This window comes from Abramis brama (genome assembly GCF_963993115.1).
Source record: "Abramis brama genome assembly, chromosome: 23".
In the NCBI taxonomy this organism is placed as follows: domain Eukaryota; kingdom Metazoa; phylum Chordata; class Actinopteri; order Cypriniformes; family Leuciscidae; genus Abramis; species Abramis brama.
In genome coordinates this window covers 22,546,421-22,690,599 of record NC_139985.1, presented here as the reverse complement: position 1 = coordinate 22,690,599, position 144,179 = coordinate 22,546,421, and the positions used below count along the sequence as shown (strand labels likewise).

At 39.2% G+C, this 144,179-nt stretch overlaps 1 protein-coding gene and 1 long non-coding RNA gene across 8 annotated transcripts; both read right to left on the bottom strand.

The window, feature by feature from the left end:
• Positions 1-254: 254 nt before the first annotated feature.
• Positions 255-769, bottom strand: LOC311074812. Of its 2 annotated transcripts, XR_014604368.1 has the most exons (4): positions 715-769; positions 560-618; positions 433-479; positions 255-303 (listed from the first exon to the last, which is right to left on the bottom strand). It is a non-coding gene; the product is annotated as an uncharacterized lncRNA (long non-coding RNA). The 2 variants fall into 2 exon arrangements; XR_014604369.1 differs by having other exon boundaries at positions 267-479.
• A 66,632-nt stretch (positions 770-67,401) lies between these two features.
• Positions 67,402-137,645, bottom strand: draxina (dorsal inhibitory axon guidance protein a). Of its 6 annotated transcripts, none has more exons than XR_014604409.1 (8): positions 137,485-137,637; positions 118,809-119,328; positions 113,332-113,528; positions 75,700-75,820; positions 75,338-75,430; positions 74,223-74,312; positions 68,738-69,954; positions 67,402-68,626 (listed from the first exon to the last, which is right to left on the bottom strand). XR_014604409.1 is itself a non-coding variant. In XM_084101951.1 (8 exons), exons 3-8 carry the CDS (start codon positions 119,281-119,283, stop codon positions 69,842-69,844), a joined length of 1,125 nt encoding a protein of 374 aa, XP_083958077.1. In that variant the 5' UTR covers positions 119,284-119,328; positions 120,686-120,816; positions 133,488-134,529; the 3' UTR covers positions 67,402-69,841. The 6 variants fall into 6 exon arrangements, 5 of the variants coding, with proteins under 5 accessions (XP_083958077.1, XP_083958074.1, XP_083958078.1 ...); XM_084101951.1 differs by lacking the exon at positions 137,485-137,637 and adding exons at positions 120,686-120,816; positions 133,488-134,529 and having other exon boundaries at positions 67,402-69,954; positions 113,296-113,528; XM_084101948.1 differs by having other exon boundaries at positions 67,402-69,954; positions 113,296-113,528; positions 137,485-137,645.
• Between the last annotated feature and the right edge of the window lie 6,534 nt (positions 137,646-144,179).

The window sequence follows — 144,179 nt, the reverse complement described above, 5'->3', positions numbered from 1 at the left end:
GAGCAGGTTTTCTTCGGTAAACCCAGAGTTTCTATCGGTCTCCTCCCCTTTTTTAAAGGGGAAGCGGTGTTTAAACACCTCATTCATTCTTTCAGTACATTTTTATTAATACAATTAATAATTTATAAGATGAAGTCTATATAACTCCTTAACACTGAAAATACAGTAGTAGATTAGAGTTACATAATGTAGTTCTAAACAAATTCTACAGAATTAAACTGTGGCATTTACTGGAAATCACTGAAATGTGTTGATCTGTGCAACAGAAGTTGATGGACCGTCCTCCTGCTGTTCTTCCACACTCTGAGGGCGGAGGGAGAGATAAGAATACCCGTTTATACTTAGATTTAAACTTAGATTATCCACATAAAAATTTGAAAAAATCTGAATGGGTAGATTGTTTGATGTGTAGACACATAATATTAACATTACCTCTGTAGGCCTCTCTGTGGCAGCAGAAACTATTTATCCTCATCGTCCTATGAAGATGAGCATTTGGTTGAGGACACTTTATAACACTATTTGTCATAATTTCTGGTGTATTGAGTAGGCGACTTACAACTGCCTGGGGTTCTGTTGGGACAGGAGGCTCCAAAAGACAGATATTACCATCAGAATCTGTTAGGACCAACAAAAAACCAAACCTCAAAGTAAAATAAATGGAAATATCAAAAATAGCCTTTCTAAAAAATTACACATATGTAAACCTCTTACATTTTATGAAGGCCCTTGGATCTTTGGGAGTGACTGGCTCTGAAGTCCCTCCTGGAATTCCCTCAGCCAAAAATGCTGCTACACTGCTAGACACTGGATGCTATTTAGTTATTTAATATGTCAAATTAATCTCAAGCCTTACCTGATTGAATTATGTTTTTATATTTAATTTTCAGCTGCTGCCATGTTCTTTTAATGCCTTTAGGATTGCTCCTCATGAAAATTAAAATTAGGTTGAATAAAATACTGTTCTTCCAGTTTCACCTCTGATATTATAACAGTTGGGTAAGTTACTCTAAAATAGTTATCAATGTTATCTTCAACAGTGTAATTAGATTAATGTAATAATTACTATCTTTAGAAAGTATTGGTCTACTTATTACTAATTACTAAATCCTCAACCACTTGAACAATACAAGGAGATACAAGAAACTGCACTTTTATTGCTTTCAAATAAACAATATACAATTGCATGAACTATTCTTGAATTGACCAAAGTGTGTAGAGGGAGAAGGTTACATAAAAAATATACCTTTTTAAAAATGTATGTTAAATCCACTATTGTTTTATACAGAATTGTTCTCTATAGTCTATGCAGTAGCCTATTTAATGTAATTACATCAGATTTTATTTTAAATTACAGAAGAATTAAGAGTTATCCCTTTAATTAAATCACAATATTTAGATTACTTGGTAATTAATTACACCCAACACTGTATAACAGTAATTCCTCTTTTTGTTTGGCGCTGTTGCCATGGTGACTCGTAATATCTGCGCTCCATTGATAATGGCTTTTTATAGTTGTGGTGCACGCGCTTAACTCAGAGTAGGTCAACTCAAAGTTGATTGAACTAACTCATTTCAGCTGTTCTGTAACCGAAAACTCAGAGTTTCCCATCTCAGGGTAAGTCAACTCAGAGTTCAAGTTTTAACTCAGAGTTGGTTGAACCTCCTTATTGAAACAGGCCCCAGGTGTCACCAGCGTGTGGTGTTTCGAACGCCATCCTAGAACAAGAGTATGATCCACAGAGAGCAGGCAGGAAAGCAACAGCAGGAACAAACATACAGGAGCAATGACCAACAAACAACAACTGAAGCATAGAGGTTTAAATAGACAGGTTAACAAGGGGCTGATGAGGAACAGGTGTTTGTGATTAGATGTCATGGGAAGTAATGAGGGTAACTATGGCGACAAACAAGGTACAAGGCAAACAGTAACCAAACACAGGAAGTTAACACAGAAACAATGGGAACTAAAGGCGGACATACACTGTGCGATGTCTGTGCGATTTCAGCAAGGAACCTACTCACACTGAACGAGTAGATCGCATGCGATGTAAAGCCAAAGCTCAGGATTTATGTGCTCACACTGTACGGTCCGAACGTCGAGCTGCGACTTGACTGCTCACACTATACGTGTGAAATATGCGCGAATCAGCACGATAAATCCTCGTGCCGGGTTGCGCCTATGGAAGATATCATGTAGCCTATCCAGAGATATTGTCAAAACAAGCATCAGCTATCAATATCAAGAAGATTTAGCATTTCCAATTTATATATTAAATTATTAGTAGGCTAGTATTATTATTATTATTATTATTATTATTATTATTAGGGAAGGCCTAGGCTATTAAAGTATAGGCTACTATAATTAAATTGCCACTCAACAATTTCATTGCGCATCACCGCATAACCAACGCGCTGTGAGGATAATAAAATATTACATAGAAGCTTACTTCTCCGCATTAAAAATTGTCTAAAACATTTAGGTCGATTACAATGAATTATATACATATAATTAATTATTAACAGTCTATAATATGTCCGAACACTGCAATAATTCATCTATGAAAATTAAAAACAGCTTTATTTCAAAAACATTTTTAACAATAAAAGAGGCAAAGTGTAGCCTACATCGCAGGTGGCTTGGAAGAAGTGGGTAATGGTTAATCCATTTTGCAACACGAACTGGAGGTAAGCAACAGTAATTTGTAGCTTTGAACTACAGAACTTAAAGATCTCCCTTTTTTCATTTTTTTTTTTTTTTTTTTTTTGCTGCAGATTAAACTGTTTTTGCGCAGGCGCAATGAGGGAAAAAAACACTGAGTTTAGGGCAATCGGTTCGTAGCTCTGCTTCAACTGTGCGATATAGTCACGAGGAGCGACCAAAATTTCTAACATGCCAGAAATTCATCCGACCATCCGATTGCCGGTCGTGAGAGGTTAATCGCCTCTCTTTTCCCCCTGTACACTGCACGAACACTGTACGACAAACGACGCACGACAAAGCTGAAAATCGGCCCGACCCAAAAAAGAGTCGCACGAGTCAGAATTCGGCTCAAAATCGGACGAAAATCGCACAGTGTATGCCCGCCTTAAGAATACACTAAACAAAAAGTCCTTACAAAACACAAGACAGCACAGGGATCATGACAGGTGCCAATAATTCTGACCACAACTGCACTTCTAATGTTTGTTAAACAAGTTTAAATGAAGGCAATATGTATAGAGTATAAACAGTACAAATTATTATAAAGGAGAGTATTTTACAAAAGTTTAGAGGATTTATGTGGTAACTATAGCGGTTATGGTGACAATTTGGGAACTGCCAAATCGGTGAGAGGGGGCAGAAAGACAAATTCTCATACACAAATCTCATACATCAAATGAATGTTGGCCTCAAAAAGGGACACATTGAAACTAAAATTATAGAGACAGTGGTGAAAGCAATTAGTCCTGGCTTAGGTTTGAGAGACATGCTGGAAATCAAGAGTGGGTTGACTCTCTCACAACTAAAGACAATTTTGAGAGGCCACTTTAACCCTCTGAGGTCAGCAAATGCGCGGGCGCGTTTTGCTGGATTTTCTTCACATTGTAGCACAATACACTTAAATTACTCCATCATTTATGGTCATACAGAAAAAAGAAATCTGAAAAAGGAATGTGAGATGTCTACTTTTATATGTGTCCACTTAAAATCAAATCAAAACATTGTGCTTTTGTAAAATAAAGAAAATAAACAGGGTGTGCGTTCTGCCTCTCCGTCGCGGTGAACTTTTTTTTCTTGAGCACGTCTATAAACTGAAACAAAACTCAGCGAATACTTGTCACACATTTATGAGCCATATACCTTTATAAACATTTAAGTGTGTACTTTTAAATCATCGGATTCAAACTGAAAACAAATATTCTCTGTTAAAGTAATTTGTATAAAACCAACAAGATGTCCAGCTTCTCAAACGCTTGCTCATTATTTTTTATTCGACCACGCCCACGCGCGCAAAAGAGATTCACATGCAAATCTCCACATGGAACGCGAATGCTCTCCTTACCTCAAAAACAAAGCACCAAAAAACTTCACAAGTCTCTGCTTTTCGTCGAGTTTGGAAGACACTCCGTGAGCTTACATTGGATTTACCTCAGAAGAAGAAGAACGCGATTTGAAGACAAGAAAGATGTAAGGTAATAAATTCTTAATTATATTAGTTGAATATTATTGTTGCATAAACTTCACATTGCAGTTGAACTGTTGCTAGATATATGGTGAATATTATAATATTTAGACCCGTGTTTACTGTTAAATACTGTTTGTGGATATCTGCTCAAACGTATAATATAGTAACCATAATGTATCATATTTAGGAGCGCGCTCTGCGTTTGAATGTATCATATTTTGGAGCGTGCTCAGCGTTTGAATGTATCATATTTTGGAGCGTGCTCAGCGTTTGAATGTATCATATTTTGGAGCGCACTTTGCGTTTGAATGTAACATATTTTGGAGCGTGCTCAGCGTTTGAATGTATCATATTTTGGAGCGCGCTCTGCGTTTGAATGTAACATATTTTGGAGCGCACTGCATTTGAATGTGTCATATTTTGGAGCGTGCTCAGCATTTGAATGTAACATATTTTGGAGCGCACTGCAACTGAATGTAACATTTTGGAGCGCGCTGTGCATTTGAATTTTTCACATTATATCATCATAACAAATGGAAACATTTGAAGTAACATATGATAATCAATATATTTTTTTTCTAGTAGTTGTTACTGAAGTGATCCGTTTGAAAGATTTATAGGCTGCTATAGGTTATTGTTATTATTATTATTATTATTATTATTTTATGTAGCACTGCGTGTAGCCTGCCTACAAGGCACAACAAACCTGGTGTTCATTATATTTGTTGGAAACATTTGTGTGTATTCTGTGTTTAGGAATGTCATAAAGGTCTCTGTCTTTGGATCATTGTTTTCAATAGTGTGCTTTTTTGTCATTTGTTGTGTATCTTTGGATTATGTTGTGTTGTAAATATATCCAAACAATCAAAAAGCCATTCTTTTTTAAATCTCCTCATTCTTTGTGCAAGGTTGCTCAGAATGATAGGGCCTGATAGCTCCTAATAGGGCCATTAGGGGAGGTTCTTTGTCTTTCTCAGGTGTGAAAATTATACATATTAATGATGTGTTTACGCCTCTTTGCATAAAGCTTTCTTACACAAAACACGTCTTACACATTTTAAATCAATGTATTGTTTTATCTGAATGAGCAGTCAGGATGATTTTCACATAGTTTTGGAGCAAATATTCTAGGCTACGTGATACAATTTTTGATACAAAGTCTTGTGAAGAAATAATCAGTATGGGTTTCATGGCCTTATTTCAGTGACAATTTTATTTTTGTATTTTCACAAACCACGCATAAATGTCATTATCTCAAAACTACAAACTTTTACATACATGCTGCTTATATATTATTGTAGCAGAGTTTGTGCTAAATACGGTGTAATCAGACTTTAGCCATGAAAATGTCACAAGTAACAGAAATAAGCACAAATGTCAGAGCATGTCAGAACACCTCCAGGGCCAGAAAACAGCTCAGACCCCAGAGGGTTAAGGAAGACAGCTCAACTGATCTGTACCACAGATTAGTTAGTATCACTCAAGATGTTCAGGAATTCCCTGTGCAATGTACAATGTGCATCAACCTTTTCGCAGAAAATTAGGGGGGAAAGTCAACATTGCCAGTCACACAATAATTCACCTCTCCACAGAAAACCTTGAGCTCACTGAATCCAATGAAGTATCCAAGGGAGACCAGTTATATGCATTGACTGGGTTAGGCTCTACTTACATCAGTCACATCTCACCCAAACACCACTCAGAGCTGTTGGGCCTCATTGGAAAAAGATGTATGGTGAGTTGTTACCCTGAACGCATGGCAACCCAAGTCTTATGGGATACTGGGTCTCAAGTCTACCTTCTGAATGAGAATTGGAGGACCGAACATATTCCCCACATAAAAGTCCAATGCCTAGAGGAAATACTGGGGCCTGACACACTTGTGGGTAAAGCAGTCAACCAGACAACCATCCCATTCGGCTGGGTTGAAGTGAGATTCCAGTTTGGAGCAGATAGCACAGCCCCGTTAGAGCTCAAGGTTCCCATACTAGTCAATGCAGAAGCTAATGTAGCAGAAGAACCTATCATCGGCTATAATGTCATCGAGGTACTGTTGAAAAACGGGCCTGACAACCACCCCAAACCACAATACAGGCTGTGAGTGCTGCTTTCTCTATCAACAGTATAAATGCTGAGAAGCTGACCAAATTAATCCAAATCAGTGACCCTCAGAGCAGCGATGGGATAGTGAGGTTGGGACGCCAGAAAGTTACCATTTCACCCAGCTTGACCAAAATGATTAAATGTGGAGTGAGGACCTCTGCTTACCCTTGCCAACAGGATGCTCTCTTCATTCCCAATGAAAGCCCCTCTTGGCTGGATGTCCTGGAAATAGGGGAAATTGTTGTCAACCTTCAGAAAGGAACATGGTCATGAGTAGCCATTCCTGTTACAAATAGAACAGAAAAAGACATCATCTTGTCACCACAAACTGTTCTTGGTCAGGTTCAGTGGGTGAAAGGCTTTTATCCTATGCAAACCAAGCCTGTGGAAAAAACGATGAGAGCAGAGGCTGAGTCTGAGGTTAGTCCCAGCCCCCACCACATACACATGAATCAAGTGAAGTCAAGTCAAGGTTTATTTATAGCACAAGTTTAACACAACCGTAGTTGATCCAAAGTGCTTAACAGTATAATACAAAAAATAGAATAAAAACAAAATGAGAGAAAAAGTAGTAGTAGAAAAAAAGAAAAAAAAAAGAGAGATAAAATCAAGTATCAAAACCATTCAGTGTATATACATACAGTACATACATAACGTAGAACACCGAGTTATTTTAAAATACATACACAATATTACTCAAATGCAAGAGAATAAAAATGGGTCTTTAAGCTGGATTTAAAAGCAACCAGAGATGGAGAGGTCCTAATATTTAAAGGTAAATTGTTCCAGAGCTTTGGAGCAACTACAGAGAAAGCTCAATCACCTTTTGATTTACACCGAGAGCGTGGGACAGATAAAAGTGACTGATCACAAGATCTTAGTGACCTAGAGGATGTGTATGGCCTAATGAGATCACAAATATAATCTGGGGCCGAACTATGTAGGGCCTTGTATGCAAAAATAAGGATTTTAAAGTCAACTCTAAATTGTATTGGTAGCCAATGCAATGAGGCAAGAACAGGGGAGATGTGATCCCTTTTCTTAGTTGTTGTTAGCAATCTGGCTGCTGAATTTTTGAACCATTTGTAACCGAGACAGTGTAGTTTGAGGTAGGCCAACGTACAGAGAATTGCAGTAGTCCAATCGAGAGGAAATTAGCGCATGAATCACAGTTTCAAGGTCTTTACTAGATAAAAAGTTTTTCACTTTTGCTATAGATCGTAGTTGAAAAAAGCTACTCTTTACCAGGCGCGCTGGAAGCTGTTTCATGCGAGGGGGGCTGGGGGCTGAGGGCTGGGTTGGAAAATATGTGACGTCATTATGTTGTGGCTGACGACATGACATTTCTCTGTACTGTATATGTGTTGTAGCCATTAAAGAAAACATTTAGTTTCATATTTATGTTTAAATATTATAGGCTAATGTTATTTTTTAATTTAATCAATGTTGATTATAAAAGTGAGCATAAGAAAGATAAAGATACATCATGAGATGGCAATATGACTGGAGACATGGAGTGGGTAAGACATGATTTTGACCACTTCATTGAGTTTTGTTTTGTAGAAAGACCTTTTTTTTTAAAAGATTTTCGTTTTGTATAAATTGTATCTTAATTTTGATCAATGTTTTATCAACCAATTGCCTGTATTTAATAAATAAGAAGCAATATATAGCAGACAATGTAATAAGGTGCCGGCACAATCATTGCACGTGAACTGGAGGGCGCCGAAACTCAGCTTGTGCCTCACAGATTTTAAAAATATAGGCTATCTATTATAGAAAGCTTGAAATGTATACTTTTAAACGAAACTATTCAAAACGAAAAGAAATAGGCTACTCTCTGATTATGTAATCCAATGTGCATTTCACATGCATTTCTCTCTGGCGTCGAGTCCGCATCGCTAACTTCATCTTTGCAGCAACACAGAAAACACCAATTTATTAATAAACAATTAAATGTCTCCTTGCTATTTTTGACACATTCATACTTTTGCCGGTTCTTTGTGGCAAGCTTAATGCGTGCGGTCGTGCGCTTGAGTGTGGCTACACACGCCCATTATCCTGTATATAGCCTATTTTAAGTAATAAAATTAATATAAAGGGGCAATTTGTCCACTAATGTCTTAAATGAACAACTACTAGTTGACTAGAAAAAAACTTTAGTCGGAGGCAGCCCTTATTACACATATTTCCGAACCAGCAGGCCATTCTGGGTTGAGCGAGTGACCCTGAGCGGAATGAGCGAGGGAGCGGAATATTCAGAAATGCGCTCTCCACTCACGTGCTCTGATCGGAACAAAGCATGACAAATTCAAACTTTATTTCATTTTCTCAGTAGCTTGAACACTCACTACATTAGGCATAAGAGAGTTAGTTAACGCTGTCCATTTATTTATTTTTATTTCACGTTTTTAAAGTACAATATTATGTTGGTCCACAGCCCCCCACTTGCTCATAGCTGATGCTATGAGGAGGGGGCTGCAGCCCCCACAGCACCCCCCTTCCTGCGCTACTGCTCTTTACAACTGCATTTACATGCTTGTCAAATTGGAGAAGAGGGTCAAAATAGACTCCAAGATTTTTTGCATGATTGTGTAAGTTGTTACTTAAGGGACCTAACTGTGTTTTAATGGAGTTGTTGGTAGCAGCAGGACCCAGTAGAAGCACTTCAGTTTTATTTTCATTCAGTTGCAGTGAGTTATTTGTCATCCAGGTCTTGACTTCGTTAAGGCATGTAAAGAGGTTGTCTAATGAAAAGTCATTTCCTGGTTTGATTGGGAGATATAATTGAAGGTTGTCAGCGTAACAGTGATAATTTATGTTATATTTCTTGAATATTGAGCCTAAAGGTAACATGTAGAGGGAAAACAAAAGGGGGCCAAGAATGGATCCCTGTGGAACGCCACAGTGGATCAACGCAGAGGTTGAAGTGAATGACCCGATATTTACAGAGAAGGTCCTCCCCAGCAAATATGTGGCGAACCACTGTAAAGCAAGGCCCTCTACTCCAACAGTATACTCCAGTCGTCTCAGTAGAATATTATGATCAATGGTGTCAAATGCAGCACTCAGATCTAAAAGTATCAGGATAACGGAAGACCCAGAATCGAGAGACAGCAGAATGTCATTTGTAACCTTCAGCAGTGCTGACTCAGTGCTATGCAGCACTCTAAAACCAGATTGAAATGGGTCTAAAATATTAAAAGTATTCAGATAAGAGGTAAACTGTAATAGTGCAGCTTTTTCCAAAATCTTTGAAATAAAAGGTAGTTTAGAGATAGGCCGGTAGTTGTTATGCACGGTGTGGTCAAGGTGATGTCCTTTCAATAGGGGCTGTACGATAGCATGTTTAAAACTTTCTGGGAAAACCCCATTTATTAAAGAGCTATTTATTATAGCTAAGAGGATAGGGCAGATTGTGTCTAAAACTTCTCTAAACAGACGTCCAGGCAAAAAATCTGATTGACAGAATGTGAATTTCATCTGAGAGATAATGTTAAGTAACTGAGATGAAGACACTGGTTGAAAGTTTGTAAAACGACTGGATGTAAGGACCAGTTCAGAGTGATCTATGTAAATAGGAGAGAGGCGTAATCTAATATCCTGTATTTTCTGAACAAAAAATTAAGAAAATTGTGTGCACATCTCAAGATTCACATCAGGAACTGAACAAACCACAGGATTAAGAACCAAATGTATGGTTTTGAACAGAACTTTTGGCCTATTGGCATTTTTTGCAATTAGGTTTGAGAAATATTTGGATTTTTCCTCACTAACAGAGTGTTGATAGACTGTTGATAGACCACCTGCGCTCGGCCCTCCTGCACTCTTGTCTGAGAGTACGAGTAGATGCAGTGGTGTAGTCTAGTTTTTTGTAGTGAGTATACTGTAATATACCTATATATATTTTGAAAAAAAAATGGTGTTATTGTTTTGGCAAGTTTACTGTTTAAATTAAAACATGTATGAAAACTTGTGTGATATTCCCTTAAAATAACGTTTTAATAGATTTTATTATTATTATTATTATTATTAGTTGTAGTAGTAGTAAGAGAGAATATAGGGCGGCTTCTGTCACTTTGAGTGATTTATTGCCCTTAAGCCACGCCCCCTTTTTGACCGTGGGAATATTCCCACGCTTGCCCCGCCCCCTTCTACCACCCACCCACCCACCTCCGGGCAGACCACGTGACCGTGATAATTTTCCCACGCTTGCTCCTCCCACTTCTGGACATGTCATGTGACCGTAGGAAAATCGGACTTACGCCACACCTCGTTATGGGTTGAACATCTGAAGCGTGGGAAAATTCCCACGCTCAGTAGTTCTAAACAGTGTATATTAAAACTTTTTAAAGAAATGTACAATAAACAGTCAGAGATGAGATCAGTGTTTTTATTAAAGAAGACAGATGTACATTAATCACTTTTAAAAATGAATTAGTGTCATTTCAAGATGTTAAAACATTATCTTAAAGCTATCAAAATGTGTCAGTATCAAAACATCTAAAACAACATTTTAAAATGTTAAAACATTGAAAAATCAATGTTCAGTCATTTACAGTTAAGAGAGTTTTTTCATTACAAAAAGATCATTTTTAAAAAATGTTGACCCGTAAGCATTTATCTTTTACGCATTATTTGTAAAATTTTACATTTTACATAAAATATCTTTAAAAAAGTGTCTCAAACACATCATAATATTAAAAACAAGTATTAAAAGCCGACCTACGTATTTATATTTCCGTTTTGTTGTTGTTGAAAGGAGAACCATAACTCTTATTATCCATCTCCAAAGGCTTGGAGCTTTTAACTCCAAAAATGACAAAATCCGAAAAAGCAAATAGTTCTATTTTCTAACATACATTTAAAGAAAAAGCTGTACTTTCACAATAACATTGTGTTTAAAGATGTATAAACGTTGTATAAAGTTAAAATACACGTCTTTAGTGTTCATACATTGTAAAATGTTAAAACATTATCTTAAACCTATCAAAATCTATTAGTATTAAAACATCTAAAACAACATTTTATGTTAAAACATAAACCGTGGGAAATTTTCCCACGATCCACATTAAAACATCTAAAACAACATGTATTAAAATTATACCGAGCAAATAGATCTATTTTCTAATACATTTGAAGAAAAGTTGTACATTCACAATTACATAGTGTTTAAAGGTGTATGAAACATTGTTTAAAGTTTAAATTATATTTTCTTAAAGATATCTAAATGTGTTATAACATAGTATTAAAACATCTAAAACAACATTTTATGTTAAAACATAAATGTTAAAACATTGAAAATCAATGTTCAGTCATTTACAGAAAAATATAACAAGTTAAGAGTTTTTTCATTACAAAAAGATAATTTTTAAAAAATGTTGATCCATAATCATTTAACTTTCACACATTATTTATAAAACGTTACATTTTACATAAAGTATCTTTAAAAGTGTATATTTTTGTCCATCACTTTTAAAACATTAATGAAATAAGTTAAAATTGCATTTTTCTCTAAAAGAGTTATTAAAAATGAGTTAGCTATTTTAAGATGTTAAAATCAATAATTTACAGAAAAGTAAATGTATCCATCCACACAGTATTTGTAAAATGCTACATTTAACATAAAATATCTTTAAAAGTGTCTCAAACACATATTAAAACCACACCATGTTAAAAATCACAGTATCTAAAAAATAGCCTTACGTTTTTGTAAATTCGTTTGTTGAAAGAGAGCCAAAAGGTATATCCAAAGGTATATTCCACATCAAATGTATATCCACTGTGTATCCAAAAGGTATATCCAAAGCACGAAAGATTTATCCAAAAGGTATATCCAAGACCAAAGGTTTATCCAACATTAAGGGTATATCCGGATCCATAGGTTTAGAGATTTTATTTCCAAAAGTTACAAAGTCTCGTGAGGAACTCAATGAAACACGTCCACACGGTTACATCCCAAAAGTTAGACTGACCTCTGTGACATCTGCCCAGTAGCCACAGGTAGACCACTCCCACAGACCGTGGGAATATTCCAGCGCTTGTCACGCCCCTTTCTACCCCCTCCCTCCCACCTCCGGACAGGTCATGTGACCGCGGGAATTTTTCCCACGATCCATAATAAAATAACTTTAACTGTAATAAAATGATACAGTCCTTTAAAATACAAAAGCTAGTATTTAAAACGCTAGGCCTAGCAGAAAAATGTGAACAAGCTAGAATGTCTTTTTACGAATACAGATTTTAAAACAAGTTCCATTTGATAAATCACTCATCGTATAGGTAGACGCATGAACGAGTATAGATCATGTGTAAACACGTGTCTCAGTCCACCTAACACTAAATAATATTTATAAAAAATAATAGTTGTTTAAAGTTTAAGTTAATTCATGTTTTAGTTAAGTTATATTCACTAACTTACTGATTTATTCACTCTTTGATAAGATAATCCACCTATCCCAGTGGAGTAAAAAAAAAAATGATTCTGTTCAAAACTATGTGCTTTTAACTTTAAAACGTAAACGGTAGGCAAACATTTTCCACACATTTAAACAATGTTTCAAACGTGAGCATTTAACATATCGAACAACATCAGTTAAAAAATACGTAAAACGAATAGTTTTTAAGCAAACTTTTTAACAATACGACTTCCTACTAAGTTTTGTTTAGTTTTTAGCTAAAATATATCCTTCACTGTCCACAAAACACCCATGCGCACGGAAAGCATAACATGAATGTGAAATCCGATCTGTGAAGCCAAATCTACGTTAGTAAAAAATCCAATAATCAAAACAATGTTTTAAATTGTGTGCGTTTTATTTAATTTAGTTATTAATCCAGTATTAGATCTTTCTAGCCAAATATTGTTTGATGTGTTAAGCCTAGATAACAAGACATAGGTCCTAGTCCATACATGACGTGTTCGTGAAAAGTAATATTTATGTAATCTTTGTGAGATCATATCCACGAACACGGAACTTGGTGCTTGGTGATACACTTTACTAAAAGAAAATATTATGGAAGTATACCCTTTTAACTAACATTTCAACATCCTGCACAAATTAAAGAAACATATGAGCTAAGGAGGTAAGGATGTACATTAATCCCGAATAAACAGATAATGGAATGTTCACAATATACAGTATACTAGTTATACTTCTACTTAGCGTGTGTGTAAATAGTTGTGCTTAAATCTTTGGGTGTATTTTTTACACATCAACATATTTGTCACACCGTAAGTACCATATGGCCTTGTAAAGCTATACGGGAATCACACGCGTCCAAAACATTTGTGTAAGATTCAAAAGATCAAATCATTAGGGGAGACAACAAACAGACTCCATTGTGAAAAGTGACCGTTCACCACAGCGTCCGAGCCGAAATGACATATACATTAGAGGGCCACGATGGGGTCCAGACTCCTCCCACTAACACACCTCTCAAAGCTGAGAGGTCAATCCCGATTTAAGGACGTCCGCAAAATGACGTCACTCACAGGGTGATTCCCCCATCCCTCCCACAGCATGGCATCCGCATCAAACAACAACCGCTAAAAAATACATAAAACGAATAGTTTTTTAAGCAAAACTTTTTAACATTACAATTCACTATAAACTTTTGTTTAGTTCTTAGCTAAAATATATATCTTTCACTGCCCCGCAAAGCATCCATGTGCTCGGAAAGCAAAACATGATTGAGAAATCGGTCTGTGAACCCAAGTCTCCGCCCACCTAAAAACTTCGCCAAAGCAAATACACATGTGCTGAGGTATAGCTACAGATTTAAATCTTGGTAAAAAGGTTTAATCAAAACAACATCTTAAATTTTTGTACATTTAATTTAATTTAGTTATTAATCCGGTATTAGATCTTTCTAGCCTAATATTGTTTGATGTGTTATGCCTATATAACGAAACATGTCCATACATGTTGTGTTCGAGAAAAGTAATATTGATGTAATCTTTGTAAGATCATACCTAGTCTCAGCCTCAGACGTCACGCCCACGGAAACGTCTGATGCATATGGTACACTTAACTGGAAACACTTCAGGAATGTCGAAGTCGTCATCTGATTGGTTGAATTTTATCGGATTTCCGGGGGCGCGAGTGTCGCGTTTATTTTCGGTCCGCCGGGAAACAAAGCGCAGACGTGTGATTGCGGAAGAAAAACTGTTGTGTTTACATGAGTGACAATGCGCATTTATCAAGATCAGCTAAACGTAGGATTCTCAAAAGTATGCGTGCACGAACAGATCAATGACTTACTGCTTGTTTTCTTCTCCTTCTTTGATTTTCTATGCTGACTGACTTGTTGCACGCCGGTCTGTTGTTGTGGGGACATTTCCACGCCCCGAAACGTGACGCTGAACGAAACGAACTGTAATTGGTTGTTTGACATGTCGGTCAAACGGCCTTATGGGCGGGCCTTGGCCAAAGAAAGCTGCTATGAATTCCAGACCTTCAGCCGTCAGTCTGAAGGTCTGGCTACGCGAGACTAGATCATACCCACAAACGCAGAACCTTGTGCTGGATGTTCCACTTTACTAAAAGAAAATATTATGGAAGTCATTTTCAAACTGTAATTATACCATATTTTATGTATTAATAGTATGGTTCCATGTTGCTTTAAAGTTTGTTTGTTATTAACTAATACCTTTTAACTAACATTTCAACATCCTGCACAAATTAAAGAAACATATGAGCTAAGGAGGTAAAGATGTACATTAATCCCGAATAAACAGATAATGGAATGTCCACAATCTACAGTATATTAGTTATTCTCATACTTGCATGTGTGTAAATAGTTGTGCTTAAATCAACAACTTTATACAGAATCACACGTGTCCAAAACATCCATGTAAGATTCAAAAGACCCAAACCTCTAAGTAAAAGAGGCTTGAAAACCATAGTTTATTATAAATTCACAAAAGCATGCAAATGATGACCCTGTTTTACATTTTGTATGTTGGACCGTATGTTTTAGGTGAAGACTTTTCATTGAGAGCTGTCTATAGAAATAAATGACAATTAAGAATTTAAGTGATAGTCTTTCTGTTTGACTAAATTGATACTTCATTTAGTGCAACTTTTCCCTCTATGAATTACACAAAGTGCATGCTGTTTTACACTTAAACTATTACAACAGAATCACATCTGACTATTGCACTGAGAGAGGCATATTCATCCAAGCTCGAGACTGTTAAACAAAGTTCCACACTTTGGTAAAACCTAATTCTAGAGGTCAACTGGGTTAAAAGTAAATGCATCATGAGTCATTTAAAACAAATACAGAAAAGCCACTATAGTGATCAGTTTTAGCGTTTGAATTGACATTTTACATATTACACTGTTTACATCTTGTTTTTGTACTGTTTTTGCAAAAAGTGTATAGTCACAGAGCGTGGTCAAACATGTTCATATAGGAATGTATGAAAAACATGAACAAATATTGCATAAAGAGAATTAAATGACGGTCCTTCTTGTATGAGAGTGTTTAAGACTAAACAAATCATATTTATTTTAGAACATCTTTCTGCTATGTCTACGAAACATTGACGTGAAAGATGAGTATTACACTTCAAACTCGTCTAACTATTACACTTATTTTGTTATTATTACACGGTTATTTTGTGTGTGTCACTAAACAACATGGTTAAGCTAATGAATTACAGTTGATACGTGGTATTTTTACGTGAAAGGAGGGAAAGGAATATTTAACATATAAAAATAAAAATATTTTAACCTATAGTCAATTTCAATTGTTTGATAAATCATATAACAATCAACAGTTATATGTGAAACAATTAGAGTTGGTTAGAATTAGTCGCATTAGAGCAGGATTCTTGTTTATATTGAACATTATTATTGTACCGCATGTTTAACAACGGTATTGTTGTCGGGCTCATCAAAGCTCACACAGTTTTCACCGGAGCATACCGACTCTGAAATAAGACCAAGTATTAGCAAGTAACATTTTGGACACCTTTGTTTTTAGGCATCTTTGCATATCTTCTGAAACACCCTGTTTTAAAATTGTTTAACAATTTTTAACATCACTAGCGCAACACTTATCGTATTGTCGGGTGTGATTGTAATGTTTTGTATGGCGTGTTCTTTACACTTTCCCCCGGATATTTGTTTCCTACAGTTAGCTGTAATGTTAGTGAACTCTTCTCTTTGTTCATATACGACAGTATTCACATGAATTGACTTGATTTGATAAAATTATGGTTTAAACCATCATCTTCACGTGAGACATTTACATTATATTATTATACCGTCCTAGTTTTTAAATAGCGCTAAAATGTATATTTTACATTTTAACCCTTTATGCGGATATAAAATGTCGCACAAGGTTCTCTGACATATCTTATCGTGTAAAACATCTATGTAGATCTAGATATGTTTTTAAAAATACCGGGAAACAAAGACAAGGACGCATCTTTCTATAGCGACCCTTAAAATCTGTGCATACAACAAAACACATGTATGTGTACAATGATTTATCAGAAAATTACTTTTGTTTGAAGAAAAACTTAAATTAGCTGGTGCTTGATAACTATTGAACCTATTAATCACCCATGAATTCGGTAATGCGATATTGATATCACGTTTTAATTTTAACTCAATACATTTGAATGTGCTAAAGGTCTAAAAATATATGTATATTTTTATATATAAATATTTTGGTGTAATTATAGACATCTCACCGGTGGCATATGCATAACTTCCCATGACGCTACTTCTGATTCAATGTGACATTATATGTAATCCTATACAGCTGTTTACGGGGTCATGATGACAACTCCTCCAGCGGGGCGGAGTAAGCTGTTGTCCTGATAAATATTTCAGGACTTCGCACACAACCCGGACAAAACCTCCTGTCGTCCTCTCACCCTGCCTTTTCCCCGCTTCGCAACGTAGCCATCCTACAGCCCTGCGACACCCGTAACATCGACCACCACGGCATCCGTTTCAGGCCAAACGGAGGAGCGGGTGGGTTACTTAAACCTGGATATGTCTCACCAGGATATGTCTCACCAGCGACCTCCGGCTTGTCACAGTCCTGACATGCGTCGGGAACAGGAACGCCTTAACACCTTTCAGAATTGGACTCTTGCACCAGTAAGTCCAGCCGAGCTTGCCAAAAGTGGTTTCTACCACCTTGGCCAGGGCGACAGAGTGGCTTGCTTCAGTTGTAGAGGCCAGCTTAGCAACTGGGAACCGGGAGATCGGGCAGTATCAGAGCACCAGAGGCATTACCCCAACTGCCGCTTCGTTCGAGGTGACCGTGCAGATAATGTACCTTTATCTAGCCTTTCCAATATATCGGCAATGCAACAGTGTGAAGAAAGGTTGCTCACATTTGTCTACTGGCCCTCAAGAATAACTGTTCGACCAGACCAATTGGCTAAGGCTGGTTTTTACTATGTTGGTCGTCGTGATGACGTGAAGTGCTTTTGTTGCGATGGCGGACTCAGATGTTGGGAGCCTGGTGATGATCCATGGGTAGAACATGCCAAGTGGTTTCCAAGATGTGAATACCTGTTGCAAGAAAAGGGACAAGAGTTTGTTCATCAGATTCAAGCAAGATTTCCAAGAATATTTGAACTAGGGATGTCCCGATCAGGTTTTTTTGCCCTCGAGTCCGAGTCCGAGTCATTTGATTTTGAGTAGCCTATCTACCGATACCGAGTCCCGATCCGATACTTCTATAATACATAAAAAAAGAATAAAGAAGAGCAAAAAACAGATCCAGGATGTTCCTTATTTTTTATTTAATTCACCTTATTTTAACATTCAACAACTGTGTTAACAAACACTTCTGTGAGGTAGCTTGAACAATCAAGTAATAAATAACATAAATTCTTCACTTTTGGACTTTAGTGCAACAGTAAATATAAAAAAAAGTCTAATATATAAACAAATAGCACCTCAACTTAAAATACCCAGCAGGCATGTAAACAAATAAAAAAATAAAGTGCCAAAGTGTTTGCAAAGCCAGTAATGTGCTTTTAGGAACTGCACTCGCCGGTTTCACACTGCACGCGTTAGCAGAGCATGCAGCGCGTATTTTTTTCGGCGCCCATGTTAACAGATTAGAGCATTCACACCGCACGCAGAGGCAGCGCGGCAGCGCGTAGCAGGAGCAGAGCAGAAGCAGCAGCAGTGCCGCGATCGTTTCGGCGCCGAGTCTATTTTTGCTGCGCCGCTTACGCTGAATTAAAGTGACAATGCATTGATCATGGCCAAAATACACCGCAGTTTTATCCAAAAAGTGCATTGATGATATCTATTGTGTTTTAAACAGTCGATCAAATGACCAACAGCAATTTAAAAAGAAAACAAATGTCCAAAAACAAACTTGTTGCCAGAACAATAAAAACAAAGATGAACCAAAAGTTATATAAATGAAATTATTAATAAAATAAGCTTCTTGACAAGTTTTTTCTCTTAAATGTATTTGAAAACGAAGTAAAGCAATGCCAACTTATCCATTATAGAGTACTCCGTCTGTACACAACCCGCGGTTCAGCCGCGCGTGACAAACGCTGCCAGTGTGAAAGCAAAACGCGCGCGTCCTGCTCCTGCTCACCATACGCACTGCTCCTGCGCTGCTTCCGCTCTGCTAACGTAGTGCAGTGTAAAACCGGCGTAACTCTGTGCCACCGCACAACTATAGATGTGTTAAAAAATAATGAGAATATATATACATATATCCGAGTCCTGATCGGGAGGTAACGTCCGATTCCGATCGAGTCTGAAACCACGTGATCGGGCCCGATTTCCGATCACGTGATCGGATCGGGACATCCCTAATTTGAACAGCTATTGACTAATGGAGACAGCGACTCGAGAGAATTTGTTGATCCAACTGTTGTACACCTGGGTCCTGGAGAAGACCGTTCAGAAGATGCAGTGATGATGAACAATCCTGTGGTGAAGTCTGCTTTAGAGATGGGATTTGAGCGTGGCCTGGTGAAGCAAACTGTTCAGAGCAAAATTCTCCCAAGTGGAGAAAATTACAAAACCGTTCAAGAGTTGGTGTCTGATAAATCATAAAGTGAAGATTCATCATCCAAGTAACAACAGTTTTTGGATGTGCAAATTTACACCAACTCTAATTGTTTCACATATAACTGTTGATTGTTATATGATTTATCAAACAATTGAAATTGACTATAGGTTAAAATATTTATATTTTTATATGTTAAATATTCCTTTCCCTCCTTTCACGTAAAAATACCACGTATCAACTGTAATTCATTAGCTTAACCATGTTGTTTAGTGACACACACAAAATAACCGTGTAATAATAACAAAATAAGTGTAATAGTTAGACGAGTTTGAAGTGTAATACTCATCTTTCACGTCAATGTTTCGTAGACATAGCAGAAAGATGTTCTAAAATAAATATGATTTGTTTAGTCTTAAACACTCTCATACAAGAAGGACCGTCATTTAATTCTCTTTATGCAATATTTGTTCATGTTTTTCATACATTCCTATATGAACATGTTTGACCACGCTCTGTGACTATACACTTTTTGCAAAAACAGTACAAAAACAAGATGTAAACAGTGTAATATGTAAAATGTCAATTCAATCGCTAAAACTGATCGCTATAGTGGCTTTTCTGTATTTGTTTTAAATGACTCATGATGCATTTACTTTTAACCCAGTTGACCTCTAGAATTAGGTTTTACCAAAGTGTGGAACTTTGTTTAACAGTCTCGAGCTTGGATGAATATGCCTCTCTCAGTGCAATAGTCAGATGTGATTCTGTTGTAATAGTTTAAGTGTAAAACAGCATGCACTTTGTGTAATTCATAGAGGGAAAAGTTGCACTAAATGAAGTATCAATTTAGTCAAACAGAAAGACTATCACTTAAATTCTTAATGGTCATTTATTTCTATAGACAGCTCTCAATGAAAAGTCTTCACCTAAAACATACGGTCCAACATACAAAATGTAAAACAGGGTCATCATTTGCATGCTTTTGTGAATTTATAATAAACTATGGTTTTCAAGCCTCTTTTCTTAGAGGTTTGGGTCTTTTGAATCTTACATGGATGTTTTGGACACGTGTGATTCTGTATAAAGTTGTTGATTTAAGCACAACTATTTACACACATGCAAGTATGAGAATAACTAATATACTGTAGATTGTGGACATTCCATTATCTGTTTATTCGGGATTAATGTACATCTTTACCTCCTTAGCTCATATGTTTCTTTAATTTGTGCAGGATGTTGAAATGTTAGTTAAAAGGTATTAGTTAATAACAAACAAACTTTAAAGCAACATGGAACCATACTATTAATACATAAAATATGGTATAATTACAGTTTGAAAATGACTTCCATAATATTTTCTTTTAGTAAAGTGGAACATCCAGCACAAGGTTCTGCGTTTGTGGGTATGATCTAGTCTCGCGTAGCCAGACCTTCAGACTGACGGCTGAAGGTCTGGAATTCATAGCAGCTTTCTTTGGCCAAGGCCCGCCCATAAGGCCGTTTGACCGACATGTCAAACAACCAATTACAGTTCGTTTCGTTCAGCGTCACGTTTCGGGGCGTGGAAATGTCCCCACAACAACAGACCGGCGTGCAACAAGTCAGTCAGCATAGAAAATCAAAGAAGGAGAAGAAAACAAGCAGTAAGTCATTGATCTGTTCGTGCACGCATACTTTTGAGAATCCTACGTTTAGCTGATCTTGATAAATGCGCATTGTCACTCATGTAAACACAACAGTTTTTCTTCCGCAATCACACGTCTGCGCTTTGTTTCCCGGCGGACCGAAAATAAACGCGACACTCGCGCCCCCGGAAATCCGATAAAATTCAACCAATCAGATGACGACTTCGACATTCCTGAAGTGTTTCCAGTTAAGTGTACCATATGCATCAGACGTTTCCGTGGGCGTGACGTCTGAGGCTGAGACTAGGTATGATCTTACAAAGATTACATCAATATTACTTTTCTCGAACACAACATGTATGGACATGTTTCGTTATATAGGCATAACACATCAAACAATATTAGGCTAGAAAGATCTAATACCGGATTAATAACTAAATTAAATTAAATGTACAAAAATTTAAGATGTTGTTTTGATTAAACCTTTTTACCAAGATTTAAATCTGTAGCTATACCTCAGCACATGTGTATTTGCTTTGGCGAAGTTTTTAGGTGGGCGGAGACTTGGGTTCACAGACCGATTTCTCAATCATGTTTTGCTTTCCGAGCACATGGATGCTTTGCGGGGCAGTGAAAGATATATATTTTAGCTAAGAACTAAACAAAAGTTTATAGTGAATTGTAATGTTAAAAAGTTTTGCTTAAAAAACTATTCGTTTTATGTATTTTTTAGCGGTTGTTGTTTGATGCGGATGCCATGCTGTGGGAGGGATGGGGGAATCACCCTGTGAGTGACGTCATTTTGCGGACGTCCTTAAATCGGGATTGACCTCTCAGCTTTGAGAGGTGTGTTAGTGGGAGGAGTCTGGACCCCATCGTGGCCCTCTAATGTATATGTCATTTCGGCTCGGACGCTGTGGTGAACGGTCACTTTTCACAATGGAGTCTGTTTGTTGTCTCCCCTAATGATTTGATCTTTTGAATCTTACACAAATGTTTTGGACGCGTGTGATTCCCGTATAGCTTTACAAGGCCATATGGTACTTACGGTGTGACAAATATGTTGATGTGTAAAAAATACACCCAAAGATTTAAGCACAACTATTTACACACACGCTAAGTAGAAGTATAACTAGTATACTGTATATTGTGAACATTCCATTATCTGTTTATTCGGGATTAATGTACATCCTTACCTCCTTAGCTCATATGTTTCTTTAATTTGTGCAGGATGTTGAAATGTTAGTTAAAAGGGTATACTTCCATAATATTTTCTTTTAGTAAAGTGTATCACCAAGCACCAAGTTCCGTGTTCGTGGATATGATCTCACAAAGATTACATAAATATTACTTTTCACGAACACGTCATGTATGGACTAGGACCTATGTCTTGTTATCTAGGCTTAACACATCAAACAATATTTGGCTAGAAAGATCTAATACTGGATTAATAACTAAATTAAATAAAACGCACACAATTTAAAACATTGTTTTGATTATTGGATTTTTTACTAACGTAGATTTGGCTTCACAGATCGGATTTCACATTCATGTTATGCTTTCCGTGCGCATGGGTGTTTTGTGGACAGTGAAGGATATATTTTAGCTAAAAACTAAACAAAACTTAGTAGGAAGTCGTATTGTTAAAAAGTTTGCTTAAAAACTATTCGTTTTACGTATTTTTTAACTGATGTTGTTCGATATGTTAAATGCTCACGTTTGAAACATTGTTTAAATGTGTGGAAAATGTTTGCCTACCGTTTACGTTTTAAAGTTAAAAGCACATAGTTTTGAACAGAATCATTTTTTTTTTTACTCCACTGGGATAGGTGGATTATCTTATCAAAGAGTGAATAAATCAGTAAGTTAGTGAATATAACTTAACTAAAACATGAATTAACTTAAACTTTAAACAACTATTATTTTTTATAAATATTATTTAGTGTTAGGTGGACTGAGACACGTGTTTACACATGATCTATACTCGTTCATGCGTCTACCTATACGATGAGTGATTTATCAAATGGAACTTGTTTTAAAATCTGTATTCGTAAAAAGACATTCTAGCTTGTTCACATTTTTCTGCTAGGCCTAGCGTTTTAAATACTAGCTTTTGTATTTTAAAGGACTGTATCATTTTATTACAGTTAAAGTTATTTTATTATGGATCGTGGGAAAAATTCCCGCGGTCACATGACCTGTCCGGAGGTGGGAGGGAGGGGGTAGAAAGGGGCGTGACAAGCGCTGGAATATTCCCACGGTCTGTGGGAGTGGTCTACCTGTGGCTACTGGGCAGATGTCACAGAGGTCAGTCTAACTTTTGGGATGTAACCGTGTGGACGTGTTTCATTGAGTTCCTCACGAGACTTTGTAACTTTTGGAAATAAAATCTCTAAACCTATGGATCCGGATATACCCTTAATGTTGGATAAACCTTTGGTCTTGGATATACCTTTTGGATAAATCTTTCGTGCTTTGGATATACCTTTTGGATACACAGTGGATATACATTTGATGTGGAATATACCTTTGGATATACATTTTGGCTCTCTTTCAACAAACGAATTTACAAAAACGTAAGGCTATTTTTTAGATACTGTGATTTTTAACATGGTGTGGTTTTAATATGTGTTTGAGACACTTTTAAAGATATTTTATGTTAAATGTAGCATTTTACAAATACTGTGTGGATGGATACATTTACTTTTCTGTAAATTATTGATTTTAACATCTTAAAATAGCTAACTCATTTTTAATAACTCTTTTAGAGAAAAATGCAATTTTAACTTATTTCATTAATGTTTTAAAAGTGATGGACAAAAATATACACTTTTAAAGATACTTTATGTAAAATGTAACGTTTTATAAATAATGTGTGAAAGTTAAATGATTATGGATCAACATTTTTTAAAAATTATCTTTTTGTAATGAAAAAACTCTTAACTTGTTATATTTTTCTGTAAATGACTGAACATTGATTTTCAATGTTTTAACATTTATGTTTTAACATAAAATGTTGTTTTAGATGTTTTAATACTATGTTATAACACATTTAGATATCTTTAAGAAAATATAATTTAAACTTTAAACAATGTTTCATACACCTTTAAACACTATGTAATTGTGAATGTACAACTTTTCTTCAAATGTATTAGAAAATAGATCTATTTGCTCGGTATAATTTTAATACATGTTGTTTTAGATGTTTTAATGTGGATCGTGGGAAAATTTCCCACGGTTTATGTTTTAACATAAAATGTTGTTTTAGATGTTTTAATACTAATAGATTTTGATAGGTTTAAGATAATGTTTTAACATTTTACAATGTATGAACACTAAAGACGTGTATTTTAACTTTATACAACGTTTATACATCTTTAAACACAATGTTATTGTGAAAGTACAGCTTTTTCTTTAAATGTATGTTAGAAAATAGAACTATTTGCTTTTTCGGATTTTGTCATTTTTGGAGTTAAAAGCTCCAAGCCTTTGGAGATGGATAATAAGAGTTATGGTTCTCCTTTCAACAACAACAAAACGGAAATATAAATACGTAGGTCGGCTTTTAATACTTGTTTTTAATATTATGATGTGTTTGAGACACTTTTTTAAAGATATTTTATGTAAAATGTAAAATTTTACAAATAATGCGTAAAAGATAAATGCTTACGGGTCAACATTTTTTAAAAATGATCTTTTTGTAATGAAAAAACTCTCTTAACTGTAAATGACTGAACATTGATTTTTCAATGTTTTAACATTTTAAAATGTTGTTTTAGATGTTTTGATACTGACACATTTTGATAGCTTTAAGATAATGTTTTAACATCTTGAAATGACACTAATTCATTTTTAAAAGTGATTAATGTACATCTGTCTTCTTTAATAAAAACACTGATCTCATCTCTGACTGTTTATTGTACATTTCTTTAAAAAGTTTTAATATACACTGTTTAGAACTACTGAGCGTGGGAATTTTCCCACGCTTCAGATGTTCAACCCATAAGGAGGTGTGGCGTAAGTCCGATTTTCCTACGGTCACATGACATGTCCAGAAGTGGGAGGAGCAAGCGTGGGAAAATTATCACGGTCACGTGGTCTGCCCGGAGGTGGGTGGGTGGGTGGTAGAAGGGGGCGGGGCAAGCGTGGGAATATTCCCACGGTCAAAAAGGGGGCGTGGCTTAAGGGCAATAAATCACTCAAAGTGACAGAAGCCGCCCTATATTCTCTCTCTGTAGTAGTAGTAGTATAATTTTAAAATACATTTTACTGTGCAATTTCTTTCTAATTTCTTTGAGTTAGACCAAACTTTTATTTTGGTGGGTTGTAGACATTTGAGTTTCTGTGTGTTTTAATAAACTATTATTATTATTATTATTATTATTATTATTATTATTATTATTATTAGGCCTACTTGAAGTATACTCTACTGTGCAATAGTAATATATTTCTGTTATAATTTCTTCAAGTTATACCGAACTTTTATTTTGACAGGTTGTCGTAAAGACATTACAGTTTCTGTGTGTATATGAAACGAATGAATGACGATAGTTTTATCAAATGAAATGGTGAAATTCTCGTGAAGTAACTCATAGCACTTCTGCGATGAATTGCGCTCATGTCTCAATACATTGAAACACTGAAAACACCATGAGCGTGAGTCACGCGTGCTTCAGTGTGTGTGTGTGTGTGTGTGTGTAGTGGAGCACACAGTGAGCGCTCATTCTGAGACGCGTAGAACAATTGCAGTCTCTTTTAACTAGATAGATATCGAGATTTGATTCATTGTACAGGCCTTTTGATTTATTTATTCAAAAATAGCCAAATTCCGTGACGTTCTGCTTTATATAGCAAGTTCCATTTGTGACTGGATTCTGCGATTCGATCCGTTGCTTCACAAACACAGACGGGGTGAATTTATGAATGAAAGTGTGAAAGTTCTGACACAAAACGAAGTTGTTACGTATCCTCACGCTTTTTTTAAGTGGGTATACGGAAATCCTTGGCCTTTTCTAGTGGGTATACGGCGTATACCTGCGTATCACGTAGACTACTCCACTGAGTAGATGCATTTAACCAGGGCTGAGGATTAGATCTGACCTTACACTTCTTGCGCTTAAGTGGAGCAACTGTGTTTAGAGCAGTACAACAGACGGATTTGAAAGTTTCAACCAGTTTTTCAGTATCCATACAAGGTGACAGATAAGCATTGGAGTTTGAAAGTAGTTTGGAATAAGATTCAGAGAACTCGAGAGCAGTAGTTGCATGGAAAACACGAGAATAGTGTACAGGACAAGAGAGGATAGGCTGAGTATATGAAATAACAGGCTCAAACACCACAGGGAAATGATCAGAAATGCCAGTATCAAATACTTCACAAACTTGTACAGAGAAACCGCGAGACAAAACAAGGTCCAGTGTATGGCCTAAAATATGTGTCGGCCTGGAGACAGACTGTACAAAATTAAGTGAGTCCATAAGGTTCAGAAAGTTTTTAACCATCGGCTTAGATGGGCAGCAGACATGGATGTTGAAATCCCCCAATACCAACAGCCTGTCACAGCGAGACACTTGATTTGACAGAAACTCAGAAAACTCGTGAATAAAGTTTGTATTGACTTTGGGAGGTCTATACACTAAAACACAAAGTAGGGGGCCATTTAGCTCAATTTTCAGGAGCTGTGCCTCAAAATTAGAAGAGGCATCTATAGGCATAAGTCTGCATTTGAATGAGTTTCTAAAGATCGTGGCTAAGCCACCACCGTGACCACTTGGCCTAGGAGTGTTATAGAAAGAACAGTCAGATGGGGATAGCTCACTTAGAGACGACTGGTCACCATTTTTTAACCATGTTTCGGTCACAAATAAAACGTCAAGTGCATGAGAAGTAAAAAAGTCATTTAAAATGAAGGTTTTATTTGACAATGACCTGGCATTGACTAGAGCCATTTTAAGTGTCGTTGATGATGTGGTAGTGTCCAGTGGAGCCCTTGATGAAACATATTCCAGATGACAAAGATGCGCAAAGTTCCCATTTCCATTCTCATGACATGTTTTAGTATGCAGTCGGCGAGAGGAAGACCAAACGACGGGAATAGTACATCCATCAGCCGAGATTGTAGAAGCGTTTATTGCACACTGTTTGCGACGGGAACCCCGGTGTATATAGCGAGGCCGGCGAGCAATTCCAAGAACAACACAGTGATTGTAGAGTCTGGTAGGCAGTTTTGGCCGGGCTTTTGGGTTTAAATGATACAAATCCAGAGACGAATAAAAAAAAGCCATATTATAAATCCACAAGCCAGAAGGCAGCAAGGAGACCTGGGACACAGAGCAAAAAATCAGTAAAGCAGAAAAAAGACCCACGACGAGCATCAGAAGAAAAAGCATCCTACAGCGTATAACGTTACTCGCTGAAAAAATAGCCAGGTTTTTTAAATGGTTCAAAAGTTAGTGAGCAGACAGAGGAAGAGAAAAAGGAATTATGGGACCCACCTGTGTCACTCACCCATTTGACGTCAGCTCAGCAGCTAAAAGTAAAAACAGTTTTAAGAGAAGAGTGTGGGGCGTTCTCCAAAGCTGAGTATGATGTGGGATGTATACCATCCCTACAGCTCCGCATCAGGTTGTCTGATCCCTCTCCCGTGCGACGAACATACATCTCTCTGCCAAAGCCCTTACAAAAAGAGGTGAATGGGTATTTGGAGGAGTTGCTAAATCCGGGTTTGCCACAAATGCTTCTTTCAATACACACCACTGCGCGCTATATTCATCTGTCAACTGGCCCTCCCTTCACAATCGCCGCAAAATTCATTGGTTCACCTTCATTTACAAGACCCTTCTCGGCCGCTCACCTCCTTACTTAGGTCACCTGCTGCAGCCAAAGCCTGTCACATATAATACCCAGTCCTCACTTCATCTTCAATTAAGCATTCCCAAAACCAACTCTGCCTTTGGTCTTGCATCTTTTCAATCTGCTGCCGCTCGCGATTGGAACGCTCTGCAAAATATTCTCAAACTGGATACACTAATTTCAATTTCATCCTTCAAAACTATTATATCATCCTTGTTCACGGATGTATGCAGTTGCTTCTCTACATAATATATATATATATATATATATATATTATTATTATTATTATTATTATTTTTATTTATTTTTTTCTCAGTAAATAGATTTTGATGACTCACCCACTATCACTTCTATGTACCTGTACACTTAGCTGGTTATAAGTGTCTGTTGTCTACGGTGTTGTGTTTTAAATGGTATTTTTATGAAATTGTATCCTGTATGTATTTCTAATGTATTTATTTTAGCCCTCCTTCCCTTTCCCTAAGTGGTTATTCCACTTGTCAGGCCGCCATTGTAAATAAGAACTTGTTCTTGATGACTTGCCTGTAAAAATAAAGGTAAAATAAAAATTAAAAATAAACAACAGCGAAAGTATCCTTTGAGAACTAGAAAAAGCACAAAGACTTTCACATATGATATTCTAGGCCAGCCAACATTCATTTAAGGTTAGAATGTAGGACTTAAGTACTTAAAATAGAAATGTTTTAATAGGAGTGTTTAAGTTGGGGCATTAGTTAGTTATTGTTAGCCACTGAAGGGTCATGGGATGTTCCAGTATTTGTATTTTTGTAGAGGTAATGGTAGATAAAGTGAAGTTGCTAAATGAAAATATTCTGGTTCTTGGATGCAATTCAGTTCCTGTAGGTGAACTATTGGGCACAAACTTAAGATGACACCGTGGAACAGAAGGAAGAATGATTTATAATGGACTCTGGCAGAATGTGATTTTATGTTGTTATTTGGAAGGTTAAAAAGTCGAGGCTAGAGGTATTCTTCATTGATGTTTTCTTGAGGAAGATGAATATTCAGGTAAAAGGTTTAAACCTATTTTCAATGTGAGTACATTACCTCTGAGTATTCCAGAGTGAGTGGTGGTTTATTATAGTGCACAATGATACCTACCATGGCCATGTTACATTGAATAGGGTTAAACGTGATATGATAAGATTGAGATTAATCAGTAAGCAGTACTCTAATTGACCCTTGAATCTGTTTACTTCATTCATTAGAAATGTCAAGGACATGGTGTGCTCAGAAAATTGTACAATAATGTCGGGGCGACATTTCATTTTTGAGGGGAGAGTGTGGTAACTAGCAGTTATGGTGACAATTTGTGAACCTATTTGTGAATACTGGGTAAAATTAGCCCAACATGTGTTCTGTCCTATATTTACCCAGATACCCAGTATTTTTTAGAGTGTGGTTTCATTTGCAGTCTGGAGCCATGCAACCTGAGGCTTTGAATATCCCCTGGTAGTTGTGGGGCCCACTAGCTTGGTCCATAAATCAAAAACAGTTTGGACAACCTTAATTGCATTTATTGTTTAAAATATTGATGTAGGGTGATAAATTGAAGGTGAGAAATATGAAACACTGATACTCAGGAAGGAAGTGTGACAGAATACACAAAGAGGATAAGGAGATAATAAACTGCAAGAAAAACTGAATGATACAAAGACAGAGAAAGCAAGGTCACCTGCTCTGCAGAGAGCCTATCCCTTGACAGAGACGATGCCACAGACTGTTAGTCAGTTTAGAGGACACGTCCATGCATTGTACAGCTCTCCGAGGGAAGCTTTTCAGAGACATCAAACATTGCCTGAGGTTCTAGGTTCAATGACAAGCCCAGACTCAACCGCCAGTGTACACCTAATGTTTCTATTCTTTTTGTCACTGTGCTAATAAAATTCAGTTTAAGCTCTTTTAAGGACTGTGAGAAACACACATAATGCCATTTTTTTATTAATATCAATATTCATGTAGTTCAGATAAATAATGCAATCCAGTTAAAACAAATTATTTTGCAAATTGTTCTGATTTGGCAGCACAATTCTAAATACATAAATACTTAATTAACAACAATAATATATTTCTAAATTTGGAGCAATGTATTATTTTATTGTCTCCCTATAGCTCAAACATTAAAGCATGGTGTTAGTAACACCAAGGTAATTGGATTAATTCCCAGAGAATGCATGAAGTGATACAATATGGGCCTATATCCTGAATGCCATGTAAATTGCTTTGGATCTGATGGTTGATTATTTATTTTTTTATATATACCTTTTGACAGCATTCTTTGTCACAAAACTTCTCAGTTATCCTCAGGGCATGGTTTTGATGATACATAAGTTCAATTACAAAATGCCAATGTGCTGATGAGACATCATTTATCAACAAAATTTAAAATAGTGGCACATGGCTGACCTGTAATTTGACCCGTGATTTATTTATTTTTTATTGGCCCTAACCAGTTAGCGCAATCCTCAATTGCGCAGTCACTTGTCAAGAAAAGTTCAGACAGAACAAAAAAAATGGATGGCTTCACTGATCAGTGCAACCAATGCTCAAACTCATTATATATATATATATATATATATATATATATATATATATATATATATAGTTCTCACAAACTGCTCCGAGACTTTAGATTGAAGATCCAAACGCGGCTTTATTGAGGGTTATCCATAATCATAAACCAAGAAACAAGGAACCAGGATAATGCTCAGAAATGCAGTGTGACACTAAACAAGACTTCGCAATGAATGACAGAAAACACAGGGTTTATATAGCCCGGGTTAACAAGAATAATGAGACACAGGTGGACGTGATCAGACATAATGAGTCTGGACAGTGGGTTGTGGGAAATGTAGTCCATGGTGAGATAACCAAGATGGAAGCTGGTGGATGTAACATGTCCCCCCCTTAAGTCAAGTCAAGTCACACAAATCCAGGAGGGAGGTGGAGCTGAGGCAGAACTGCGGGAGGAAAGGAGGGCCAGATCCATGGACAGGAAGCAGGACTGGGGATTGAGGCGGATCGAGGAGCCAGGGTGGAGCCTACAGAGCAGATGACCAGGACAGAGTAGGCAGGGTAATCGACCAGGGTGGGAGCAGGCTGGGTAGAAGACCATTTCTGCTGAGCTGAAGGCCACCACGGTGGAGCAGAAGGCCACCATAGTAGTGCAGACAGGTCTGAAGATCCCAACTGCAGAGCAGAAGACCTTCACAGTGGAGCAAGAGGGGCTGAAGACCACCAAGGTGCAGCTGAGGACCACCATGGTGGAGCAGGCTGAGCTGGTGACCACCACAGCAGATCAGGTGGAACTGGAATAAAGAGCATAGAGAAGTTAGGGTTGGCCTCTGGGGCCATGTCAGAACATGCAGAGAGTTCAGTAATGGCCTCCGTGGCCATAACAGGGCAAGCAGAACATCCAGGGGTAATGTCCACGCGACTGCGACTGGAAACTTAGAATGGCCTTCCTGACCGAGATGAAACAGACAGGGAGTTCAAGGGCAACCTCAGTGGTTGTATCTAGGCAGTCAGGAAACTCTGAGCAGACAGGAAACTCAGGGATGACCTCCGTGATCATGACAGGACAGACTAAGAGTTCATAGGTGACCTCCATGGTTGAGACAGGACAGGCAGAGAGCTCACAGGCTGGAGCCAACACAGGGCTGAGCTCTGGGGCTTGAGCATGCTGGAGCGGACTCATGGGCTGTAGCGGGCTCATCCGCCTTCTGTATGTGGTGAGAGCATATGTGCGGCCAAAACACAGAAAATTACAGGAAGTACAGTCTTATAGACCCACAGACTTGATACAATCGCAGAGATGCCAGCTGCTTGCACTGACATCAGCAGTGTGTCTGGCAAACTTGAAGCCAGTCTCAAATGCCTAGGGACTGCCTTGGCAGCTTCAGATGCAACTATCATGACGGCTGGAAACACTGACGTGGCGGCCATGACGGGTGGAGACTCTGGAGAGAAAAAGTTGCCAGCCTCCACCAGCAGTTTTGGTCATTTTCACAAACATTTCATGGCCACCAGAATATTTTATTGTTTGATATCTGGACATGCAATAAATCAAAATGCATTTTCATGCATTTTTTTATCAACACTTGAATGTGGGTGAGTTTAATAAAAAAAGCAACATTTTGAGCAAAAGCTGAGAAAATCGTGTTTTTGTCAAAGAATACGTCTGGAGAGATTCAGTACAAGATCAAAACATAGACTGAGTAGATCAAGTCCATCAACACCCCCAAAGCTTGCACAGTCCTATACACTTCCTGGGTCCACATTTCACTCTGGAACATTAGGCCGTTTTGATTTATATGCTGTTTATTGTTGATGATCGTGATTACATTTGAGATCACTCATTTCTGCTTATTTGCCTTTGTTTTGATCTGGAGATACTGTACTCGTTCAGGAGATGCACAATAGTGCCCCCTACCGTATAACAGTGATAACCGTAAAATCTTGTCAATACCAGGTGTAGACTCGGAATTAAGCCTTTTCCCCATTATTATTTGATTCACGGGACCGAACACCAGTTATCTTGCCAAGAAAAATCTTTATTCTTATATGTCAGGAGAGAAACTTTTAGAAGATGTTGTATTCATGCAGGTCTCTGCATTTTCGTGTTTCTCTTTCCTCACCCCATCATGCCTCTATGTTTCTCCTTCCTCTTACCCTGTCATCTCTCAGTTTCTCTGGGGTGGTACAGTAAGATTGAGCTTATATACATCACAGAGAGACTTACAACTTCCTTGTAAGGTAGCAAAACATGTTGCTTATGTTTAAAAATGGAACGTATATGTCATGCTTACACATGGTACAATCCACTATCTCTCTGTGTATACAGTGGTACATTTGCATCATTTGAAACATTCCTTTCCTTGTAAAGAACATTCCAACTGAAGTATCATCATCAGTGGAACATATCTGCTCAGTGAACGTTACATAGCAAAATATAGCTCATCCCAGATATCTCATCAGCACACATGTACAACATACCCTGACTTCACAAAATACATTATGAAATTATTATGAAAATGAATAAAGAAAAATAATACTAAATTAAAGCTGCAAGCAGCGATGAAAAGGGCCCTCGCACCCGTGCCACTGCCACCCGGCGGCTTTAGGAAAAACAGAGCACGGTGGGCAGTATGTAAATATAGGAGGACTATGTCAAAGTAATTTGTATTTGCCACACTTCCTGCTACCAGCAGGTGGCGCTATTGCTATAACCAAATATGAGCATGGTCATGTATTCAGGACAGGACTCTTATCAAACATGTGAAGTTTGGGGCAGATTGGACATTGAATGCCTGAGTTAGTGCAGGCTGTCTGTGGTTGCCTAGCAACATCGGAACTGCAAGCAACATTAATAGGCCTATGTCACACTTCCTGCTTCCGGAACGTGGAGTAGGGATTCAGAACTTCCGGTCAACAGTATTTCTCCATAAGGATTTAGATTATCAGCCATAATGTCTAAACCATCCGAGGTAGACTGACCACGAGCTATGAGGTTGTGAAACGAAGGTTTTTGCTCCTGTAGAAGCTATAATTTCATTTGAGATCAACCTTGTTTTAAGAAATACATGTTTTATCCGCAATCTTATGAAAAAAAAAACTACACTACCCACAATCCTAAGCGTAGCAGCAACGTCTGCTGATTGGTCCAACTCGCTGTTACCATAGAAACGTTTACCTTACTGGCGAACGGCCCACCGCTGTTGTTGTAGTGTACCGGGTTTCTCTGCGTCAGGACGTAGAAAGCCATAACTCAGCTTTCACGCTTTTCCACTTGAGAGTTTTCATTTACCATCCGAACCACATCGTCATATGTGACTTCAGGCAGGTTGCGGAGAGATTTGGTCCAGCGGTATCTATCGGACTCCGCCATTGTAAAAAGCTAACCGGAAGAGCCGTATCCCTACTAAAAGACGTACTTCCGGTCTTCAATTTTTTCGTGACAAAGGCCTATATTGAACTTATCTGATCATGCATATATCACCAAAAGGCCAAAATTAGGTGTACGTTTGTCAGGCCGCCGAGGGCACACCCTTCGACGAAAACTCAAGATCTTCGCAATTTAACGTCGCAAACGCCTTAAGATTACACTCACCAAATTTGAAGTGGATCAGATCAAAACTGTAGGAGGAGTTAGTTAAAGTACAACATCAGGAAATGGCGAAAACTGCCCAAAATCTGAGAGGAAGTTCAAAATAGCTGACTTCCTGTTGTGTTTAGGGCTATGCTCCAAGAGACTTTTTTGTAGGTATTGGGTCATTACATGTATGTACCAAATTTCATACCTGTACGTGAAACGTAGAGCCGGGGCAAAATGTAGGGGCAATAACTGAGCCATTTTGCCCCACCCAATTCTGAAACCCACATCACACATACATTTTCACCACTTCTGAAGCGTGTGCAAAGTTTCATGAGTTTTCTAGCATGTTTAGGCCCTCTAAAAAGCGATTCACTTTGGAGAAGAAGAAGAAGAAGAAGAAGAAGAAGAAGAAGAAGAAGAATAAACGGAGCAAAAACAATAGGGTCCTCTCACCATCGGTGCTCGGGCCCTAAAAATAACATTAAACAGTAAAGGTTTTAGTTTTCACAGGGAAGCGTTTTCTCATAAAAGATGAGATAAATCATCAATGGTGGGGAAAAAGTTAATGCAATCTCGTCAAAATGTAATTGGTATGACAATTTACAAAACTGATGAATATATTCATCAATAAACAGGTCTTCCTGCCGACAGCAGCATGGTTGATCTGGATCTCAATCGGCTGCTGGATTGTGATGGCGAAGTCTTCTGTCACAAACTTCCCCCGAGACTTTAGGTTGAAGATCCAAATGCAGCTTTATTGAGGGTAATCCATAATCATAATCCATAAAATAGGCATACGGTCAAACCCACAGGCAAACAGTCCAAACGTAAAACAAGGTCCAAGAAACAGGCAAACAGGGAAATCCAGGGAGACAAGCAGAAGATCAAAACCAAGACACGGAGAGCCAGGATAACACTCAGAAATGCAGTGTGACACTAAACAAGACTTCAAGCTACTGTACTACAGTACTGTGAACAGCTTTAGGCTTAAGTTTTAACTTCTGTTCACTAAATCACATCAATGTGTGACCACCCTTTGCGTTTAAAACAGCTTTTGTCCTAGGTACACTTGCACAGTTTTTCTGGTAGGTTTGCTGGTAGGTTTCTTTAAGTGTCTTGGAGATGTTGCCGCAGTTCTGCAGGATTTAATCTGTCTCCGTTTTGTCTGTTTCTTTATGTAATCACAGACAGACTCGATGATGGTGAGACCAGATATCCATGTGGAGCATACCGGCTGTTGTCAGACTGCTTGTGCATATAAAAATCTCACTGGATTACAATTACAATTAATGGCAAAAGGAATGTTTGGAAATGTAAACTGATATTTCCTACTGACACATTAGAGCAAAAGATATAAATAACTTGCTTAAAAAAAAATGTGTGTGTATGTTTGTGTGAAAATACTAACTTTTGCACTGTACTGTGTTTATCACTTGACCATATTGGATATAATAGTAAGAGTAATATACATGACTACAATGATGTGTGTTGCTTGCTTCACTCAATTAGCAATGACTGTGCTCATGTCAGTACAGAGACTAGTCTCTTCTTACTTGCTCATCCCGTATAGTACACATAATAATACAAATAATAATAATAAACATATTTGTCTTAGCATGCTTACAGGCTACTGCTAGTTCTACCAGAAAGACTCGGGAGAATAAATACTGTAACAATTATACATTTATTAACAGCCCAGCAAGGGCATAAAATATTATGATATAAAGTTCTTTGGCGTAGGCCCCGTCCGTAGCTCGCAATCCGAGGGTCCGGACTCTGCATTTCCTGCCTGAAGACTAAGGCAGGGGCACAGCCAACCCCCAAAAATAGTTGGAAGAATAATTCCACTAGCCCACCCCCAAAGAATGGTAAAGAAAGCATACCCACCAGTCGTGTATCCTGTAGTTCCTAAAACATAGAAAGAAAGAAAGAAAGAAAGAAAGAAAGAAAGAAAGAAAGAAAGAAAGAAGAAAAAAAAAAAAGAGTTAACATAATAAGCATGAAACATGGAACGTGGAATGCCTCATAGGCCGATAGCTAATTAGTAAGAAGGCCACTTTCATCATAAGAGAAACAGTGAACCTGTAAGGTACTATGTGAAGATGTGTATTATGCATTTATGCATTTTAATATTCTGCTGCTGTATATACATTAAACATTTATCCATTGCTGACGCTTTCATCCAAAGCAACTTATATTACATTTCAAGACACACTTTACGTCTTATCATTACTTGTTTCCCTGGAGAATGAACCCATGACCTTAGCTTTGTAATCTCCAATGCTCTACTGTTTGAGCTACAGGAAATGAGTTGAAGGAAGCAAGCGCTGGGGAATAGTGAACATAAACTGAGAATGAGGCTAACTTAGTTACATAGAGACAGGCCATTGGAAACACAAGCCGTGATAGACCACACAGAGCAAGGCCACGATGGACCTCACAGAGTAAGGCGACTATGGACCACACGGAAAAAGGCCATTACAGACCACACAAAGACAAGGCCGCGATGGACCACACAGAGCCGGCCACTATAGACCACACAGAGACAAGGCCGCGATGGACCACACAGAGCCAGGCCACCTTGGGCCACACAGAACCAGGCCATAGTGGCCGCACAGAGCAGTGCCACGCTGGGTCACATGGCTTGCTAGACCACAGAGGCAAGGCCGCAAACAGCCACACGGCCTTAGTAGACCACAGAGACAAGGCTGGCGATCAGCCACAACGGCCTCTAATGCCACACAGAAGACCAAGTAAGACTGGACAAGGCCGCAAGGCCTCACAAAACCAAGGCCGCAAGGACCACGAGACCACCATGGCCATTTTTTAGCAAGGCAACGATGCCTCAAGGCCACTTAGCCACACAGACAACGGCCACTAGGACACATAGAACCAATGCCACAAGACCACTGGCCATTTTTTACATACAGGACAAGCAATGATATGCCACAAGGCCACTAAAGGCCACATAGAACAAACCACACAGAACAACGGCCACTAGGCCACATAGAACCAATGCCACTAAGGGCCACGAGACCACTGGCCATTTTTTACGTATGACAAGGCAACGATATGCCACAAGGCCTCGAAGACCCACACAAAGACAAGGCCCAGCTGAGCCACAAGGCTGCTAATGCCACACAGAAACAAACAACACTCATAGACAAGGCCACTAGGCCACACAAAACCTAAGCCCCAAAGGACCATACTGCCAGCGATAGGCACAAGGACAAGGCAGCGATATGCCACAAGGCCATGGAGACCACACAAAACCTATGCCCCGGAGGGCCACACTGCCATGAAGGCACAAAGGACAAGGAAACAATATGCCACAAGGCCACTAAGGCCACACTGAGATGAGTTTGTACATAGACAACGGCCACTAGGCCACACTGAACAAGCCATGAGGCCACTGGCCATTTTTTACATACAGGACAAGGCAATGATATGGTGGATACCACCACCAGTAGTTGCATAGGGATTTACTTACGGAAAAAAGCAAAAGCTTTTTTTTTTTTTTGATCACAATTGGCCATTTTTTCTTTCATATGGGGCCACCGGCCATCTTCTGTTTCACTTCCGTACTGGGCCACCGGCCATCTTTTCTTTCTCTTTCATACTGGGCCACCGGCCATCTTTTGTTTCTCTTTCATACTGGGCCACCGGCCATTCTTTGTTTCTCTTCGTGCTGGGCCACCGGCCATCTTTTATCTTTTATCATCTTTTATCTATTATCATCTATTATCATTATTATATATTTACAAGTTGTTTTGTAAATTCATTATACATATAATGGTATTGATGGCTGTTCTTTTATGTTTGATATAACAAGTTACATTTACAGAACAAGCTGAGATATCCATGAATAATATTCCCCCCTAAAAGTTAAACACATTAACTTGAATTAAAGTCTGCAATCATCGCAATCAAGTATAAGTCGAGATCTTCCCAGCGATCGGGAAGTGTTAGGCAAATAACCTCTCTGTACATGCTGAAATAACGAATTCAGAGAAGGTGTAAAACAAGTTGATTAGGTAGCCTACTGCTCCTTTAAGGTTGAACGCATTCTCTCAGTGATCAGTGAGCAGATGGAATCAATGACGCTGGTAATAATTACCACTGCACTGTGGAATACAGTTACGTGAATCTTTGCTTGCACTTTATTACAAACAGTCAGGCAAGCTATCGGCCCTACTGTTGAGCGTTGCAGTATGTTGCGTTACAGACTGGATTAGCAGTTTCAAGAACACTTGCCACGTCGCCGTAGTCACGATTTAACACTGCCGCTGGTGAAGGAGCAGTAGAATAGCTAGTTAATGTATACTTACCTGACTGAAGTTTTATCATGGTAGAGGGGATATGTTATCAGTGGCTGGAGGAACAAAACACGAATTCGCCATTTAAGATTCTAATCCTTTAACCATATGGAAGAGCTAGGCTTTGAACTGCAGAGATGAGAAGTTGATTCATGTCGGTGGGATCGGCGATCTGCGGAGAAAATGGCACCTGTGCAGACACGAGGTACTTTTTGCTGGATGAGGTGAAGATGATTTTACAGTTCTATTCCTGCCAGATTATTTTGGCAGAGCTGACGATGGTGAGACTTTTGATGTCGTGGAAATGGAAACTGATGGGTTACCCAGGGTGTTTTGGGCCTAGAAGGAGGAGGACTTCTCTTGATAGACCTTGGCTGATCAAACTCTCCGAAGACCGCTGTGCCTATGGGGAGATGCAGCACTGAATGCGCAAACTGCGACGTGCAGCAGGAGAAACGGCGGGACAAATTCATCGTCTGAACTTGATAATCGTAAATAATATGCGTGACATGTTGGTTGGCAGCTGAACGGGAGCATGAATGAAGCATCAGCATCTGCGAACTCAGACATAAGTAAGTACAGATATTTACACTACAAGTATTAGAACATGATTGGATAGATGAGAAGGTAATAAGTGACGTGACGTAACAATTGAGTCTTTCCGGCAGAACTTTCATTTATTATCTACCACAGTACAACTATTACCCTGTTTTTAGGCTTAAGTTATATATCAGAGTAAGGATGGAAAGGCTTTAAACTTAGGTATTAGTTATCTTGGTTATTATTAAAAGATGAATGTTAATCTCCTTTGATTTATCCAACAATGTACATTAAGTAACAGACCAAAGATTTACAGTGAATTGCACATTATATTTAACAACACAATCATCAAAAAAAAAAATTTGATAATGGTTGCAACTGATTGCTCCTGTCTTCCACATATAAAATGCACCACCTCTACTGAATAGGCCTTTTCTGCCTTTAGGTATTTGGTTTTGGCTCAATTATTTAAAAAATAATTAAGTTAGATTATTTTTTTATTATTATTTTTTTTACACAACCAACATACACATCTCTGCTACAAATGAACACTTAAAGTTTTTTTCTAGGACCTACAATTTTCGTACAGTTGCACTAAAAGTGACAGAACTGCAAATGTTACAACTTACCCCATATGCAGGGTTAATTGTAACAGACAGAAGGGTTAGTTGTAACACTTATGTGTAACACATAATTCAGTACTATTTTATCTGTATAGTTTGACATTGTTTGTACATCTGTATAGATAGATATCCATACATCCATCCCTCATCCAATCATCCTTCTATGAAAGTAAAACAGATGATAATGCAGACAGGCTGCACTTTCTCATTCAGTACACAAGGGGGCTACCACAGGAACTGGTAAGAAGTTGCCAACACATGTCACCAAATCAAGGTTACCAAAAGGCAAAGCAGATAATGAAATAACACTTCAGTAATGCATATAGGATTTCATGTGTTTATATCGAGAAAGCACTCTCCTGCCCTTCAATCAAACAAGAAGATCCAAAGGCTTTACAGTACAGGCCTTTGCATTGTTTCTTAGAAGCTGCTGTAATAGTATGGAAGACTTGGAGTTCATGGAAGAACTGGACACAGTCTCCAATATGAGGAGTATTGCTTTCAAGCTCCCATACAAGCTCAGAGAGAGGTGGCGCACAAAGGCATTTGAGTTGCAAGAACAGAAGAGGAACAAGGTAAAGATGGCAGATCTCGTCAGCTTCATTGAAAAACAAGCTAACATTGTCTCAGACCCAATATTTGGTGATATCCAAAACTCGAGCCCAAGTAGAGGAAAGCCCAATGTATTGAAACCCAAATCCAAAGGCAGTTTTGCTACCAATGTGCATGTGAACTCAACACAGACCACATCTAAGGATTCACAGCCAATGTCATGTCTCTACTAGCCTGGGTTTCCCCATGCTGCCTTGAGCGCAGCGCGATTTTATTCACGCTGCTAGGCAGCCTGGATACCATGGACCAGATTTTCCCCTCAAAAAGGGAACCAATCACAGAACGGGGAGGGAACGGGGAACCTTTCGATGCAGCCTTAGATAGTGTTCTAAGTAGTTTAGAACGCAAGTTTATTTCGTCTTCTTCCTCGTCGAATTTCTGTCGCTCTACATACGTCATCTGGTATAATTGAAACGATTGGCTATGAACTACGTACAGGCACATTTGACAGACATTCGTAGCGCCCAATAAAAGGCTCTGAGCATTCGTATACCACGCCTCAAATACGAGAAAATGAACATGTGGTTCCAAGACCACGTCTCAATGAGAAGAGGTCTGACGTTAGCCAGGCTATGTCTCTACTGTAACAGTGGACATGATTTGATGCCATGCTTGCAGTTTAAAAAGTAGCCACACAAGGAAAAAATCAGATGGTAAATTGTGGTACATCCCACATCATGGTGTATACCATCCCCAAAAACAGACCATAAGGGTGGTCTTTGACTGTGCTGCTACTTTTCAAGGTAAATCCCTCAACTCAGAACTCCTTCAGGGTCCTGATTTGACCAGCACACTTTTTAATGTTTTGACCAGATTTTGCCAAGAATCCGTAGCAGTTACGACAGATATCAAAGCAATGTTCCATCAGGTCAGACTGTCAAGATCAGATGTTGACTTCTTGCAATTCCTCTGGTGGCCAAGTGGTGATGTCAGCATACCTGCTGTGGAACATCGAATGATGGTACATCTATTTGGGGCAGTCTCATCCTCCAGTTGTGCAAACTTTGCTCTGAGGCAAACAGCCAGAGACAAAAAGACTGTTTTCGAACTGAGGTGATAAACACTGTTGAGAACAACTTCTATGTAGATGATTGCTTGAAAAGTCCCTTCCAACACAGCATGAAGCAGTAGAATTGGTGAAAGCCCTAACATCTCTCTGTCAAACAGGAGGATTCCACCTCACAAAATGGGTGAGTAACAGTCGCACTGTCCTTGCAAATATTCCAAAGGAAGACAGAGCTCAGAATGTAAGGGAATTGGATCTCAACAGGGAAAAGCGTCCCACTGAAAGAGCTCTTGGATTGTTGTGGTACATGGAGAATGATGTGTTTAAGTTCAATATCACTATCATTTAGATATAATTTATACTGTTTCTGGACCAAATAAACACTCTCAGGATGCATTGAATTAAAACTCATGTTTATTTCAATGTAATTTCCATTTGTAATTGCAAAGCAAATGTCCAAAAATCATGAACATAAAAGAAACATCTGTAAATCACACATCTTTGGATCATAAGAGAAACCAGATCTGAAGGAAAGACTTTCTGGCTCAGTCACCATTGTGTGTTTGTGTAGGTGTACACCCAGAGTGTACACATATTTCTTGATATGTAGCCCCTACGATAACATAAAGGAATCCACCAGAATATTCTCACCCAATCGCACACAGGAACTTGGACATAGACTCGGCCAATCAATGACTTGCATGCTGGTGCACTGGTGAATGAGAGGAGAGGAGAGGGCGGGACTAAGAAAGTTTTTTGCAAAGAACAACAGAGAGGATGGCGGCGTCCGAAGAGGTCCCATGCTGACGGAGATTTCGGTATGATAATTTAGTAAATAACAGTTTAGCTCTTAGTTATTGCGTGTGCTATATGTTTTGGTCTGAGCTACGGAACAGTTACGTTTGAGTGGCGTGTGTAAGAGCGGAAGACTCCACGCCATCAGTACTGAAGATTCATCCGTCGTCATATCATCAACGAGAATAGTTCACATAGTGCGAGGCAAACGTTCTCGCTAGGTAGTGCAAAGTGTTGAAAATTTAGCTATACTACTAGCTCGTCGCCAACGTTGGAAGCTTGTCACGCAAGGGAAGGAAGACAACCAGCCAGTTCACAGCTATAGCCCAGGACGTGTCTGTGGCTCATCTCTCCTGCTCTCTCCCTCTACCTCTATCTCTCACGCCATTGATACACGGTGCGGTCGAGGAGTTCTAATACACTTCATTGACGTATTTCCGTTCGAAAAATGCGGAAGTGCGTAAAAGGTCTATAGGCTACCCTGCCACACATGACTCCACCATTGTCGCGGGATAGCAACGCCCTCGTGATGGACATGTTCTATTAATTGGTGTACGGTCGGCACATACGTAACGTGGACAATCCGAACCAAAAGGAACATTGAACTGAGGTTGGTCATGGAGTGTTGTTAAGTGTATTGTGCGAAACTGTTTCTGAGGTTACCACTGACCTGAAGGTTACTGTTGTGTGAATTACATTCACAAGTATATACTGCTGTAATTTGCATATGAGGTTTATCTGCAGTGTATTTAGATATATGCTGATGTTAAGTAAAAACTTTCAAAGTGTTATTGAGCCACTCTGGTGAAGTGGATGTTAATACAAGGGTTTGAACATTTTATGATGGTTACAGGTTGATAGAGAAACCATTCCTATACGTTTTACATTTGATTTATATATATGTATTTATATATATATATATATATATTTTTTTTTTTTTTTTTTTTACTCAGTATTAGAATACTGGCATTTAGTATAATAAATAACCACTCATTTCTCAGCTCTTACACTATTGCTTTTACTGTGAAGTTGTTCCATCTTCCCTGAAGTAGGGGCGTCTCATCCTCTGTCTGTAAAGTATAGTAGGTAGGGGGAATACAAGTTAAGTCACACACACTGACAGTTAGGCTACTGATATTCTGCACTTTAGGTTTCCACCGTGACAGGTCCAAATCCTAAAGCCTAAGCTATTGTGCTTTACTGAGTTGTGCTTTACAGAGTAGACACGAGATTAATAGGCCTGGGGGTTAGGGACTTAGATCCTCTGATTTCCAGCCATTCAGGGAAGAGTGATTTACCCCTACTAAGCGGACGTACATTTGCTTTAGTTGGGCTCTTGGTCCCCTTTCTTTTTGTGTTAGCTTTTCTTTGGCTGCTGTAACTGTGTGGTTACCCAAGGTTGGTTACCCTGTGTGGAGATAGCCAAGATAAACAAATAGTTTCTTCATCTGTTAATGGGTGGACAGCGAACAGAATTTTGGAAATTCAAGCTTGACAGGTGGGTTATACTGGCTTCCTGACATATTGTCAGTAGTACAGTAGGTATTAGAATGAATGTCTTTAGCAAATTTGTGGATAATAGGTCTAATTGTTGTTGGATGGGGAGTAGAAATTGTTGGGTTGTTTGTCTGTAGTTTACTTTAAGGGGCTGTTTACACCTGGCCACTTCATGCGTTTTCTCAGATCGGACAGCTATCTGATTTATCAAAACGATTCCATTTACACCTGGTCACATAAATGTGTTTTTGAAAAACGGATATAAATCCGATCTTCAATTCCCCCGCTATATGCATATTTAATGGAGTGCATGTCACCGAAAGCAACAGATATGAGCTGCATTTTATTGATCATCAGCTAAAATTTCAGAATCAAAGACCGTAAAAAAAAAGATGCATTTACACTTTTTTACACTTTTTTACACCAGTTTTGTCTGGAATGCGGCCCAGACCACCTCCTGAAGTGGTTTGAGGGATCGGATTCAAATCCGTTTCGAATGCATTTCGGAGGGCATTTACACCTGGTCTTTTTACAATCCGATCACAGAAAACGCATGAAGTGGCCAGGTGTAAACAGCCCCTTAAATGTCTTCCTAACTTGTCTGGGAAGCAGACACACTCTGTCAGTTTAAATCTGGCCAAAAAACGCATCTCTTTTACCTGCCATTCATATAGAACATTACATTTCTATTATTCAAATCAGTTAATTGATTATTAGGCTGCATAGATTAGGTCAGCCGGAACCGGGGACACTTCCCATAACATCTGATGTACTCGTTACATCATAAGAAGAATGGCATCTACGTTAATGTTAGTCTTTCTGTTTATTCTGAGGTTTACTAAAGTCAGCCGGATCCGGGCTGTATATAGATCAGATGGTGGACCTGTGCCTGGACCCATCCACAACGCATCCCTGAAGTGCCAGCCTCATCAGCCCTGTGAAGGCCTCATCGACATGACAGCCATCGGCACTGATCCTCAACAAAGTCGTCTCCATACCGGAGTGATGACTCCGTCTTCCAACCAGATGAAACTGGATAATATTCTGATTGTTCTGATCCAATCTGACTTCTGACCTGTAATGCTGCCTGAATCATAATCATACACTGTTCGCTCGTTGACCAGAGGAGAACTGGGCCCCGACTGAGCCTGGGTTCTCCCAAGGTTTTTTTCTCCATTCTGTCACCTTGATGGAGTTTTGGTTCCTTGCCACTGTTGCCTCGGCTTTTGGCTTACTTAGTTGGGGACATTTAATATATAACAATATTATTGATCTGCCCTACTTAAGGTGGACGATGATGCAATTTTCTTCTAGAAACAAACTTTGTTGTATTATTTTCATGTTATCACTGTGAAGCTGCTTTGATACAATCTGTACTGTAAAAAGCGCTATATAAATAAAGGTGACTTGACTTTACGGTCTATCTGCCTGTCTCGCCTTTTTAGACAATCCACCATAGACTGACCCAGATCTTTCACGAGCATCTCTATATATCTATATTTTTTTACTCGTCCACATTCATGATCAATATGATATGACACTTTCTCTTCAACGGATTTACACAGTGCCTCACAATCCCTTACAGATATTTGTTCTGTCACCTGTTGTCGAATGTTACTGAGTTACATTTCCAACTTGAAAATTGGTATGCAGTGTCTTGGTCCAAGGTGCCAACTATATCTATGAGGACATTGGCGTATCTCGAAAAACATGGCCGCCATCAGCCAATGAAGTTTGAGCACCTATTAGATAAGGTTAACGGGGGCCAATCGGAACGAAACTCGGCGGGCATGTTCGACTCATGGCACTAGAGGTCTTACGAATTTTGAAAGAAATCAGCCACTAGTTGGCGCAAACGAGTTTTATGCCCTCTGTAATCATGTGGTGTTTCACACATCCACACAATATGCATATCATTTGATAGATCTCCTCATACTGAACAACTTTGCCTCAAGAACCACTGCTGTCAATCAAATCGATCATTAAATATTCCTGATTATGTGAAAAACTGTCTTTTGAGAACTAGTCCTAGGTTTTTTGCCCAATCGGAACCAAACCAGTGCAGTACAATTCGACTCGCTAGACCAATAATTATCACAAAAAAAGTTGAACTTTTGCATTTGAATGGCTGTAACAGGGTCATTTATAAAATGGGTGTGGCAAAAAAATACACTCAGAACTTACGTGAACATCCCCTTCAAAAGCCTGTGAACTAGACAGGATTTAATTGGGACCATTCGATAAAAAACAAATACCTTAAAACCTTCACGGTCCCTGTTGGGCACCATTTATATAACCACTACCCTGTTTTTAGGCTTAAGTTATATATCAGAGTAAGGACAGAAAGGCTTAAAACTTAGGTATTAGGTATCTCAGTTATTGTTAAAAGATGAATTTTAATCTCCTTTGATTTACCCAACAATGTACATAAAGTAACAGACCCAAAATTTGCAGTGAATTGTACATCTATTATATTCAACAACACAATCATCAAAAACATTTACATTGCACAAAAAAATAAAAAAATAAACAAAGTACAAAATATGAAATGAATTAATGAAATAATCAAGAAACATCAACATATTTTGGTGATCTGGACAGGAAAAGAGCAGGGCTGGACTGGGACAAAAAAACGGCCCGGGCATTTTGGCCCAGACCAGCCCACTATATGATCATAAACACCACCCATCTTTGCACGCCCTTATGCATACCAACTCCTATTCATTAAAACCCCTAATGCCATGTAATGAGTGAGTATAGGAACGAGTGAGAGTTAACAGATGAAATAAGTAAAAATTTGACATTTATTAATACAGTTGAACCATACTCCACAGTGGTGAATCCTAAAACAAGCTATAAGCTGCATTGGCATTGCAATACAAGTGTTTCTTACAGGATTTTTGTTAAAACTATGGTGGTGGGACCTCCGTCCTTCTAGGGGGGTTGGGGGGCATGCCCCCCCCGTGAGAAAATTTTGTGCATTTTAATGTTAAATTCATCAATCTGGTGCACTTTGAGAGTTCAAAATTAAAAGCTCCAACCCATATTCAGTGTGCAAATTAAACAAAGAAAAATTCAAACCTCTTTTAGTTACAGTGTCTATTTACATTACACCTACTACATAATAATAGTTATAATATTAATCCAATGACAGTAATAGCCATATTTTGTAAAACAAATGCACTAAAAAGTAAAGGAAACTTTCATAATTAGTGTTGTACCAATTTCTATACTTGAAAGAGATAAGCACATGATCTTTTATTTTGACGCAAACTGCATCAAGCTTTTATTTTGGCGGAAAACATGGTTTACAAACGCCTCTCATTAAATTTCTAGTGAATTGCGGTAATCGTCAACTATGCAGATGTGGAAATAATCTGTAACTGGGTTATGAGTTCCTACACTCATGACATAGCCTAAGTGTTTTGAAAGTAGTTCTGCTTACCGCGGACTCTACACTTTCTCATCTCTCTCCTGATCCTCCTCATATCATCATCTGCCGCTGGAGCTGATGAAGGTCGTCAGAAAACATATATTTTGACACAGTTTGCAGTGTCTGCTTTAAGGGACTGTTTCTATTGTTTCACGCTATTTCTCTGCACATTCCTTGCGTTTCTTCTCCATCTCGCTGACTATTTTGACAGATACACACTGACACTGCTGCACGCTCGCTCACTCGTTTAAAGTTGTGATTGGGCCAGCCCAGTGTCAATCAAGGAAAGAACCAATGGGCCGCTGATCTACGTGTTTCATGGGCTGGTCTGTCAGAAAGCTGACTTTTTTTGACCAATGCATTACACCGGCACAAACCCAGCGCCGCCAATTAAGCAAAAAAAACAAAACGAATGGGCCGCCGATGTACAAATTTTATGGGCCGTTAAAAAAATAAAAAAAAATAAAATAAAGTATGTATGAGTATGAGATGTATCGGCCCAAAAAGCACGTCGGCCCACGGGGAAAATGCCCGGTATGCCCAATGGCCAGTCCAGCCATGGAAAAGAGAATGGTAAAAACTTAGCTGAAGATGAAGCCGACGATATTTGATAATGGTTGCGATTATGATGTCCATGCAAACGTCAGCACTTTCAGAAAGCAAAGTTAAATTAATGGTTAAATTTATTAAATTAATGGTTAAATTTAAAGCAAAGTTAAGTCCAATCCGTCACTGACGTAGGCAAAGAGCCGAAACATTTGTATATTCTTTATCTCTTGTTTGTCACAAATAAAGTATTCTTAGAGTGCAGACCTTTTTTGCACTTTTGTACTGATATAAAGGTCTCTGCACCTAGCTGGGAGAGCGCGATGAGTGTTTTGATTGCAGTGTGCTATTTCAAACATCACTAATGAGTCAAGAAATGTAAAAAAAAAAAATGCATAACCTATATTACATCCGATTCATTCATTGTTGCATTGTGGTATAAAGCAGTGGTTCTCAATTCCAGTCCTCGGGACCCCTTGCTCTGCACATTTTGTATGCCTCTCTTATCTGACACACTCAGTTCAGTTCATGGAGTCTCTCCTAATGAGCTGATGATCTGGTTCAGGTGTGTTAAATAAGGGAGACATACAAAATGTGCAGAGCAGCGGGTCCCGAGGACTGGAATTGAGAACCACTGGTATACAGTCCCCAGAATATGCACTCTTGTACACTGCATATAATAGCAAGTAAGTAGCATTGTAGTGTACTATTCCAAACATATCCAGGTGAAAGGGAAATATATTTAAATTGTGCTTTTTTGGACATACTAAATATATTTAAATTGTACTATACTAAGTGTGTATTAAATGTATTATTTTGAAACAACTTCAAGTATATGTAACCGGGTTGAAATTGTATCTTTATTTTTACGGTTGAAATTTCACCAAATCCTGATTAACATTGTTTTCTATATGTTTAAGATGTATTTTATTGCCAATATTTATGCCTGTATGTTGCATTCAGACCATGGTGTTAATACCTGTACTGTAACTTTAAGAGGTCGCAGGCCTCGTGTCGTCATTTATGCGCTTCTTTCAGTCTGCACTAGGCTAGCTGAGAGGAGGTAATGTATTATTTTGCACGTCAGTTTTAAACACTTATTTTGGTTTTTGGACGACGCAAACCTTGTTTTATGCATTTATAAATGTTAGGCTAGTTTTGAGGTTGTGAACATGCAATTAATGTGTAAACAGACTTTTTGCAAGCTTTAAAGTAAAGTTAGACATGTTTCCACGTGCTAGTCTACAGGGTTTTCTGTATGTTTATCTGCTAACAGGAGCTTGAGATCTGTGTGCTGTGTGGAGGAGACTGCATGTAACAGAGCCTTGTGTAATATTTTTGTTGATTTGTACAGGTATGTGTATAATGTTCATTATTATTAATTTGGCATACTTACATTGGTTGTATTTTACAATTATATTGAGCATTTTATAATTTATTTAATTCATTTTCACATTTTTATTTAAAAGTATTTTTGCTGATAATACTAAAGGTTTTATCAGTCGTGTATGTATGTGCAGTCTGCGCTAGGCTAGCTGAGAGGAGGAGCTTGAGATCTGTGTGCTGTGTGAAGGAGACTGCATGTAACAGAGCCTTGTATATATTTTTGTTGATTTGTACAGACAAATCCACCGTTCTGCCTTCATTAAAAGAGCAACCAGCAGTTGGTCGTGGTCCGGGTCCTTTCTTCACTCAGTACAACAAGAACACAACGCAGAACATACAAGGGTTAATGGACGTGCATCCAATCTAACATAAAACTGTTAAAGACAAAGCGCGCCCGTTACAATGTTGGCATGACCTTTCAAGGAATGGTCTGAAGATCGACGTCAGCTCGTTCGCCGTGGGAAGCTGCATTCACTCGCCTTTTACCGTGGTCAGGTATTCCCTTGGACTGCAACCTGATGTTTATTTTTTGTCTTCTTCAATATAACAGCATTTAAGAGAGTGCTTTACTGATGTGCAATTGATTGCTGATTGATGTGATTATCTAGATCTGTTTTTTTTTTTGGTGCTCTTCCGGTTTAACCTTTAAGATTTTATTTTATTGGCTATTTTTTTTACTCTCATATTTTTTTTCTGTGTATGGAGTGACTGAAATATGGCAGAGGGTTACACATATTTTGTTGAGGATGAAGTTAACAATGCTGAGCGTGACTCTATCGAGGACCAGTTTGGTGTGGGGAGGGGTTTGTTCTTTCGACCCTTAGAGTCCAGAACACCAGGGCCTAGTGTCACAGCGTTACACACTCCACAGCTTACCTCTACACGTTATGTAGATCGTGCCATGCCAAGACAAGTTGAGCAGAATCCAGATTTAGGCTCACTCATTACACAGTTAGCTGAGAAGCTAGGTGAGTCCATTACAGCTAAGCTACAATCTGACAGGTGCACACACAACACCAGTACTCCTGTACAGCCCTCAGAGATGACATTGCCTAACGTCAAGGTTGTCATGCAGTCAGATGTAAGAGAGCCTCCTATATTCAGGGGTGATAGCTCAGACAAATTCACAGTTCATGAGTAGGAAAATCGTATGACTCTGTATTTAAAGAAGCGAGCTATTCCAGTTCATGAGCATTCACAGGAAGTCCTGGCAAAGCTTATGGGCAAAGCGGGGGATGTGGTGAGGATAAAGCTGCGTAACAACACATCTATTAACCATGCCCCATGTGATTTTTGATATTCTGAAACAACACTTTAGCGAACTGACTTACTCAAGCATGCCTTTAGCAGATTTCTACAATACATTGCCCATGCCAGGTGAAGATGCTATGGAATATTGGATAAGGCTAAACAAAACAGTTGATGTAGCGGATGAGTATCTGAAAAGGCAAGGCCGAAGCATTGATGACCCAGGCCATGAAGTCAGTATGATGTTTATTAAACACTGCCCAGACCAGTCTCTTGCAAGTGTTTTCAAGTTCAAGTCTGCGGAGAAATGGTTGGCATGTGAGATCCAAGAGAGGCTTGATGAGCACATGCAGGGACAGAAAGCTCAAGCTACAACTGTTAGGCCACTTAAGCCGAGCACAGTAGAGCACAAAGTCCATTCCCAGTGTCATGTGCTTATGGCTGATAATACACCAGCCCCAAACACCACTGTACCGTCGGTGCCATCTCTGGTGCCCATGACTACTGCGAGTGTTGACAATGTCTGCATAAGGAGTTTGGTGAACTTGTTAGACCAACTGGTTACACAGCATACACAAGTGCCAGCTAACCCCAGAGCTCAAGCCGCAGTGCCTCACTCTTCTCAAAAGGTGTGCAGGGTTTGTAGGGCCTCTGATCATTCCACATTGTCTCACTGCAGGCGAGAGAACCGGTGTTTAAAGTGCTTATCACCTGGCCACTGGAAGAGGGACTGCCCTGATCAGACCAACCAGCACCGCTCTCAACCTGCCGCTACTGGTGGACAGGACCAACAGTTAAACTAGAAAACTCCCACACCTTGGGAGGGGCGGTGTGGGTATTATGGATGAATCCCTCTCTGATACACACGACCCAGCTCGCTTATATGAGGACTGCTGTGCCAAACCACCTAAGGGGACCCGAATAGTCATTCAAGCCACACAGAAAATTGAAGCATTCAGTGAGTTGTTTTATGCTACTGCCCTGGTCAATCACAGTGTGCAGCTTAAAGGCATGTTGGACTCTGGCTCTATGGCATGTAGTATCAGCGAACATGCGGTAGAGAAACTCAGCTCTGCTGGTGTTTTGCCCGAGAAGCAGCACCCTGAAGAAAATATCGTTTTGATTGGCTGTGGTCTGCAGACTCGACCTGAGGGTTTTTATGACTTACAGATACAGCTTTACGGCGCTCGCTGTGTTGTACCTACCTTGGTTGTGCCTGGGCAGCATGATGATCTCATCTTGGGCTCAAATGTCATCAAACACGTGATTCGTGTTCTGAAGGGTGATAATGACTATTGGAGCATGGCTTCCAGACCTGAGCATCAGTCTGATCCCGATGTTGAACAGTTCTTGTCGATGTTCACCAATGTCGAGCGCTGGAGAGGGAGTGAGGTTCCTGACAAAATAGGCACTGTCAAGCTCACCCAAGCAGTGATACTTCTACCCAGGCATGAACACTTGGTTTGGGGTTGACTCCCTGCTAGCATGCTGATGTCACCTGGAAGCACCATTTTCATAGAGCCAACCAACTCCAAAGCCATGCCACAAGGTGTTCTAGTGGGCCATCTTGTTACACCTCTCTGGGGTGATAGATGGGTGCCAATGACAGTTGTTAACCCATCTGACAAAGCTGTCAAAATTGCAAATTGGCTGATGTGTTTCCATGCTTGGCAATCGAGGATCTAGCTGCTTCTCAGGGTTTACATGTGGCTTCAGAGAAACAACCAGACGAACACAACAAACAACCTGACATTGAGATACAGCAATCTCATACGGAGAAACAAGTACATGACATACTGCAACAGCAACCTGACACATCGCCCAGTGTCTATTTAGCTGATCAGCTGGCAAAAAGCCTGTCAGAGTTGGGCCTAAGTTATGTTGACATAGACGCAAGTCAGGGCAGTAAAGACTGTAAGTCTAGGCTCACACAGCTATAAATTGAATATCAAGACATCTTCTCCAAGCACTCATTGGACTGTGGTGAGGTCAAGGGATACACACACCGCATTCATCTCACCGACGATTCGCTTGCCGTACAGGAGAGTCCCTCCTGCCCACTATCAGAAGTTGAGGCAGGTTCTCAATGATATGGAGGAAAAGGGGATTATCAGGAAGTCCTCATGCGAGTATGCTTCGCCACTGGTGATGGTGTGGAAGAAAGACGGTGGGTTGCGGATTTGCACGGATTTCAGGTGGCTGAATGCCCGAACCTTAAAGGACGCCCATCCCTTGCCGCATCAGTCTGACTGTCTGGCTGCTCTTGGTGGCAATTGCCTCTTTAGCACGATGGACCTCACTTCTGGCTTCTTCAACATCCCAATGCATGAAGAAGACAAGTACACAGCTTTCCAGCATCCTTCATGAGGATGATGATTGGGATCTTTGGGGACATGAACTTCACAAAACTTCTGTGTTATCTTGATGATCTTCTTGTCTTTGCATCGTCAGAGGATGAGGCCCTGTCCAGACGACTCAGACTGGAGTTCATGGCTCTGAAGTGGAGTGTCTGTGAAAAGTTCAGCCACTGGCTAAAGGGCCGTAGCTTCACAGTTTGGACGGATAATAATCCACTTTCTTACCTTCTAACAAAGCCAAAGCTTGACGCATGTGAAATCCGCTGGGTCTCTGAGCTTGCGTCTTACTCATTTGATCTCAAACTCCTGCCCGGGAAAAGGAATGTGGTGGCTGATGCCTTGAGTTGCGATCTCTTCGCGAAGCCCATTTGTCAGAGGCTGCTGAAGGAACCATATCCCACCCTGATTCAGGAACTAATGGGGTAGAGGAGGATTCTGTGCAGAATGCTTTCAGGGTCAGCTGCCAGTCTCAAAGCTACAGATCAGGGGACCATCCAACGTTCAAGGTGGCATGTGATTCAGCAGAGATCAGAGCTCTTTGTCAGGCACACTGTGCCTGGATTGATGCAGCGGAATCCAGGGCACTCAATCTGGCCCAACACGTCCAACAGCTGTCGAGTGGTCAGGATGTTACGCCCATGTTCTCCGCTCAGGAGCTGCAGCTGAGTCAAGAGCAAGACCCCAGCATCTCTAAGGTGTTACCTTTCGTTGCAGCCAGGAAGCGACCATCTAGGCGGGAAAGGCATGGCGCTGATTCGAAGGTCCTCAGATTGTTCAAGCAATGGGACAAGTTGGAAGTCCATGATGGGATGTTGTATCTGGTGACGAGAGATCACGTGTCCAAGCAGAGAAGATCTCAATATGTGTTGCCTCTGAGTCTAAAGGAAAAGACATTGTTGGGCATACACGATCTGGCAGGTCATCAAGGTCAGAACCGTACTCTCTCACTGGCAAGGCAGCGATTTTACTGGCTTGATAATGGAGAGGGATGTGAGGGCACATGTCAGATGCTGCCAGAGATGTGTGTTTGGGAAGTCGCCGGAACCTGCTGCTTGTGCGCCCCTAGAAAGCATCAAGAGCTCTGCCCCGATGGAGTTAGTGTGCATGGATTTTTGGTTGGCGGAGGACAGTAAGCAGCGTTCTGTGGATGTCCTAGTGGTCACCGACCATTTCACCAAACTTGCCCATGCTTTCCCTTGTGCCAAACAGACAGCAAAGCAAGTCGCCAAAAAGCTCTGGGACAATGTGTTCTGTGTTTACGGTTTCCCTGAGAGAATACATTCCGATCAGGGCACCAATTTCGAGAGCAACTTGATTGCAGAGCTCCTTCGTCTGGCCGGTGTTGCAAAATCTCATACGACAGCGATTTAATTGCATTTTGGGTAACATGCTCCGTACCCTTCCCCTTAAGGAAAAACACCAGTGGCCACAACAAATTCCGACCCTCACGTTTGCCTATAACGCCACCGTTCATGAGACTACGGGTTACGTTCCCTTCTTCTTGATGTTTGGGCGTGTACCTAGATTGCCGGTGGATATTCTGTTTAAGCAGGTTTTGAATGACCCAGGGATTGTTGACTATGACTCATGCCAAGTCCCTGCTTTCTTGCCTCAAAAGTGCTATGGAAATCGCCCAGAAACATTCTTCCACTGAGCAACAGCACCAGGCCCGGCAATACAACAAACGTGTCAAGGGTACCTACCTCTTTGTGGGAGATCGTGTTTTGGTAGCAAATAAGGGAGAACGAGGGAAGAGGAAGTTGGCTGACAAATGGGAGGATGGAGTGTACACAGTTGTTGGTGCAAATCCCAATATCCATGTTTACAAAATACAGGATGCAGAGGGACACACAAGAGTTGTGCACAGGAATCTTTTGTTGGAGGTCAACTTCTTGCCACTCTCTGGGATGGATGAGAGCCAGGATACCCATGCAAATGATCAGTCTTTGGTCAGCGAGGAGTCTGATCAGGAAGACTGTGACTGTGGTGATGATACAGCCTCAGTGTCTGGGTTATTGACTCAAGATGACAGTGCACAGAACCTGTCAAATTCCAGAGATGGTGTGAGTCTTGCAGTTTTGTCACCTGAAGTCCCACCTGAATCTGAGTCAGCTGATACAGAAGAGCTGGACCAGCCTAGTCCAGTGCACAGTCCTGTTGGTGCCATTGCTGATTACCCAACCATTTCACCTGCACCATGATCAGATATTTCACACTCACCACATGCTGACGCATTGGTTCACACTGACCCGCACACACACACCGCAGCTGATGGTCATGTTAGAACACATGCAGGGAGAGTAGTGAAATCAGTGAACGGACTAATAGAATCCATGGTTCAGAAACCATTTCTGAGGGGTTCAAACATTTTGTTTGGGAGCCGTTCCCAATCTCTTTGTTTTGCAGAGATGAGTCTTGATATATGTTGGTAATGTTATTGTAGTATATGTTATAGTATTTTTTTTAGGACTGTGTTATGAACATTAATACTTTCAAATGTCTGTGGGATAAGTTTTTTGGGCCAAGTGTTGCGTGGCGTATCAGGTGTCGCATTGAGCTAAGGGGATTCAGAGACCTGATCAACCTCTTTCTTCCCTGAACCTTGTATGTGAGGTGACTTCTAAGTTGACTTTGGACTAGGTCTATTTTTTTTTTCATTTGGGCCAGATTGTGTCAGTAACAGACATATTATGTGTTCCTTATGTGTTCCACGTTTTCAGGATGTTGGTGAATTTCAGGAGGGGTGAATGTAACCAGGTTGAAATTGTATCTTTATTTTTACGGTTGAAATGTCACCAAATCCTGATGAACATTGTTTTCTGTATGTTTAAGATGTGTTTTATTGCCAATATTTATGCCTGTGTTGTATTCAGACCATGGTGTTAATACCTGTACTGTCACTTTAAGAGGTTGCAGGCCTCGTGTCGTCATTTATGCGCTTCTTTCAGTCTGCGCTAGGCTAGCTGAGAGGAGGTAATGTATTATTTTGCACGTCAGTTTTAAACACTTATTTTGGTTTTTGGACGATGCAGACCTTCAGGTTCTCTCGTATTGCGTAAGTTGCTTACGCTACGGGTAAAGTCATCTTTTCTCGAGATATTGAAGCCAAAAATTATCCTTAATTTTGTATTTGTCAACGCGTTGCAGCAGCTAGCAGAACTAGAGCGGGCTAACTAGCACGCTCGTTGGCTGCTATGCGGCAACTGCAGCAGCCTACCACTGAGCACTGCGTGACGTCACGCCCTATGGGGGCGCTTCACGCCACGCGTCATAGCCCGACAGAATGGGCGTGGCTTAGCGTATAAAAGGACGGGCTCGGGAGCTGCTTACCTGATTTTCATCTCTTCAGCGAAGCTCTCCGCATTGCTGGATCCTTGAGAAGAAGCCGCCGCCATTGACGCAAAGCGACAAAGCAAGCCTAGGACAGCGCCTGAGGAAGCCGGACGATTTCTCGCCGCCTTCAGCCATCCGTGCCTGCTACGCTATCTGGCGTCAGTATCCTTTTTCTGCCAGTGTGTGTTCGCCGCTGTGACACACACTCTTCTCTTCTGAAAGAGCGCGAGGCGTTTTTATCAAAATGCCTCACATTTCCTGTGGCTCTTGCAGAGCCCCGCTCCGCGACCGAGACCGCCACGTTATCTGCGCTCTCTGCCTGGACCGAGACCACGCAGCCCTCGCCCTGTTTTCGGGCGGCTGCGTCCACTGCGACGAGATGACAATGTCGACCCTGCGGGCTCGACTTGACATGTTCGACGGTGAAGCTGCACCTCCGCCTGCCTCTGCTGGACCGTGCAGTAAGAAGCGTCGCTCCCAGAGGCCACCGGAGTCTGCCATGGCCTACAAGCGCTCGCCGGAACCTTCCCCTCGAGCCTTGCTATCTCCTTCCCCATCTCCTTACGGACGCACAGATGCCGGCCGGCCGCCGCCCTCACTGTTGCCGCTTCGGGAGATGAGGCGGACGGAGACGCCATTGATGACAGCTGTTCCCTCCTGGCTTCAGGTAGTGAAGACTGGTCAGTGCTTCAGCTGGGCTTGCTACGTATGTGCCGCTACAATGCTGGCTGAATGCACGAGTACCACACCGAGCTTGGGCTTCCGGCGGTCTGCGTATCAGAGTGACTCAGAGCTGCGTTTCAGCTCTGGAGCCTTGGATAGCGGCCGAATGGTACCAGTTGGGAGTGACAATGGGAGCTATCTCGTACCGGAAGGTTATCTCGACAGACGCCTCCAACCTAGGTTGGGGCGCCCTCTTCGAGGGCAGGCCGGTCTTTGGCCAGTGGTCAGACCAGGAAAAGTGCCTTCACATAAACTGTCTGGAGATGATAGCGGTCGAGAATGCGCTGAGGCACTTCCTCTCATGCCTGCGGGGCCACCATGTACTGGTTCGCGCGGACAATATGTCAGTGGTGGCCTACATGAACCGCCAAGGCGGTATCAGATCCAGAAATCTCAATGCTCTGGCGGAACGCCTCCTCGTTTGGGCTCAGCACTCCCTGCTCTCACTGAGAGCTGCACATGTGCCTGGTCGCCTGAATGACGGTCCAGACAGACTGTCCAGGGACAACGTTCCTCCGGGAGAATGGTCCCTGCATTCTCAAACAGTCCAGCTGCTGTGGCGCCTTTTCGGCAAAGCGAAAGTCGACCTATTTGCGTCAAAAGACAACACTCATTGCCCAACGTTCTTTTCGAAGAACGAGGACGCGCTGGCCCAAGCTTGGCCCAGCTGCCCACTGTACGCGTTTCCCCCGATCTCGCTGTTACCACAGGTAATCAGGAGAATCAGGGAGACTGGCCACTCGGTGCTCCTCATAGCCCCGCGATGGGAGAACCAAATTTGGTTCCCGGAGCTGATGCGGCTGACGGACTTAGCCCCATGGCCGATTCCGGTGAGAAGGGACCTCCTCTCTCAAGCCGGTGGCTCGATTTGGCATCCTCATCCAGAGCGCTGGTCTCTGCATGCATGGATAATCAACGGAAACCCGTTGTCCTGCCTTGAATGGGTTGTGAACACGATCACGCAGTCTAGAGCTCCTTCTACGAGAAGGCTCTACGCGTCTAAATGGTCTGTGTTTACTATTTGGTGTGCTGACAAAAACCTAGACCCACAAACCTGTGGGGTCTCTGGGGTACTTTGTTTCCTTCAAGAGCTACTGGATAAGGGCAGGACCCCTTCCACGCTCAAAGTATATGTTGCGGCCATCGCGGCGTTCGCAGAGTCGACACGCGGCCAGTCAATAGGAGGGAACGAGCTCGTCATTCGCTTCCTTAGAGGAGCCAGGAGGATGAATCCCCTGCGACCCCCGTCGGTTCCTATTTGGGATCTTTCTATGGTCCTGGAGGCCATGAAAGCACATCCCTTTGAACCTTTACAGACCGTGGATCTGAAATACCTTTCGCTCAAAACCGCTTTTGTGATAGCCCTGTCATCAGTCAAGCTTACATGGGTGACTTACACGCATTATCTGTTAACACCGCGTGTCTCAAGTTTGGACCTAATGACTCTAAAGTCATCCTCAAGCCAAGACATGGTTATGTCCCCAAAGTGCTTGGCACTCCCTTCAGAGCGTAGGTTATAACATTATCGGCCCTACCGGGATCCGGTAGCGAAGTCGATGTTAACCTCCTTTGCCCTGTTAGGGCGTTAAGGGTTTACGTCACGCACTCCGCTGCCTTCAGGCGCTCGGAGCAGCTCTTCGTTTCGTTTGGTGGGCGCGCCAAGGGCCTCGCCACCTCGAAACAGAGTCTGTCCAGGTGGATTGTGGACGCTATCGCGGCAGCATATGCGTCTAAAGATCTGCAGTGCCCCTTGGGCGTCAGGGCTCATTCCACTAGAGGCATGGCCTCTTCGTGGGCTTGGTCCAGCGGGATTTCTATTCACGACATTTGTATGGTGGCAGGCTGGGCCTCCCCCTCTACATTTGTTAGGTTTTATAACCTAGAAGTTCCTGCCCTGCAGGCTAGACTTTTGTCAGTCTAAGTTATGAGTATGTTCTGCTCAGATTCGTCCGTGCGCAGGCTACTCTCACATTAATCCTAGCTCCCCTGGTTGAGCTGCACTATAAGGGTAGATATTCCCATTTCAGTATGGACCGGCTGTGCCGCTCTGTATTCCCTGCCACATGATACTGTATGCTTATGTACATGTACTGGCTCACTCAAGTTGGCCGTCTTATTCCCACTAATCTGTGTCCCCCGGGTGTGCCCCTGGGACTATATGTGGTTGATGCTTGGCGCACACGGCGTTGACAAGGGGTTCCCGTAGCGTAAGCAACTTACGCAATACGAGAGAACCTCTCGTAAGAGAACGTACTCGGTTACTAACGTAACCTCGTTTCTCTCTAGAAGAGGGAGCATGTATTGCGTAACCTGCCGTGCTCGCGCCTCGAGCTGGTCTCGCTTCAGTCAATGAAAACCAGGTAAGCAGCTCCCGAGCCCGTCCTTTTATACGCTAAGCCACGCCCATTTTGGCGGGCTATGACGCGTGGGGGCGCGACGTCACGCAGGGCTCAGTGGTAGGCTGCTGCAGTTGCCGCAGAGCAGCCAACGAGCGCGCTAGTTAGCCCGCTCTAGGTCTGCTAGCTGCTGCAACGCGTTGACAATAAATACAAAATTAAGGATAATTTTTGGCTTCAATATCTCAAGAAAAGATGACTTTACCCGTAGCGTAAGCAACTTATGCAATATTCGTTCCCTCTTCTAGAGAGAACCGAGGTTACGTTAGTAACCGAGTACGTTTTATGCATGTATAAATGTTAGTTTTGAGGTTGTGAACATGAAGTTAATGTGTCAATCGAATATAAACCTTGTAAACAGACTTTTTGCAAGCTTTAAAGTAAAGTTAGACATGTTTCCACGTGCTAGTCTACAGGATTTTCTGTATGATTATCTGCTAACAGGAGCTTGAGATCTGTGTGCTGTGTGGAGGAGACTGCATGTAACAGAGCCTTGTGTATATTTTTGTTGATTTGTACAGGTATGTGTATAATGTTCATTATTATTCATTTGGCATACTTACATTGGTTGTATTTTACAATTACATTGAGCATTTTATAATTTATTTAATTCATTTTCACATTTTTATTTAAAAGTATTTTTGCTGATAATACTAAAGGTTTTATCAGTCGTGTATGTATGTGCAGTCTGTGCTAGGCTAGCTGAGAGGAGGAGCTTGAGATATGTGTGCTGTGTGGAGGAGACTGCATGTAACAGAGCCTTGTGTATATTTTTGTTGATTTGTACAGACAAATCCACCGTTCTGCCTTCATTAAAAGAGCAACCAGCAGTTGGTCATGGTCCGGGTCCTTTCTTCACTCAGTACAAGAACACAACGCAGAACATACAAGGGTTAATGGACGTGCATCCAATCTAACATAAAACTTTTAAAGACAAAGCGCGCCCAAAATAAATACATAAGAGTACATTAAAAAAGTACAGCAGCATATATAATCTCTTGAACAAAATACATTATAACAAAGATCAGTGAAATGCTATGGCAGAGCTATATTTATAACATTTTGTAGAATATTTCAGTTATACTTGTATTACTGAAAAGTACATTATGAATATTACATCACTAAATAAATAAGCATCACAATGCAATATTCTGAAAAAATAAAAATAAAAGTTAGAGAAAAACAATGTGCAGAAGTGAATAATGCATTATTTACAAACTTAGGCCTACAAATGGCTGAACCAAAGAAACAGAAGAGTTTGAATGTCAAATCTTCATCTTCAAGTGGACGATCACTTCGAGTATGACTCGCATTCATCTGAGGGCTTGTGGTTAAGACACTGTAGTATTTGAAGACTGCTTTATCACAGGATCTGTGAAAGGGAAGAAGAATTTATATCAAATTAACCAATGATTAACATTTTTGTATCCATGTTTGAATATATGTATAATAATTTGCATAGAATTGCATTAGAATTCCGTTAACTTCTCAGTTTACCTTTCAAAGCTTTGACTATATCCTCATCAAGCAAGACATGAGTGTTCATTTTTATCCTCTTGTCTGTCGTCACTATACAGCACTCTATGAGTTACACTGAACATGAGATTAGAAGAAGCCCAACACAACTACCAGTGAGCAGAGTTCAATCAAAAAGTCACTGTTATATTTATTTGCAGCAATAAAGCAACTTGTGAGTATTAGAGGGTATATTGTATATTGATAATTGTGGTTTATTTAAACCTAGGGTGTTTCCCATGAACGTATCTACTGTGGTCATGCTAACATGCACTTTCTTCACCTCTGTTGCAAAGATTTAAGGGGTAACACTTTACAATAAGGTTCATTAGTTAACTACATTAGTTAACATTAACTAATAATGAACTGCACTTATACAGCATTTGTTCATCTTTGTTAATGTTAATTTCAACATTTACTAATACTTTATTAAAATCTTGTTAACATTAGGTAATGCACTGTGAACTAACATGAACAAACAATGAACAGCTTTATTTTCATTAACTAACATTAACAAAGATTAACAAAAACAGTAGTAAATGTATTGCTCATTATTAGTTCATGTTAGTTAATACATTTACTAATGTTTAATAAAGGAACCTTATTGTAAAGTGTTACCATTTAAGGAAATTAGAAGTTGTGCAAAATATTGTATACCAGGACAACTAGGACAAGTGACTTGCAGTTTTACCAAACAACAATTAAATAAACAGATTTTTACATGAATTTTGCCTTTTACAAAGGCAGCACAAATTAGACACCTGAAATGGACATGTTGCGAATATTTTCCTACCAAGACTGACCGAATCACCTTTCAATAGGCCTGACTCAAAAATCTCCATAACAGAGGTTATATGAGATTAAACCATACTTGCTACTCTCTTCTTCGCTTGTCTCTGCACTCAGATTTCAGTTTTTCTTATATAGCAGCTGGTCTGAAAAACAACAAATATTAATATATAAAAAAAAGAGATTTATATATATATATATATATATATATATATATATATACACACACATAAGGCAGGAAAATTATGATGAATGTTTTGAATTATTAATGAATTTTAAGAATAACAGTACGCTGAGTACAATGTACCTGGTGGGTACTATAATCAAAACCCTTCACAGACTCAGCAGTTTCAGATGTATGCTCTCTTATAAGCATCCCTTTTAACGATATAATATTTGTACTTATTTTTCATTAGAAATATATATTAGAAAGTAATAAAAAAGGCAATAAGGTGGTCAAGCTTGAACAAATATAAACACCAATCAACACACACCACCATAATTGGCTGATCAGCTCAAGACAAAGTAACTTTGTTCATAACATGGTTTTTTAAAACTTTTCAAAGATCATTTTTACATCATAACAATGAAGCCAAAATGTTCAGGATATCAGAAATAAAAACACTGCTTCATTTTGCAAATAAAATTCATGTGAATGTAATAATGTTGTAGGCTACATGTTATAATGACTAATTCTGTTTTTGCTGATGCATTGGACAATGTTTTATAGTTGTTTTAAGACAGACAAATGTCTCCACATAGATTTTAAACAGATTTATCAAAGACTTTTACTATATACCCAGTGCTGAAGTTGCTAGAAATCAGTGTCAGCATCATGTTACAGCGGTTATAACTATAACGTCAGTATTCCACGTGTAAGTCATATTAGCAAATGCATAGCAGACCTATCCACCTAGGAAAAAAACTAAACAGTGAGCTATTTATTTATGCAAACAGCAAGTAAAACTTACCAGTAACTTCTGATGGCAGAATCTTCATCTCTTCGACTCTGCTTCGACTTTGACTCGAAAAGCGTGTCTCTGATTGGTCAAATTGAATGTAGCTGAACTGAAAATGACGTGCTGTTACACTTTGTCAAAAATACGACTGGCACAGACAAATAACGTTAATGTAATACAAATATTTCCTAGAATCACAATATAATGAGGTTCTTTCGTTCATCTTCGAAAGAAAAACTGAGATATTTTAATGAAACCTGAGAGATTTACATCCCTCCGATGAACGATACACCAAATCTGTTCACGTTTCATAAAGTTAATCGCAAAAAAACATCACCTAATCCATATGAATCGCGTGGTTTCCTCCTAGTCCTCTAAAGAGACACGATCGCTCTATATATTTTTAACAGTTTAAATTTAGACTTCTAAATCTAATCACATTCATCTCTAGATGCGAGCTCATTATCATAAGAACCAATCACAACCGTTCAACAGAATCAATCAGGACTAGTCACGTGTGTTATGCGTATTGTTTGAATTTAAACAAGTACACCATTTTTTAAACATCTTTGGAAAATGTATCTATGATGCATTTCAAATAATATGATGTTGAAATCCTTGTGGGAATTTCAGTCTTTCAAACGTATCATGTAATGGACAATAACACTGTAAATATAAAACATTGTAAATGTAAAAAATGTTTTTCAAAATATCAAAATGATAAATACATAAATATTTAAAATATATTGCAGTAGGCCTAAGTGTTTATAAAGTACATATATTTTAAACACACTAAAAGCTTAATCATTTTGCTATGTTCTTACACAAAGTACACATAAAATGTACTTTAAGTAAGGGCAACATAAATATGTTTTCTTTAAATACACTAAAACTTCACTAAAAGTATGCTTATGTTTACCATATTTCTTAAAAATGTAACTAAGCATATATTTATTGCCAAAGTACTTGTAGTGTTCTTTTTAGAAATATGTTAAAAGTATGCTTGTGTTTAGCATATTTCTTAAAAGTGTAACTAAGCATATATGTATTACCAAAGTACTTATAGTATACTTTTTAGAAATTTATTAAAAGTATGCTTGTTTAGCATATTTCTTAAGTCAAGTCAAGTCAAGTCATCTTCATTTATATAGCGTTTTTAACAATGTAGATTGTTCCAAAGTGGCTTTACATTGATAATAGGAAATTAAAGTAACAGAGATTGTTTTGGCTTTATAGCAGTTCTAGAATAAAGTTATTGTCCAGCTAAAGTTAGTTTTGATTGATTCACTTCCGTCACAACGATCATTAGTTATTAACTTAGGGGCCGCTAGCACGACACCGTTTTAACAGAAAACTCTTAAGTTCTTTCTGCGCAAACTTCAAAAACGCGAACCAGTGAGTACGCCGATGCCGTGCAAATGCACATTACGAGTTCAGTCTATAGGTATGCGCGTTTGAATATATGTGTGCAGGCGTGTAGTCCTTCCCTACAAATTAACCCCTAACAAACTACTTGTCTGGCCTTAAAATTTATAATACAGTATTGTTATCGCTTCCGCATAGCCACGCGAACCGGAATTATCCCGACAACGCTTTATCTGTAGAGAGGTAAAGGAAGGGGAGGGAGGCCTTCACAGGGGAGAGACTAGTTGACACTTCAGGACTGCGTTGTCGTCACGTCCAGGCGCAGGTCCTTCATCAGATCTGGATACAGCCTGGATCCGGTGGACTGCAGTAAACCTCGGGATAAACAGAGAGACTAATATTAGCGTAGACGCCATTCTTCTTATGATGTAACGAGTACATCAGGATTTATGGGAAGTGTTCCCGGTTCCGGCTGACCTAATCTATGCAGCCTAACATTGAATTATAAAAGTCTATAATGTGTTATGTGTATGCTAGGTCAAAGAGATGTGTTTTTAGTCTAACTTTGAACTGACAGAGTGTGTCTGCTTCCCGGACAATGTTAGGAAGACTGTTCCAAAGTTTTGGTGCTAAATAGGAACAGTCGATTTTGATATTCTAGGTATTATCAACTGGCCGGAATTTTGAGATCGCAATAGGCGTGAAGGACTATAATGCATTAAGAGCTCGCTCAAGTACTGCGGAGCTAAACCATTTAGTGCTTTGTAAGTAATCAGCAATATTTTAAAATGTATACGATGTTTAATAGGGAGCCAATGCAGTGTTGACAGAACTGGACTAATATGGTCATACTTCCTGGTTCTAGTAAGAACTCTAGCTGCTGCGTTTTGGACCAGCTGTAATTTGTTTATTAAGCGTGCAGGGCAACCACCCATAATAGAATTACAATAATCTAGCCTTGATGTCATGAACGCATGGACTAATTGTTCCGCATTTGTCAATGAGAGCATATGACGTAATTTAGATATATTTTTATGATGGAAAAATGTGGTTTTACAGATACTAGACACGTGACTTTCAAATGAAAGATTGGTATCAAAGAGCACACCCAGGTTACTAGTCTTACTAGTCATACTAGTCATCCAATTTTTTAGATCACCTATGCATTCCGTTAATTTTGTGAATTGGTAAATTTCGTCAGGGCGTGAAGAAATATAGAGCTTGAGTATCATAAGCATAAAAGTGAAAACTAATTCCATGCTTCCTTGTGGTACACCATACTGAACTTGTGATCGATGAGACATCTCTTCATTTACTGCTACAAACTGATAACGGTCAGATAAGTATGATTTAAACCATGCTAATGCAATTCCACTAATGCCAACATAATTTTCGAGTATTTAAAAAAATGTTGTGGTCAATAGTATCAAATACAGTACTAAGATCGAGTAACACTAATAGAGAGATACAACCACGATCGGATGATAAGAGCAAATCATTTGTAACTCTAATGAGAGCAGTCTCAGTACTATGGTACGGTCTAAATACTGACTGAAAATCCTCGCAGATATCATTTCTTTCTAAAGAAGAACATAGTTGTGAGGATACCGCCTTTTCTAGTATCTTTGACAGAAAAGGTAGATTCGAGATCGGCCTGTAATTGACTAATTCTGTACGATCAAGTTGCGTTTTTTTAACAAGCGTTTTAATCATAGACAGCTTAAAAGTTTTTGGTACGTATCCTAATGACAAAGATGTATTAATGATTTTAAGAAGAGGATCTATGACCTCTGGAAGCATCTCTTTCAGTAGCTTAGTCGGTATAGGGTCTAACATACATGTTGTCGATTTAGATGATTTAACGAGTTTGACGAATTCTTCCTCTTCTATAGCAATGAATTAATCTAATTTTTCACATTTTTCCTTAGGGAGACTACAATGCACTGCCTGATGCAATACTGTAGTAGTCGGTTGCATAGTAATAATTTTCTCCCTGAAGTTATCAATCTTATAAGTGAAGAAGTTCATAAAGTCATTACTGCTGTGCTGCTTGGAAACTTCTGGGCTTGAAGCTTTATTTTTCGTTAGTTTAGCCACTGTTTCAAATAAATACCTAGGGTTTTGTTTATTTTCTTCTAATAGGGTTGAAAAATAAGCAGATCTAGCTGCTTTTAAGGCCTCTCTGTATGCAATCGAGCTCTCTTTCCATGAAATGCGAAATACCTCTAGTTTTGTTTTCTTCCAGTTGCGCTCCATTTTAAGGGCCCGAGTCTATCTCTTAAGGGCTCGAGTGTGTTCGTTGTACCATGGCGTTGGTCTATTTTCTTTAATCTTCTTTAAGCACAATGGAGCAACTGTGTCTAAAATGCTGGAAAAGAGAGAGTTAAAAGTTTCTGTCACAATATCGAGTTCTTCCAAGCTATCTGGGACGCTGAGATGATGAAACTGATCAGGAAGTTTATTAATAAAGCAATCTTTAGTGGCAGAAGTGATAGGTCTAACATATTTGTAACACGGAGTCGACTTTGCAGCCTTGGCTAAATGAAGTTTACACAAGACTAGATAATGATCTGAGATGTCATCGCTCTGCTGCAGAATTTCAACGGCATCAACATTGATTCCGTGTGGTAATATTAGATCTAGAGTATGATTACGACAATGAGTAGGTCCTGACACATGTTGTCTAACTCCAATAGAGTTAAGAATGTCTTTAAATGCTAATCCCAATGCATCTTTTTCGTTATCTACATGTATATTAAAATCACCAACAATTATGACTTTATCTGCAACCAGTACTAACTCTGATAGAAAGTCAGCAAATTCTTTGATAAAGTCTGTATGGTGCCCTGGTGGCCTGTATACAGTAGCCAGCACAAATATCAAACGTGATTTATCATTTACACTATATATTGCTATATTAAGCACCAACACTTCAAAATAATTATATTTGAAACTAGACTTTTTAGTAATTCTAAAAATATTACTATAAATTACAGCAACACCTCCCTCTTTGCCTTACAGACGAGGTTCATGTTTATAACAGTAATCTTGCGGGGTGGACTCATTTAAAGTAATGTAATCGTTTGGTTTTAGCCAGGTTTCTGTCAAACACAGCACATCTAGTATAGTCTGTAATCATATCATTAACAATAAGTGCTTTTGAAGAAAGGGATCTAATATTTAGCAACCCAAGCTTTATCATTTGCTCATTTGTATTATATCTGTTTTTTATTTGTTGAACATCAATTAAATTTTTACCCTTAGATGGGTTTGGAAGTTTTTTGTATGTCCTAATTCTGGGAACAGACACAGTCTCTATATGATGATATCTAGGTGTCTATGAATTCTATATTATTTTGCGGACACCACTTAGACAACCAGCCATTGAGTGAGGACAATCTACTAAGTATCTCATCACTCCTGCGAACAGGAAGGGGGCCAGAGCAAATTACAGTGCCTGCATCGTACTTGCGAGTTCACACACCTCTTTAACATTAATTTTAGTGATCTCCGACTGGCATTAGTGCCGAGTCGAACATCATTAGTGCCGACGTGAATAATAATCTTAGAAAATTTACAATTAGCATTAGCCTTATACTTAAAAGGGTAACTAAGCATATATTTATTACCAATGCACTTATAGTGCACTTTTTAGAAATATGTTAAAAGTATGCTTGTTTTTTAGCATATTTCTTAAATGTATAATTAAGCATATATTTATTACCAATGTATTTCTAGTATAGGCCTACTTTTTTAGAAATATATTAAAATGCAATTCAATGTATTTTTAATGCACTTCAAATAAGCATTTTGGGAAAACAAATGTATTATAAACATACTACTTGAATTTCAAGTATATTTTTAATACATTTAATACCACATCTTTTTCACCTAGGTAGATGTTGTCTTTGCAAATCACCTTTTCAAATCACAGTATAGAAAGGTTGTAAGGAAACTTATAGAAAAGTGGTAAGAACAGGTTGTTGTGGTGACCTAAATATTTGCAATAACATGTACAATATATCACAGTTGGCTATTGTCTTAGAATATCTGTGATGAAAAAAATAAATACTGTTATGATCCTTGTGTCCTTAGTGAAGTTTATTTCTGGCATTTCAGTTAAAAATAATTAACAATTTGTGGAGCTTGAGAAATCTCAAGATGAAAACAAAATAACCAATAAGACTTTACAAAGACTAAAGCATCTAAAGCCTCTTAAACATAAATGTCTATTAATCAGTTAAATCAAGACAGTGATGGGACGCAGAGGTGTTTCAGACCATAAAGAAGCTGTTATTTAAAATGACATCCTATCCATCTCTCCCCTCTGTCCATCTCTATCCCTTTAACCCATAAGGTAACAATCACTCATTCAACCTTCTATCTTTCTGTCAGAACACAGTCATTATAGCACACATCCTATCCACAATAACATCTCTAAAGAAAGCTGGTATAGGAATAAATAAAGTATACATTATAAATAAAACAAACAAATCCACATTAATTTGAATACAAGAGTAGCAGTAGTTATTTATAGTATAGTGTCACATAAGAAAGCAGTAGAAAAAGCCATTCATTCAGACACAAATTAATCTTTACAAACTTAAGTAACTTTCGACAAAGAGCAGGGTTTGGGCAAAATTCATAATTTAAGAACTGGCGTCTTTTCAAGTCATTAGTGTAAGCTTTGAAATTAAAATGGATACAGTCATGGATATTGAATTGGATTTTGGATGACAGAAAGAGAAACTGACTGAATTGCAATTCAAAGAACTTACCGTCTATACTATACCCTAGATAGTGTTTAAAAAATGCATTTGCTGAAGCAACCATGTCATTTTAGTTCGCTCTTTTTATTGTGACCTGTGTTGTACTATGAAGCTGGTTATATGATGTAGATGTCATAATGTATTTGTTTTTAAATTATGCACTATGGTAAAAGCGTTTTGAAATTTAAAATACTGTTTATTAATAGATAATCTGCCCTCGTAATCATCATTTATGTGAAAAGGAACAAAAGTTGTTGCCGTTTTACTGTTTCTATTGTTCATTTCAGCTGGAAACTAAAGTAAATTGTATGTAGGTATGTTGGAGTTTTGTAGGTAGAGGCACATATTTCTAAAAAGCCTAGGTCGTTCACTTCTGTAAAACAAATTTTTATTTTGCCACCCAGCATCACAAAAATTCACCACACTGTTTTCAGATAATTAAAAAATAAATAAATAAATACTGGCCAAATTTGAATCTATTAATTATGTAACCTATTGAGCTGTAACTACACACATGTTAATAAAGTGGTCTGAAACTCAGTTCCTGGAGACCATATAGCCCTGCAGAGTTTAGCTCCAACTCAACTGCTTGGAAGTTTCTAGTAATCCTGCATACCTTGATTAGCTCCAGAAACTGAGTTTGAGACCTCTGTGTTAAAAAGCGATAAACGTGCAGACAATTCAATGGTCCATTAGTTGGCTTGATTAATTCCATAGTCCAAAAATTAATTTGATGACATTTGATGAAATTACCAATTGCAGACAAATTTCAATAGGCGGCATTTCAAAATTGCCTTATTAATATCTTCTAGTGTTTCTAAAAAAAATATGGGCGAAATTCTACTTCCTGTCTCAAATTCCAATTCTGTATCCTGATTTCTCAATTCCTCCTTATAAGCCATTCTAAATTTAATTCTGAATGGGGCACAACCTTGACAGGCTAGTACAGCATAGGTACATTTAAAAAACAGATAGCTCCGGTTCATGATGCTGATTGGTCATTAGCCGTGTTTTATATACGATAAAGCATGGCTATGACGCTTCATTGAACAGATTGGTGTTTCGGTACAATATCAAGCAATCAATATGCTATCAAAACTGTTCCATGTATGATGTATTTCAGCAAAAGTAACTATTTTCTGTTTCAGAAAGTTATACTTTCATTGAGTTATACTGTTGAATGGAATTTAGGCAAACTTAGGCGAACAGGTCTGGTTTAAATTAAAAGGTTGAAAACAAACTTTTTTTTAATGCTGAGAGATAAGTGTGTGAGAAAATATCTTATTGTGTTAAAAATAAATGACAGCGCATCTAAACAGTTCCTATTTCCTTGTTTTTATTTGAGCTCCATTAGATGAGGCATTACATCTAGAAATATTTTCTTGCTTTTTCACTGTCACTGTCATTTAATGGCGGAAGGATGGAATTTAATGATTTTCCTTCAAAAAAAAAATGTATATAATATTTTCTTGGGGTGGTAATCGTTTTAAAAAAGCAATAAGGTAGCCTACTTAAGGTGTGCAGTATTTTGAATACAGTCACGGATGAAGGGGTTGCAGGCACTCTGCTTCGCGTCATGCCTAACAGTGCCTTTCAGTCGTGACTGTATTTACAATACCGCATGGCCTCTTGTAACCTTATTGCTTATACTGTGGGTTGAGTTAGAGCAAGCTTTGATGGATGTTTAACTTTGGCCCACATTCTTAAGGCTCAGTCCATTATCAGTCATGGGGTATGCATCTCTTTATTTGTCAGATGGTGATGAAGGCCCCTTGGTTGCTGTTGGCTGATTCTGGCTCCACACAGCGGCCACGTCTTCGGGTCACCCGCCTCTTGCGGTGGAACTTGGCATAACAACGCAGACCTAAGGAATTTTACATTTACATTTATTCATTTAGCAGACTTTTTCATCCAAAATAACTTACACATAAATGTATTCTTTGATTGAATAATGAAGTCAAGATGTTTTTAATTGAATCATGAGAAATCATTTCCAGGTCACATTTTACTATCACTACCTATCTATCACCTGATATCTGGCACTATCTGACACCTGATTTGCTTGTGCGGGTATTGCAAGAGTTTTTCTATGAAGAACCCTGCAAATCAGGACCTGCTGCAGCTGAGGCGAGGAGAAAACTGAGATCATGCAGCTCTCAGATGGAGCTTGCAGAGGAATTCAAGAAAGGTATGGCTTTTTCTTCTTCTTCTGTAGCTGATGAGGGCGAGCTGCTGGATGAGGATGTGTTATGCTCACATCTTCTGATCTGGCAGTGAGTGCGCTCCTGGCTTCAAGCCAAGAAGAGCAGGATGTGGTTGTTGAGGACGATGATGTTTTTGAATCCTCACAGCCTGACCGGCCCACGTACGATGAGTTGCTATGTCTCACACCACAGACAGATTAGATCTACCATAACGGCGTGAGAAATGCGAGCTTGCTCTCAGCCGGTTAGACGAGCAATATCTATTCGTCCATAATCGCCAGCTCTCGTAAGCCTTGTTTCTTCCCGATCTGCACCCTGAGGTGCAAAGATCGTGAAAGAAACCATATTCGGACTGCATTCATCCATTCCAGCATGCAAATTATGCAAGAGGGGATGCATGAGTATGGATATGAATCGACATTGAAGGCTCCCACTCTGCCGACCAAACCGCTGCCTGTGACATCACATTTGAATGACAGAGCGTACATTACAGTGGGTCAGGCCAGGCTGTCCTGCACACAATGGTTGTGTTGCAGGCTTACCAGGCCTATCTGCTGAAAGACCAGGGGCCTCATTTATAAAACTGTGCGTAGGATCCTTACTAAAAGTGTACGTGCGCCCGAAAGCCAAAAATGGCGTACGCAAAAAAATATTCTGACTTATAAAACCGTTCGTACGCCAGAACCTGCGCAGAATTCACTTTATAAATCCCAGTCAGCGGAAGATTGTGTGCACATGCGTCTCCTCCCCGAAATAACCATATATGGAGCTTACAACGCCTAGTTTTACTATGCAGATCCTCATCTGCATATCATTTGCACATAATTATTCATCCACGTGATAACGTTTAACGGTACAAGACACATTACATTAATAAAAATCAAGTAGTTGCCTATCCTTGCCTTGTTTTTTAATACATAAATCAAATAGTGTAAAATACATTTCAGAGAAAGTTTTTTCTCAATCTTTTCCACTGGCCGAATTGTATTTTTAATTGATTTCTATTTTTAATGGAAACGGATAGACCTTGGGCAGGCATTATTTGCACGAAACTATTTTCTCAGACAATCTGTTATTATCATGATAAGCAATTATCTCTGTGGTTAAAACATTAAAACACAGCACGCCACAGGAAAAGTGTTCAAAAGCATCGCATCCACAACAAATATTTCTATTGATTGAATATAAAAAATGTTGTAACTTTTCAGTAATGATTTCATGTTTAAGTGTTTAACTCCATTAATTTGAATGGCATATTTAATCTAAATGTTTATATCAGAAGTAAAACATAGTTTAAATCATTATTTTATTTATTTAAACTGCGTCAGTTTCACTAAACAGCCCAACGCGCTCACTGGTGCGGACATTTAAGAAGGCATGGATATTTGCTTCAAGTGACAGGCTTGGTGAGTGAAATTATATTTGTATTATCTTTCTGTAGATGTTTAATTTTCTTTAGATTTTCTGTCTAAAAGTGACCAAAAAGACACTAATCTCCAGCTCACCATCGGTGTCGCCAAACTGCTCCATCTCCAAAACGTTCGTACGCATAGGTCAGAGTTTGCGTGCAAGTGCGCAAATTTTCCCGTCAAGTTTGTTTTTATAAATCACAACTTATGCGTCGGAAGTGGCGTACGCCTCTTTCAGGGCCTGTTTTGTGCGTACGCAACGGTTATAAATGAGGCCCCAGGACCAGGGTCAGTTGCCACACATCCAATTTATCTTCATGCAAAGCACAGTTTATGGTAATGGTTATTGACTGTTAACACAACAGTTCACGGGACAGATCTATTAACAGATAAACAAATGCATGGACACTGACTTAACCATTTCTCATAGTGTTTGGTCTCTATCTGTTCCATTCAATGCCTTTAATGATTTTAAAAAAGAGGTTTGGTAAAGAAATGTGCATGTGGAAAATATAACACTGTTTTAATACTGTACTTTATAATATGCAAATGAGTTCCACAGTAGGGTGAGCAACACCGTGGCTAATTCAGACACCATTGGCCAATCACAATCCAGTATTGGAAAGGCACCAGATTTCAATCTCCTCCTCGTCAGAATGGGATAAATGTCCCCCTGGTAGACACACCCTTGTTCTGCGTTTCCAACTCGATGGGAAAGAAGACACTAACAGACACACCATGTCTTGAGTTTCTTTTATATAGCTTTCGGCTGCACACTAGCTGCAAAAGGGCCCTGGCACTGAGGGACCTCATCTGACCCTTATGGCTCCTCCAGCAGCGCAGCCCAGTCCACAAAGGACCTCTGCATCAGCAGACATTGCCTTTCCCACACACCTCAGTGGTGCAGCCAGCCTGCAAAGGACCCTGTGAAAATTCGACTGACCCAGCTGCCCAGTCCACTCTGTAAGGTCCCTCTTGGCTCAACTGAAGTTCAGCATCCTCCAGGCCAGCATGGCAATGACTACTGGATTGCAAATCTGCGCCCTTCCAGTGAAAGATGTCTCTACTGCCGGACTAAAAAATCACTATGTCATCTGTGACTTGAGTAGAAATCACAACACCATGGAGAGGCTTCTCTGGGTGAACCTGGCAGACATTGGGGAGAAAGAGAGAAACTTTCTCCTTGATGCACCAGTTTCACCCTCTGAGCTCTTCGACTCTGAGCTCTTCGACTTTCAAATAGGCCAATATATCTATATATAAGACCTAGATATAAGACCTCTATACCACGCCGGTCCAGGTCACCGCCCCAAGCCTCTAAAGAGGCCTGGCCTGTCTTGGTCTGAGGTCTGAGGTAAGCGTTGCCAATTGCGCTCCTCCGTGATCCAATTGTGCTCCAATTGCGCTCCTCCGCGCAAACTGAAGAGAAGGAGTAAAATGAAGAGAAGGCGAGGTGTAAGAAAAAAGAAAACAGGATTTGAGGGAAGTAATCCAGAGCAGACACACCCAGCATTCTCCAACATCTGCCTCCTTCCTTTTTTTCCCCTAAGTGTTGCTAGGTCTCCTCTTGTCACACCTCCACTGTGTGTCCCCTGTGGTGACAGGCAGGATATATTTTTAATCCTTGGTCATATTCCGCTTAAGGTATTCTTTGAATACCAGGCCCTGAGCTAAGCTGCCCAATGTAGCCAGGGTTTCTGGCCCTAGGGAATAGAGTCACGACGACTGCAGGTGCGTACCCCTAGGACAGGGAACTGTGACTCCGGATCAGTGACATTGAAGTCATTGACTAATGTCAGCCATATGGCACTTATTCTTTCAGCATGGCGGAGTAGGTATTTGTTTCCAATTAGTGTCCTAGGATGCAGTGAGTTCCCATTCGAAAGGAAAAGTATTGGGTTATGAATGTAACCTTGGGTCCATGAGAATGGTAATGAGACACTGCGTCTCGTTGCCAAGCTTCAGGCATGTCTGCCCACGTCTCCTTCAGAAAAAACGTGGATGACGTGTACTACAGGCACCCTTTTATACTCTTGTCACACTAGTAGTGACATCATGGGCTGTCGCCTGTCAATGTTATTGTCGTGTTTTGACATTGTGCTTCAGACACCGGTCATGCCAGAGGCATTTCACATTAGCGTCCTAAGATACAGTATCTCGTTCCCCTTCTCAGGGAACCAATGTTATATTCATAACCCAAGACGTTTTCTACAGAGCTGTTTTATAGATGAACTTAACTAATTCCATAATTGATTAACTTTTCACAGTTGTTGAACAAAACTGAATTCAGTTCAGTATTGTATTGTCTAAAGAGCTACATTATAAAAGTGACTTGACTTGACTTGATGTAATGTATAAAATAGTTCATTTTACAATTTAGTATTTCTATGTTTTGATTTATTGGTGAAATATGACTTGGACATATTCCTAATGGGTTTTGTGAGATCCCTTTTTATACTTTTTAGTATCTCTCTAAAATGTTAATTTGCCTCTAAGAAAACCAGAAAAGTCATACCCACCTTCCTCACACATGCAGTCATCATAACACTTGTTGTTCAGACCATGGTTGTGAGGTTTGCACTCATGTTCTCTGAGGTCACAACAAGAACCTGATCGTAGCACAATGAGATAAACCACAAAAGTAAACACTGGCAAGTATTTTCTAGTATGTTTTGCTAATGAATTTCATATTAATTAAATAATTTGCTGAAAACATTAAAATTGTGTAATCTACTCACCCTCATATAATTTTAAATTATACTGTGGAACACAGAAGGTGAATTTTTGAGGAAAACAAACTTTTTAACAGAGATTATTGTCTTTTGTTCATAAATTTGGCGTATCCCAAAACCATAGTTGCAACGAACATTTACTGGGAAACGTTGCATAACATTTTTTCTGCAGCAGTCTATTTTTGCTACAAAAGAAGTGATATCGCCATCTACAGGGCATTGAAGGTACTATATCTTGTGCATTTTGCCTTTACTCACCCAAACTTGTCAACAAGGCTACTTTACACAAATGCATGAGCAGGTATTTGCTGAATCACAGGAGTTTCATATATGAGATGAGGACATGGCTGCAGCTGGGGATGAGGCCGAAAACAGCACGTCCAGTAACAGTAGGCTTTGACGAATGAGTATATTTCTTAAGTATTTTTAAAATCAGATACTCTGACTTTTAAGTCGTATTGGAATTCCTTACTTGTAACTTGTAATGGAGTCATTTTCGCTGTAAGGTATCTGCACTTTTACTCAAGTATGGTTTTCAGGTACACTTTACACCTCTGAAAAAAAGAGTACCTTTTGTGTTCCACAGAGGAAAAAAAGTAAACATAAACATGATGGCAAGTAAATAATGCCATTTGTCATGTTTGAGTAAGCTTTTCCTTTGATCAGTGCTTGTCACACCAGTTTTGAGGACCCCCCACCATGAAACATTTTGGATATCTCCCTCATCTAACATCTTATTCAACTCATCAGCTCATCAGTAGAGACTGCGAGAATTAAATTGGGTGTGTCTGACGTCAAAGACATTCAAATGTGCAGTGGTGGGTGGGGTCGTCCTCAGAACTGGTTTGAGAAGCACTGCCTTTGATAATGGTATTATTAAACAATTATAGGGGTGCACTGACCAGGAAGGCAGTCAAGATGATGGTCACATGGTTCAATGACTTCCGAATCAAGCGTTGTGTTCCCATTGCTCTTATTTTTGCTGCGGCGTTTATCTTTATAGGTGGAAACAGACACAGGCCTCCTATGAAATCCTTTATTCAGAAATCAGCTGTGAGTTTGCAAATTATTTAGGCATAGAGGTTTAAATATCTGGGAGAACTATCCAATCTTATAATCAAATATTTATCCTGATCGTTGAATATATCTTGGTCTTAACACTCCAAGAATAATAATAAATAAATAAAAAACTACTGTTGGAAACAATTCTGATGGACAATAAAATAACTGTTACTGTTTAGACCTTAAGAATTTGCTTTCATACCTTTTCTTTTGTTGGATGGCCAAGTGTCTGCAGGCTTCATATCCTCATAATCAGTCCAGTCAAAGAGCGTCATGTCCAGAGTGGGCAACACCTCCCCTTGAACCTTCCCTCGACCAGACTTCTGGATAAGACAGATTTAAAACATGGTTTTAAACAGGTTTATTCTGGGTGATCAAATTTACATCACTTTCTAGCAAGGTGCTAATTCAAAACCTTTGATATGACAACTTTGCATTAATTTGCATTACAGGACAACTATGAAAAAAACTAGGCATATACTATTCATTGGACCAAAACCCTGCATATATAGTAGAAGGATGTTATGTTACTTCATCTTCTATCATTAAAGATCTAGGTGTTACATTAGGCAGCAAATTATTTTTTGAAAATAATACTTTCAATTTTACCAAAACTACTTCTTCCACCTTATGCCAAACTATGGAAAGTGTTATCTGTTTTTGATGCAGAAAAGCTAGTTCATGCATTTTTGACCTCAAGACTAGATTATTGTAATGCACTACAAACTGGATGCCCTGAATCCTCCATAAACAAGCTCGAGACTCTAGACTGGCTAACTGTTAAATTAAATGGCTTAGCTCATTTGAATTTAACCAATCTTCCATCACACTACAGCACAATATCAAAGCCCACTCAAGAAGGTAGAGCTTATTTGCATTTGGCTCCTAAATTCTGGCATAGTCTGAGAATGGTCTGAGAACCTCTTTAGTGGGGTTAATAGAGACTGCACAAGTTCCATTTTGGGTTTAGCCTGACTTGCGAAAACTTGACGTCAACTATGGATGACTTACCAGACTGGCAAATTATATCATAATCATCACAATTCACAAGCTGAAATCATCACCTTAATACACTGAAGGTGAGCACCATTCTTTCTGTTTAACTAAATACATGACTTGTATTTTCTTAGAGCTGTTTGTTATTGTCATATGGACAGCGAAGGATGGGCTTCCACAGATGAGTCAGGTTCCATTTAATATTTTTCTCCAATACCTCTCCACCAGTGGAGTTTTTTTTCTTGACACAAGCTTGACACGTTTCCATCCAAAGTTGCGAAATGAAACTTAAAATTTGGAATATCACATATGCAAATAAAGCACCCTTTCCATCATCTGTGTTCAAGAGAATAAAACCTTCACTAGCTGGGAAACTGGCGAAAAGTATCATTAATAAATAAATAAAATTTGCTGCAACAAGAGAAGCCTGTGACACTTTTTCCTACATAATTATAAATAAATAGAAAAACCTACATTATAAATTACTTGTGCCTCATGCAATACCCCAAATAATGGCTGCTTATGTGGGGTTAAAGAGGTTCACGAGTTCACACGCACATGAAATCAGATGTAGTATTTTAAGCGTATTTGGCATGCTGTCCGGGGGAGGGCTCCGAGCTCGGAATTTGACCCGAACCGAGTACTCCCCCCTTTTTACTGGGATAGAAACCAGCTGAGAGTGAGGTGATGGGGTGGTGGAGGGATGCTGTGAAACTTGACATGAGACAGAGGTGAGGAAAGGCTTTATTTATACCGGCTTCCTCTTGTGCTGATTGGTTGATTACCTGAACGTGCTCCTCCCAAACTTTGTTACATAAAACTTCATTTAAAGGAAATGCAATTCTAGATTCCCTATTTATTTGAACCCAAAAACATTGTAACATTGAACATGCATTTTCCATAAAGCTGCTTTGAAACCATATGTATTATACAAATAAACATTTTACTTAAATAAATACTTTAGTGTAGCAAATTAGCGCAAGGGAAATATGAATTATTAATAATAACTCATTATAATTAATTATAAATATTTTGATCAGTTAATAGAATTAACTTAATGTAGCAGAATTAATATTATGATCAATTAAACTGTTTGCCCTGCAAATACTCAGTGTTAATTGTTTATTAATTCTAAGAAATTTTTATTTCCGGGGTATGGGAAAGCTGCAGATTAAATATCAAAAATTTCCTTGACTGTAAATATCCAATTTTTTCACATAGACAAGGTCACAGGTTTAGCGTCATTAGTCTGCGCAGATGACTGTTCCAGATATAGTATCTCCAATAAAAATTGTAGCCAGTGCTTTGTAGTAAAGTCATGAGGAGGTCTCCAGCATTGAACAAGTAGCTTCTTTGCAGCAGTCATGGCAGCTAGCCAAAATTCCTGTACCTTCTTACTTAGAGGAAATTGAGAATTGTCATTCAACAATAAAATGTAGAAATAAAATAGTAGAAGCCTTGTACAAAACATTAAGCACCATATTCCAGAATTTTTGCACATCTGGAAAATCCCAAAAGCATATGTATCAAAGTGTCCACGCATCCAGGTCCACAAAAATTACAACTACAAATGGGGTGATAGACCCATAGCATATCGTACACGTGTGGTTAGATATGCCCTTTGAATAACTTGTGGTTTGAAAAATTGGTGGTTAGGGTTCGTGGATGCATGGAATGAATTATCCCACACTGGATACCATTTGATGATTCTGTTAGAAGTGTTCAAATCGAATAACCAAGCTCTAGCTTTTGGGAAATTATCTGTATTAAGATAAAACGCAAAGATAAAAATAAGAAACAGTTCCTGTGCTTGTTGCATTGGAAATCCAATTCACCACACTGTAAAAAAACAAACCGTAAAAAAACGGTAATTTTCTGGCAGCAGGGGCGCCAGAAAATGTCTGTTTAAAAACAGAAAAATATTGTCAGGGAAAAAACATACACTGTAAAAAAGTAATTTCTTATCCTGAAATTCTTATTCTTATTCTACAAAACAAATAATTTGGAAAAACGGATAAATGATGTCAAATTACATTAAAAAAAAAAAAAAACATTTAACTTTACGGTTAAACTGTAAATTTAGGGTTTTATAAAGTTATTTTATAATAATGCTGTCTTATCTACAGTAATTATCTTTTAATATATAGTTTTTCTGTGTAAAATAACTATGAAGTTATGTATAAAAATGCAATAAGTACATAAATTCAAATACAAAGTTTATATTTTTAGTTTTAAGTTTTGCAGATCCAATTTCACAACTTTGACCAATCTCTAATTAAGTACTTAATAATAGCAAATTTAGTCAATTTCTGTTAAATTAACTAAATGTATAAGTACAGAATACCTGCACATTTACAGTATTACTCATTAAACAAACACTGAACATCAAGATACATGAATGATAGGAAATACAAGCTTAGTATATCATTTAGAACATGTAAAAATATCCACATTAAAAGACAATTGCTGTATACCTTTATACTCTAATATAACTTATTATTTTACACATTTACAATTACATTTTATCCAAAGTGACATAAAAATTAAGAGAACAATAGAAGCAATAAGTGCAGTGACAGTCCCAGTTAGTGTAGCACAGTACACATATCACGTTTTTTTTTTTTTTTTTATTAAAACAAAGATTTAGTATTATTGGGTCAAGTGTTTATGAAAAGATGGATCTTTAGCAATTTCTTGAAAATGTGTTGAGTTGGGCAGGTCATTCCACCAGCAGGGAACAGTCCAGGTAAAGGTCAGTGAAAGTGATTTTGTATCTCTTTGGGATGATGGCACTACAAGGCGCCATTCACTTGCAGAACACAAGCTTCTGGAGACACATAGATCTGAAGCAGTGAGTTTAGGTCTTGCTTAGGGATGGCGAAAACTAAAACATTTCTTGACCGACCACCGAGCCTCATTAGCCGGTTGAAACCGGTTAACTGATTAGTTTAAAATAAGCTACGCTATTTGAAATAACAGCCATTTCGAGCCACGCCTGCAATTTCGCAACTCTGTCGCATCTCTCTGCCGCTCTGCCTCCCGCTCACACACACGCCGCCCTTCCACTCACAAAATCCCCTACAGCGCGAAACATGTGTCCCGCAAACGCGGCGCCGAGGAGCTTGTATGTAATCGGAGGACAAATGGCTCCTTAGTTTCGAAATGGTTTGGGTACAAGCCAAGGTGATCGCGTTGAAAATAAAGGCATTTGTCTAGCGTTAGAAGCTCATTTGAAACATTGCCGCAGCTCATTTAAGAAAATGACCGCTCCGAAGAGACGCCGCTTTAGTTTGAGGTAGTGCTAACAATAATAAAGAAAGATGATGATCATCATCACCTTATCTGTTACCAATGAAATGTAGATGTAATGTATTTCCAAATCTAAGCCCATCTTAAGCGGAATGTTGCCTATCACACAAGTTGCAACTTAAATCTGTGTCATTCTTTTTGGTGAAATGGTCCCACACACTACTTTTCTTTGCACGCTTCATCCTGTCGTCTGCCCTGGCTCTAACCTCGAGTGTTTTAGCCTGTAGCCTTTACTTTTCGCAAACCTTGTGAGCGCGCGAACCCAAACGCTGTGACCTCGCGCCAAATGTTTTTATTGGTTTATTAAGTACAAACAGGTGAGTTATGAAAAATTGAGTGTGAGGGATTTGTTCACTTCACACAAAAAGATCTTGGAATGAGATGGCTAACTGTAGTAGCGTTTAGTCCACTGTCTATAATAGCCTAATTTAGAGATCACTTTTTTTTTTAACCGACTACCGACAGCTTTGATCGGTTAACGTTGATACGATCAACCATCGGTCAAACGATCATCGGTTAACATCCCTAGTCTTGCTGGAGCTTCTGGATCAGTTGCAGAGGTTTGACTGATGCTGGAAGGCCTGCCAGGAGAGCATTACAATAGTCCAGTCTGGATAGAACAAGAGCTTAGACAAGGAGTTGTGTGGCTCCGATAGGAAGGGCCGGATCTTTCTGATGTTGTATAAGGCAAATCAGCAGGATCGCAGCAAGTATGGTTTGGCTGAAACCATAAGCAGTTCTGTCTTGGCAAGGTTGAGTTGAAGGTGAAGGTCATTCATCCAGCAAGAATTTTCCATCAGGTAGGCTGAGATGCGAGCAGCAACCATCAGATCCTCTGGCTGGAATGAAAGGTAGAGATATGGAAAAGCCATGTTTCTCTGCACTTTTAGTGCAATCATATGGAATCAGAAGACTCGGCCATTACGATATTTTAAGTTACTTCTTCCCACACCTTGTTTGCCATGATCATCTGCTTTCCACTTGACCTGAAATCACACACAACTCAGTTTACAACTCAGTATTACATTGCTAGGGGTTCCTTTCAATGTAAAAGTCTTCTCTACTGACTGACTCACTCATAAAGATGGTCTTCGCCGCCATCTATTGGCGAAATAATGTATGTAACTTTTGTTGCTGTTTATGGTCAGGGACTATTTTTTCCAGCGGAAGGAAGGCTTTTAGTGATTTTACTTCATAAAATTTGCATAGATACATGTTTTTCGGAGAGCATATGGGTGTCTTAAAATTAGGGATGCAACGACATTTAGGCTGCCGAAAATTTTCGGCCGAAAATAACATTTTCGTTTTTTGGCCGAAAGATACTAAAAAGCCGCCACGCCCCTCCATGTTCGGCGATGGTTTGACTCTGGCTCAGCGTGTTTTATGACTTTGCGTGCAAGTCCGCTTTCTGAAGATGCATAACTTCGAAGTGCGTTCCGCTGTGTGTGCGCGCTGTGCTCTCCGCTCCGTGTTCACAGCGCGTTCTGCTCAATGTTCCGCAAGCAACCTCCGTGTGTGTGTGTGTTGCGAGCTCTGCTCACGCTCACCGGAAAGGCAAAGTCCGCTAAAAAAAAAAAAACGTGTCGACATAAAATTTCTCTGGACTTGTTTCTTTTTGCAATAGCACTACTGTGCTGTAACATGGTGTGTATAGCCGTGCTGGGCAACACTGGTAAAATTACATGAATCACGATCCTCTCATTCACTGGTCCTCTCCCTGCTCTGCTCATGCTCTGATAAAAATAGCTTTGTAGGACTATACTTTATTTTGACAATTGGTCAAAAAATAAATGTTAAATCTGATTCTGCTGCATAGAACTGACTGAAGAATAATATACTGATATTTTATATTATTTTAATATAGGTACCAGTATTAGCCTTTTCACCATTTGTATCACTCCGCTTGTCTGTGTTTGCGCCACTTGCATCATTAAGTCAGTAGGTGGCGACAAGTGACTGTCTTTATGAGTGAACAATTGAACTTTAAACTGATTAGTGCCAAAAACATTGATTAACTCAGGAAAGAAACAAGTTGCTGAAACCAATCTTTAATGCTAATATAAATTGCTCATTTGGGCCATCCTTAAAAATATTTTGGTTTGCAGTAACAGCAAAAAAAAAGAAAAAAGGGTCGGTAGGTAGGTCTATATTTTTATATATATATAAAATATATATCTAAAAAAAGTATTATTTTTTTTAGAAAAAAAAAAAATCGGGGATCGGGAGCACATTTTTCATGTCTAGGGGCTGTTCACACCAGGCCACTTCATGCGTTTTCTCAGATCGGATTGCAATCTGATTTATCAAAACGATTCCATTTACACCTGGTTACATATACAAATGTGTGGGTTTTTTTGCGGATATAAATCCGATCTTCAATTCCCGCTATATGCAGATTTACAGTTTTTTTCAGTCGCTAACAAGCGTTTGTCCAAACAGTTGTCACATTTTCAAAACTCTAAACACAATTAGCACAGCATCAGTCTTTTGTGGCCATACCATTCACACATTTCATGTCGTTTTCACACAATATGCAGTCAGTGAACACATTTCCACAATGCTTACATTTTCTTAACAGACAAGCTATACCTCCCAACAAAATTATGGATTGTTTTTGTAGTATTTACGAATGTTAACACACAACATCCCACAATAGCAAAAACAATATTCCAAACCTTAGATACAGTATAAAAACCTCTGCTTCTGCAATGATATCAGTTCAAAAACAATATATCTCAGCTGATAATAAACAAACAATTGAATAATTGACATACAGCTGATTTATGTTGGGTAAATTGGGCCAACCACAGCTGATTCCAGTCTGGCTTAGACTCAGTGGCAGGGGTTATTTTTTTATATTACTATAAAAGGAGGACTTTGAGGAGTGATGTTTTTGGAAACAGAAACAGAAAAAGACAAACACTGTAATGTCTAGACGAGGAAGAGGAAGAGCAAGGGGCCCAGGGAGAAGACCAGGTCCAGTGAGAGGTGCAGAAGGAGGTGCAGGTGCAGTGAGAGGAGCAGTGAGAGGAGCAGTGAGAGGTGCAGGGCCAGGGAGAGATGCAGTGAGAGATGCAGAAGGAGGTGCAGGTGCAGTGAGAGGAGCAGGTGCAGGAAGAGGAGCAGGCCCAAGGAGAGGGCAAGGTAGAGGTGTAAGGATGCGTGGTGGTGGCATTCCAAGGGCTGCAAGAACAGTAGTCAGTGATGAAATTTGTGCCACTATCATTGACCATGTAATCAACCACGGTCTCTCACTAAGAGAGGCTGGTGAAAGAGTGCAACCCAATTTGAGGCGGTCAACGGTTGCCTCCATTATTCGCATCTTTCAACAAACCAACAGGTAAGTATTGCATTTTACATGGATTGTTTCTATTCTCACTTGACATGTCAATAAGGTCATACAGTAATGCATATGTTGATTTTTTTTTTTCTCTAAAGAATGCAACGTCTTCCACCCTCTGGGGGAAGAGGAAAGCTCCTCAATAATGATCAAGAGCTTGCCATTGTAGAAATGGTTGTTGCAAATAATGCAATAAAACTGCATGAAATTAAAACTAGAATTGTGTAGGACCATGAGATATTTGGCAATATAGAAAGCATCAGCCTCACAACCATTACACGGACATTGTCCAAACACAGAGTGCGGATGAAGCAGCTCTACACTGTTCCCTTTGAGAGGAACAGTGAGAGAGTCAATGAGCTACGACGACAATATGTCCAGGTATAGTGTATATTCAATTCAATGTCCAGTTCTATAAGCTTTGCACTTTGCAAGTAGGTAACCTACACAGTAATAGGTTACAGTACAGTATGGTATACAGTAATGACATGATATACATAAACTTTGTTTCAGAGAGTTATGGAATTGGAGGCCAACCAGGCCCCTCATGAATTCATTTACATAGATGAGGCAGGATTCAATCTGTCCAAAAGGCGTCGACGTGGATGAAATATAATTGGAAAAAGGGCCACAGTTGATGTGCCAGGACAGAGAGGGGCAAACATTACCATGTGTGCAGCAATGGCAAATGCAGGATTACTCCTTCACAGATGTCAGGTTGGACCCTATAATACCGAGCGCCTCCTTGCCTTTCTCAATGATCTCCACCAGCGCCTGGTTCCAGAGCAGGATCAGGAGGGTGAAAACATGAGGACCTTTGTAATTACCTGGGACAATGTTGCTTTCCATCATTCGCAAGCAATAACAGCATGGTTTGATGTCCACCCAAGACTGGTAAGTCTCTTCCTTCCACCCTATTCACCTTTCCTCAACCCCATAGAGGAGTTCTTTTCTGCATGGAGGTGGAAGGTTTATGACCATCAGCCACATGACCAGATGTCCCTCCTTGAAGCCATGGATGCTGGCTGCAGGGACAGCACAGTTCAAGATTGCCAAGGGTGGATCCGACATACAAAGCGGTTTTATCCCAGGTGCATCGCCTTGGATAATATCAGATGTGATGTTGATGAAAACATGTGGCCTAACCCTGAAGATCGCAGGGATTAGATAAATTAATTTTGTGCTATTTTTAGTTCCCCCCTTTTTATCTGGGCTTTTTGCTGTTTTTTTTTTGTTTGTTTTTTTTCTCTTATATATGATATTTTGTTCACTAAGCAATACTGTAAAACTTTTTCTGTTCTATTATACTGTGTTTCTACTGTACCTCCTTTAGTAAACAATAAATAAATAATAACTGATTTGCTTTTTACTGGAATGCGTTTGAATGTGAACATTAATGTACATGTGGACATACAGTTCCCAACCAAGAAATTTAGTGTAAAAGGTGGATTGCATGTTAACTGAAACATATAAGTCTATGCAGTTTTTCTAATGTCAACAATAGCCAGTATTTTGAAACCTGGTGTACTTTGATTGACTGCATATACCTTGTGAAGTGAAAACAAGTGTTATTCTTTGAAAGAATAATTTCATTTTGAGTCAGATTTCCAGTGTTTTGGTAAAGTTAGTAAAAAAAACTGTAATGGAGTGCACGTCACCGAAAAAAACTGTAATGGAGTGCACGTCACCGAAAGCAACAGTTATGAGATACATTATTTTATTGATCATCAGCTAAAATTTCTGAATCAAAGCCCGCAATAAGAGAAAGCGGAAACAGCCCTGGTAAGATCATTTCGTTTCTTTACATTTAATGAAGATGATTGTGTGTTAAAGGGTTAGTTCACCCAAAAATGAAAATTCTGTCAGTAATTACTCACCCTCATGTTGTTCCAACCGCGTAAGACCTTCGTTCATCTTCGGAACATAAATTAAGATATTTTTGATGAAATCTGAGTGCTGGATCACTTCTCCATAGGCTGCTAGGTGACCGAAACTTGCTGGCCCAGAAAAGTTATTAAAGAGATCGTTAATATAGTCCAAGTGACTACAGTGGCTTAATCTTAAGTATATCAAGCGACGAGAATACTTTTTGTGCGCAAAAACAAAAATAACAACTTTATTCCACTATTCATTTCCTTCTCTCTGGGCCTCGTAGTGTTTTTGCGCTGCGCGTCTGTGTTACACGTCAACACGCATCACACACATGACCAGCGTCGGCCAATTGTGAGCCTACGTGGTGACGTGTAACACAGACGCGCAGCGCAAAAACACTACGTGAACCAACTAGAGGCCCAGAGAGAAGGAAATGAATAGTGGAATAAAGTCGTTATTTTTGTTTGTTTTTGCGCACAACAAGTATTCTCGTCGCTTGAAATACTTAAGATAGAGCCACTGTAGTCACTTGGACTATATTAACAATCTCTTTAATAACTTTTCTGGGCCAGCAAGTTTCGGTCACCTAGCAGCCTATGGAGAAGTGATCCAGCACTCAGATTTCATCAAAAATATCTTAATTTGTGTTCCGAAGATGAACGAAGGTCTTATGCGGTTGGAACAACATGAGGGTGAGTAATTACTGACAGAATGTTCATTTTTGGGTGAACTAACCCTTTAAGCGTCTTACTTTCACTTTGATTTGCGATAGCACGTTGATGCTCAGCTTCTCATCTGCGGCGATGCGTGTTGCAGTAGCGTCGTCATATCTGACTAAAACATGACATATAGCCTATAACACGCTCTCACATGTTTATTTTTTAATAAACCACATTCAACAACATATAAAAATGAAATAATCTTTAGAGTAAAGCCGCAGCCATCATTACCAAGCGCGAACCATTGACAGTGAATGAAACGAAGCGAACTTAGCCTACAGGCCGTAGTGTGACATGCGTAAACCAATGGTGTAAACATAATCATAGATGACGCGCCACGGGTTTTTATTTAAAAGAAAGAACGTAGCTTATGTTTGTATGTAGGTCTAGGCAATGTATATTCACAATACTTAATAACTAATATTATTTTATTGCATTTGTATTAGTTGTTTGAAGAGTTAAAAAAAAAATCGGTCGGTCTTAACGCATTTTACAACCGGCAAGTCGGTCGGACTAAAAGGGAAAAAAAATAAATAATTGGGTCGGTACTAAATTGACAGGGTCGGTCGGGTTACGGCAAACAAGAATATTTTTAAGGATGGCCTTGCCTCTGGACACAAAAAGATGGTTTTTGATTGAAATGTAACATCTATGCAAAATAATCCTTGAAAGATTTCTCATTTAAGGCCATTCCTGTTTGGAATATGTGATTGTGTATTGTCAACAATAAGCAGAAACATTCTGCATTTCCATTTTGTATTGTGGATCATTCATTGCAACATTTATCCTCATTCTCATTTTTAAGAATCTGTTATCTTGACAAATAATTTATGCTACTGCCCACTGACATGCTTTTAAAGCTATTGTTATCCATTTTTTTTGGCCTTTAAACACCTTAAAATGCACATATGTAGGTCTGAGAAATCCAAATTTTATCGGGGGAGCATGTCCCCAAACCCCCCTAACTACCTCACATTTGAATACGCATGACTGTGTGGTAATGTGTGCTGGTGTGGCTACAGTGCCAAGGCTGAATTTTTTAGCCAGTTTGCCCCTGCATACAATATACATTTTTCTCTGTATCAAATCATTATTACCCAGCCCCTGATGTTTCGGGCTCATCCCCTGATTTTTCTAAAACCTAGAAACACCCCTACAAATGCATACAATATTTGTAACTTAAGTAATAATCAAATAAAGAGACAATATATTAACATTTTAAAAGTCTTACAGTTACAACCGGCCCTTTGAGGGCAGCCATAATGCTGAAGTGGCCCTCAGTGAAAATGAGTTTGACACCCCTGATGTAGATTTTTCCATAGCAGCTTTACATTGATAATAGGAAATTAAAAGTAAAGTGTTTTGGCTTTATAGCAGCTCTAGAATAAAGTCCAGCTCGTGGATCAAGCAGTGTGATTAAAGGCAAGACGGAGGCTCACTGACATAACTTAACGTTACTTAAAAATATATTTCAGCATTTTGTTAATCGACGGCCAAACTAGTACCCCAATCCGATCGCGACTCTCCCGGTGTTAGTTCTAGTTAAAGTAAAAGGTAACGTTAGTTAGTAAAAGGAGGGAACATCACAGGGCTTGCCGGAGATCTCCAAGGAAAAGGTTGGTATGCAAACTTAATCAGTTCCTAACAGTAGTCACTTGTGACCCACGACGTGAGAGCAGTAGCCTGGCGCACTAAAAATATAAGCGGGAGAATGTTATCATTGCAAAGTGGTCAGGCTAATGTCTTGTGTTTATTCCACAATACTTATGGATAAGCTGTTTGATTTATAATTATAATATTTTCAAATTTCAGTTACCCTGCTGTGCGTGAACATAGCTGTTCCTCAATTTGTGTGTTTCCCATTTGAATGGTCAGTGTATGAGGCGGCTGCTGACCTAGCGTTATAGGCTTTAGCTTCAATTTTGATGAAATTATTCTCTAATCGGTTGCATATTATGTCGTGGATATATCCCTCGAATGCATACTGCATATTATCTCTTTAGGAATGTCTGAGACCGGTGCATTACATACTGTAATAGACGTGCCAGGCACAAAAGCTTGACAGGCGTAGCAACAGTAACTAAGGAGGGCGGGGCTTAGCGAAGGGTCAATTTATCATGTTGTGTTCATATTCTAGTCATGTGCTTTCCTGTATCATCAACAAGTACAGTATTTACTGAATTCGTTTTCTTAACGGTCTTGATAGCCACGTTAACCCTTACGAAAATTAACTATGGTTTAACCACAAAGAAAAAACAAACAAACAAAAACATGGTAACTGTTAGGCCTATTTGTACTATAACTGTGGTTATTAAAAATGGTAATAAAAATCCACCAAAAACGTGGTTACTATAATTTTACTATAATAAAACCAAGGATATTTTTTAAGAGAAGAGTTTTCAGCTTCCAGACAGTGTTTCAAAATGTCCTGCCATTTAAGAGATTGATTTACTGACAGATAGGCTACTATCGTGTATTATTCGAAGATTTTATACACAATTAAACAGACTTTGATATGTATAACAAGTCTATGAAAGTTTGTTTTAGGTCTTTTGAGATGTGGGTTCAACTGTTCTTTCTTAAAACAGATGGAAAATGTAAAGACGCATGCTGCATTTTCAGTGTTTTGCCCTCCAGCTTTTGCCAGTTAACTGAACATCATTTAAGAATGCTAACGTTAGCTTGGAAACTGTAAACTTAACACAAATGTAATATAAAATATCGTTCACATGTAGTATAATGAGACTCTTACCTCAGCCGGTGATCGGTTGGCATGATGTCCGCTGTGACGAACCAGGCTCACTGAAAAGGCCGTTATTTCCGAAGAATCCAAACGGACTGACTGACAACAGAGCTCCTGCTCACGGCTGCTCTCGACGAATACGATTGCTTTGAAGTGAACCACTGTTGATCTCACAATCCACTTAACGAGCGTAGACTGAATCAAATCTCCCGCTTGCCCTTGATACAGATCCAACTCGACTGATCAGCTAACTGTTGTGGGCAGGAATAAACAGCGGAAAAGTAATGGCGGCAAATTTGAATCTGTGTCATCGCGCGCGCACACACACACACGCACAAAGCCCTGAATGCACAGCAACGGAGATTTGAAAAAAAAAAAAATTCATAAAATATACATGAAATTATGGGAGAATAAGACAATGAAATAATGATAAAAATGAGCATCTATTTGCAAGACAAGATTAAAAGACTAGCCTATGCAATAAAAAATAATTCAATACAGGCCTACTGTATGTAGGGTACTGTATGTACAAACAGTGGCGGCTGGTGCTAAAAAACGGAGGGGGGGGGGTTTGTTGTTCCGCAACAAACGGAATTATTAATCCAGGACTGAATGTAGGCTAATTGTTAAATAACAATTTAACAGTGATAATAATGTAGCTATCATTAAAGGAAAACTCCGGTCAATTTTAACATTGAGCTAATTTTTTTAGTAAATTTGGAGTGCTGTCAGTACAGAGAACAACGACAAAAATCGGTGTTGCCTACACCGTGTTATCCTCTTTTTAAAATTTGCACCCTGTTGACTTAAATGGGGCAAGTTTTAAACCTGCTTTTAGCCTCTTAACATCCTTGATGTGTCATTACAAGTGCATAGCCAATGTGAGTGATTCCTTCAGAGTGAACACGGTGAATCTGACTGCAGTAGATGTGAAAGATATGAATAAAAATGAAGTTAATTCAGCCAGCGCTCATACCTGTATTTATTTCCTGTTTTCGTCCACTGTCAAAAGACAACGCTCATTGCCCAACGTTCTTTTCGAAGAACGAGGACGCGCTGGCCCAAGCTTGGCCCAGCTGCCCACTGTACGCGTTTCCCCCGATCTCACTGTTACCATAGGTAATCAGGGAGACTGGCCACTCGGTGCTCCTCATAGCCCCGCGATGGGAGAACCAAATTTGGTTCCCAGAGCTGATGCGGCTGATGGACTTAGCCCCATGGCCGATTCCGGTGAGAAGGGACCTCCTCTCTCAAGCCGGCGGCTCGATTTGGCATCCTCATCCAGAGCGCTGGTCTCTGCATGCATGGATAATCAACGGATACCCGTTGTCCTGCCAGAAGGGGTTGTGAACACGATCACGCAGTCTAGAGCTCCTTCTACGAGAAGGCTCTACGCGTCTAAATGGTCTGTGTTTACTAGCTGGTGCGCCGGCAAAAACCTAGACCCACAAACCTGTGGGGTCTCTGGGGTACTTTGTTTCCTTCAAGAGCTACTGGATAAGGGCAGGACCCCTTCCACGCTCAAAGTATAGGTTGCGGCCATCGCGGCGTTCGCAGAGTCGACGCGCGGCCAGTCAATAGGAGGGAACGAGCTCGTCATCCGCTTCCTTAGAGGAGCCAGGAGGATGAATCCTCCGCGACCCCCGTCGGTTCCTATTTGGGATCTTTCTATGGTCCTGGAGGCCATGAAAGCACATCCCTTTGAACCTTTACAGACCGTGGATCTGAAATACCTTTCGCTCAAAACCGCTTTTCTGATAGCCCTGTCATCAGTCAAGCGTGTGGGTGACTTACACGCGTTATCTGTTAACGCCGCGTGTCTCGAGTTTGGACCTAATGACTCTAAAGTCATCCTCTAAGCCGAGACATGGTTATGTCCCCAAAGTGCTTGGCACTCCCTTCAGAGCGTAGGTTATTACATTATCGGCCCTACCGGGATCCGGTAGGGAAGTCGATGTTAACCTCCTTTGCCCTGTTAGGGCGTTAAGGGTTTACGTCACGCGCTCCGCTGCCTTCAGGCGCTCGGAGCAGCTCTTCGTTTCGTTCGGTGGACGCGCCAAGGGCCTCGCCACCTCGAAACAGATGTCCAGGTGGATTGTGGACGCTATCGCAGCAGCATATGCGTCTAAAGACCTGCAGTGCCCCTTGGGCGTCAGGGCTCATTCCACTAGAGGCATGGCCTCTTCGTGGGCTTGGTCCAGCGGGATTTCTATTCACGACATTTGTATGGCGGCAGGCTGGGCCTCCCCCTCTACATTTGTTAGGTTTTATAACCTAGAAGTTCCTGCCCTGCAGGCTAGACTTTTGTCAGTCTAAGTTACGAGTATGTTCTGCTCAGATTCGTTCGCGCGCAGGCTACTCTCACATTAATCCTAGCTCCCCTGGTTGAGCTGCACTATAAGGGTAGATATTCCCATTTCAGTATGGACCGGCTGTGCCGCTCTGTACTTCCTGCCACATGATACTGTGTGCTTATGTACATGTATGTTTTATACGCTAAGCCACGCCCATTCTGGCAGGCTATGACGCGTGGGTGAGCGAAGCGCGACGTCATGCAGGGCTCAGTGGTAGGCTGCTGCAGTTGCTGCAGAGCAGCCAACAAGCGCGCTAGTTAGCCCGCTCTAGGTCTGCTAGCTGCTGCAACGCGTTGACAATACATACAAAATTAAGGATAATTTTTGGCTTCAATATCTCGAGAAAAGATGACTTTACCCGTAGCGTAAGCAACTTACGCAATACTCGTTCCCTCTTCTAGAGAGAGTACGATTTCTGCAGTTATACCTTCTTTTCTTTGTTTTCTAATTTCACAGAAAAATTCTGTAAAATATTACTTAGTAATTTATGTAAAATTACACATAACTCTGTAAAAATACAGACAAGTTCCTTTTTCAAAATTGATGTAAAACCAAAATACAAGCAATTACCTGTAAATTTAATAGTGTTTAATAATTTAATTTAAAAACGGCTTCCTGCTCAGCTACTGTTCGGACGCTCTTGCTTACTGCTCCGCGCTTTGCTCTATCGCTTTTACATTTTATCTCCTATATTTTTATATTTTATTTCCTTTTATCACCTAATTTTAACTTCAGCAAATCAGCACAGTGCTCAGACGACAAAGTTTGGATTACTACAAAAACGCAGAATTATTTTACCCGACCAGCTTACATTCCGGGGAAAGGAAAACACAACTGCCTACACTCATAAGGATAAGAGAGAAAATGCCTCTTCTGGTTCAAGAATCTACTTGCTGCACTAACTGCCACAGACTTTTACAAAGGATTGCAGTTCTTGAAACAAAGTTACTTACGGGACCACCAAACCAGACGGAGCACACAACAGAGCTTCGTCATGGACACCCTCAGCATACAGCCGGTGAGTCCCATGAAACTAGTGCTCCTCGACAGGTAGAGAAACAAGCCGATCAACAAATCGATGGCACAAACAGGGAGCGAGACCCAAAGGCACTCGAGACATCAGATTGTCACGAGCCTCACATATTACCGCAGTAGCATCCTCTACCCCAGATACAGCTCTTACAAGGATTGCAAACACTGGTCTCCTACCACCGCCTATACATCTTGAGAACAGATTTGAAGTACTAATGAATGTAAATGAGGAATCCCCAAATGTGATGAATGTGATCGAACACAGACCGAATGGTCAACACTTCTAGTCAACGACTTAATAACCACAAACAACCTGGACTTTATGTTTCTAAATGAAACCTGGCTAGAAGACAGCTGCAGTGCAACAGTCCTCAATGAAACATCCCCTCCTAATTTTACTTTTATGAGTGTCTGCAGAGCTGTTAAGAGAGGTGGGGGTCTAGCTGCTCTTTTTAAAGATATCTATCAATGTAAGCAAATATCATTTGGGAATTACCCATCTTTCGAATATCTGGGTACTGTGTTAAAAGGTGCTCCACGCATTTTACTTATCATTATTTACAGGCCTCCAAAATACTCTCCAGCCTTTGCTGAGGACTTTACAGAACTGTTATCAACAATTACCTCAGAGTTTGACTGTTTTGCCATTGCTGGAGATTTTAACATTCACATAGATGTGCAGAAAACAACATGGCAAAAGAAATCAAAACTGTTTTAAAAACTTTTGATCTGACTCAGCATGTACATGGACCTACACACAATCATGGACACACTCTAGATTTACTTATCAGTAAGGGTCTAAACATTTCATCGATTGTTATTAAGGATGTAGCACTGTCTGATCATTTCTGTATTTTGTTTGATATATTGATCTCTCCTGCCACTGAAGCTAGATCTGTGTCTGTCAAGAAGAGATGCTTAAATGAGAACACTAGTGTACTATTTATGAAGGCTATATCCTTAACACCAAGCATATCTGCAGACTCTGTTGATTTTCTCCTTGATTCTTTTAACTCAAAAGTTAAAAGTGTAATTGATGATATTGCTCCTGTTAAAGTCAGGAAGAAGAGTGGCAGACAAAAATCACCTTGGAGAAACTCAACAGCAGTGCAAAATATGAAAAGACAATGCAGAAAAGCAGAGCGCATGTGGCGGAAGACAAAACTTGTAGTCCATTATAACATCTACAAAGACAGCCTGCATGCTTTCAATATGGAACTAGGCAAAGCTAGACAGACTTTCTTCTCTGTCCGATTTTACACAGACTTCATTGGCTACCGGTACGCTTTCATATTTAATACAAGATACTCCTTATCACATTCAAAGCACTCCATGGTCTTATATATACAAATATTATACAAATATTATACAAATGGTATATTAACAAATCCAAACCTCTTTCCTTCTATTAGAGTACAGCAATATGCAACTTTACCATCATCATCATAACCTGAGTGTTCAATAATAAAGTTTAGAGTTAAGTTTGAATAGAATTGTCACCCCCTTTTTTTTAGATTCACAACTTGATGATACTATGGGATATATTTTATATAACCTTCCATTCCTGTTGGTTGCTTAACCAGGTAGACATTGTTGCGACATGACCGGTCTTCGAGGTCATTGCATTTTCGTTGCATCGGTTCAAACTGAGACAGGCAGTGGTTCGTATCTTTTGTTTTGTTTTGATTTCCACTTTCATTGTCATCAACACCATACTTTTACTCCAAGAATCCATTTCTTACGTCAGAGATGATCTGACAGAATGGGGATCTCGCTTGAGAGACCAATCCACTTCGAGTGTAAACTAAACGAGCCAATGCACATTGGCATGCGATAATTTCCAACAGCTGCTCTGCATGCAGCGCAAGCATATCATGAGAAGCTGGTGCGTCAGATCTTTGTCTTTCGCTTCAGAGCCAGACGGTGAATGCTGTTCCTCCTCTGCAAAGGATCTGTTTCTGAGTGTCTGCTGGACGAGTCTTTCTTTGGGAAGAAGCCTCTGCGAGTTAGTGTTGGTGTGACGGCGCGACCAGCGATCTCTCCGAGAGTGTGGGCCTTCAATGAGTTGCTGTTTATTCAGCTGTTGGTATCGGTGTTGCATCCCAAGGTGCTCACACAGGCTTTCACTATTGCCCTATTGTGTCGCTGCGGCCATCTCCCTGTGCGCTTCAGTGCCAGAAGAAGCCTTCTTCAGTTAATAGCCTTGGTGACCTGAGGATCACAGTGAGGGCTTCCCCACCGAGTCAACCTCCTCGGGCCCCTCACTCCTCTTTGACACCGCAAACCGCGGAGCCTCCAAGAGAGCGCGCTGGCCCTTCTCCGGGGGTACCAGTCATTTCTTTTGGGGCTACACCGGAGGATCAAATGTCGGTCGCTGCATCGGAGGGTGAGCTAATGTCCTCTGGGGATGAGGATTCTGCTGCGCTGCCAGTCAACCCAGTAATTGGCCACAGCGCCTCCGCCTGCTCGTCGCCGAGGGCCCCACCCTGGGTACGTCTGTGGTCCCGTTGGTCCCGCTTGCACGGTATTTGGGAGCCTGGCTACCGCTCCCCAGCCCGTCCCGCTGGCTTATCCATACCATCAGACTCGGCTATGCGATTCAGTTCGCCCAGCGCCCACCCAAGTTCAGGGGCATCTACTTCTTCTCTGTGCACGGGCAGAAATGTAGAAACAAAGCTCCTGTCTTGCGGGCAGAGATCGATGTCCAGCTGGCGAAGGACGCGGTCGAGCCGGTCCCTCCAGCCAATATGAAGACAGGGTTCTACAGCCCCTACTTCATTGTGCCCAAGAAAGGCAGTGGGTTACGGTCAATCTTGGACTTGCAAACCTCGAATTGGGCCCTGCACAAGCTCCCCTTCAAGATGTTAACGCATAAACGCATTTTCGAATGCATCCGTCCCTGAGATTGTTTTGCTGCGATCGAGCTGAAGGACCCGTACTTTTATGTCTCGATTCTCCCTCGACACAGACAATGGTCAGCACTTTGTGTTCAAGAGGCAGGCGTATCAGTATAAAAAGTCCTACCCTTGGGGCTGTCCCTGTCGCCCCGCATCTTTATGAAGGTCGCGGAGGCAGCCATTGTTCCGCTCAGAGAATGCGGTGTTCGCATTGTCAACTATCTCGACGACTGGCTGATTCTGGCTCAGTCTCAGGAACAGTTGTGCGAACACAGGGACATGGTGCTCAGTCACCTCAGCCTGTTGGGACTTCGGGTCAACTGGGAAAAGAGCAAACTCTCCACTGTGCTGAGGATCTCTTTTCTCTGAATGGGTCACGTACAATGTGCATGCAGTCTCGGGTCTGTGGACGGGGCCTCAACTGCATTGGCACATCAATTGCCTCGAGTTGCTTGCAGTATGCCTTGCACTGGACTGCTTCAAGGGGCCGCTATATGGCAAGCATGTACTGGTCCGTACGGACAGCACTACGACCGTTGCGTACATCAACCGACAAGGTGGTCTTCACTCCCGTCGTATGTCAAAACTCGCCCGTCATCTCCTCCTATGGAGTCAGAAGCATCTGAGGCCGCTTCGTGCCATTCACATCCCTAGCGTGCTCAATCGGGCAGCCGACGAGCTCTCACAACAGCCTACACTTCCGGAAGAGTGGCATCTCCATCCCCTGGCGGTCCAGCTGATATGGGACTTCTTCGGAGCCACACAGGTAGATCTGTTTGCCTCTCCCCTCAACGAGGCGCCTCTATGCATTGAAGTGGAACCTGTTCATTAAGTGGTGTTCTTCCCACCGATCAGAGTCATGCTCTCCTTCCTGCAAGATGGGTTGGACTCTCCCATTGGACTCACGTTGTCCTGAGACCCCGGCCTGGATATGTGCCCAAGGTTCCTACCACTCCCTTCAGGGACCAGGCAGTGAACCTGGAAGCGCTGCCTTCGGAGGAGGCAGACGCAGCCCTGGCTTTTCTCTGTCCCGTCCGCTCCTTGTGGTTTTATGTGGGCAGAACGCAAAACTTTAGGACCTCAGACCAGCTGTCTCTAACAGAGGCCAACAGAAGGGAAAGGCTGTCTCCAAGTAGAGGTTAGCCCACTGGATAGTGGATGCTGATGTCTTGGTGTACCATTCCCAAGATGTGCCTTGCCCGTTCGGGTTTTGAGCACACTCAACTAGAAGTGTTGCTTCCTCCTGCTGGCTCAAGGTGCCTCGCTGACAGATATATGTAGAGGTATATGATATATGTAGATATATGTAGATCAGATAAGTCCCATCATATAGAGACTCTTTCACCTAGATATCATCATAGAGAGACTGTGTCTGTTCCCCGAATTAGGAAATACAAAAAACTCCCAAACCCATTTAACGGTAAAATTTGTATCAATGTTAAACAAATAAAAAATATATATAATACAGATAAACAAATGATAAAGCTCATTATTATACGCCTGTTTAACCTAAGCTTATTTGGGTGGGTTTCTCCCATCCCCATACAATGTCACCTCTCTGTCTTTTACGGCCCTGACGAGAACGTCGGTCTCCTCGGCTGTGAACCGCTCCTGGCGTACGCCTGGCAAATCCGCCGTTATAATAGCAATCCGCCATGGAACAAGCGCGCCTGCTCTTAAAGGGAATGTGAGATGATACTCTGATTGGTTTATTTCACGTTACGCCCAAACCACACCTATGAGTAATGTAGCTACTTCAGGCCAACCCATTTTAGATATGCGTCGGGCACAAGAGTCATTTATCTCGCCGGTATAATAGCAACAGCGCCTGAGATCCGCCCACAAAGTTACTTGTGTTTCAAGTTTGATACTTGCATTTCAGATCGTTAAAATAGGGCCCTAGGTATTTATTTGACACAGTGGCTAAATTAACAAGAAATAAATCTTCTGCTTCTGAAGTTTCCAAAGAGCATAGCAGTAATGACTTTATGAACTTCTTTACTTACAAAATTGATAATATTAGAGAGAAAATTAAAACTATGCCACCGTCTACTACAGTATCGCATCAGGCAGTGCATTGTAGTGTCCCTGAAGAAATTCCATTCATTCGTTGCAATAGGAGAGAGAAGAATTGTCTAAACTTGTTAAATCATCTAATTCAACAACATGTATGTTAGACCATATACCGACTAAGCTACTGAAAGAAATGCTTCCAGAGGTCATAGGTCCTCTTCTTAATATCATTAATTCATCTGTGTCACTAGGATATGTACCGAAAACTTTTAAGCTGGCTATTATAAAACCTCTTATTATAAAAAACGCAACTTGATCCTAGAAAATTTGTCAATTTACAGGCCGATCTCAAATCTACCCTTTTTGTCAAAGATACTGGAAAAAGCAGTATCCTCGCAACTATGTTCCTTTTTAGAAAGAAATGGTATCTGCAAGGATTTCCAGTCAGGATTTAGACCGTACCATAGTACTGGGACTGCTCTCATCAGAGTTACAAATGATTTGCTCTTATCATCCGATCGTGATTGTATCTCTCTATTAGTGTTACTCGATCTTAGTGCTGCATTTGATACCATTGACTACAACATTCTTTTAAATAGACTCGAAAATGATGTTGGCATTAGTGGAATTGCATTAGCATGGTTTAAATCATACTTATCTGACCATTATCAGTTTGTAGCAGTAAATGAAGAAATGTCTTATCGATCACAAGTTCAGTATGGAGTACCACAAGGCTCAGTACTATGACCATTGCTGTTCACTCTGTACATGCTACCCTAGGGAGATATCATTAAGAAGCATGGGATTAGTTTTCACTGTTATGCCGATGATACTCAGCTCTATGGGCCCTATTTTAACGATCTGAAACGCAAGTGTCAAGCGCAAAGCGCAAGTAACTTTGTGGGCGGGTCTTGGGCGCTGTTGCTATTTTCCCGGTGGGATAAATGACTCTTGCGCCAGGCGCAAATCTAAAATGGGTTGGTCTGAAGTAGCTTCATTATTCATAGGTGTGGTTTGGGCGTAACGTGAAATAAACCAATCAGAGCGTCATCTCACATTCCCTTTAAGAGCAGGCGCGCTTGTTCTAAAGCGGATTCCTATTGTAACGGCGGATTTACCAGGCGCGCGCCAGGAGCGGATCACAGCCAAGGAGAGCAACGCTCTCGTCACGGCCGTAAAAGAGAGAAGTTACATTGAAATGGAGAAACCCACCCAAATTAACTTCGGTTAAACAGGCGTATGATAATTTGGGTAAATGTGTAAGCTAGATGTATGCTTTTATAATAAATTGTCTATCTATCTATCTATCTATCTATCTATCTATCGTAATAATGTATGATTTGCAAAAATGAAAACTGCTGCGTCTGTGTAGATGAGAGAATCAAAGTGTATGCGCGTTGTGCACACGCTACATTGATTATGGCCAAACATGCGCCCTTAAAATAGCATATGAATAACATGCGGAACGCGCCACTGACTTTAAACTATTTTGTCCTGGTTAGTGGCGCAATTGTTTTCTAAACCTGCAAAATAGCATGAAGGAACGTTTGCGCCGGAACACGCCCAGGGAGCGCAAGTTCATTCCCTAGTTTAGCGACGTGCTTCTGTGGAGGGAAAAGTGCGCTTTGCGCGGGTGCAAAATAGGAATGATACATGCGTCGGTGTACAAAGTCAATTGCGCTGGGTGCAAGATAGGGCCCTATATCTCTTTCAGCCCCGACAAAACTTGCCAATTCAAGAAATTAACGGAATGCATAGCTGATATAAAAATTTGGATGACTAGTAATTTCCTATTACTTAATTCTGAAAAAAACTGAGTTTCTAATGATTGGACCAAAAACCTCTGCACGTACAGTAATAACCTAGAATACTGTCTAACAATTGATGGCTCTGCTCTGTCAATTCTTCGTCGTCGGTTAGGAACCTGGGTGTGCTCTTTGATACTAATCTTTCATTTGAAAGCCACGTTTCTAGCATCTGTACATCGTATTCTTCCATCTTAAAAATATATCTAAATTACGACATGTGCTTTCAATGAAAAATGCGGAACAGTTGCATGAACATACATTCATGACCTCAAGGCTAGATAATTGTAATGCTCTTATGGGTGGTTGCCCTGAACGCATAATAAACAAACTACCACTGGTCCAAAACACAGCAGCTAGAGTTCTTACAAGAACCAGGAAGTATGACCATATTAGCCCAGTTCTGTCAACACTGCATTGGCTCCCTATTAAACATCATATAAATTTTTAAAATATTGCTGATTACTTACAAAGTACTAAATGGTTTAGCTCCCCAGTACTTGAGTGAGCTCTTAACGCAATATAGTCCTTCACGTCTATTGCGATCTCAAAACTCTGGCCAGTTGATAATACCTAGAATATCAAAATCGACTGCTGGCGGTAGATCCTTTTCCTATTTAGCACCTAAACTCTGGAGCAGTATTCCTAACATTGTCCGGGAAGCAGACACACTCTGTCAGTTTAAATCTAGACTAAAAACACATCTCTTTAACCTGGCATACACATAGAAAATTATACAATCCTATTATTCAAATCCATCAAATGATTATTAGGCTGCATAAATTAGGTCAGCCGGAACCAGGAACACTTCCTATAACACCTGATGTACTTGTTACTTGTTAATGTTGGTCTTTCTGCTTATTCCGAGGTTTACTGTAATCAGCTGGATCCAGGCCGTATCCAGATCAGATGGTGGACCTGCGCCTAGACACGACCACAACGCATGATGTAGTCAGCCGGATCCGGGCCGTATCCAGACCAGATGGAGGACCTGCACCCTGCACCTGCAACTAGACTCTCCCCTGTGAAGGCCTCATCGACACGACAGCCATCGGCACTGATCCTCAACAAACCCATCTCCATACCGGCGTGACTCTGATCTTCAACCAGATCCAACTCCAATCCAGTTTCAGATAATATTCTGATTGTTCCAAACCAATCTGACTTCTGAACTATAATGCTGCCTGAATCATAATCGTACACTGTTCGTTCATTGGCCAGAGGAGAATTGGCCCCCCGACTGAGCCTGGGTTCTCCAAAGGTTTTTTTCTCCATTCTGCCATCTGATGGAGTTTTGGTTCCTTGTCACTGTCGCTTTTTTCCACCTTTGTTGCCATTGGCTTGGCTTGCTTAGTTGGGGACATTAAATTTAACATTTAATTTTATATTCAACAATAATATTGATCTGCCTGCATTGACACTATTATATAAGAACTGAACTGAGCTGGATGATGACATCACGTATCCAATGCCGGATACTCTTAAAGGTTACTCCTGGGGATCACGGCTGAACGCGTCTTCTCCACACTCACTTACAAACAAACATTTTTTCACCTATCGTGCGTCTACTCTACACCCGTACCACTAAAAAGACGGATTATATCCAAGACTTCAGTCATAAATTAGTATTAATATTGATAGCATCACTGGTAGCGTCGTTGCTAACTTACTGACCATCTGTTAAAATGGCGAATATATCAGATGTAAGTAGTCTACCTTTTGGTGCAGGTGAGGACACATTTGAGCTTCACGCACTGCAGTCTGAGCTGGAAGCTGTTGAGAAACAGATCCACAACCTTTTAGTGAGACAAGCCGAGCTGATAGACTGGCGTTTAGCTCTTGAAACATCACGCGCCGATGCACACAAATCAGTGATTAACGTTACTAACCCGCTGACTCAGACCTCGTCTACTCCGTGCGTTTCTCAACATCGGTCCCGAGCGCCGAGGTCGCGATCAGCCATGGTCTCGTTCACTCCGGCTCCAACCACGAACGCCACCACGAAGCCTGGATGGTTCCGCAGCGGAAGACGCGAGTCAGGTCTAGACCAAGAAGACTCTCTCCGACCCTCCCGGTTTTCGAGATATCCACCCAAAACCGCTTCTCCCCTCTTCGTGAAACTGAACGCGATGCTGTGATCATCGGCGATTCCATCGTTCGGCACATACACGCTACGTTAGGTAAAAGTAAGGTGCACAGTCACTGCTTTCCTGCTGCTCGTGTTTCTGAAATCGCTGCTCGCGTTCCCGAGATTCTGAATGGTGACAAGCGCGTCGGAACTGTGGTCCTGCACACGGGAGTGAACGACATCAGGCTGCGCCAGACGGAGGTTCTGAAGAAAGACTTCAGGAATCTGATCGATATGGTTCGCAGCACATCGCCTGAAACAACGATTATTGTGCCAGGACCGCTTCCCACGTACCGACTAGGACAAGAAAAGTTTAGTAGATTATTCGCGCTAAATGAATGGTTAATGTCATGGTGCAATGAGCAGAAACTGCTCTTTGTAAATAATTGGAATCTGTTTTGGGAGCGTCCTAGGCTTTTCCGTGCTGATGGCTTACACCCAAGCAGATTCGGAGCGGATCTTCTGTCGGATAACATCTCCAAAATGTTAAATACCTTTTGACTAGTAACCAAAAGTCCAAATCATAGTCTTTGCTGCACCAATTTAACTGATATAAATTCTAGTGTAGAACATTGCATAGAAACTGTCTATTCCTCGTTTAGTGAGATCAAATAATAAATTTACTGCAGGATCTAGGAAAAATCTAATTGTTATTAAAACAGAAAATGTTGCTATTAGTAAACAAAAACAATTTCTAAAGCTAGGTCTTCTAAACATTAGATCACTCACACCTAAGGCAGTTATTGTAAATGAAATAGTCCATATAATATCCAACCGATATAGATATCATTCCACAAAGTGATGATGTCACTGACCATTACATGGTAACTTGCATATTACGTACTCCTGTAATATGTCATGCTGCGCCGCGTTATCGATCAGGCAGAACAATCCTTCCATCCACCTTAGATAATTTTTCAAATTGCTTATCTGATCTGTCTCAGCTGCTCAGTGAACCCAAACAAACAGATGAACTAGAGGAATTAACTAGCACTATGAGCACCATTCTCTCTGGAACATTGGATATTGTTGCACCCATTAGATTAAAAAAGGTCAGAGAGAAAAGTAAAGCACCATGGTACAACAATACTACGCATGTTCTAAAGAGAGAAACCCGTAATTTAGAGCGTAAATGGAAACAAACTAATTTAGATGTCTTTAGAATCGCATGGAAAGACAGTATGTCACGTTATAAAAAGGCCCTTAAAGCGGCCAGGGCTGAGCACCTCCGCAAACTAATAGAAAACAACCAAAACAATCCTAGGTTTTTATTTAGCACCGTGGCTAGACTAACAAATAAACAGATGTCACCTGAACAAAATATTCCGTTACAGTTTAGTAGTAATGATTTCATGAAGTTCTTCACTGAGAAAATAGAAAACATCAGAACCACAATTGTAAACGTTCAATCCTCAATCGCGCCTTATAATTCAGCCTCAATTATCACGACGCAAGAACAATTACAGTGCTTTACAACTATAGAACAAAAAGAGTTAAATAAACTTATCACTTCATCTAAAACAACAACATGTTTATTAGATCCTATTAGGGCTGTCACGATGTTAGATTTTTCACACCACGGTTATTGTGGCCAAAAGAATTCATAATATCGATATATCGCGATATCTATAGAATCTATGGGGGGGGGGGGGGGGTAGTTATCAGTCAAATTAATTTTTACTTGTTTATATAGTTTTTCTTTTTTACCCAACAAACATAAGGATACTGATAAACACAAGGCACATGCATTTTTACTTCTTGCGTACTCAATCTATGGTAAATTTTTGTGAAGGAAGACAAGCATGTGAAGGTTATCTGGTTTCAAACTGAAGCCAAACACTGTCTGAAGGTTTCCTGAAGAACTGAAAAGCTCTTAAACCTATTGCCAATAGTCATGCAGATAGCAGATTTGAACAAAAAAATCAAGTGCAAATACAAATACAAAAATAAGATGAGTAAAGAAAACGGGGTTCTTAATTTTAATAATCACCCTTTATTAAATATATGAACACAGAAACCCCGTTAACAGTTAATGTCACGTTTCCATCCCATTCCATGACTAGTAAAATAATTGCCGTGTCGCGTCTATGACAACTTGAGGAATCGCACATCGGACACGAACTTTCTCAGTTTATGGCCAGCAATATCATTATGTTTAAGGACATTATGGAATTGAGATAATGTCTGTACTATGTTATGATTATACTGTACAATTAAATACAATAGTTGCTGAGTCTGTCATCTGAACACTTTACCTCAGAGCGTCCGTTAACTGAATGAATTGAGAATAGCCTATCGCGCTATGCCATCGCAAGGGTCCAGAACATGGATTCTGTGTTCAATCTGTTTTTTACGGAGGAGATGATTGACCTCATTGTCAGCATGACTTGCGTCAACACATACATGTTTGTACAGTCATACTAACATGTATGACTATGCCTTGCGATGGCATAGCGCGTCGGCCCTGGAGTCACGCCTCTGGCAGGCTGAAGAAAGGGAGTTGTCTCCGCGTTGGTGGAAAACCACACTTCGCCGTTTCTCCCAATCCACCCAGATCCAGGATCCTCCGAATCCTCCTCGCCTTCAGTGGAAGCTAGAGAGGATGATGAGGGTGCCACATCCAAATCAGGATCTGACTCTCCTGAGTCTGTGGTGTCAGAGGGGGAAGACAATACATCCTGCAGCTCGCTGGAGGGGTCAGGCTGCATAATCATCTCTGAAACTTCACTACAAGTCAAGCCCTTTCTCATGTTGCTTGCTGCTCTTCTCACCATCAAATGACCAGCAGGCTTGCATGCACGCGTTAAAATCCACTTGCTTTGTTTTTGTTTAGTCTGCATTTCTCACCATCAAAAGGCAGCAGATGCATAAATACACTTACTTTGTTTTTGTTTACTCCATGTAGTTCTGAGAGCTGAGGTGCATATTTTGATTTTCTCAGACGCATCAAGTGGGTTCACACACACACACACACACACACACACACTTTATTATGCTATTATACTCCATATAAACTCCATATAACTCCATGTAAAAGCCAGAAACTAAGCTTTTTTTTTGCACAGGCCTATCTAAAGGGTTAATGGTGCCACCTGGTTATCAACAGTAAAAATTACAAATTTTACCTCTTCCCAACAGGGAAAACCACCAACAATCAAAAATGCATGATTATATGGTGTCATTTCTTTGCAATCAAAAAATGTGGTTATAATGGAAGTCAATGGGGCAAAAACAGCCACCAACAGAAAATGAGGGAGAAAAAGTTAAAATCTGATGCTGCACAAAAACTAACAATGCATCAAAACCAATGTTGTTTCTAATCTTTGACATGTCCAAGACTGTGATAAAAGGTAAAAAAAAATCCAGTCCACAATCATATTTTATATTGAAAATGAGTCATTTTGTGTTTTTTTCCCCCCAAATCAGTGACATCATTTACGAATTTGGCAATTAAAGAGTTAAAATCCAGATTTTTTTTTAAACATTTAGTATTTTTGAGCAGGACTGAGGTTGATTAATAGATTTATGCAAAAAAAATTGACAAAAATATTTATCTGATACATTTTTACAGCAGTTTAAAGTAGTGGCTGTTTTCAGCCACGAAACATAACGAAAGGGTAGTGAATTTGAACAATGCACAAGGGTTAAAAAAACGCCCACAAAACCTCTCACACTACAACTTTAACATAGTAGGATGTCCTGTTACTTTTTCTTCTACAGTAAAAGACCTAGGTGTTATACTAGACTGCAACCTGTCTTTTGAAAATCATATTTCATATGTTACAAGAACAGCCTTTTTCCACCTTAGAAACATTGCTAAGCTACGTAACATGCTATCAGTTTCTGATGCAGAAAAATTAGTTCATGCATTCATGACCTCGAGACTAGATTACTGTAATGCTTTATTAGCCAGTTGTCCTGCATCCTCAATAAACAAGCTACAGTTAGTCCAAAATGCCGCCGCTAGAGTTCTTACTAGATCAAGAAAATATGATCATATAACACCAATTTTATCATCACTACATTGATTACCTATAAAGTTCCGTATTAATTACAAGGTATTGCTACTGACTTATAAAGCCCTAAACGGTTTAGCTCCAGTCTATTTAACGGATCTTCTATCGCCCTATAATCCATTGCGCTCTTTAAGATCACTAAATTCTAGGCTTTTGGTCATACCTAGGATATCCAGATCCACCAAAGGAGGGAGAGCATTTTCACATTTAGCTCCAAAACTCTGGAATAGTCTTCCTGATACTGTTCGTTGCTCAGACTCGTTCTCCCAGTTTAAAACTAGATTAAAGACGCATCTCTTCAGCCAGGCATTCATATAATACTTTTAATCTTACAGTTAAATCCAACCTCTAGTTCATAAACGCCAGAGGAGAACTGGCCCCCGACTGAGCCTGGGTTCTCCCAAGGTTTTTTTTTCTCCATTAGGTCACCTGATGGAGTTTTTCGGTTCCTTGCCACTGTTGCCTTTGGCTTGCTCAGTTGGGGATATTTAATTTAATTAATCAATCAACAATACTATTGATCAGCATTACCAAACGTGGACGTTTTCCACTAGAAACAAGCATTGATGTATTATTTTAATTTAATACTGTGAAGCTGCTTTGATACAATCTGTATTGTGAAAAGCGCTATATAAATAAACTTGACTTGACTTGACTTGACTTGATCACAGTTTACTCCAGAGCGGCTATATTTAAATGAATTAAATGAATAACTTTTTTAAAACAAAAATGAAACATCACTGAACTTACTTAACTGTGATTCTACTAGATTCGCTAGATTCTATAGACTTTGTGTAGAGCCGGTATCTTCCTGTGTACTCACCCCCAGCGGCCAGTAGCGCAAAGCACCGTTCTTAGTGTCGGCTTGCAACGCAACTCCCGCCCGCTGGGCCAGATACATGTGTCTATTTGCTCCAGTAGTGTTCACCAGAAACGGCTAACCCTATTGAGTTTCTCCATCACCCCTGCGGCAGTCAGACGTTGCGGAGTGTCTGATACCAGGCCTACACTCGAATGCATTGTGGAACCTGTGTTAGGCTGGGTGTCCATATGTAGTGGTCCCTGCGGCGACCCCATTTGTGTATTCTTCCACGGTCCAGCTCCTCTGCAGACAAGCCTGTCTCTTTCCCTCGACAGAGTCTGATTTGTCGTCTCTGCTGATGTTCTTTCCCCCCTAGAACTAGGTTGGAACCACCCCAGAGACTGCCATATATTGCACTACCCTGCTTGGCTAGTCCATATGTGTAACCTCCACAGTACCTCCCTCTGGGTAGGATGTAGCTTCCTCAGCATCCCCTTCTCCAGGGCAGACTTTCCCAGCGTTATCCAGTAAGTCAAACTGAGTGGGCCTTGCGGAATAGCAGTGACTGACCTTCTCTGCTTAGATATCCTACTTTCTGCCCAACACTGGGGGCAGGCCAGGAGACTCAAGCGGAGCGCTGGAAGGGCCAGCAGCAGTGGCATGTTGGTAGATATCCCCATTCTGTCAGATCATCTCTGACGTACGTTGAGAGTGACTGATTGAAGGGGAACGTCTCGGTTACGTATGGTAACCCTCGTTCCCCGAAGGAGGGACCGGATATGTACGTCCCATCACCACGGTTGTGGAGCCTCCGCTGCACGGCCGAGTCACAAGGTCCGGCTCCTCAGCGGAAAAATAAAAGATGTGACGCACCTGCTGCTCATTATATGCTCGAGCTGCAAGGCAGAGCAGCTGTTGCAAATGATCGCATGCCAATGTGCATTGGCTCGATTAGTTTACATTCGAAGTGGATTGGTCTCTCAAGCGAGATCCCCATTCTGTCAGATCATCTCTGACGTACGCATCTCCTTGGGGGAACAAGGGTTACCATACGTAACTATAACACAGTTTGTTGTTATGGGAAAAATGAGGCGGGAACCGGCGAACATTTAGAACATAAAGACTTTAATAATAAAATAAACAAATACAAAATGAAAGTAAAGACAGCAGCCCCTTACGGACGACTGCTGCCACATATAACAAAACACAACATAAATCCAGGCCTGGCCTCTCTCGATCTTCACTGTCGTCGCTCCTCCTTTTATGCTTCCACTCCTCCATGAGAGATACGAGACTGGTGCATCGCGCAGGTGACGCTTATCATTAATCATGACACCGGCCTCACGCCGTCCTCCCATGGCCCTCGACCTCGTCCTGCTCGCCACAGTAACCGAGATGTTTTCGATAATATAGTCACTGAAGGGATTGAGGGACATCTTTATTGCCTCTGTCAATATGCGGGAAACCATTTCGCGCATAGCCTCCTATTGTGTATCGATTGCATGGCAAACAATTGAGGCTACGTCGTAGCGTGAGGTCCTCGAGCGTTTTTTGAGGCTCCAGTTGATTTTTGCTGATGTTGTCTTGATGAGAGAGAAACATTTGGAGTCAGAGGATCTTTGGTGAATTGAAAGACAAAGCTGCAGCCTGGCACAAACTCAGGGGTCCTTAAAAGATTTCTAGCTCAGCATCATCTTCGCATCAGAATTTTTTTGAATCGGGAAAACCCGGGTGATCTTGTGATCAGTGATCTTTTAAAGTGTGAAGATCTCACACCCACTGGAGGGGACTGAGCCAATAAGAAGTTGTGAAAACTTTACGACTCTTTGGTGTTTGGGGCATTTGCATATGTAATTTGATTGGGTGTTTAAGAGAAGAACCTTCAAGATTCTAATAATACGATTGTGTCACAGAGTTAGCTATATGTAATGTAAATAAACAAATAGGGATTGAAAATTGGAGGTCATAGATACTAAACATGCTACACATTCTACATGGTACTCAATTCTGTGACATTAATCCAAAAGAGTTTGAATTAATATATAGCCCAAACCCTATAAAAGGAAAATCATGAGATGGAAAAGTTGAATATGTTTATACATGTATATTTCTCAATTTGTTATATATAGAATAGGATTAAAAGGGTTTATTTGTCCTTTTTTAATGAGAATTAAGTGAGAGTCACAACTCTCTGTATAACTGTAAGGAATTTACAGAGAGTTGTGACTCCCACACTTATCGGTCTTCCGGTGTCCTGTAACCAGACACCTGGTTCTGCCTGTGTTTTAGCTTCTTTTGGGATGCTAGTTGCAGTTTTCAAAAGATGGTTCACACATAGAACTCCTAACACAGTTTGTTGGGATATTGGGTTTGCCAGATTTTTCATTAAATATAAAGAATCATTTGTGTGTGTCTGATTGGTCCAGATGCTACATTAGCCAAAAATTAAAGTTCTTATTTATTTACCAATTTGCTCTGTTATTTCTCCATGGAACACAAAGGAGAAATTATGAATAATCTTTAGTTATTTTCCGTACAATGACAGTTCCAAAAAACACCACAAAAGCAAAATAAAAGTAATAAAAATATGTTGAGAATTTTCATAGACAATTTTTATAACTTTACCAGCCCTGGAAATCCCAGTTTTAAAATTCCAAACGGTTTTCCATTCCCATGGAGAAGAGCTGCGTTTTGGAAAGATGCTAAAGAAATAATAAAGATCATTTATGTTAATATTCCATTGTCACCTTTACTTATATATATATACAGTGGTGGACAGAATTAATGGCACCCCTGGTAAATATGATCAAAAATGGCTGTAAAAAAAAAAAAAATCTTAATTGTTTATCCTTTTGATCTTTCATTCAAAAAATTCTCAAAAATCTAACCTTTCATTGAAGTAAAAGAATTGAAAGTGGGGAGGAAATCACATTATGAAATAAATGTTTTTCTCCAAAACACGTCGGCCACAATTATTGGCACCCCTAGAATTTTTTACAAGTAAAATATCTCTGAAGTATATTCCCATTAGCACACCAGGGTGACTAGGAACATGAAATTGTCTAGCTATGACTTCTTGTTTCACAGGAGTTTAAATATGATGAATACACAAAGGCCAAATTTCTTTAATCATTCATCACAATGAGTAAAACCAAAGAATATAGTTCTGATGTGCATCAAAAGATTGTTGAGCATCACAAAATAGAAAGTGGCTGTAAGAAAATAGCTAAAGAATTGAAAATCCCCATTTTGACCATCAGGGCAATAATTAAGAAGTTCCAATCAACTAAAGATGTTACGAATCTGCCAGGAAGAGGATGTGTGTCTATATTGTCTAAATGCACGGTGAGGAGGAACGTTTGAGTGGCCAAAGACTCTCCAAGGATCACAGATGGAGAATTGCAGAGATTACTTGAGTCTTGGGGGTCAGAAAGCCTAAAAAAAAATATCAAACAACCCTTACACATCCACATGTTGTTTGGGAGGGTTTCAAGAAAAATCCTCCTCGCTCCTCCAAAAATAAACTCCAGCATATTCAGTTGTCAGACATGACTGGAACTTCAAAAGGGACCGGATTCTATGGTCAGATGAAACAAAAAAAGGGCTTTTTGGCAGCAAACCCACCAGATATGTTTGGTGCAAACAGGGATAAAAAGTACCCCATGCCTACGGTTAAATATACTGCTGGATCTTATATGTTGTGGGCCTATTTTTTTGCTGGAGGTCCTGGACATCTTGTTCAGATACATGGTATTAAATACCAACAGATAAAAAATCAAAACCTGACTGTCTCTGCTAGAAATCTTATAATGGGCCGTGGCTGGATCTTCCATCAGGACAACGGTCCAAAACAAACATCAAAATCAACACAAAAATGGGTAACTGAGCACAAAATGAAGCTTCTGCCATGACCGTCCCAGTCCCCTAAACTGAACCCTATAGAAAATGAGTGGGGTGAACTAAAGAGAAGAAGCCCCAACATGAACTTGTGAATCTGAAGGATCTGGAGAGATTCTGCATGGAGGAATGGTCTCTGATCTCTTGTCAGTTATTCTCCAAACTCATCAGGCATTATAGAAGAAAACTCAGATCTGTTATCTTGGCAAAAGGAGGTTGCAAAAAAGTATTTAATAACAGGGAGCCAATAATTATGGCCAGCGCGTTTTGGAGAAAAGCATTTATTTTATAATGTGATTTACCCCCCACTTTCAATTCTTTTACTTCAATGAAAGGTTAGATTTTTGTGAATTTTTTGAATAAAAGATCAAAAGGACAAACAATGCAGATTTATTTTTTACAGCCATTTTTTATATTATTTACCAGGGGTGCCATTAATTCTGACCACCACTGTATATATATATATATATATTTGTAAATATGTGCATTCTGCAAGCAAAACAGCTTATTTCTTTATATTGTAAAAAGTATTTGTGCACCAAATATAGGATGTTGGTTGAAAGAAATGATAACAAATATGTCAATGGAAAGGATAACTAGGATAACCTTTAAAAATTTAAAGGATAAATATAATATTTGGTTACACTTTATTTTAAGGTGCCGTTGTTACACTGTAATTATATATTTAAGTACTGAGTAATAATAATTAACAGCATGTTAATTACTTACTATAGGATTAGGATTTGGTTGAGGGTTAGTTGCATGTAATTATGCATAATTTAAAGTTATTACTATAGTAACTACATGTAACATATGTAAAAGGACACTGTAAAATTAAGTGCTACCTAATATTTTTATGGAGTTTGGGGACCTTTCAGATTAAAACATGGTGTGTGTGTGTGTGTGTGTGTGTGTGTGTGTGTGTGTGTGTGTGTGTGTGTGTGTGTGTGTGTGTGCTCCAGTAGAGCAACAGTGGCACTAACGCAGTACAGGTGAACAGAATTGAAGATAGTGCTCCTCTAAGAGTCGAATTGACTGGAGAGAAGGACAGAGAGAATCTAACCAGAGTAATTACTGACTTCTGCTCAGAGTCTCAGACTGTGTTTGTGTGTGTGCTAAAATGTTTTATTTATTTTGGATCACATCTGGAAACTGGATCATTTATGAAATGCCATAAATATACCACATTCTTTTCATCTGAGTGCAAACTTTATTCTTTATTTATTAATGGGTAATGGGTGTTGTTTATTTATTTTTTTCTTCTCTATCTACTGCAGTTAATTAAGTCTGACTCTCAAGTTAGTGGCTAAAGTTTATTAAGCAGATCAATGTTGGGATTAGGGTAAAACAAATATATATATATATATATATATATATATATATATATATATATATATATATATATATATATATATATATATATATATATATATATATATATGTTTTTCCCACCAACCAATTGGTGAATGCCTAAGTTTACCTGCCATTTGTAACCCATTATAGCCCAGTTTATGTTAAATACAATATTAGAGCCAGTGTTTGGAGTTAGACAATGTGAAGATAAAGTGAACCTGCAGGGTTTTGTGTTTAATGCATGTGACATGTTTAATGCATCAAACCATGCCATAGTTTCAAAGTGAACTAAACTCAGGAAGACCTCCTGACATGGTTTGAGTTCTTTTGGAGGTTTCACATACACTTGCACGATTTTCAGGGCTTTTTTTTCTCTGAAATGCTCTTGCGCAATGTACATGAGTGGCAGTGTGCTGCTGAAAATCTGAACAAACAGCTTCTCATACATGCAAATCGGCAGTTCTTGTTCTGTCTGTTCATCAAGATGCAATAAAATGTGTTTTTTCAAGTGTGTCTGTTGCTTGCATCTAAACAACAGCATTTATTGTCAGATTTCTGAGATGTCTCACAAGTCTCATACAGTCACTCAGATGAGCAAAATTACATGCCATTGCTTTCATCTGATTGTTACCAGGGGGTAACATCCTGGTTGGGATCTTTTGGAATAATGTATAGAGCAGCAGGTGCTACCAGTCTGATCTCATGAAATGCATCTCTATAGCACGCATTGTATTTATCGTGTAATTTATACGCAAAAATGAGTTTTTACTTGCATATGATAAATACACTGCACAATAAATACAATGCATGCTACATAGAAGCATTATATGAGATTGGGTTGGTGCTACACACAGAAACAGCAGAAGGTTTGACTTTAACATATTTTGCTCTTCTGGTGTTTATAAAAGTAAATAGTATTTATCTTATCTCAATTACTTCACTGTGACTTTTTTTTTAAATACATTGAACTCTTATCTTAAAAGATCTTAAGAATAATCTGTCTCCTCAAGATATGATCTATTTAAGATTTAAGTTTGGAAACTAGCAACTTCTGTTGACATAATGGGCCCTTATTTTAACGATTATTTTATTATCGTTATTATTTCACACTCTTATTTTATTTCACAGCGCAAGTGCACTTAGGGCATGTCTGAATCCACTTTTGCTAGTTTAACGACGGGAAAAATGGTTGGCGCACCCGGCGCATGGTCTAAAAGGGTTGTCCCTATTCTCTTAATGAGTAATGGGTGTGTTTTGGGCATAACGTGCATAAGCCGGATTCCACTATATCTACCATTTGTACCAATAATTGTTTACATTGTAATCCTTTTTTAATATTTAGCATGTTTGTGTGCTGCTGCATGACCCTGTGTGTGTAATAAGCAGAGTGTAATCGCGTTGTGCACCCGCCTATAGGCACATATTAATAATGCGTCCTTTAAATAACAAAAAAAATACAGCGGACTATTTCAGTTGCCTCAAAATAGCAACGTGCCAACAATGCGCCCCAACAAAAGATATTTAGACACAGATGGGCGCAAATGCATTTGCTATTTCAACAACGTGGCGCAGGACGTGAAAATGATAACAGCGTCGGGCTGAAACTAGCACAAAAAAAAACTTGCGTCATGCCTGGCGCTGCATTGCACCGGGTGTATGATAGGGCCCAGAATGTTCACCAGAATCAGCTTATGCTGAAATTGGCCATCATAATGGCTCACCCGCAGATGCTAATGTCAGCTAAGCCCTGATCTCTTTGTATCACATTCGCCAGCTTTCATTTTCTTTTCTGCATTATTTTATCAAAAACATGATGATTTACTGCCTTGTAAGCATTTGTATTTCCATGAGGAAATGCAAATCTAGTTTTTATTAATATCAGTACCCAGGCCTAGTGATGCCTCTCAAGGGAATTTAAATAAATACAGGGAGTGGTAAAAAGATATCTAGGGAGAATAACGGAGCAGAACAGATGGCTGTGAGAAAGAGGAGCAGGAGGATGGGCGCGTGACATCTCACCCCTCACTCGCTCTGTTGACAGCTCCCATCCTCCACCTCCTCCCTAGTGCAAAGCAAGCTGGGTAATTTTACTTGTGTACAATTCAGCCCCAGGCGGCACTCTGTAATAAGCACGGCACAGAAGCACAGGTAAATAAATCTGTGTGATGAAGCACCACACACCACAAGGATGACAAGTACCTCCACTGCTGGCTCCAAACAGCATTTCAGTATCTATATCTGCCATGACGCGCAGTTCAAATGAAGATGTTCATTTTAGGATCCAACAACAAAATGACAGAGTGTAAAAAGACTCAAATGCCCAAGTAGCTAAATTTTTAACAATAAAATAAGGATGCTGGTGAGTTGTTTTACCAAGATCTTGAAAAAAAAGTCAATCTGCTCTGTCTTTTTCCCCCAAACAATGCAAAAACGCTTCAGCAAATTTTGTAGGCAATCCTCAGAGTATATGAGAGGAATAACAGCATCTTAGAAAACGAAACACTCTGAACAACACAACAGACCTTCGTATTCAAGGACGCTTCTGCTCGCCAGGGTACCTGGGGTTTGGTGGAGGCTGGGGGCAGTGTTGGGGGATGCTCGTCGATTGCCGTGGTTACCAAAATGGGGGAGAGACGGGAGGGAGCTTCAGTGAGTGGAGCATTGTCGTAATTAGGAGGGGAGGTATAAAGATCCTCAAATGCATTCATGTCCTTCAACAAGGAGTCTAATTCTGGTTCAGGGTCATAGAGATCCCCTAAGAGAAAAAGAGAGAGAAACTATGGTTGGTTTTTAATCAAATTAGCATTTAAAGTCCAGACCTGAAATTTTCTTTTCTACTCCATTTAGGGCCCTTTGGACACCTCAGGACTTTATTGTTTAATATAATTAATTTACATACACTACCAGTCAAAAGTTTAGAATAATTATGATTTTTAAAAATGTTTTTGAAAGAAGTCTCTTCATTTTAACAGTAATGTTGATGAAATATTTTACAACTTAAAATAACTGTTGTCTATTTTATATATATATATATATATATATATATATATATGTATATGTATGCATATGTATGTATATGTATGTATATATATATAAAATTATAAACTCTGTCATCGAGAGAGCATTTTTAACATTTATTTCTGTGATGATGTCAAAGCTGAATTTTCAGCATCATTACTCCAGTCTTCAGTGTCACATGATCCTTCAGAAATCATTCTATTATGCTGAGTTGGTGCTCAAGAAACATTCCTTATTATTATCATTGCTGAAAACAGTTCTTGTTGCTTAATATTTTTGTCAAAACTGTGATACACTACCAAAAAGGTTTGGGAAGAGTAAGATAAAAATAAAAAAAAAACTATTTATTTATTCAGCAAGGATGCATTAAATTGATCAAAAGGGACAGTAAAGACATTTATAATGTCACAAAATATTTAAATTTCAAATAAATGCTGTTTTTTTGTTTGTTTGTTTTTTATATCCTGGAAAAAAATATTACTGTTTTCACTAAAATATTAAGCCTTTTCTGATGTGACACTGATCAACAAAGATCAACAAAGGACAAAAAAAAAGTATTTTAAATGCACATTTTCACACATTATATTTCATTAACAAGATGTTAAATTTAAGTTGACGGAAACTCTTCCATCCTCTGCAGCAGTCAAGTCATTCTCCATTCAGCATCTTCAAACAGCATGTCGCATTAGGCTATGACAGTGAGCACAAGAAAAACTTTCTTCATGATGCTACAATTTAATGCATAATCTGAACATAAAGGTCTGTGCTTTTGTTTAAAAGGACAGTATTTTACTGAAGTTTTTTAGTGATTCTGAATGGTGTGGTACTCGCTATTGTATGTCTGTTAGATGAGAGCGTTAGTAGTGGACTAAATAAATCATGTCATTCATACTCACAGTAACTAGAATTTAAATCCCTGATGAACAAGTCTCAGTAAAATGTTGAATAGATGCAATACCTTAGGTGTTGCACACAAACAATATCTCTAATCTTTGTGTTCTAAACTTTTTTAGCTATGATCGTCCATGACTCAAAAAAATTATGTTGCTTTAAAGCACATCATCATGTGCTCGGAGTGGGTATAAGTGCATTTGTGCCACTCTACATTGGAGACTTTCAGACTTTTTTCGCAATCAAGAAATACTGTACATGTTTAGCTTATATACTTTTCCACCTTTTCTATCATCTTATTCATGCCTGTTGTCCTGTTAAAATAAATTTACATTTGCAGAATCGCCAACAATTTTGTTTAAATATTTTCAGCATTTTATCAGATTTGTAACAATTTGTTTATAAACCTGTTGTAAACTAAACACAGACATTAAGTTCTCCTTGCTGCTTGCAGGTTTAATTTTTGAAAGTGAAGAATTTAATGGCATAGTTCTCCCAAAAATGAAAATTATGTCATCCTTTAAGTTGTTCCAAACCTGTAAGAATTTCTTTCTGCTGAACACAAAAGAGTGGAGGTGGGCAGCTGTTGACCTCAACTGGGGATATCGTCAGACGTTAGAAGGAATACTTCGAGGATCTCCTCAGTCCCACCGACACGTCTTCCATTGAGGAAGCAGAGGCCGAGGGCTCGGAGGTGGACTCGTCCATCACCCAAGCTGAAGTCACCGAGGTAGTTAAGAAAAAGCTCCTCGGTGGCAAGGCACCGGGGGTGGATGAGTACCTCAAGTCTCTGGATGCTGTGGGGCTGTCTTGGCTGACACGCCTCTGCAGCATCGCGTGGCGGTCGGGGACAGTACCTCTGGACTGGCAGACCGGAGAGTGTGTTCCAACTACAGGGGGATCACATTCCTTGGCCTCCCCGGGAAAGTCTATGCCAGGGTACTGGAAAAAGGAGAATTCGGCCGATAGTGGAACCTCAGATTCAGGAGGAACAGTGTGGTTTTCATCCCGGTCGTGGAACACTGGACCAGCTCTATACCCTCTCCAGGGTGCTGAAGGGTTCATGGGAGTTTGCCCAACCAATCCACATGTGTTTTGTGGATTTGGAGAAGGCATTCAACTGTGTCCCTCACGGCGTCCTGTGGAGGGTGCTCTGGGATTATGGAGTCCAGGGCCCTCTGCTAAGGGCTGTCTGGTCCCTGTACGACCGGAGCAGGAGCTTGGTTCGTATTGCCGGCAGTAAGTCAGACTTGTTCCAGGTGCATGTTGGACTCTGGCAGGGCTGCCCTTTGTCACCGGTTCTGTTCATAATTTTTATGGACAGAATTTCTAGGTGCAGCCAGGGGCCGGAGAGTGTATGGTTTGGGGACCACAATATTTAGTCTCTGCTTTTTGCGGATGCTGTTGTCGTGTTGGCCTCATCAGACCATGACCTTCAACATGCACTGGGACGGTTTGCAGCTGAGTGTGAAGCGGTTGGGATGAGAATCAGCACCTCCAAGTCTGAGGCCATGGTTCTCAGTCAGAAAAGGGTGGCTTGCCCGCTTCAGGTTGGTGGAGAGTTCCTGCCTCAAGTGGAGGAGTTCAAGTATCTTGGGGTCTTGTTCACAAGTGAGGGAAGGATGGAACGGGAGATTGACAGACGGATCGGTGCAGCTTTTGCAGTAACGCGGTCGATGTACTGGTCTGTCGTGGTGAAGAAGGAGCTGAGCTGTAAGGCGAAGCTCTCGATTTACCGGTCGATCTACGTTCCTACTCTCACCTTCACCTATGGTCATGAGCTGTGAGTCATGACCGAAAGGACAAGATCCCGGATACAGGTGGCCGAATTGAGCTTTCTCCGCAGGGTGGCTGGACGTTGCCTTAGAGATAGGTTGAGGAGCTCGGTCACTCGGGAGGAGCTCAGAGTAGAGCCGCTGCTCCTCCACATCGAGAGGAGCCAGCTGAGATGACTCGGGCATCTGTTCCGAATGCCTCCTGGATGCCTTCCCAGGGAGGTGTTCCGGGCACGTCCCACAGGGAGGAGACCCCAGGGAAGACTTCGGACACGCTAGAGTGATTATGTCTCCCGGCGGGCCTGGGAACGCCTCGGTATTCCCCCGGAAGAGCTGGAGGAAGTGTCTAAGGAGAGGGAAGTCTGGGCATCTCTGATATTTCTGGTCATCAAAAGATATTTTGAAGTCTGTCATTAACCAACAATTGTTTTTCCATACTATGGAAGTCAATAGCCTCTTTCGCTCTGGGTAGTTCTAGGAACTTAGTTATAGGAACTAGCAACCAGGGTGGTTCCCCGAGAACTAAATGTTCCCCTTTTATTTTCACGGCACGGTGGACATTTATTTTGACAGCGCTGAGAATGTCAGAGCCTCCAAAGAAGAAGAAGAAGAAGGTCAGAGCCTGAGCACACAGTGCTCACATTCTCCGTCTTCATTAGTTTACGATCTGTCTAACAGTCCTGTCTAATACATTATTAGATATAACTGTTATACAAAGAAAGAAGACAGTATATGAAAAAGTATTAGTTTTTGCCGTGTGGTTGATGTCCAATGACGCTAGCTGAGCAGAAATACATAATCATTTTTCGCTTGTCCCCTCAAAGTTGCATTGGATTTTCTCCTTAGTGTAAATGTTGAGAGGTCCATCTATCACTGTTTTCCATATTCGTAGAGTTAGTTTCTGGAGTAAATACATAGGCTATATTCTGTGTGTACACGGCTTTTTTTAAAATGTCGGGTGCTGGTGTTTCACATACGTTCGGCCAATCAGCATACACTTCCATCACTGGTAGTTCCTATAGTGCTGGGTTAGACCCTACTCTGAAGTATGAGCTAATTTAGTTACCCCAAAAGGCGTTTCTAGAACTAAAATCATTCCTAGTTCCTGCGGTGCGAACACGCCAAAAAGCGGGTACTTCCACCATTAGTTCTAGTAACTATGAAAAGGTTCCTCCAGTGCGAAAGCCCCAAATGGGGCCCATCAATTGTTTGGTTACCCATATTCTTCAAAATATCTTATTTTGTGTTCAGCAGAAGAAATAAATTCATACAGGTTTGGAACAACTTGAGGGTGAGTAAATGATGCCAGAATTTTCATTTTGGGTGAACTATCCCTTTAAGACATATTAATATTGTAACTTGTAAGGTAAAATAAAAATGTCTGTCTTCATTTTTTTGTAGTTAGCTTTAAATAATAATAATTGAAAAATATATATATTATTATTCAAATTAAAAAATGTGTGAATATAAATGTGAACACAGACACTATCATAACTAAAAAAGAGTCTTCTCCTTTTTTTCTCTCTGTTCAATCTGATCACTAAAATAAGTCTTAGTTGGTTCTTGTAAAGATTGAAGCCAATTGTGAACACCCAATGCAACTATTGCCATTGAGAGTGGTATCTTTGTTCTTTTACCTGGATGTTTACAAAATTATTTAAAAAAGAATGATACAACATCAGAACCATGAACATGTGAGTATGTTGTTAAATTATTATATACATTTTCATTTAAAATCTCAGGTTTTTTTTTTTTTTAAGAAAATATTTTTTATGTCAAAGAGGATTGGCTGATAAAAAACGTTTGGGAATCCTTGCCACAGAGAAAAGAAAATCATACAAGTCTGAAGCAATATGTGACTGAGCAAATGTCAACAGAATTGTCCTTTTTGGTAACACTTTATTTCAATAGTCCACTTTCTACTAACTATAAGTAACTTTGCAACTACATGTCAACAAACTCTCATTAGAGTATTAGTAGACTGTTAGTAGACTGTTTGGTTAATATCTGCCAACACTTTATTCTGATGGTCCCCTGACAGACTATAAGTAACTTGGCAACTGCAAATCAACTTATTCTACTAACCCGAACCCTAACACCTAACCATAACCTAACAGTCTACTACAGTCTACTAATACTCTATTGAGAGTTAGTTGACATGTAGTTGCAAAGTTACTTATAGTTAGTAGAATCTCTAAACTGGACTATCGAAATAAAGTGGAACCTCATTTTTCTGTGAACAATACCTTTAACCTTTCTTTGTAGAATGTAAAGTCTTATCTGGCTAACTATACTTAGTTAGTCAGATAAGATTTTATATTCTTTCAGAATGTTCAGAAAATCTTTATTACCTTTAGTGCGACCTTTGTCTCTTTTGCCTCCCTGCTTTCTGTGCTCAGCCAGATGCCCATGGCCACGTCTCCTGCCTTTACGATTGAACTCTCCCTCTGGTGGATGATTTCCCTGCCGCATATGAGCAGGACCCCTGACTTCATCGTGAACCTCCACCCTCATACTGTCTCCAGGCCCCATCTCCAGCCTTACAGGGCTCAGGCCCTCTAGACTTGTCCCATCATCCTCCGGTCGGTCCACAGGCCTTCGAGAGAGCAGTCCAGCATTATCACTTTCTTTGCGTGACCAGTGTCTTCTTCGCTGGCTGTCGCCCAGAAGACCCATGTCAGGGTCTGGCTTGGAGTCAGTGGTGGAGGTGGAAGACCTGGTCATACTCTGTTTGGCATTTTCAGATGGGATCTCAGAGCTGTGCGAGGTGTGGGACAGCGTGATAAGGAGCAGGGCAAAGAGATGACACAAGCCTGGAGCTGCCATCTTCAAACACAGCACCACTTGCTGGTTAGGGCACAATCAGGTCAGCTGATAGAAAACAGACAGATAGATACAGTATATTTGCACTTTAAATACATTTGAGTGTACACATCTTATTTATTACATATAATGAATCATTAATTCCTAAATATCATTAACTATTGGGAGGGGAGGTCGCACCACATGACGTGTAGAACTAACACTGATTTGTCTTAAAGTCATCAAATTATCTGATATTGTAAGAGACTAATGGACCCTTTTCAAATGCTGTCATTACACGTTTCTGCAGTTAAGCTGGAGATCATAAATCTATCAACAATTTTAATATTTTCATTTTTAAAAAGTTGAATATACATTTATAACTCTATACTTTGTGCTTTATTACCTTTGCATAAAATCACTGAAAACTGGTTAAAGGTCTTTGCACATTGAGTCTGAAATTTTCGTATGCGTTTTTCGTCATTCGGTGGCTCTGAATTGTCAAAACACCTCTCAAAATGCTTGCTACGGATGCAAAAAATGCAGAAAATCAAACCCGATCCGAAAATTTCGGACAAGAATTTCGTACTCAGTGTGCAAGAACCTTAACGCTGCTGAATGAATGTATCTAATATAACATTTGTTATCTCTCAATATTTTTCCTCATAGAAATGTTATCGTAGAGTTTGCTATTGGGGAAAAAGAGAACGCAAAGAAATATTTATATATTTGTTGTAGTTTCTTTTCACCACAAAAAATATCATTATTATAATTTAAAAACCTGAAAACATACTCATCATGGAAAATGTGTTATTAAAGTCACTTTATGTATAAATTACATTTTTAATGTATTTTTGAATGAATGAATAGATTAATCATCATCATGTTGTTAACACACTTACAGACTACTCATTATATCCAATTATGTTGACAGACCACTCATAACATCCAACTGCACTTCTCAATGTTTGTGTACAAGAATTCAGCCCTGACACAAATGTTGGATGTTATGGCCAATATCCCCATTATAATAATGCTTATTATAACTTATCTTAGTTAGCTAAGCTTAAATTCATCAAAACTGGAAAAAAGACACAATTTTAAGGAAAAAACTTTTGACTAACACATTGGCTAGAAGTTAAAATCAGGACATCTCAAACCAGAGCATCATAGTACACCCACAAACATACTTACATATTTAAATAATAGCCTTGCTTTGCTTTGACATGAAATAAACAAGAGCTCAAAGGCAACCTAAATGTGTTGAGAAAACTTGCCAGACTAAATATCATGTTTGGATTCCCACTAGGCCAAGAATAAGAGGATCCAAAGGAAGAATCTTTCCTCAGGTGGCATATCAAAGTCAAGCTTATGAGGAGGTTCTTACCATGCATCTCACCATGCAAATCAGTGACATGGGTCTTACTTTGATCATCCGAGGTCACCTCTCATCCTCAGATTTTCCCCTTAGTAAATCTGGCCCCTTCACTCTGTATTTTGTCCCTGAGAGCTGCTCACGTTGCCTCAAACAGCAGGCATCTATCCCTGCATTTAAGACTGATACAAACATGCTAACTTTACACCTAAGATGTCTTTATATTTCTGATTATTTGTCATATTTGTAATGATAGAGTAAGGCTATTCTTATGATGGATTCAAGTCATGTCAGAATGATTTAAGAATGTCACCAATAATTACTTGTGGGAAACTCTGGAAGTAAAGTTTGCATGCATTTTGTGTATTGTTGATGAGGAATAGCAATGAAGCTTACCAGAAAATACCATTCATTTAACCGGTTATGTGGTATCAGGCTTGTGTGATCAAACCACTTTTTTTTCTAGTGATAACAAACTTCCTGCCTTTATTAGCAAGTGAAAAGAAGAGCACGAAATATGAAATTGCCCAAAAAGACAATTTTATTCCAAACCAAAATCACTTGATGCTAAAGATTCCACAAGTAAGACTATTTAGGCCAATTCAATTTCACATTCAATGTAGAAATTGAGAAGATACATACTAGAAATGTGCCCATAGCCCTTATTTGAAAGGCATGGTTAATGACTCCAATGGACTGTTAATAATAATAGAAAAAAAATTGCTAGATGCAGTCACAACCAAATACACTGCATGCTGATTTCCTAAGGGCTGCACTGAAAAGGTAGCTACACATGTAGAAATATGCAAGTGAAATCCTCATTTGTTAAGATGTACATATTAAGATATGCTCATTAGGCAGCCATTTTACAGTTTTGTCACCAGATCCATTTTACCTGGCACAAATGTTTTTTTGTGGTACATTAATGAATTAAATTATACAGATAATTAGGGGTGTCCCCGACTATGGATTTTCATAGTCGAATCAGAATCGTCATGTCTTGCTTATAGTCGACTAATAGTCGAATCATGTGTATGGGGGCGGGGCTTTAACATTTCAAAGCCGCGATGTACAGAAAATCACACAAAGATATAGAGGAAAATGTATAAAAACATTTTGGATCAATAAAACTAAGAAATAACATAAATAACTCCAGAAAGGCCACAGACAGGATTTGCATTTCACATACAAATCAAATTAAATCGGCTAAATTAGGCCTACCTGTGCGAGCAGGCTCTATACACCACAACATCGATAAACCGAAAAAATAAACAATTAATTTACTAAATTAAATTAGAACAGAATATACCTTTCTAATAAATAAAAATACAAAACGAAATAAATCAGAATCAAGTCACAAGATGAGCAAATGTACACATGCAAAATGCCTAAAGTGCAGGGGAACATATTCAAAACACAAGCCACAAATAGTTAGATTAGATAACCCTGACAGATCAATAAATTAAATAAAAATAAAGAAATTATTAAAATAACGATAGTAGGCTAGCCAGAATTTTCAACTTTGTCTTTTTAACTGCAGAAACAACAATAAATGCTAAACTGGAGTGGCAGTCTTTTTAGCTAAAAATGTTCACACTCACAGCATCCAAAAATCAAATTAGAACCGGCTGAAAAGTTTTGAAATCCCTTGTAGGCTACCCTATACCTGATCGAGAGAACAAATCCAATCTTTCACTCTGTCTGTGACTCTGTGTCCGTTGGAGTCTTTTCAAATTGTGCGCGCGGATAAAATAGCCTACATTCTAACGTGAAACTTGTTAACGTTGGCCGGCAGAAGTGCGATCATGGTTTTCCTGATGCTAAATCCAGCCTGGGAGAATATCCTTTCTGACGGTGTACATCCACACTTTATATTTTCTTATCCCAGACATTGTTATTTTAAAGATTTAAATCCTTGCCGCCAAGACGCTCCTCTAGGTTACGGATTGAAAGTGAAACTTAAATCTGTCACGCGGACGCGAGGTGTTTGGATTTATTCACGCACGTTAAAAAATATTTATTAAAAGCTTATTTCTTTGCACATTTTTATATACAGTACAGCATTATCATAATAGGCTGAATATTAACGTATTGACAGAAAACCAGACATTGAGCGCCCTCATATAGCCAAAGTGGCATGATCCTCGTTTCATAACACCTCTGCGAAGATTCGACCGTGAGATCGGTAGTCGAATCAGGCTCCTCCAATCGAAGCATCGAATCTTCGACTATTCGGGGTCACCCCTACAGATAATTAAACGACAGATTGGAGATTTTGGTGGCAGAGAGGTGGATCAAACAGCAGCCATTTAACTATTTATAAACATAAACAAAGAAGGTCATCTAAATCACAGGAGTAGAAAATATGTAACTTGTAATGTAGTTTGGCATCTGCATGAAGAAAAATACTGAATAAAGGGCTGAACCAAACACAGGTCTTAAATATACAGGAAATAATGAGCCACTAAACTAGAAACAGGTGTACAGCACAATCAGTTACTATGGAAACAAATTAGTGACTAGAACAAAGGAAACCAGAAGGAAACACAGGAAACAAGAATATACAAGCAAAAAGTCCATGGAAAACAAAATGAAACTAAACGTAACACATAGGCCTCGCCAGGTGTTTTTTTATTTTTATTTTTCAAAAAGTGGAGGGAACATGCACAAATGACACTTACCCTATCACCCTATTAATTTCTTTATATGTGAAAGTTTTGAGAAAATTAAAGTACACCCATTATTCATTTGGGCTGGCTGAATATATGAAGATCCCAATCTGTACAGCATTCCATATAGTACATATTAAAGAAAAAAGCTTAAAAATGTTTTGCCGCTTAAGACGCATGTACAACTATCATTGGAGGACATTGCTCTTCATTGCCTTGGTGACTGGAGAGCACATTAAGAAGACTTAGATTGCAGCTCCATCTCACACGATTATTGCCTTTTAATTGGTATCTCAGTGCTTTGATTTAGGTAATGAATCAAGCTCAGTGAAATAAAGCAGAATAATGAGAGTCTGGTACAACTGGCGGTAATGAGAAGAGTTTAATATGCCATGGTTTATATAACAATATGCAATAGAAAATGTGTTTATAAAACACATTTAAAAACAACCAAGGCTGACCAAAGTGCTGCACAGAAAAGAATAAAACTAAGAAAATAGAAAAATAAAACTACCAAAATTAAAAAGCACACAACAATAGTAAAATAATAATCCAGCCTATGGTCAAGGAGTATTGAAAGCAAGAGAAAATAAATATCAAGAGAAAACAAAAGCGCGATGGCCTTAAAGCCTGGATCTAGGCACGATGAGTAAGCAGAGATCACTGGATCTCAGAGTTCTAGAAGGAGTGTACAGACGGAGCAGATCAGTCAGGTACTGAGGGGGCAAATTATTAAGTGCTTTATAAACATATAGTAGAATTTTAAAATCAATTCTTTATTTGACAGCCATTGCAGTGCAGATAAAATAGGAGATACTGGCTCAAATGTACAAGTCCCAGTGAGGAGTCTAACAACTCAGTTTTGCACTATATTATACATCTTTCACTTCCACAATCAGATTCAAAAATGTCTTGCACACACAGCAGGGTTTAGGACAACTTTCTCCCACCAATCTTTGCCATGTACTCTCATCCATAGATAATTATTTTAGGAGCTACAGTGGCACTAGAACCCTGTATTGCTCCACATATTTGGCCTATATATTGATTAGACATTTATTCAAGTAATATAACTATAAAACCGCAAACAACACAGGCTCATTGAAAAATGTGCCTGTCACAACATTTCTGCAAAGAGTGGCACAAAAAAGTTCTATAGAGTGCTGCAGCCGTGATGTCAAAACCCCGAAGACTAATTTGCCAGTAGGCCTATAGGTTTTTATAATGTGTTTTTCAATTTATAAGTAAGGACTGTGGTAAACATACCTTGATGATACTTGGACATTTCGCTCTACAACATAAATGACACACATATCGAAAACATTTTATTGAATTTTTAAGCTATGTTTATTTAAAAAAAAATCTTTCTAATAAGTAACTAGATAAGAATGTTTTGGGTGTAAGTGTGTGCAGTTTATTTGTAAGTACAAAACGTCCCAAGTACCGTCAAGTTTTGTTTGCCACAGACCTAATTTTACTCATAAACTGAAAGAAAGAAAGAAAAAAAAAACACTATAAAAACCCATAGGAAAATCTTGAGGTAACCGCTGGCAAATTAACCCTCTGGGTTTTGACGTCACAGCTGCAGCACTCTACTGTGTTAGACAATACCAACTAAACCTTCCCTAAACTTAACCGATAGTGTTAACAACACTGTAAAAAAAAAAAAAATTCAATTAGTCTGACGTATTATTTCTCATTGAGCCAATGTTAACAGACTATTGCAACAAGAATTGCACTTGGGCCAGTTTAAAAATTTAGATGTGACCAGTCACTAGAAAATTTTGACTTGGAGAGGTTAGAAATTTTTTACAGTGAAAAGCAAATGTAAGATAAAAATTTATTTGCTGAAGCAATCATGCCATTTTCGCTTGCTTCCACAAGTCCTTGAGCTCTTTTATCAGACTTGTGTTTCAAGTCTGATAAAGGTGAGAAGGTGAGCTTCTGAACATGTTTACTAAGTCAGAAAAGCCATATGGAGCTAATTATGTAATGGAAAAGATGCTGATCTTTTACTGCCGCTGCGGTGAATTGTACTTTATGTACTGGTATGCGTTTGGTATTTTACAAAAAATATACGTAATGGCATGTCTTTCCAATGAGCCTTTATTGCATAAAAACATTATTCTTACTTTAACGTGTCACCCTGGGGTGCTTGGTGACCTCCTGGAATATTATATGTCATGCTCTTGGATTTCTTTATAAATTCGTGTTTGACTGGTGGACGCTACATTCTTTGGAAATAGTTTTGATTTTTATTGGAAAACTTTTTCTTTAATTACCTTGAACAAAACTGAAAAACATTAACAAGATATAATCAATAATATTGTCATGATTCCTGTCTTGTGTTCCCCTTGTCTTGTATGGACTTTTATGTTTTGTAGTCCTTTGTAGTTTTTCTTGTTGATTAGTTCTTGATTGTTCCCAGGTGTGTCTTGTTCGCCAATCTCCCCTTGAGTGAATATATACCCAAGTGTTTCTCATGTTCTTTGTCTGGTGTTGTCCTTCTATGGATGTTATGGGTGCGTGTGTTGTCAGTTTTGTTTGCCTTCCTTGCCCGTGTCTGCATTTATCAGTTTTGCCTGGATTTACTTTTATTATGTTTCTTTGAATACATGTTTGCTGCATCTGGATCCCACTCTCGTTCCTCTGAAACAGCCACAGTTATAAATATAGTCAATAACTTTATCGATTCTCATTTGCTACATAAATCTACAACATTTAAAAAAACATTAAAATTATCACAGAATAAACTTTGCGTTGCTGTCCGCAATCGCGTCAAGGATCAGCTAAATTTCCACGTGCATCATAAAAAATCGTTGTTAAGAAAAGTGCTGAGCTGAATTTTTGTGCCATCTAGTGGTTTTATAAGAGACTAAAATCCAATGCGCCTTTTGCCCTGGGGCGCCTTTGGCCCTGTTGTACACTACACAAGAATGTTCCAATGGCTTTATGCATAAACATTGTATTTGAATTATGCCGGATATAGAATTTGATGTGCATGTAAACGTATTCATTAACAGGACCTGAAAACATTTCAATGCTATGCTTCACTGACATGTAATGCTCTTTACATGTGCAGACACTTTGTTTGGATGCATGTAAAAATTACTTTAAAGTTTACAATTAGATTGAATTTATTTGAATTAATGAAAGTCAGAGGACATAATCATAGTAGTAGTGTTCATTTTGAGTTGCTAATGGCAGTGTACATATCGGTTTTAGCATTGTATTAGTGCTACCATTAGCATTAGTATAAATTAGTGTTTGTATTGAGTTTATGGCATGCTTTAATGGGATTAGGGGTGTGTTTACATTGTGTTGATGTCAGCATTAGCATATTTAGGTCTCTCTGAGACTTTCTTCAATGTGGGAAAGGGGTAGTTCATCAACCTGGCACTCCGCTTAGGCAGCCATTCCGCTCTGCTAAGACAGCGGCATATGATTAATCAATAAGGATGGGGTATTGATCTTGTGTGGGTTGATAGTTGGACCAGCCTTATCAGCCAGAGATGCACAAATGCACCTCACACCCTGCAGAGATAGTTGTGTAGAGTTGCTAACCAGGGGACTTTATTGTGGGCTATTTAAGAACTCGTCTACAAAGGCTAAGTGAAGGAAATTGCATATGAGGCAGGGTAGCAAATCTCCTGCCAGAAAAAGGAGTTGCAGGCACTTCATTAGGGAATACACACGGACTGTTTTGGACTTTATCAGTCAGTTGTACACACTGTGTGCTTTTCACAGCCGGAGAGGGTTTGGAGCGACTGCTGAGCTTTAGTTTTCACACAATTGCTAGTCTCTATTCAGTATGAGCGCTCCCCCGTAGAATTTTTAGTATGACAAATGTGTTTGTTGGTAGTTCATTAGTCTCTCATCCACCACACAAAAACAACATTGAAGATAACTAAAGAAATGAACAGCAATCGAACATTAAAAAAAGAAGAAAAAAATGTCAGGAAGCTGCTCAGATTCCTGAAAGGGCCTTAGAAATTTATAGTCTGGGTGATGTGAGTTCATGCTGATCCAAAACAAAAACTGCCCACTGTCATGGGACTAACAGGTGGACCTCTGAGGGGGCTGAAGGATGAAATTAAGTCTTGAGATGTGGGGGTCGTGACTCGTGCACCCTGCGGGGCTTGATAGGACCTCACCCACGAAGACCACACATCAATTAAATAGGAGCCATGGTAAACATACACAACACCTGGCAAGGTATGGCAAAGGCCCAGTGCTCAGCCTTAAGGTTAGATGCTGACCGTGAGATGACAAGAGAGGAGAGATGTTGAGGGGGTGGGGAATCTTATGTATCCAATGCATGATTTATAAAGATGCTGGGCTGTGCAAAATCAATAATACAGCCATTGGCTGTAAAAATGTTGCCTATTTGTTCTACACACAATTGCTATGTTATTTCTAGATTTCTAAAAGAACTTGATCAAAACAATATCCAATTTGTATACCAGTTCTCAATGCTAAATTGGACTTTGACAGTAAGAAACGGTTATTCAGTACTAATAATTACTGCAGATTTACACATTTTCTGAAGAAAATGGCAGATGCCTCACTGTATGTTACCCTAGTGTGCTGTTTCTATGTTGTTGCTAAGGTGTTCTTAGTAGCTTATACCATGCTGTTTTGTAGTTACTAAAGGTGTTATGATAGTTTCTTAGCACGTTGTTGTAGTTGTTCAGGGTGGTTGCTAGGACATTGCTAACTGGTCCACCCAGAAATCTCTATAATATTCTGAGTCCTAAAACTGGGCTGGGGTCCCTCGTGTAAGTATACAGGATTTTTTCCCCACGCATTAGTCTGCTAGGCATAAGAGTATGTCTGATCACTTAGAAAAGTAGATATTTGCCCCCCCCCCCCCAAACACACACACACACACAACCTTATCCCCAAAGCTAAACATAACCACTTTTTTAAAACAAATTTAAAAAAAATCACAATGCTGTCAATATGTCAATACTGTATGAGTCTATACTGTAGAGTTAGGGTTAGGGGATAGAATATACAGTTTGTATAAAGTATAAAAATTATTTCTATGGAAAGTCCCCATAAAACATGGATACCCAGTGTGTGTGTGTGTGTGTGTGTGTGTTTATTGTATTTGTAAATATTTTAAGGAACACTTAATACTAATGCAATTAATGTCCAATAAAGATTTGTTTAAAGCACTTTTTCAGGTTTTCCGTGGCCTAATCTAAAGTGACCTAAGCCCCCGTGTCAACAAGCTTCCCCCTAAATTTGGAATTGTATAGCATAAAAAAAATTCTTGAAACTGGGTTCAATGTGCAGTTTTTGCTGTCGTGGTAGTGATGAAAATAATAGACTAAATAATTGTGCCACCATATCCTTTTAAACTCTGAGAAGAAAAAATTACTCGACGACCAATGCAGAGAAGCAAAGCCGTATGAAGAGTATGCGGCGCGCGAGTAGTAGTGAATGATCGTTCATCATGAATGATTCGTCACTCTGTCTGCACTCGCTCAAAGATCTTCTATCATACAAATGGACCCAGCTTTTCGTGTCCACACCAATCTGTCAGTAACCAGCTTTCTGACAGATAGGCAGCAGCTAGTGAGACTGGGGAAACTCAGTCTGCATAGGAGATAGACAGGAGGTCATACAACTGTCTGGTGCAGTCATTACAACCTGTAGCTGAACACGCTCAAAACTGTGGAGATGAGAGTGGACTTTTTAGGAGGGACACCCCATCACTCCCCCTCCTCAAGATCACAAGCAGCACTGTGGCAGCAGTGGAGTCATTCAGGTTCCTGGGCACCACCATCTCTCAGGACCTGAAGTGGGACAATCACATTGACTCCATTGTGAAAAAGGCCCAGCAGAGGTTGTACTTCCTTCACCAGCTGAGGAAGTTCAACCTCCCATAGGAGCTGCTGACACAGTTCTACTCAGCCGTCATGGAGTCTGTCCTGTGTTCATCTATAACTGTCTGGTTTGTTCAGCTACCAAATCAGCCATCAGGCGACTACAACGGACAGTCCAGACTGCTGAGAGAATTATTGGTGCCCACCCTCCATGACCTGTACTCTTCCAGAGTGAGGAAAAGGGCAGGTGAAATAATCACAGACTCCACTCACCCTGGACACCACCTGTTTGAACTGTTGCCATCCGGACGGCACCTCAGATCACTAGGAACTAGAACATCTAGGCACACAGTTTCTTCCCACAGGCTATTTCCCTCTTGAACAGTTAAATGCCTTACAAATGCAATACCCCACTTTTTTGTGCAATATTCTTGTAAATTCATTTAGTCCTTTTTATTCATATTATTATCCACAATACTGTAAATATGTTCATTATCTGTATAATCTCTATAATTTGGGTCAAATATGGACAAACCCAACCGTTGGGTTAAAAAAAAATATTAAGAAATGTAACCCAATGGCTGGGTTTGTCCATATTTGACCCACATTTGGCTTGAAACAACCCAGCATTTTTTAGAGTGTGTAAATGTTTATTCTGACTAAACCTGTGTCTTTATACTTTTTTTATATTTGTTATTCTTGAATGTTATTATGTGCCTTGTTATATTTACTGTATATGTGTGTACTAGAAGCTTCAATAGCCTACCAAAGTAAATTCCTTGTTTGTGCAAGCACATTTGACAATAAAGCTCTTTCTGATTCTGATTCTGTAGAGGCATGTTTTTCCAATGAACCTGTGTTGATTGTTATGGTGGTCATCAGTACATTAAAAAAATAGTGGTACTTTAAGTTTCAAAGCTTCAAGCAGATTGGTAAATTAAAATTATATAAATTAATGAAATATATGGTTGTAAATATAAAGGATATATATATATATATATATATATATATATATATATATATATATATATATATATGTGTGTGTGTGTGTGTGTGTGTGTATGTGTGTGTGTAATAACACACCTGTTCTCAAAATGCTGCAGAATTTGAGATGTTGTCCAAGTTAGCAAGTTAGTTAATTCCCTGAGCATAATACTTGGAGTTAAATGTTCAAATCACTAACCCTAGTATGACCAATAATAATAGTGATGTTTAATAATAATAGTAATGGTGTGAGTTGATGAAAAGCTAATAATTCATTCAGTCATAAAAACTAAAACTATTAAAATAAAACAATAAAAAAGATTAAATATTACACTTGTATACTATGGAAGCCATTTTCTGCCAAATTTAAATAAATAAATTAAATAATTAAAATGAAAATTAAAACCAGATTAACGATTTCATTACAGAAAACTGTATGCAAAAAATGTGACAAAATTGAGAATGAAATTAAATGATTTCATTTTCACAGCATTATCCCTGTCAAATTGAAAAATAAAATGCAATTGGTGATTTCACATTTCATTTTCACTACAGTCTCGAGGCAAGACTGCCAATATTAAAATGAAAAGCCAAAGGTGAAAAAGAAACTGCAAATACAGTTTTTACAATGCTCTTTAGTAACGCTCACGCAATAATAGTGACACAATTCAAATACAAATGTAAATTTTCGTTTTCATTTTAATTCCTCTTTTATTTCAGTTTTCATTTTCGTTTTCATTTTCAAAGACAACCTGCATGCAAATTCTATGTTAATAAGTGGGTGTGGCTTATTCTAGTAACGGTGCTGAAACACGCCTTCTGTAAAGCTAGAATTCATAACCTAGTTAGTTATGATGTTAGACTCAGACTAGACCATAATCGACGATGAGGTTCATTCATGTATTAGGCTGTTTTGGAAATTCAACTATTTGGGTGTACAGAAGTCTTAGTAACACAATTTCTACAACAATTATAGCCAGACATTAATACCCACTGGCTTTAACCGAGAACCTCGGCCAATGTTTCATATTCGCGTCGTGCCTAACAACGCCCTTCAGCCGTGACTTATTCAGATACAGCACTAGCCTAGAGTACCTTATTGCTTTTATAAAACGGTTACCACGCAATACAAATATTAATCCCGAAACATATGTATCTATGCAACTTTCATGAAGTCAAATTAATCACTAAAAGCCAATTCCTTCCGCTGGAGAAAAAAAAATAGTCCCTGACCATAAAGCAACAGAATAAGTTACATTATTTCTCCATTAGATGGAGACAAAGACTGTCTTAATGAGTGAGTCAGTCAGTCAGTAGAGAAGACTTTTGAAATGACTCAAACTTGTGATCACGGAGAAGAAAGACGCAACTGACATGACTATAGGCACGGACAACCCCTATTAACTGTTAAAAGTACAAGATATCACACCGGACATTCAAATTTTTTATTATGAATATAGGACTGACCTGAAGGAAAATGCTATATCTAGCCTACTGTAAATGCAGGTACAGTCGCTTTCTCGAACTCATCCAGAAGTTGTTACTGGAAATGAAAATTAGCATTGTGATTCTTTTTGTACACAAACTTAAAATAACCAAAAGACACGTAACAGTTAAACAGCGGACAGATAGGCTACAGGCTAGTGCTGTATCTGAATAAGTCACGGCTGAAGGGCGTTGTTAGGCACGACGCGAATATGAAACATTGTAGAAACTGTGTTACTAAGACCTTTGTACACCCAAATAGTTGAATTTCCAAAACAGCCTAATACATGAATGAACCTCATCGTCGATTATGGTCTAGTCTGAGTCTAACATCATAACTAACATGGTCAGGCTGGTTGTTTCCATGTTCTAATGCTGCAGCAGCTTCCCGCAAAAGCTCACTAACAGATTTCGCCATATCTCGTCGTCTCGATTACAATATAATCACATTTAAATAATTTAGTTTCACACATTCAACTCATGCACACGGGATGTCGACGACTTCGCTTTACAGAAGGCGTGCCTCTAGCGCCGTTACTAGAATAAGCCACACCCACTCATTAACATAGAATTTGCATGCAGGTTGTCTTTGAAAATGAAAACTGTGAAATAAAAGAGGAATTAAAATGAAAACGAAAATTTACATTTGTATTTGAATTGTGTCACTATTATTGCGTGAGCGTTACTAAAGAGCATTGTAAAAACTGTATTTGTAGTTTCTTTTTCACGTTTGGCTTTTCTTTTTAATATTGGCAGTCTTGCCTCGAGACTGTAGTGAAAATGAAATGTGAAATCACCAATTGCATTTTATTTTTCAATTTGACAGGGATAATGCTGTGAAAATGAAATCATTTAATTTCATTCTCAATTTTGTCACATATTTTGCATACTGTTTTCTGTAATGAAATCGTTAATCTGGTTTTAATTTTCATTTTAATCATTTATTTATTTAAATTTGGCAGAAAATGCCTTCCATAGTTTACCTGCATGGCATGTGACCATCAACCGACATCAGAAAATCTTGACCATGTGAATATGTTGTTAAATTACTACAAATAAATATTGCGGTCAATATAAGGTATTCGGCTGACAAAAACGTTTGGGAATCCCTGGCTTGGGGAAACAAGAATATATTCAATAGTCAAATTTGTCATCAGCAGGGTTATTATAGTTAACAAAAAAAAAAAAACTAAAAATAGCAAAAACATCGAGTTCTTAAATAGTGAAAAAATTAGTGAAAAAAAATTCTAAAAATGGATAAAAAACATTTAATAAAAACTAATTAAAAAATATGTATGTAACTATCATAGTGTCTGAATTATACTAAAATAGCACTGGTCATCAACCAAAATAATTATTCCAGTATATCTTGAATATGTTAATATTTTTAATAATCTATCTGACTGAAATAATCAAATATATATCCTATGGAAAAGCATTCCAGTAACCTAGTTCTCTGCAGTAACACGAGAAACAAATCACAAACACATGCTTCAATGTCAGACACATTCATATGAGATACAAGACATAGAAGTATAGCCACAACAAACAGAGATCTCAGTGGATTCATGCAGTAGTACTTCAGTAGTCTGTAGAGCAACGGCAGGCAAGTTTAGATTATATAAGATATTCAGCAAAGGGTCACAGCATGGAGCCTGGGATGGTGCTGGAAATTCAGTGAAAGACAACGAGACCCAGAACCAGAAAGAGAATGAAAGAAAAACAGAAAGAAAAAAAGCAAGGGGGGTGGAGTAACCACAGAGGATATGTGTGAGCACAACATGGTGTTCAGATCCTACCACTGTGTGAATAACTGATAAAAGCCTCCACAAGCGACTTGGATGATATTGTGCAAAAGTTTGAAAGGAATGTGAAGCTCACTAATGAACTCAGTGACATTTCAAGAGGAGGGAGAGAGCTTCCACTGTGAGGTCTTCAACATCTCCTCCTGCTGAGATCTGGGGCTCCATAAGCCATCTGCTGCACCCCTGCTACCCAAAGCAGGAGAAAAAAAAGCTTTTCAAAGAGATGAAAGGTTGAAGCTTTTTCTCTATACTTCCTCAACTGGAAGATCTAAGAAAGTTACAACTTTTTGAGAGTTGTCTGATACTGAATGAGGTGGATATAGACCACATACGGGACAGAGAATATTTTCTGAGTCGTTACTAGCTAACTCTAATTGGTTTCTATTCTGGGAAGTATATGTAGGTCTACCTCAGTTAGGGTTTACTTGAGTTTGTGTGTGAATTGGGTCATGTTTGATGTGTAGAAGCAGTTGTTTGGACTCTAAATGACATGAGGGGATGCTACCCATGCCCGATTCACACCCACTAAATCTCCCAGACCGTGAAGACAAGAATAGTCATCAAGAAAGGGTGGCACTTTTGAAGAGCCTCAATAATATTCTGCTACAAAACTAGTGAGCTTTCTTGCTGTCTTCTACCTACATAGGTAGCATCTCTAGTGAAATGGAGCCTCAAGTGACGGATTTGGAATGCAATAGCAAGCTATGTCTGTCTTAGAAACAGTGCTCCTCAGGCAGAGAACATGTATATATATATATATATATATGTATACATATATTAAGTCTCACATGTTCTTTGCCTGAGGAGCACTGTGAATGACCAAGACACAAGAAAATCGCACTTTTCAGCACCATTTCTAAGCTTTGCAAATCTGCAAATATGACTATACAGCGTGCGTGAAATTCCAGCATTTATTGATGCCAGAAAACAACGCATCTAGAACATTGTCCAGAAGTCTGAGAATCAAGTTTTTGTGGATGTAAAACTTAAGATCTAAAAACTACCAGCTGTGGTTTCCAGGTTGTTGTTATAAGTATTACAGGACAGCATTTTTTTCACTATATGCAGTTCCTAAATGAATATGCCATTCAATTATATAATGTTAATATAATATTTGAGCTAAATCTGTCTTACCATAAAATGGACTGATAATAATAACCTAGTAGAAGACCACATGATTACAAAGTTTATATATATATATATATATATATATATATATATATATATATAATGTTTGATTTAGTATCAATACTGAAGTGACAGGGGCTGATACTGTACCAAAGCTAAAATTGTATAATAAAACCCAAAGCCACAGTCTATAATAAAACCAATAATATCCCTGTAACAGTGATGTCATAAGTACAATTTCATACTTCATGCAGGAAAAGAGTATTGCTTTATTACATAATTTATTTTAAATTATTGTCAGATATTTTGCTGCAGGTCTGTATAAGCACATTATATGTGACTAAGATCAAGATAATAATAAAAAAGTGCTTAGCTTTGCAAATTGCATCCTTCCAATCTTGCACTGAGAATCTGAAATAAGGTTGACAGAAACCTTAAGATTTCACACCCAGCCTCCTAAAATAAAATAAAAATCAAACAAAAGAATGCTTCAAAAGAGGGAAATAAACGCATCTACAAAATCAGAGCAGCCATCCCTTAACAAACAGTTTCAGCAATTTCACACCTCACATTGTTCGTTTTGGCAGCTCTAAAAGTGTCAAGGATACAAAGCATGTAACAACAGGCTAAGTGTTAAAATTGCCATAAAGAGAATCCATCTGGTGCCAAGAGAGCTCAGGAAAAGTGAGAGAGTGATATCACAACTGGCTCCCTGCAATGTGTCCCGTTATCTTCTAGCTAAGCATCCTGGCAGAATGCTCCTCATCCTCACAGCAGGGAAAACTCCTTCATCCTGTCCCAAAAAACAGACAGATGCACAAGCACACACACTCTGCAGTCTTTATTGGCACGTTGTGAGGCGTGAAGACAACAAAAAGAAGGCAACGTGGAGAACCACGCCATATGATCAACCATAAAACTAGTCTACATGGAAACATCTCTGTTGAATCAAAGTTGCTTCTGTATAAGATAAGTGGGAGAGTGACAGTGTCTCATTTGTTAAGCAATAGACCAGCTGTCTCCCGTGTCCAACAAAGACTAATTCCCAGTTAGCCAGCAGGACACTGACGCTGGAGAACAAATCACACAAAGGTCTTTATTGATCTGCTTTGGGGTCTCTTAATTGCTGAAGCGATTGGAAGTGTTTGAGGGATGGCCTACATTTGGAGCATCTGTTCTATCTTAACAATTACACTCTAGCTAGAATCAGCAGAAGGTCATTCGATCATAGTATTGATGAGTTCTTTGATATTCAGTCAGCATTGTACAGTCGATGTCTTGATACCACTGAATGGCATGACATGATCAATATGTGTGATCTTTTAAAACATTTATTGATTAGAAGTGTGGCTCTGTACGAAGAACGCACATTTGGAGCACACAATTACCAAGCAATATTGAAGCCATTTAAGTAAAAAAAAAAAAATTGTTCCAAACAATGGCAGCAAGAGAATGACCACAAAGAAACAAGACAATCACGCTTTTCAGCTCCATTTCTAGCTTTGCAACTCTGCAAATATGACTATTCAGCACACAAGAAATTCCAGCATTTACTGATGCCAGAAAACAATGCATCTAAAACAATGTCCAGAAGTCAAAGATTCAAGTTTTTTGTGGTTGTAAAACTTAAGATATAAAAACTGGCAGCTGCGGTTGCCAGGTTGTTGTTACAAGTATTACAGGACATCATTTTGTCACTATAAATGTTGCAGTTCCTAAATATGTTATTCATTTATATTATGTTAATATAATATTTGAGCTATTCAAATCTGTTGATAATAATAACACAGTAGAAGACCACATGATTACAAAGTTTCTAAATTTATTTCAGCAACTGTTGCCATGAAGGCAAATAAATTAATAATTATAAAAACATAATTCTATCAATATTGACTTGTTAAACATCAATTTTCTGAAAATTTAATTCATGTTAACTTATTTCAATTTTTATTTTTCACAAGTTTACTGTAAAATTACGTACTTTTTTATCAATTTACTGTTCAACAATTAATACGATTTTACTATATAATTTTACCTTCTTTTTCATTTTTGTTTTATTTTATTACTTATTTACATTATCTGCTACATTATTCTTTCTACATCAGACTGACCAAAGGTATTCCATCAATCATTAAAGTCACAAAGATGGATCAAGTTTGTATAATGATGTGTGCAAAAAAGAGCTAGATCCTTATTTGGAGTCTAATTAAAATTCACATGTAATTGCATGCTTTCAAACTCAGCTGCCCACTCAAATCAAGTCACACAATTACTGTTTTTGTGGCGTTCATGTTTTTATTTAAAGCGATTTGAGCTCTGGAAAGGCGCTGTAAATTAAACGTAGCCTATTATTATTATTATTATTATTATTATTACAATTATGAACATAAAGATATGATCAAGCTTGGGGTCTCACAGTTGCGCACACACAGACGCACTTTCTTATATATTATATTCATTATCTTTAAAATAATGAAATCTATAAAATACACAGGCCTATGGAAAATAAAATAGTACGCAAATTAAATTGCTAAATTGAAAATAAACATATTTGCTCTTAAAAACCAATGAAGTAGTCTATAGTAAGAAGAGAAGGCGATTGTATAGGGTGTATCCTGGTTAGAAAAACGTGGAAATGCTGATCTTGGTTAGTTTTAAAACAAAACTGTTCTCCATACCATCTTTCTGACAAACATCATTTTGCGATTTGAAAATAATACAAACGGGGGAAACAGAGAACATACTGAAAATGAGAATAATAAGAATAGAAAAGAGGCAAAAGTTGTGTCTTTTTTGGTCTAATAGTAAATAATAAATGAACCCCCGAGCGAAATGCACACTAAAAAGCTTCACGTTTCCATCAAAAGATTTGACAAAATCAAATATGAATACGATATGACATTCTTTAAAACATAAGAAAATGAGTATAAGAGCAGGACTCTTACCGTGTATTAATCCGTTGAAAGGGAGCTGAGTGAAGAAGCGAATCATAGATGAACTGTCTCGGGCTCTGATTGTCGAGCGCGCTCCCTGATGCGCGCCGCTGGGAAGGCTGATGTCAGTGATGATGAGAGAAGATCACAGAACAAGTTCACCACATATTTATCCCTCAGGAAAAACGAAGAGGCTTCCTCACATATCTCCTCAGAAAAGCCCTCATAAATGGTAACACGGCAGTCATTTATCATTTTTTTCTTTCTTTTTTTTTATCAGGCATAAGTGTATCTCCTTTAAAATGTATATCTGGAAGTAAAATGATGTAATTTGGCATAAATTAAAGAGAAAATAATAACACAGCGAGAAAGTAAAATATGTAGGTATAGGCTAGCTAGTACATTCTCCTTCCTGTCCAAACATTCTGCTAAAACAGCTTCATATGGTATAGCATTCTTATTCATCTCAAAAGCATTTGACTGGCACAAAAAAAACAAAAACAAAAAACAACTTCTAGTAAACTATTTGAAACCTGCTATCTTAGTCATGGCAGCTCAGTTCTGATGCCAGGTTGTTTTCAGCCAATCACCTCAGCTGTTAATGATATAGCAATTGTTGTGCTGTAGGAAAATTACATCATGACAAGACTGGTTTGCTTATACATCACAAGAACATGCAGTCTTAAGCCCTTTAATAGTTATACTAATATAATGCAATATTTGATTGCAGGAAAAAAAATCCAAATTCACGTCTAATTCTGAACGATGACATTCTTTTCTTTTTGAATACAACAATATACTTGTTTTTGCTGTCTGTTATTGATCACACTTTTAAAAGATGGAGTGATAAAGGCATTGTTTGTTTTTCTTTTAATTGATAATTATTTTGCTACTTTCAATGACCTTATATCCTAATATAATTTGGCTTATTCAGGTTGTGGCAAGCAGGGCGAGGCTGGTGGCATGTACTGTAGGCTACATCAGAGAGGAAAAATTAGTATAGTGTTTTTTGTTTTGTTTTTTTTCCATTTAAAGTTTAATAGCTCTCCTTATGGCCCGATCTCTGTAAAAGTTTGCATGCTTCTTCAGAATCATATAGCGAATATGCTCACCTTATTTTGGGAAGTTCTACGTAGAGCATTTTTCAGTCATTTAAATGTAATTTATAAATGTAAAAAATGTTTTTTTCCACCTTTATAACAGTTAAAGTGCCACCTCCTAGGATCGGGCCAAAAACCTAGGACTAGTTCGCGAAGTATTAGTTGTAAAAAAAAAAAGATCAAAGATACCCGAAAATTTTGCCCCTAATAATAATAATTTGTTACATTTATATAGTGCTTTTCTCAGCACTCAAAGCGCTTTACATATGGAAGGGGAAATACCAGCTTATTGGTGAAGAGCAGACAGAGTGGTTAATCAGTATTCATATAGTGATGATTAGGAGGCCATGATGATGGACAGAGGCCAATGGGCAAATTTGGCCAGGATGCTATAGGGTTACACCCCCTACTCTTTTTCAAGACCCTTTTTTAACATCTCATCCGAAGGACGGTGCTTTTTTTGACAGTAGCCTACAGTGTCCCCATCACTATACTGAGGCGTTAGGACCCACACAGACCACAGGGTGAGCGCCCCCTGCTGTCCTCACTAACACCTCTTCCAGCAGCAACCTAGGTCTCACATCCAGGTACTGACCAGGCTCAACTCCGCTTAGCTTTAGTGGGCAACCGGTCTTGGTCTACAGGGTGATAGCTGCTTAACTCTGAGCTATTCATGATTCTCTTCACCAAGCCCGAGTTCCAGCTGAAGAAAAGCAGCCCCAAAGCATGATGCTGCCACCAGCATGCTTCACTGTGTTGGGGAGTACTTAACTACAAGTAGCGACACTACTAGGGCAATTCCGCGCAAAACTGTCACATCCATAACGCCAACTAAATACCATGGCATTGTGTTGGCGTTATGGATGTGACAGTTTTGCGTGGAATTGCCAACTAACTTAACTACATTTTTTCAGTAGCTTGGCAGTAGCTCAGTTGCTTTTTAAACAGTGTTGCTTTTCCAGTAGCTAACTACTTTTTGCAGCAAGTAGCGGTGTAGCGCGAGCAAAAGCTACATTGCGTTTTGTCGAGCCTGCGATGCATTGAAGCGATTGATACTCCGCCATTTTGGCATTGGTATCAATAGCATGATCGATAGTGGTCGAATGATAATTTAAAACCAGACTGTTTAAACCTTATAATTTCAACATGGTGGACAGCTGCTGTGCGCCTGGATGCCAGAACAGGCGGAGGAAAGCAAAGGGGAAATCATTTTATCGTATTCCTAAGGATCCTGATAGACGACTGAAATGGTTCACTGCAATAAAACATGCTAACCAACACTACAAAACAGAGAGATGGGAGCCATCAAGCAATGTATTTTGCTTACATGTACTTCAGCTAACATGTTTAAAATGGTTTCTGACGATTGTAATGCCATGATGTTTAAGTTTCCAACCCTCTACAATGCGAGTGAATCACTCGCATATGCAACTAAATCTTCACTCTGGGTGACTAAATAATGTCTATCATTAGCCATTAGCTAATAAATTCTTCGATTTTACATGCCAGTGTGTGTGTTAGTGGCTAAGAAACGTTGAGGTTTAGCATAGATATATTTTCACTCGCTGAATACTCTGACTGAGCGCTTGAGATTATCTCTCCGTCAAGCTGATTTATTTAACTGATAGTAATCACTAGTTGGTATTCTTTTCTGTTAACTAAAGTTCATTGCTGTGTAACTTCAATGTTAGTACTTAGTCTACTTGTAAGTCGCTATGGATTAAAGTGTCAGTTAAATGAATAGATGTTAATGTAGCTAGCCTAAAAGAAGCTTACATTGTTGCCATTTTCTTTTTATTACTGTTTTAGGGAAAAAGAGTGACAACCCTCTTTCACCCGACAACGTCCCATCTATCTTCAACCATGTTCCATCCCCGGAGAAGAGAGGAAGAAGGCAGAAGTTAGATGTGTTTAACAAAAGACAGAAGAGCAAAGTCATCATATTCAGCAGTAACACATTCAACAGTTTGTGGCATTATAAGGATCTGTTATGTTTAATATATTAAGTTTTGCTATGTACAGGTCTATGTCTTTTGAATTAAAGTGCGCAGTGAACTCTGTTGCCTTGAAACTCATGCTGCCGTCATTCATTATTCGCTCCTGGCTGTCCCCTGCCTGCCAATATGGCGGTATAAACAGAATAGGTCACGTGACATCCGGAGCTCTATTAGATTGCAAACTAAATTTGTGCATTACCGCCACCTGTTGTTTAATCACGCATCTTGCGGCTTACGGTTGACTGACGTACAGAAGTGGGTTGATAATTCAAGTTTGACACACCCATCCTATATTGGCGTTTGGTGTTTTAAGCCCCCAACGGCGCCTTCCAGGCAGCGAGGGGATGGGTAGGTTTAAGGTTGAGGGTAGGGTTAGCTGCCTCTAAGGAGCCATTGGGGGCTTAAAACACCATCGAGCTCCTATATTAAACATGATGGAGCAAGACATGGCAACAGAATCGAGTAGGGCGAGGCTGCAGACTTGGAGCCGGTATATATACGCCCCAGGCAGTTTTACGCCCCTGTTGTTCCTGATGCGTCCAGTAGGGGGAGGCTGTACAAGCGACACGAGTTGAGGTATGTTAAATAATTAACTTACTGTTGTTTAGCAATGATGCAACATTTATTATTTATAAACGATTAGCTAAGGGTAGATATCAATTAATTTCTATATGTCAACAGATGGTTCTATTATTTATTTCGAGAGACCGAGGTCTGACGGTCAGGTTGATGTTCTGTCTGGAACATGTTCTCAAACTTTGCTAACTGTGTAGGTTTAGCTGCCCCCTAGTCTTCTCTGCCTGCTCTGTCTCACTCACTTTCAAAATTAATTTTATTTTGTTGTCTGTCTTTAGCTTGCGTGAGATGGCCTCCCTGTTTGCTCCTTGCATTAAAACATACTCCACATGGTTTCTGGAGCAACATTATAGTAGATATTGGAACTTGTTTTGTTTTTTTTGGTGTGAACACACAAAAGACACATTTATAATACGCATATGTCTGTATGTCTAAGCTACTTAGGGTAATGGAAATCTCTCTCTCTCTCTCTCTCTCTCTAAACTTGTATAAACTATAAACACCCATCTCTTTTTTTTTTTTTTACTGCATTTCAAACCAATAGCTTGTCTAGTAAATAAACGGTTTACAGAGACATACATGGACGTGTTTTTAATGTCCTTTTCAATTTTCAGTCCATCATCAGTGGCCAAAAGAAATCTAGTGGCTTGACACTTTTTCCAAGTGTTCCACCAAGACAGTGCCTGTGCTGTTGTACATTCAAGATCAGGAGCAAATTGATGCAATCCACACTCACTTGACATCAATTCTGGACAGCACACCCACAGTGACAAGATCAAGTTCACTATGGATGTCCTTTTTCCAGAGGTAGGTCTTGTGTGTTAGCTCTGCATCGTGTCAGATTCAAATTTTTACGTGTCACGTGTTTAATGTCAAATAGTTTATCCATAATGTGAGACCATTGCTCTAAAAAGAATAGTTTTTGTGTTCAATATAGAAAAGGCATTTTTGATTTTGTTGTAAAAAACTAAACATGCAAAATGATGCTTGGCTTATTTGGGGTGTGATCAATCTCAGTTCTTTCTCTGGTGGTCCATCATCTGTGCCCTGGCTTTTGTGGGACATTTGTCCATCTTGGAGGCTGAGGAGAAATTTCTGCGAAGACCTTTCATTGACATAAGGTACAGTAAGGATACTATAAAAGGAAAAAATGGTCAAACATGATATCATGCCATTATTTACAAATAAAAAAAATGTTCTACCACTATCCAACTTTTGCTTCTTTTTTTTACATTTATTTTAATCAGTGAGCGGGAGCACTTTGACAGGAGGATAGAAAAACAGTTAAAGAAGAGTGGCAAGCCATAGGGGAGTCATCTACAGAAGTCATCCTAATTCATTAATGGTGTTAATAAATAACTTTTTTGTGAACAACAATATTGTCTCTTTCTTCTAAATGGCCCTTGGAATTAATTAAAGGGATTAAAGGGATCAATTGTGTTTGTCTTCATAATATGCTAGGACACTGTTCTGTTGCAGTAGTGCCAGTGGTGACCAATAGTGAATAGTACAGCAGATATTTAATCGAGGATCCATATGATTACACGGTACGTCTAATGGGCTAAATATGGTTAATATCTAAATGTAATTTAGTAATGTAATATCTAATTTATATAAATTCACAACAACATATATCACTCATTCTCCTGTATATAATAACCTACGGTGAATAGCCTATAACTATTCTACAGTAGGTAGATATATATCATTACTTTGTCCATTTGATCCAACTGTGTGTATTTTTATTTATTTTTTCAATTCACAAAAACAAATAGTCTACTGTAGGCTGAGTGAAGAGAGTGCAGCCCAACTGAATATCTACAGATATTTTGACTTTGACAAATAGTCTGAGATATTTGAGTATTGTGTGTAATAAAACAATAAAATCGTTCAAAAAGAATCTAAAGTAGTTGCAATGTAGCTAGCTACTTTTAGTAACTTGTAGTGTAGCTAACTACTTTTCTAGAAATGTAGCTTGACTGTAGTTTAACGACTTTAACTTACGAGTAGCTTGTAGCTTGTCAAACTACAGTTTCAGAGTATACTCCTCAACACTGGTATGGCATTCTCTGCTTATATTTCTGGCCTAAATATGTTCAATCTTAGTTTCATCAGACCATAGCACATATTTCCACATAGTTTTGGGAGACCGGATATAAGCTTTAGCAACGTTTAGCCGGGCTTGGAATTTTTTTTATGTTGCTATAGGCCTCTTTACAGCCTCCCTGACCAGCTGTATGATACCCAGTCATACCCAGTTCTTGATTTCAGTGTTGTGTCATATTTTCGCCACTTGTTGATGACCTTCTTCACTGTGCTCCATGGTATATCTAATGTTTTGAAATTTTCTTGTTGTTGTAGCCCTCTCTTGAGAGATACCTTTCAATAGTGAGATCCTGTCGACACTTTGTAAGCTCTTTATGGCCCATGGCTCTCGCATGCAACAAAAATAGATGTCAGAAAAGAACAGCTGAGATTTATTTAGTTAATCAGAGTAACTTCAAGTGAAGAAAGGTGTATTTCACATGAGTTTGATTAGTTTATTCTGAACACAGCCACATATGCAAATTGTAAAAGGGTGTGCACATTTATGCAGTTATTAATTTATTTTTTATCTTTTTGCTCTGAAATGTGTCACTTTGGTTTTCAGTTGTTGTAATGTTTACATTAAAGTTGCAAAAGTTCTGATATGTTTTATCTTTATTTAATTTTTTTACTACACAAAAAACAGCTCGTTTTAACAGGGGTGTATAAAGTTTATATATATATATATATATATACACACAGTATGTATGTATGTATATATATATATATATATATATATGTATATATATACACATATATATGTGTATATACAGTATATGTATATATATATATATATATATATATATATATATATATATATATATATATATATAAATAGGGCTGAGCCTGGTTAGTACCTGGATGGGAGACCTCCTGAGAAAACCAGGTTGCTGCTGGAAAAGGCATTAGTGAGGCCAGCAGGGTGTGCTCTGTGTGGGTCCTATAGTAT

Bases quoted from the DNA above. Each gene is read 5' to 3' on its own strand.
- draxina (XM_084101948.1), bottom strand. From the start codon at position 119,283: ATGGCAGCTCCAGGCTTGTGTCATCTCTTTGCCCTGCTCCTTATCACG. The intron at 75,431-75,699 runs GTATGAAAGCAA...CCACCTATAAAG, and splicing joins GCCATCCAACAAAAGAAAAG to ATAAACGCCGCAGCAAAAAT. The intron at 69,955-74,222 runs GTGGGTATGACT...AAAATTCCTTAG, and splicing joins TGACTGCATGTGTGAGGAAG to GTCTGCGTTGTTATGCCAAG.